This window comes from Stegodyphus dumicola, chromosome 8 (assembly GCF_044657685.1).
Source record: "Stegodyphus dumicola isolate Sdum_Otavi_A_Nest chromosome 8, ASM4465768v1".
In the NCBI taxonomy this organism is placed as follows: domain Eukaryota; kingdom Metazoa; phylum Arthropoda; class Arachnida; order Araneae; family Eresidae; genus Stegodyphus; species Stegodyphus dumicola.
This window is the reverse complement of record NC_140775.1, coordinates 163,457,576-163,601,754: the sequence shown is the minus strand read 5'-3', so window position 1 is coordinate 163,601,754 and position 144,179 is coordinate 163,457,576. Positions and strand designations below refer to the sequence as shown.

Genomic DNA, 144,179 nt, shown 5'->3' with positions numbered 1-144,179 from the left:
TCCGTACCAAGAAAAATATCTACATCTCACTTATTCGCCCAATAATCCTCTATGTAGTTCCAGCCTGGGCTGCTGCCCGAAAAATAGACACACAAAAATTAAATGTTCTTCAAAACAAAATCTTACGTAGCATAGTAAACGCCCTGGTTCGTGTGAAATTCTCAAATTCACAAAGACCTGGATATCAACCCAATTCAAGACCAATCCTAATTTCTGCACACAACTTCTTTGAAGATATGAGAAATTCTCCCTATGAAGCTATTAAATCGCTTACAGACTATGACCCTACTATTGAGCACGTAAGTGAAAAGACTTCGAACGATCCACCACAATTCTAAGTGGTGGTAGTGTATAAATATTGTAAAAATATTTTTATTTTACTATTACTCTTTAGTTACTATTCAAGAAAGATGAACTTTGCAAAGTTAGGACTTTATTTTTCATCTCTGAATTCTTCGTTTTGCTACTTATTTAACCAAGATTTTTACTTTTACTTTTTATTTTTACTATTTCGTATCGTGTGTTTTAAAATCAAAGTTCGTGGTCAACACCAAATACTTACTCTCACTCATTAGCCATAGTGAGCCCACATGACCTCATTTTCGCCTTTTACAGTTTCCTATTCATTTAATGATTATATCGCAAGTTTAGGTGATTTTCAAGCGTTTCAAAAGACGTAGGGCTCATAAATTCACAGATATATGTTGCTTTTACTATGTTCGAACTTTATTTATTTCCAAAAACTACAAAAAACTTTATTTTTTGAACTCTGATTCCTCGACCCATCTTAATGCCGGACGCTGATCACGTGTTTCTGCTCTTCTATACTCACTCAGAAGCCTTGACTTTCATTTCGCCTCTCGCGGCCATTAATATAATTACCCACGATATGCCATGATATGCAATTTAGTAAAACTTATTATATGAGTTCTCTCATTTATTAATCTCGCCTTCGGTCGCGGTGTATTTTTAAATACACCTCTTAAATTTTAAATTTATGGTCTATGGTATAATGTTAATATACTGGCAAGAGCTCCTAGTAGCTAAAGCCAGCAGTAAAGATATGATCCAAGATCCAAGATCCAAGACCAAAGTCTGATTGAACTTTGAAGTTTCGGTGCATGTTAAGGATATCACTGATTAATTGAACGCAGACTTAAACTGTTTTCCTATCCTGTGACAAAGTGTTCTCAATTCAGAATGTTTTTTCTTAAATAACTCCGAATTAATATCTAGCAGAGACTGAAGGCGACCATTTGTAAAGATTGCTTTACAACTTAAAGATATATGGAAAATTTTGCTTTCCCACGACCAGATTACTCCAAATCTTAAGAGTTTTTGAATGCATTCTACACCTCTGGGTAATAGATGTACCAAATAGTACATCTTCGTTTTGATACAAACGTGAAAGGCCTAGGCATACTTGATCTATTGGTGATAACTCACAGTAGCTGGTACCAAATGCGAGTGAAGGTAAAGGTAAGGTTATAATACTCGTATGATAAATATAACGCCGTTAAGTGAACTTAGCGTCAGATTGTCGCTATGGTAAACACATATAGTGAATTTTAAAGAGTGCATTTATTCTACTGTGGTTTATGAGCTATCGACGAAGTAGATTTAGTTCAATCCAATAAGTTTAAATGAAATGAAAGAAAAATGCGTATAATTTAATATTCCTTACATGGAAGTCATGTGGTGTACACATCAGAATTTTTTTAGAATTTCAATACATGAAAAAAATATATTCTTTTTAAAGTTTTGAAATTACCACTGGATTTTATTAAAAAAAACCCTCTTGTCGCCCAGTGGTTAGGGGAGCTTACCTACGGTGCCGAAGGGTCAGGATGCGAATCCCGGAGAAGATATGGATACTTGTAAATCTATAGTGTCGGTGCCGCAGGGTGGCACTTTAAATATGCGGCGAGCCGAAAGTCCTGTGGATTGGTGGAAGGGACAGGAAGGATACTTTCGGATTCCTACTCCCGGGATGCTCTTCATCAAAGGGTGGAAAGTCCAACCTCTCTTTGGAGTAGGCTCTGGCAGCTAGTGTTATATGTAATATGGACAAGACAACAACAACAATAAAAAAAACTATTAAACTTCTTTCAAAACGAAAATGACAAAAACCTCTTAAGAGATTTTCTACATAGTTTTAAAAAGATATGCTACGTATGACAAAAAGCAGAAAGTCAAGTGTTGCTTCTTATTTTATGTCACGTGATTCGTTTAAGTTACTATATCAGTTACCGTCACACTATTTCTCCAATATTGATTTTATTTCTTTATTCATCTCCTCTGACTACAAAGAATTACTTAAAAAATTTTAAGGCTACTGCAAAAGTACTCTAAAATTTTAAAAACTCTATTCATTCCCCACTTTTTATAGGTAAACGTAGCATGCGCTATTAATTTCCTTTTATTAATCCCACCGAGAAAATCAAACACAAATTTATGAATCTCAAAAACAAAGTTTATCAACTTATTTATACTTATAATTATTAGCAATGATATATGCCTTGAGAAATGGAAAATATTTTTAACTTTCCCGTTTTATATGTCTACATATAGTATTTTTACATCATTTACTTTTAAAAAGTTGTTACACTTTACTCGTAAGTTAATGATTTAGTGACTTACTTGGGAAAATCCTATTTTTTTTTTTTTTTTTTTTTTTTTTTTATTTACTTCGCGCAAAGACTTTGTTGAAAAAGGTCGCATCGCAAATATAAATTGTTTGTATTAAATTGTACGAGTAACCATTAAAAAACTTATTTACCTGCCTAGACTGTTTATGCGTACATAAAAAAAATCAGGTCTCGCGAGCTCATGGTGTACCATCTGGAATCTAGGTCTCATTTGTGGAAGAATGGCCAGAGGAAATTAGAAAAGCTCCAGAAGAAAAATCGGAAATTGGAATAATGGTTAGTGTTTCTAGATGAGGTCACAATTTTAATTACAAACTAATAAACGAAAGAATTGGAATACAAGATACGGAAATAACATTGGGTAAGGCTATCTAGGGCTGATCAGAGTTCGCGAAGATCAGAAAATGATATTATCCGCTTTTCAGTTATGCATTTAGACCTTAACATTTTTGGACAGAATGTGCCTTTTGATGACTTAGTATAAATATTATGTGAAATTCCACCCTCTAGAAAAGGATTTCTTATTATCCTTCATTTAATTGAATTGTGAAGGCCAGAACTGAGAAGCGCAGTGCAGATTCATGTAATGTTAACTTACAGAAACGGGTTCGAAACCTGGAGAAGGTATGGAGATACGTAAACGTAAGTCTTTTGGGTATGGAATCATTTAAAATATTATTCTGAATTTTGTACTTAGATAGGTAATTTTAGTAGAATTATAAGTAAAATTGTTGTATTTTTCTGCGTGATGTAAAGACAAATTTTAAGAGAAGGCTATGCCAGAAAAGTAATAGAGGAAAAACTCGATCTTATTTGCGTATAATGCTTGTGAAATAGATTAATGTATATAAATTGTGTCTTTCCATCGAATAAATGTCGTGTTCCTAAAGTCGAAAACAGTTCTTTCTTCCTCAAAGATTTACGCTATTCATACCCCTCGGTTCACGTTAAATATCGTTCTACATATTCCCTATGTGACTTAGTTCAACTTAAGATCTTTTTTTAAAATATCTGATGTGTACACCACATGACTTCCTTGTACGGAATATTAAATTATACGCATTTTTTTTTCATTTCATTTAAACTTATTAGATTGAATTAAACCTACTCCGCCGACAGCGCATAAACCGCAATAGAATAAATGCATTCTTTAAAATTCACCTTGTTTACCATAGCGACACTCTGGCGCTAGGTTTACTTAACAGTATTGTATTTCGTTCATTTTATAACTCAGAATGCACAAAATTTATATCATTTAAAGAATTATCCAATCGTTGCCACTTGTTCTATTCAAATAATATAACAAAGCTAGAACGATATATAAAAGAAATTAAGCAAACAAAACAAAAAAGAAACAGTTTTTCACAGACGACTGAGTATTTCTCATTTAATTATTTCAGTTCTCACTTCGCGAGAAGGCAAAAATACATAAAAACTCAAAATATGTATATTAAAAATTACGAAGTAAATCTCAAACACTCATTTCCTCGAAAAATTCCAGAATGAATTAAGTATGATTTAATTGACAATAACAAATAAATGCGTTATCTTTGTTGTTGCGAAGCTAAGTTTCTCTAGATTGGCAACAAATCCGCTACTCAGATGTTTCAAATGTAAACAAGAGCAATGCCCGCCATCAAATTAGGCTTAGCGGCACTTAAACAATTTTAAAATTGTTGATAATTCTAAAAATATTGCATACACATTTACTAAAGGCATAAAAACTTTAACCGAAAGATAAGAACAACACAATTCAATCATTTTTAAAACAAAAAATGTACGATTTACAAACATAAAAGAGTAAAGAAACAGAGATCACTGAACCGGGTAACAGAGTGGATATATATTTAAATATATTTATATACGTTTGGTGCGGCCGATTGAAACCAAAATACGAGGTGCACATCTACATGTTATAGCAGTCCTATATACAAAATTTCAACGTTCGGAGGCTACTCGTTTTCGAGTTATGCGAGATACGTACGTACATACGTTCGTACAGACACCACGAAAAATTCTCTTCAGAATTCAATTTAAAGCTGTTTTATAATTTTTTTGGAGGAAAAGAGTCTTTTATTCTGCCCTTATATACAGATATCACGGAAATACATCGTTAAATTGCATTCGATAGCGGTCAAAATGGATATTTTCGTTGAAATATGCTACCTGAAACGTTTCGCGATTACAATACTTCCTTTTTACTTCGTACAAGGAAGTAAAAAGGAGCCAAAAGCGGCTACTTGCATATTCAGCATTGACCACTCCAAGCCAAAAATGGTAGACATTTTATTTTGGAGGCACCTTTGCCTCCTATGGAGGGATGGACAGTTACAACCATGTCTTCTCCGGGATTTGAACCCGGACCCTCCGGCACCGAAATAGGCTTGCCTAACTTATACTGTAACTTAAGATCCTTCCTTCCTCTATAAAATATGCTTTTATTCCTCATCCAAGGTGTACCTACACATTATTTATGTAAGTACTGCAGGAGAAAAAAAAGAAAAAGGGGACACTTTTTTATCTCCCATTCTACTGGGCCAATCGATGAAATTCAAATTGGGTTTGTCATGTCTTGAAAACGCGACTTAGGATATATCTTATATTTATATACAGCATTGTTCTAAGGTAAGTGTTTTGACACAAAATTGGACCTTTTTCTGAAAGGACATGCTAGCGTTTTCCACATTTCGATTCTACGACTCAAATTATGCTCAATATTAAATTTTATAAAATTTGGTGCGAAATTTACAGAGAAATGCAAAAATTTATCTTAGCATATTTTTTTTCAGTTTGCGGCGGTAATAATTCACTTGGCCAGCTTCTTAATTTATAGCAACCTATTTCACTTTTTTTTTCATTGTAAACGAACGGAAAAATAGTCATCTTTCATTATTTCAAATAAATTTAACAAATTGCGCAAACCAAATTTTTGTCATTATAGCTTATATTAAATACACCAAATTTTAAAACGCTCAAATATAAAATCACGTTTATCTTAGGAAATTTTGAATAAAAACTCTATTTGCAAGTAGGCTTAGAAATATATCCATCTACTTTAAGATGATGTTAAAAATTTTATATGTTATAATACAAAAATGTTTTTCAAAAAATTTATAAAAAAATATAAAAATACAAATTTTTTAAATACATAATAAAAAAAATGTTTTTATTATGTTTGGATTAAACCTAAATTTCGAATTCTGGAAGAAGGAATCAAGTAAGTTTAATAAAAAAAGATATTAATAAATATATGTCAATTAATAACTATAATAAATAAATTACATTTATAATAAATATATTAGCTCCTTAATGAACATTGAGGGGCTCAAATTTTGAGAGCTGATTTTTTAAAAACTAATCCTCCAATTTTTACGAAACTTGGCAGTTTGGCTTAATTTGAGTCGTAGAACCGAAATATGGAAAAACAAATCGGCATGTCATTTCAGAAAAAGTCCGATTTTGTCTCAAAATATCTATGTTAAAGCAGTGCTGTATATAAATCTAATACATATCCTAGGTCGCGCTTTAGAGAGATGAAAAACGCAAGTTGAATTTCGTTAATCGGCCCAGTAGAATGGGAGATATAGAACTGTCTCGCGTTTTTGGGAGGGGGCGCAGTATACCACATGTTAGGGATAAAATAGCACTATAAGTAACATATTATAATAGTCTTAATGTTAGGAGTCACTTAATGCGACGCAAGAAATACGGCACGGAAAATCCAACAGCTAGTGTCGTATTCGAATGCCCGAATAGTTTTTGAAAAATATAATAGAATATTCATAAAATTTACTGCTAATATTTGAGTTTAATTCATTTCTGAAAATAATCTTTTAATTTAAAAAAAAATTAAAAATATCGATTACTTAAAAACTATATAGATTTCAATGTTTTGTTCCCCATATTGAAAGCTGTGTAAGTTTAAAAATATCCATTTTATGGAATCAAACTCCCACGATCAAAGATGAATTGTTTTTTCAATCTGCGATTTTTTTATACTTTTATCAACACTCCATTTAACTACTCTGTATATTTTCTTTCTTATCAATTTAAGAATAACAATGAATTTACTGTTTAATGATTAAATCCGAAGTACAAATGGACGGTTGACTGAATCAGCAAAAAATAAAGCAAAGTTCTGTTTTCAATTCCTGTTGCCACCCGATTTCTTCTAAAAAAGCAAAGAGAAAAGAAAACTCCGCCGTAAATGACAATGGGAAAAGCTTTTCGGTTTTCACCAGAGAGTGTGTTTCTAGGTTAAACCCCCGCGTGGGTCATAAAGCTTTTGACCCGGATTCTGGCAGCTTCCACTCAAAACTTTTTATTTGGAGCATGGATGACACTTCTTCCCAACACCTCTCTCTTTACAGCACCCTTCCCTCCTCCCTTCTTTTCTAGCAATTCGGTCTATATCGACGTTTTTCTAACTCATTGAGCGTTTATCGAATCGGCGAGTAAGATTTACTACATTGTTACCAGAAATGGCGCAGTTTTGCTTCACTTGGCGCAGTGTAGTTGTACCTTCCCCAGAAGAAATATTTGACAGTTGGAAAAAATTTCCTGCAAAATATTTTGCTCAGAATTTTACAAATATCTCTCTAAATTCTCTGAACTTCTTTATTTGGGATCCTCGACAAAAACACGCTGAATTTTACACGGTATTAAAAGTTAAGCTATCATACCTTTCTTGTTTCTGTTTTCAAGAAATACTAGCGCGCAAGAAAGCCAAATAAGCGGGTTTGGGCCAAAGCAAAATTTATAAGCTCACCCGAAAAGAAAATGCATGAAAACATTTCAATATGAATGAAATCAGTTCATTCTTTCCAAGCAACAACCAATTCATAAATAATTTTTTTTTGTTGACAAACCAGGAAACAAAAACATTTGACTCTTCAGTTTAATATGTATGACGTCATGATTTAAATTTAATGTAATATAACAATTTTTTCACAATATCAATAAAAGAATTAATGTCACAATAACATGTTGTGTCAATTATCCTAACCTGAAACAAAGAAATTGCCAACAGTAGCTATTTATTCAAAGTGCTGACAACGAAAAGGTTTCGATTTTATATAGTGACGTCACGTGCAATCGCGTGCTTTCTTCGTCAGGATATGAGCCTACATAAAAATAATATATTCAATATTTGGCAATGATATTTTTATTTCATATTTTGTAAAACTTACAATTTTTTCTTAACAAACTCTACGATTTAAAAGCGAGCAGTGGCAACACTTTTAGAAATAAAGAAGATTTTTATCTTCAGCGCGCGAGACTGTTGCCATTTAGAAAAATGAATGCGAAAATTAACGCGTTCAGAGTTTTTAATGAATAGCTCAGCTGACTGAGTTGATGATGATCCGATGATGTCACACAATAAACAAACAACCGCACAGACGCCCATAGATTTTGATAGTATAGATTAGTATAAATTATTGCCCTGTCGCTCAAAGATTACTTATCTGAACCATCTTTACGCAACATATTGTTACGAAATGTATAGGCGCGGTAAGATGGCTTCCCCGTATAGCAGGTTTAGGGTTGCCATAAAATAGCAAAGAAGGTAGAGTTGCCATATTTGGTGAGAAATCTCCCATTGGCGACATTTGGCGACAAAATTGGAGATATACCATGGACGGATGGAGAACTTTCTGGAACGAATTCTTACCGGTTTAGCCCAGAATGTTAGCCGAAAGCTATATAAACTCTGCTGGTCCGCAGTCAGTTAGTGTGCCTCATCTAGCGAGTCGTGCGGAGTCGTTCGAGTTGACAGCCGGGCAACGAGTGCCGAGTGGGTAGTCGAGTGCATCAAAAGAGAGTCTTAGTGTGTCGCGGTTAGTGCATCATCGAGAGAGTATGTTGAGCTCCGGGAACGACTAAACCGAAGAGTCGGGAGCTGTGCTCTGTGTGTCGTCGAGTGCATCGCGAGTTGTAGCGTATAGAGTCTCGAGAGTACGTGGAGTTCCGAGAAGGACCAAGCAGAGTCGGGTGCTGTACTCTGGTGCTTTGCCGTGAAGCTGTATTCACAGTTATAGCCTGATAACCTGAAGGCTGTGTCGCTGATTGTTCCATCTAGTGTATAGTAGATCTTCGACGACTGTAAAAGTGTTTTGGAGCTGTCCTGATTGATATTGGTAAATAAAGTGTTTCGATGTTCCATCAAGTACTGTCGTTGTTATTCACTCCAAATCCACACGAACTCCGTACGAACGGGAAGGAAGAAATAACGTAACAACCGGTGTCAGAAGAAAATAACGTAACAAAATTCTTTATAATATACACCCTAGATGGCCCCGTCCGCGGTGTTCTTCCTCAAAATTAGGTTGGAAGCCTAACAGTTAGCTAGGTTCAGCAATACCTCAATTACCTCTGGTACCACGGAGGTGCTGGCCTAGCTTCTACCTGTACCTGCCCTGTCGTTCAATATTATAGAGAATATGTTACGTAGAAATAGTTCAGATAAGTAATCTTTAAGGAAGATATCATTGGACTGCGTTATTTAACTTAGGCAAAACATACGAGGGTATTTTGCTTAAAATTCCATCCCAGGCTTGAACAAGAGCAGCCACCGAATAGAATCCGTACATATAATACCATTCATCAGAAGAGTTCCTTACATATCCAATTACAGCCTCAAATATCTATACATAATCCTAATACGATCCTGAGTTAAAGGCTTGGGAATCTTTGCTAGATGCTTTTCCGAACGTAATGGAGAAACTATACCCCGCTTAACGCGGGGGATACGTTCCATCGAAGTAGAGCGTAATGCGAAACAGCGCTAAGCGAGGCTATCTTAACATGTAAATAATGGGGTTAGGGGAAGACGGATAAAAAATGGTTAGGCATTAAATTTAATAGTGTTTTTTTTTAATAAAAATAAAATCAAACATTTATTTCTTACAAAAATAAAAACAATATAAACGCATATACTTTTAAAAACAAATAAAATTCTCAGTCAGATCATTCAGTCTATTCTGGGTTTCCAATTTTCTGCCTTTTTGTCAAGAAGGCATAATGATAGATTGGCTTAATGGCATATTGCGTTCAATTTCGTCGTCAATCCATATAGACAGTCGTTTTCCCATTTCCTCTATAATGTTATTTCTAGAACGGGTAATTCTAGTTGCAGAGCTTGATGTAGTTGCAGTTGCCGATGACAGTACTTCTTCTTTATTCTTAAGAATTGTCCTTATTGTTGAAGTTGCCAAAATCAATGCAGCACTCATTTGAGATTGACGTTCACCAGAATCTAATCTTCTAATCACTTGCATTTGAGTTTCCGCAGTGAAATGCTTTTTCTGGTTGCTTTCTTTTCTTGTTTTTTATTATCACCCATGATAAAAACTAAAGATCATAATATTTGTCACTGTATTATTAATCGTTATAGTATTATATATCAAATTTACAATAATGTCAACAAATGTTGTTTCAAATGATAAAAAGCAAGAAACACAACTACACTGTTTCGGATATGTTATTTGGAAACCTAGCGCTGCGCACAATTTCGGAGAATCCCCGGGTTGAAATAAAAGAGCGCTAAACCGAAACAGCGCTAAACGAAACAGCGTTAAGCGGGGTCTTACTGTATAATCATGCTCATAAAAATCAAATAAAATTCGAAGCGCTATATTTGAAAATATTATTTGAAAATATTGCAGCACAATTTTAAACAGCTGCATTTTATTTTGATTTAAGTGTAGCTTATGGCAGTTAATGATTTATAGTAGAATTTTACCCGCATCGTAACGAAAGCAATGCAAAAATCGGTCTTATAATTTAGCAAGTGGAGACAGATAGTTCAAGCTTATGCTGTTGAACTAACTTTTCTTCTGTACGAATGTATTACTCAACACAATCTTAAATTTAATCAATTCATTTGCGCTATCATTGAATCTAACAACTGAATTTTCAATGGAAAAATTCATATGTATTATTTTATCCTCTTCTTTACAGTCAATTTGACTGAGCCAGTAAATGGTTGTCTTAGTGTATTATCCTCCATTGAACCAAAAAGAATTCCAATGGTGCAAAATCAGATATATATCATGGATAAAAGTCTACTGTTCAGCCCAATCTGTTACCGCATAAGATGTTGCCAAACATGTGTGAGAACGAGCATTAGCATTAAGAATGCGAGTCGCAGTTTGGATATTGTTGATTTCTTCTTTCTAATTGCTTTTCGAAGCTTTTGGAAAATCTCTGAACATAGGGCTTGCTCGTTACACTGAAGTCATACCCCACAAAACAAGGATAATGACGCCTTTCTCGTTCCAGAAACAATCAACATAAACTTTTATGCTAATTGCAGCACCTCGAAGGTTTAGGGCTTGCAGAAGGCATATAACGCCATATGATAGGCGGATATTTGGCCGTCTGATCATAAACGAATGCCACCGTTTTGTTCTGCATCACAAAACTGAAAAACACGCATTACTACGGGCTTCGAAAGCTTCTGAAAATCAGAGCAAATACTTACCATTTCCTTCTTCATATCCGTTGTCAAATGCAACTATATGAGATGTCAAATGACATTTGTCAATTGCAATTTTTGTACACACTTTAGGATAACATAATCATTATACAATCTTTGTGCTGTAATATGACTGCAGTCCACTTTTTTCTGTTATTATATGAAAATAATGGCATCAAGATATAACAGAGCTTTTGTTATTTATCGTATAGAAATTTTTATTAAATCTTTAGTATGTTTTGGGTTATATATAAATAATATAGTTTCTTTATAGTTTTTTTTTTATTTTTCAAAATTAAGATAAAAAAAATTTGAAAGCTTTCAGATTTTGTATTGCGCCCAGAGGGACTTTTTTCATTTACACACACGTATACGTTTTGAGAGCATTTGGGTTAATGTCCCTTTGGGCTAAACATATTTAAAAACAGCTTATCTTTAGAATTTAAGATAGACAGAATCCGCGCTGGAGATAATTGTTTTCCCCCCGTACGGTGTTGCCATTGCCCACTTTGAAATCGTTGAGTCTGTTAACCAAAACATCGTTAAAGTTTTACAAAATGTGAAATATACAAATACTAAAACTCCAAATTCGTGCATTTAGGTGCTCATATTGTGGTGGACGACTATATTGTTCAAAATTTGATATCTCTAGGTATTGTTCTTTCAGAATACGAGAAACATACATACATTCACGCAGACTCTTCATTATTTAATTTCTTTAAATATAATACAGGGCGATAATATTTGGTGGCAACAATTTGAAAAGTGGTTTTCAGTGATTCAACGCAAAATGCCGTTTCGAGACTAATAGCCCTTCTAGACTTCCCTTTGGGCTAAAAATGGTTCTTTGTAAATCCGAAATATACACTCCTTCATCCTCCGTTAAGTCTTAACATTTATGGAGGATGTATTTCCACTAGGAACTGCAGAATATCCTCGTTGAACTCTACAGATCTTCTAGAAAGAGCATTGGCCTCTAGGCAGTTCAAGTGTCGGAATTTCTATAATAACTGTTGACACTCTTTTGCACGTGTTGTCTGATCTTCATATGCGGCATTAATATTCCTATAATGATTATCAAATGCAATCGTAAATCAAAATATGTGTAATATGTTCCTTTGTAACTTCCATAGAGATTTGAAAAATAAATATCACCTAAAATTTTAATTAACTCCATGTTTTAACGATTTTTCTTTTATAGCAGAATTTTACAGATTTGTGAATGGCAATGTGCGGGACTTTACATTTTTGTTTTATATTGCGAAAATTAAAATTTGACATTTCTTTTGCTGTAAAAAAATTGTTTTAGGCCAAACGGCCAATTTGCCCGAAAGGACTATTAATTTCGTTTTGGCATTTTGCGTGGATTCACGATAAGCTTTGTTTCACTTTTCAGATTGTTGCCACCAAATATTATCGTCCTGTATTATAGTCCTGTATTATAGTTATAGTAAGAAATTAAATAATGAAGAATCTGCATGAATGTATGTATGTTTCTCGCATTGTGATAAAACAGCGGTAGCTAGAGCTTTCAAAATTTGAATAACGTAATCTGCCACCGAATATGGGCATGTGGAAGCCCTAATTTGGATTTGAAATTTGTTTTATTATCGATTTCCTATTTTGTTACACTTCAACGAATTTTTGATTAAAAAAACTAAAGAATTCAAATTTTTCAATATATAAAATGAATCTAAGAAATTAATAAGGTTAATAATTTAACTCTGCTTAATTCGAAAAACATCACGACAGGATTTCAAATTAGAATATGAAAGTAACAGAATTATCGTTTAATGGTATCAAATACCACATGCATAGATTCGAGAAGTTCTGAAACGAGGTAAAAGTGAAAAAGCAAAACCGCCTCTTCACATCAGCCGCCTCTTTCAACGTGGCTTAGAAACCTAGTTTTCTTAAGCTTGTTCATGGGTATCCTGACTCGTTACCGGATATTCCGTAAAGTAAGATATTTGCGGAATATCCGGTCGCCGGTCAATGATCCTTCGCAAACAATATCTGAAATTTTAAAGTGAGGTATGGAAAATCTTCCTTCATGTAACGTTGCAAAAGATATTGATGTAATTACTAATTTAGAAAAGACATATTTATTAAATTGGGTTTTTTTCATTATTTATTAAAAAAAATTAAGGCATTTTTATAAGCATGAATTTTGTATTTGATTAAAATTCATTTATCGCTTGATCAAGTAATTTTAAAAATATCTTAGGTATAGCAATTCTACATTCCGTAATTTTAGAGTTCTGGTAATAAAATGAAAATATTAGTTTTAATGCGTTGATAGTACTAAGCTTTGTACATAGCCTGCTATTAGAAAAGTATGAATTTGAATAGCTTCGTATACATCAACTCGCTGATTTAATTTGAAATAGATGTTTCTTCTTTGCAGCTTTTCTTCAATATTTATCATGATATTATGATATTAAGTTTCGCATCTTAATAATACATATGTAAAAATGCATAAGCTGTAGTAATTTATTTTCTTTTCTAATTCTTTACAAATATATGCATTTCAAAACCCACAGAGATAGAACTTCAATACTCCTAACTAATTAGGGCCAACCAATGGTCGAGCAGTAAAGTCGACGAAACCTGGTAGTTTGATCAATGTTAATATCCTGACAAACGGCTGGCTGAGTGGGCATTATCGAGATTTTAACCATGTATGACGTAGATAGGAGCCACTTTCCGTTAGTCTTCCACGAAGGCATCCTTTTCCTTAGGCAAACAACTTTATGAGCTTTCCCATAATCAAATAAATCAAACGAATCCAATCTAATAAACTGCGCTGTTTTCTTGAATCTCCGCTTAATGACTTAAAATGATAATTCTGACAAATAGTAAAATTAGTTTTAGCCAATCAAATCTAACACAGACAACTACTGTGAACTTCTATTAGTCTACTAAAGGTCCATTCGGTATTTCAGAAGGAAATTCACAAGGACAAATCTACATTTTAAAGTCTATAAATAAGAACCATTTGAATTGCCTATATACACTTTTAAAGACATGGAAGAAAATAGTTTAAGTCCTTGATATCTCTAGAAAGCTGTAATGCAGAATACAAAGGTAATAATAATAGAATAAAATAATACCTATAAAAGACTATGAAATTCGAAGAAGGTATGGAGATTTGTAAATGTGCAGTTTGCTTTGCGGCAAGGGGATATATCGAATACAGTCGAGATGAAATTTCTCTCAAAAGTTGCTGAAGAGAATTGCAAGACCTTTAAAAAATCCTTCGGGATGTCCTCCGTTAAAAATAGGACGCGTGAAACCAAAACATATATTGTCACCTATAAAATGCCAAACCCCTTGACTAATTATGCATGCTCTGTTACTATTGATCATGATGAATTCAGGGGCCTGATTCAGATTCTCTCAGATCAAGAAGATTAGTAATAACAACAAACATCATCCGAACTGTGGGATTCTAGGTAAGGTTTACAGAAACGTTTTTAAAGGAATAATAAAAGCTAAAAGTATTAAAGGCTTGATAAATGAGAATATGCATATGAGACGAAATTCTTTGCCTTCAATCTCTACATACACAGAGACGGTTCACACATTTTTAGACGACGTATATTGTATTCACAAAACTAAATTACATAAAATTCTTGTGTTTTAAATGTTCTATTTGACATCCCTTATTCTTAACTATCTTTCGACACCGCAATTTTCAGGATAATAATGCCTTTTGAAGTGGCACAAGAGATATTCTATCCCATTCCTCCCGAACAGCTTTCCAGAGTCCTGTTAGGGTTTTGGGACAACGTTTGGATAATGCAGTTTTTATAAGTCCGAAAGCACAAAAATCCATCGGGAGATTTAATAGGGATATCAGTGAAGAGTATGGACTTGAGACCAGTTTTTTTGTTAAATTTCTTTTAGGAAATTTACAGTGGATTTTGATGTGTGACTGCTAGCTTTGTCCTGATGGAGTCTCACAAATTGATGGCACTGTGGGTAAAGCGATGGTATTTCATTCAGAAAAATGGGCGATAAAATATTTTCCTGATAGTATTTGGAGTTAATCTTGACATTTTTTTGCACTCTCTTTATTTTTCACTTGCCATTATGAGAAAAACCAGCAACAATCATTAATCCCTTAAAAAAACTTTCTTTCGATTCTTTGAACCATGTACTTAATTTTTTTCTCCCCTTTTATGATAATAAATGGCTCTTTATTGTTACAATCAGTTAAATACACCCATGCTTCATCTATTGTGACAATTGTTTTCCATTTTTCTTTGGATAAGTGTTTCTCATATAGAATTGTGCAGCGTGTCCTGCGTTGAGCGATATGCTTTGGAAGAACACGATGCACATTGCGTCTTTTCGCTTCCTTAAGATTTAAATCAACGTTTATCATTTTGATTACAGTAGACACCAAGCATTTTAATGATTTTGCAACTGTCCTTTGACTAGGGGGATTTTCTTTTAACATTAAACAACGTACCTTATCAGGTTCAATGTTTCTTACTTTCTTTACTTACTTTCTTTGGGAACATGCAAGGGCCTGACTCGGAACAGAGAGCTTACTAAAGCTATGTTCAATAACTGTGGGAAGTAGACAGGATACACAAGAAGGGCATACAAAACCCTTTATTTTTCTCTCTTTACAATAATTTCCGTACTTCGGAATACAAAGACCCACTACTTGTGGTCTAAACGTAAGAATATAAAAAATATAACTAAACGCTAACTTAACTTTGAAATAATAAACGTGGAAGATTGGCCTTATATTAACAGGAAGCCGTATGTAGTACAGAGAACTGTTAACACTACAATACGTTTAAAATTATCAATAGGATTAAACCTCTGGCCTGGAAGGCAACCAGCAACTGAGTAAACTTCTAAGGTAAGCGGCCTGCTTCGACTAACTCCTTCCTCTCTCTCGCTTGGCAAAAAGCCTCCACTTAAGTACTTGGCGTTCGCCAGACAAACTTTGCATAAATACGTTAACGCTTTTAATTCTGGCCGGAAGTAGAAAATAAGAAGTGATAGTAAAGATTTAAAATAAAATAAACGTTAGTAAAACTTAAGACCCTTACATACTTCCCGCCAGAGTTAATTAGTTTGAAACTGAGGTCTAAAACGACCTTGTTGAAAACTTTTAGCTCTAGAATCTAACGCGAGGCCAATCTTTTACAACCATTTCTCGCTAGAAACTAGAAATTTAAAAAAAAAAATTTGTTTTTACAATAGCAGCTCCAAGGACACGCAATTGTTTCATCTGTACTGCATCTAAACAGGAGCTTTTATTCAAATCTGGTTCCTTCCAGAGATCTGGAAGGAAAACTAGTTTAATGAAATGTTACACAATGAAATGGCAAGTAACATGCATATTTATATTTCTCTTAACATTCTTATTTCATTCATGACTATTTTAATTATCTCTCCCCGTGCTCTCTGACATGTGTTTTAAAAGAACACCAAACACGAATGTGTTTATGTATACGTATTCAACACTTCCTCCTACAAACAAAACACTAACGTGTTAAAAATTCAACATACCAAGACCTCGTAACACACCCTAACTTCAACTCTAAACCCTGAGGTACTATTCTGAAAGTGGCTAACTCTGAAGTGTAGCGTCAGAGAGCCTAACTACATTCATTCAACCTTTAACACATATTCACCACGATTTGGTCTTTTAACAGTCACACGAATAAAAAAAAATTTTAACATTACTTTCACTTTTACCATATCACGGTATTTCTTAACATTTAAAATAACAGTTCACATTGTATATAAGAACATATTAACATGCCGTTAATTTTACGCATTTGAAAACATACATTAGTAGTACATTGTTAACTTCTATTCTTTTCAAAGCAAGTGCCAATTCTTCTACATTGAAATACTACATTTCAAAAAGTCTTTCAGACTAAAACTTCTTTCTTGCCAGAATGTTTTAAATAAAATTTATGCAATAACTTTTACAATATTTAAGTATTTACACATCGCTATAATACATCAACTTTAATTTTACGCGCGAGTAATTGAAAAACATAATACCAAAATCGGTAACAACTCATTTCTCGCCCTTTTGGCGATAAAGGTAGACCTCGCATGAGGTAAAACTTCTTGAAATCTGCCACTTGCAGTAAGAATGAAAGATTAACTTAAGTTTGCAAAGTAACATAAAATTTTACTTATCTTTGTGATATTCGGACATTCTTTTCTGAGCCCAGTCCTGGAAGGTAGCACAGATTTTCGTTTGATTTATCCTCCTTCTTGTGCGGGCTCGCCCTTCAGTGCCTTCCTCTAGAAGCTTTCTTTTTTCTCCAGTTCGGTCACCCTTGAATACCTTCTTTTTCGCCTCTGCCTGTGGTCTTGGCCGTTTGATGGCAGCTGGTCTTGGCGGAACCGGGAGACTTCTTTCGCGTTCCTGCTTGGACCTCGTTGCTGGCCGTTCAAATTTTCCTTGTAACTTTTCCTCCGCCGCTGGTGGCCCTTCCGCAGTTGGCGACATTTGCTGCGGAGAGTCCTGTCGGATGAGTAGATCTTCCGTTTTAGAGCCAGGTTATAGTTGCCGTCATTTCTCCTGGCTCTCTTTGCATACGTCGTCCTTCTCCCTTCTCCCTTCTTCATTCTGGGGGTGTTCGTGAGCTCTCTTTTCTGGACGGTGGAACGGCTTCTTTTTCTTGTTACCTTCAATTTTCCCGCGGGGAAACTTTCTTTTCACTTGCTCCTGCCTCTTAATGGCTTGCCCTTGTGATTGTCGTTGTTCCACCTCTGGAGCTTGTGCCTGCCGTGTCTGCCGTGCCGGATCCTGCAAAAGATCTTTAAAAATTTGCATTTTATTACGATCATAGTAGGGTTTGATTTGATCAATGTTTGCGGAGCAGGTTTCCCCCTTCCTGGCTTTTAACACTACTACAGCGTGAGTTATTTTTTGTATGACATATGGTCCTTCAAATCGTGGAAAAAATTTGGCAGTTTTATCTTCTGGTGCTGAAGAAAGTGAATGCTTAATTTTTAATACTTCATCCCCTACTTTATAAGTTACTCCCCGTCGTTTCAAGTCATAATACAGCTTTTGTTTTCTCTGTGCTACTTCAGTATTCTTTTTTGCTTCTTTAATTAGTTTTTCTATATCACCCATTTTAAATTCTGGGGCTCTTTGTTGCACATAAAATAATTTATCTAACGGCGTTATAATCTTTCTGCCTAAAAATAACTCAGCAGGAGTTTTGCCCGTTGTATCATGTTTTGCGGTCCTAAGGGCGAAAGCAAATTCATTGACATAGTTATCCCAGCTTTTATGAAAATTTTTAACATAACTACGGATAATTTTCACTATATTTCTATTGACCCGTTCCGCTATATTTGATTGCGGCCGATACGGGACCATTTTTAAATGACGTATGCCCAGTTTTTTCCACATGTCTTCAAATACATTACTTACAAATTGAGGACCATCATCCGATATAACTTTTAGGGGCGCCCGTATTTTAAAATATATTTATTTAAAATAGAATCAGTAACTAATTTTGCGGAGGCTCGTTTTAAGGGAACAATTTCGGTCCACTTACTAAAATGATCAACCATAACAAGGAGATAGCGACTTTTATTTAACTGACTTTTTGGGAAAGGGCCCAATAAATCGATGCCAATTATTTCATTTGGAAATTCGGATTTAATACTATTTAGAAACCCGGCCGGGCGGAAATTAATATAATTAACTGCTTGACATGTTGGGCAGGACTGGACATACGCCCTTGTTAACTTTTGCAGTTCAGGAAAATAGACTGCCTCGTGTACGCGTTGGATAGTTTTTCGAATACCAGCATGAGATGCTAAAGGGCTCTCATGGAGCTCCTGCAGGATATTTAATCTAAGACTAGCTGGGATAACAGGTCGAAATTCGTTGTTGGAATTCGTAGTTTTTGTATAAAATAATAGACCATCTAGTAGTTCGTAATGAGCCGCCCTAATTCTTATCGCCACAATATCTTGGTGGCTAAAATTTTCAGGATCCTTTAAATACTCATAAATGCTTCCAAACTCAGGATCCTTACCCAGTTCGATTATTAACAGTTTCTCGGGAATTTATTGTACATGCTGTTGCCACCTTTACAGTATTACCTTCTTCATCTATTTTAATTCTGGATAGGGCATCTGCTACGATATTTTCCTTTCCGGGGGTATGCTTGATTAAGAGATTATATTCTTGTAGCTTGAGTGCCCATCTTATTAACCTTGGGGATAAGTTTTTCCCTGAGTTCAATCTAGTTACCGCTGCATGATCAGAGTACACTGTTATTTGCGCCTTTCCAAAATAGACTCGGAACTTTTGCACTGCTAACAGAACTGCAAGTGCCTCTCTCTCGGTCGCGGAATAGTTTCTTTGTGTTTGATTTAAAGTTCGGCTAAAAAATGCGACGGGCTGCTGATTTTGCGAAAGTACCGCTCCTACCGCATAGTCCGAAGCATCCGGTGAAATTTCTAAATTCTCATCCTTTTCAGGAAATTTCAACACAGGGGCTTGCGTTAATGCTTGTTTTAAATTTTCGAAAGCACTATTGGCTTCGGCCGTCCACGAGAATCTTGTCTTTTTCCTTTTTAATATTAACAATGGTTAAGCAATAGCTGCAAAGTCTTTTATAAAGGACCTATAATATGAACAAAATCCTAGAAAAGAAGAGAGCTTCTTCACCGTGTTTGGAGTTGGATACTTTTGTACAGCGATTATTTTTTATTCGTCTGTCTCGATTCCCTTCTGAGATATTTTGTAACCTAAATATTTTAATTCAGGGGCTGCAAATTTGCACTTTTCGACATTAACTTTTAGACCGGCCTCATTTAATAAAGAAAACACCTGTCTTAAATCCTGTACATGTTGGTTGAGATTATCACTAGTAATAATGATATCGTCTAAATAGATAAATGTGGACTTTCCAAGAACAGGCCTTAACACAATGTCCATACATCGCTGAAATGTTGCCGGTGCCCCTGAAAGGCCAAACGGCATACGTAGAAATGCATAAGTGCCAGTCTTGGTTATAAAAGCAGTCTTAGGCACGTCCTCAGGCTCAACCCCTATTTGAAAATAACCAGTCGTTAAGTCTAAAGTCGTCATATATTTGGTGGATGTTATGTTCCTTAGAATTTCTTCAATAATAGGTAACGGATATACCGGATATTTAGCTATGGAGTTTAATTTACGGGAGTCAATTGCGAATCTCCACCTTTTTGGATGTGTCAATGGATAGTCATTATTTTTCTTACATAAAACCACCGGGCTAGCATAACTACTTGAGATGGGCGTTATGATCTTTTTACGTAGCATATCGGTGATATGCCATTCTATAATTTTGTCCTTATTCTTATCATACCGGTATGCTTTGTGGCGAACTGGCATTGAATCTCCGGTGTCAATACTATGGTTAGTAACCTGAGTAAATCCTGGAATATCACTAAATAACGAAGCAAATTCACTTACCACTTGTCGGATTCTTCCTTGCTCGTTATTAGGGAGGTGGTCAAGTTTTAACATCGGCGGTTCAGCCTTTTCTGCAAGAACTGGTTTCATTGTCAGCTTAAGGGACGCTTCATTAAAATCCAGTGTTGCTTGTGCGTCTGAAAGAAAATCTATTCCTAAGATGAAATGTGCTTGCAGATTCTTTACTATAAAAAACATCACCTTTACTTGTTCGTCCTTGATACGGATATACAAAGGTACTTTACCTATGCACTTACATTTTTCTCCTTGCGCAGCTAACACTGTCGTATTATCCGAATTATATATACGATATTTACGAAAATACTTCCTAAAAAAATCTTCTGCCACACAGGAACACTGCGCGCCTGTATCCAGGAGTGCGGTGGCTGGGATATTATTCACCAACACTTCAATCTTCGGAAGAGTCAAATTTTTCACCATTACTGTATTTAACTTGAAGGAAGAGGGGTTTTCGTGGCCTTCGGATTTCCGCACCCTCCCGTCAGCAGAAATCCGTTTTAGTTTAAATTATTTTTCATTTCCGTGCTTTCCTTCTTTTTCCACTGGCCTTGAGACTTTTTTTCTGGATTGCTATTGAACTGTCGACGTTCGCCGGCTGTTTTGAATGCTCGGGTTTCCTTGCCCACTGATTCGCTTTGCTTCCGTAGCCGTGTGCTTGAGTTTGCTGTAGTCTTGGCGCACCAAATTGGTTTCGCTGTTGATATTGGCGTCTTCTTTCAATGTCCGCCGTTCTTCTACTTTCAAACTGGATTGCTAGCTCAAATAACTTTTCCAGTGTAGTCGGATTTCTTAATTCAATAAAGTCTTGCACTTGGGGCAGTAACCTCGGCAAAATCACTTGAATTATCTCAGGATCCGGACGGTTTCCATACAAGAGTTTGAAGACGTGAATTTTTCTTAAAATAAAGCTTGAGAGATTTTCGATTCTTTGTTGATATATGCTGAAAAGTTCCGTTTCTAATTTCGCACGATCCCTTAGGACAGGGAAGGCTTTTACTAGGGCAGTCTTGAAATTTTCGTAAGTATAGGTGGGACTTCCTGCTTGACCCAAGAGACTTCTGCCTATACATTTGAACCAGTTAAGCGCTTGGCCCCTCAAAGCGCTGGTAGCTAAGGTAACTTTTTGAAACTCGTGCACGGGGTAGAGCATGAAGTGGTCATCCAATTTTTCCAAAAAACTGTTTACCGGTGAGTTTCCATTAAACGTTGCTTCTGGTTTCATCGAAACGCGCATGGTCTGGACAATGTAACCAAATCCTTCCAGGGCGGCAGCTGGCATTTCTGGATTCTGACCCGCTTCTGCAGGCAGCACAGGTTCTTCTTGAAACTCGGCCATGGTTATTCTTCTTCGTTGGGCGCGACTATCAGGTTCAATGTTCCGTCTTACTTTCTTTGGGAACATGCAAGGACCTGACTCGGAACAGAGAGCTTACTAAAGCTATGTTCAATAACTGTGGGAAGTAGACAGGATACACAAGAAGGCTATACAAAACCCTTTATTTTTCTCTCTTTACAATAATTTCCGTAATTCGGAATACAAAGACCCACTACTTGTGGTCTAAACGTAAGAATATAAAAAATATAACTAAACGCTAACTTAACTTTGAAATAATAAACGTGGAAGATTGGCCTTATATTAACAGGAAGCCGTATGTAGTACAGAGAACTGTTAACACTACAATACGTTTAAAATTAACAAGAGGATTAAACCTCTGGCCTGGAAGGCAACCAGCAACTGAGTAAACTTCTAAGGTAAGCGGTCTGCTTCGACTAACTCCTTCCTCTCTCTCGCTTGGCAAAAAGCCACCACTTAAGTACTTGGCGTTCGCCAGACAAACTTTGCATAAATACGTTAACGCTTTTAATTCTGGCCGGAAGTAGAAATTAAGAAGTGATAGTAAAGATTTAAAATAAAATAAACGTTAGTAAAACTTAAGATCCTTACAACCTTTGCAATAGTCGAAGATGTCCGTTTTTTCCTTGGATACTTGTTTGGAATTTTTGTCCCACGTGAGGCTCCAATTTGACGTTTTTTTTTTTTTTTTTTTTTCCTTTCTTGTTGATGATATTATCTATCGACGCTTTAGATATCACATAACCATGACTCTCACATCGTTTTTGGATAACGGAGTATGCATATTTCTCTTCGGAAAGTGCGTAAATGTAGCCTTCGAACCACTGCTTTGTTAAATTCGTCATTTGGAATAAAAACAAAACTTTCAAGCCACAGACGATAATTTTGACTTTTAAAAACATAGTAGAATTGCAATTACTTCTTTTGCAGCAAACGATTTTTTATTACCGCTTACCAAAATCGTCTAAAAATGGGCGAACAGCCTTAAAAGGAAGAGTCTGTGTATGTGTCTTTCATTCGTGCTTTTTTTTTTTTTTTTTTTTTTTTGGGACGTAAGCTAATAGACCCAGGGCTCCGAAATTTGGTACATGTGGTGCATCAAGACAAGAGGCAAGTGCATCTCGAAGTGGTTTTTTTTTTTTTTTTTTTTTTTTTTTAATTCGAAGGAGTTTTTTTATGTTATGTTTTTTGACGAAATCGTATCAGATCGATAATTTTCTCCCATTATATCAGCAAGAATGGCTACGTGCCATTCTTGCTGATATATCACTGTTGCCATTGTTGCTGATATCAACGCTGTTGCCACTCGGAAAACTGAGGGCGATAATTCTGTGCAATTTTTAACTTTAAGGTTTCTTTTAGATACTGGACGTTTGTCGAGAGAAGGTAACGGGAAGTTGATTAATTTGTTTATGAGGAATATTTATATTTGTATTAAGGGACATTGCTTATTTCATTGTAATTTTTTTATATGTAATATTTTTTTTTTTTTTTTTTTTTGATAAAGTTGTTCTGTAGAGTAAAATTCTGTTCCCTTTAGGCATTTTTCCGGCACATTTAAATGCCAGACGAAGGTTGGCCGCGTAACGGTTAGTGTCAAATAAAGCTACTACTTAGCGTTTGAACTCTTATCGGTAGGCTGGCTGTATGGCCAAGTTATTCAGCTATTTCTCCTTTTTAACACGAAATCTGTCGATTAGCTCCAACATACACATGGACTGAACATAATAGTTCAAAGCTTTTTTTAAGTATATCTCAGATGTGTTCTATAATGTTCATAACAAAGAAAACACTCATCAGTTCCTTCGAGCAATGCAATTCTACTGAATATAAATAATCATACCGCGAGCTTGAACAAAAGTGTTATCCTCCTTACGTAAAATAATAATAATTGCTATGAATATATGTGTTTCTAAAATACCGGTAATAATATGGTGTTTCAGTATATAATCTTTATATTTCACAGTTGTCATACTACCACTTAAGATCAGTGGCGTCGTTAAGAATGGCGACAACTTCCACTATGTGCAGAAGGCATTCAAGGGGATGTGTACTCGAGGCGACCATCAACATTAGTCTCGCTCATCTTTTCTTTATAGAAGGTGCTTGACTGGACTCGTCAACATGTCCACGGATCATGATTTCACCATGGAATTCCTAATATGAAGTCTCTAATGGCTTCTTACACTTTCTTTAGCGATGCTCATTCTTACTTATTTCAGTTTTATTAACGAAGATGTAGAGGTAATTGCATTTAATTGCAAAGGTATTCCGTAATCAAAACGCCTTGTTCCTTTATCCATGAAATCTCTACACAGATGGATCTAGGCCTAGGCTCCAGAGTGTCCTATGTGGAGGGGACTCGAAATACGATGCCACCAATCAAATATCCGCGAGAAACATTCATACGGAGAAGGCTGAGTTAGTGGTGATCCTCTTTGGATAAATGCATAAACTTGGTCTTTCCACTTGCATATCTTTCCTTGTTAAAGTATGACTTCCGAATTATGCAACGAAAATTATATTTTTCGGCTTTGCATTATAGTTACCCACAGTTAAATCCTTACATCGGTGAGAAGTTTGAGCCAACTTCACGCTAAATCATTTCAATCATTTGTGTAGTCCTTGGCTACTGGACTTAGTTTTAAATATGAAATTACTGTTGCTGTAAGTAACATCGTCGCAAGGGACTGGCTGATTTGTAAGCAAGAGTCGTGCATTTTTGTTCGAGTTCTAGTTTAATAAGAAGGTTTGTTAAAACTTTTTAAGACTTCATAGTTCTTCTCTGAAAGCGATAATTCGCTTTGTATCTGTCAGTCTGATAGAAGTTTGGATTTAGTCCATGCTAGCAAAGAAGACAAAATTTTCTCATTTTTTTTTTGACAAGTAAGTATAGAAAAAAACGCATTTTGCTCTGAATTTCTTAATATTCCTAAGTTACGTCTCTAACTGTACTATCACTTCGACTGCTGCTCTGAAAATGCTGGAATTAAGTCTCTTCATAGACGCATTTAATACTTCCTGCATCAGAAACCTGCAGAAATTTTGGATGCGTATGGAAATGGGTACATTACTTTTGTAACACTATCAGTTTCGAGGTGTTCTTTTCCAAAGACCAAGAGATTCTGATATGGGTATCCTCATGAAGCATTAAAAAAGCACTGTTTTTGATTTACTCGAAATGCTCACAGTTACATTAAAGGGGAAAACACTATAACCAGTGTTTTTATTCAAATTTAAACCAGAAACAAATAGGAACAGTTTAAGTTATTCCTATATCCAGGCACGGTCATCAGCACTTTTGGTGCTTTAGACCAGCGTTTCTCAACCTTTTTTTGGCCTGCGGACCGACAAAATTTGCGAAAAAATTTCGCGGACCGGTAGTTAAAGCGCATGCGCACGATAAAGCAAAGTACTCTCCTGGCAATATGCCTCATTAAACTATGGTTAAAAAAATTATTAAACTTTTAAGTTGTTAATGCACTCATAATTGGGAAATATCCAATTCTTGTTCGATAGGAGTAGGACCTTTGGACTAGGTACCCGGGTGTGTACAGCATTCTGCAGTGAAACCAACCAACCTATGCCTCTGAATGTTCTCTGGAATATTTGTCACATTTCGCGACCGCTTCATTTACACCGATAGACTTTTCTGCATCCTAGAATTACTGTAACCCTTCCTCTGCTCTGAGCTTTCCGTCTAGTTAAAAAAATGCGAGATGTAACAAGCGACAAATGTGAGTACACTCTAGTGTTGCCAACCTTGAAATACAAAATTTTCAAACTCTTCCCGTCGCTTTTCTTTGCTGAAGTTTCATAATAACAATTGAATTCGGTTAAAACACTTCGTTGTCATTTGCTTAAATTCTGTTTTCTTGTAAATAAAATTATACAATAAGTCTTCTAATACTAATGAACGTAAATTAAACACACAACAACAGACTCATTGAGAAATATTCGCGTGGTAATAATAAAGGCAACTGCATCTAAAATTCACAATCATAACGTAAACACAAAACTTTATTTCCTTAGAACAGTGTATTGAGAATACGGCAAAGCACACTAGGGTTGTCTGCCTAAGGGGAGGGATGCCTTCGTGGAGGACTTTCTGAAGGAAACTGGCTCGTATACAAGTTACACATGGGGAAAACCCAGAAAACGCCCATGCATCCAGCCCGTTAGCGGGATTCGAACCTCGGACCGAACTACCAGTGTTCAGCCGCTGGTGGGCCCTTTAGAACAGATATAGCTAAAATGTTATAGTTTCAATGATGCTTTATTCTTATTTTATTTACTGTATTTTTAATTTTCATTTTCTTTAGCGATGTAGAAATATTGCTTTCCTACACGTTGATTTATTTCAAATGCTGGTTTGCAGTATTTGCCTCGTTTTGTTTACAACTCTTCCCATGCCCTAGGCAAGTACCTACCAACCAAAAACAGAGTCTAACATTACGAATCAGCGTAAATGTTTAATTTTTTTAACTAAAAACTTTACGCTGATTCTTAATGTTGGACTCTATTTTTGATTGTTATTCAACATGATATTTAAACTAAATTACCTACCAATAGTTATTATCCTTTTGTTGAGGTAATAATGATGTTAATTTATGTGAGGAAATTTCCGAATTTTAAAGATGCAATAAAATATCGTATTTCTCTTATTCTAAATGGCGCTTTTTTTAATTCCAGTTCCATTAACTTTTTGGTGGGGGCATTTTGCATTGATTCACTATAAATGTCGGTTCACTTTTGAAATTGTTGCCACCAAGTATTAGAGCCCTGTATTATATTTAAAGAAATTAAATAATGAAAAATCTCTATAATTGTATGTATGTTTCTCGCATTGTGATAAAACAACGGTACATAGAGCCGTCCAATTTTGAATAACGTACGTTTCCACCCGAATATGGGCATCAGGAAGCCCAAATTTGGAATTTGTTTTATTATCTATTTCATATTTTGTAAACGAATTCTTGATTACCAAACTCAACGATTTCAAAAGCGAGCAATGGCAAAACTGTACGGAAAAAAAAAAATTATCTCCAGCGCGCAAGACTGTGTATCGGAAATTGTAAAAAAATTCTAATTTAAAAATTATTTTTCGATATTGTTGTTCAACTGAATTTTATGATTTAAATGCGAAATACATAATATTTAACAAATATAGGTAACACACAAAGCGTTAAAAAAATCGCTTTGGGCGTAATGTAAAATCTGAAAGCTTTTATATTTCTTCTTTTATTTTTTTTTTTAATAAATATTTTTTTCCTCTCCTTTTTTTTTTTTTTTTCTTAATTTTCACTGCTTATAGCACGATAGAATTTTCAATGTAAATTCGTGTTTAAGCTAAAGAATACAAAATCTTGCCGAAACCGCTCAAACGGGGAAAGTGGTTAGTGATTCTTAATTACCGTACCGAAGGGCCCGTGCTCAAATCCCGGAGAACGAGTGGGTGTGAAATTGTCTTTTTTTTCAAAGGAGGTAACGCTGTGCCGTCTATTAGATGGCTTCATAATAAAATGAAGACCGCTTATAGCCTTAGTAGTGGCGAAATTCTAAAATGGCTAGTGCCTGACATAAAAAAAAATCTCATATGTACACCACATGACCTCATTGTACGGAATATTAAATTATACACCTTTTTTTATGCATTTCATTTAAACTTAGTGGATTGAATTCAATCTACTTCGTTGAGAGCGCATTAATCACAATAGAATAAATGCACTCTTTAAAATTCACTATATTTGCTTACCATAGCTACACTCCGGCGCTAGGTCCACTTAACGGCGTTATATTTCGTTCATATTATAACCTTACCTTTACCTTCACTCGCATTTGGTACCGACTACTGTGAGTTATCACCAATAGATCAAGTATGCCTTAGGCCTTTCCCGTTTGTATCAAAAGGAAGACGTGCTATTGGTACATCTAATCACCCAGAGGCGTAGAATGCATTCAAAAACTCTAAGGTTTGGAGTAATCTGGTCGTGGGGAAGCAAAAGTTTCCATATATCTTTAAGTTGTAAAGCAATCTTTTACAAAGGTCGCATTCAGTCTCTGCTAGATATTAATTCGGAGTTATTTAAGGAGAAGCAGCATAGCATGCATAGCATGCAAGAAATTGTAGGCAACAGTAACGAACGAAACATTGCAGAAGTAATCTGTATAAATTCACGACCAAGCCGAGCACATGTGACCATATGTGAATGTTATTTGTCAGACCTGAAGGATGCCATAAAATGTGAAATTATTCATATTTTTTCCACGATGTTACGTTCGATGTTGTTGTCAACGATTTCCCGCATGTAATGCTTTGTCGTCTACGAAGGTGGGCATGTTGAAAACTTCTATTCCAGTAAAAGTTTCTAATAAATGCTTTAATTCCAATAACACTATTTTCCGTCTCCTCTCTTGTGTTGCCATAGCTCCTTTAGAATGCTCTTCTTTCTAAATGTTGTAGAGACATTAGTTATATTTTGGAAAGCAGGAATGATGAAAAATGACCAACGCCCTCGGGCGGAATCGAGATACGCACCCACACCCAGCGTATAGACCACTACACCATGAAGGCATGCTAAGAGGGAGGAGAAATACCTTATATACTCCCCCTTTTAAAGGGCGAAGAGGTTTTAGGGGAACCAATCCTGGGTGTAGAGAATCATCTTCCACCACCCTTTTAGTTCGAGCGCCACTGTAGTATATAAGGTATTTCTCCCTTCTTAGCAGGCTTTCGTAGTGTAGTAGTCAGTACGCTGGGCGCGTATTCCAGAGGTCCGTGGTTCCCGGCGAAGGCATTGCTCAATTTTCAATCTCTCCTGCTTCCAATTAACGGTAATGTCTCTACAGTAATGCCCGAACTAAAAGGGTGGTGGATGATGATTCTCTACACCTAGGATTTAGTGATTGTGTTCTTAAACTTAATATGTTTCACAAACTATAATCAATCAACAAATGGACTGTATTCCTACACTTTTATTTGATTACACTAATTATAAATAATATGATAAATTGCGAAATAATTGATACAAAATAAGCGAGCCATTCTACATGGCTGTCACTAACACAATTCTATCAATCAATTATCTTGTTGCCACACATAAAGTTCAAAACTAAAAGAAGAAAAACAAAATGAATTTACGCTGTTTGCAACAATAAAATGAAGCAAACGATACTCACATAAACATCCTGGCCCTAGTTGGAGCATTTTGAAACTTCTTAGTCTGTAATAAAAGATAAACATAAGAAAAATAATACAAAATATTATATGCGAAGCAGTTCATAGTTTTTAGTCTGAATAGGAAGAGGACACAATTTCACGACTGGTCGTTTTATGACACCATGACCAGTTTTAATACTAACAACTCTGACTCTATGATCTGAGCCCGGATGAACAGCAATTATTCTCCCTAACCTCCATTTAAGAGGCGGAAGGTTGTCTTCTTTGACGAGGACTAAGTCAATAAATTGTTTTGACTTTTTTGCCATTTAGGTCTTTGTTGAAGCTGAGACAGGTATTCTCGACTCCATCTTTTCCAGAAGTGCTGAAAAATAAACTGTCTCACATGCCATCTGTCAATGTGATTGAAGGAATTATAATTTAGGTCTGGTTCAGGTATGGCAGTTAAAGACGTTCCTATTAGGAAATGACCAGGTGTTAATGCAGTTAAATCATTTGGATCAGCCGATGTTGGACACAATGTCCTAGAGTTGAGACAAGCCTCAACCTGCGCTATCAAGGTCTGAAATTCCGGATAGGTCAGCACAGTATCACCAACAGTCCTTTTTAGATGTAATTTCATTGACTTTACTGCCGATTCCCATAGTCCACCAAAATGGGGAGATGATGGCGGGTTGAATATCCATTTTATTTCTTCTAAAGACAAAAATTTGTGAATTTCTTGATTTTGCTTACATTGCGAAAAACATTTTCTGATTTCTTTGTCTGCACCTTTAAAGTTAGTACCGCAGTCACTATAAATCTCAAATGGTTTCCCTCTTCTTGCAATAAATCGTTTCAATGCATTTAAAAATGCCTTTGTTGACAAATCTTCTACCACTTCAAGATGTACTGCCTTGATTACAAAACACACAAATAAGCATACGTAATATTTAAATGATTTTTGTACACGTCCTGCACGATGTTTAATCATGAACGGTCCAGAAAAATCTATTCCAGTTCGATGAAATGGTCGCGATTGTGTTACTCTAGATTCCGGTAGATCAGCCATTATTTGACTTGCAGTTTTAGCTCTAAGTTTGCAACACGTGATACAAGATCTTACTACTTTTCGGATAGCAGATCTAGCAGCTATGATCCAAAATTGCTGTCTAATTAAAGATAAAAGAAGTTCCGGTGCTGCATGCAGATATTTGACATGAAAGTGTCTAATTATGATTTCTGTCAGATTGTGTTTTGAAGGTAATAAGATTGGATGTTTTTCATTTTCTGATAGTTGCGCATTTTTCAGTCTTCCTCCTACACGTAACACTTTGTTGTCATCTAAAATTGGACACAAGCTAAGGAGGTTGCTGTTTGTAGGTAAGTCCTTTCCCAACTTCAAACATTGAATTTCTTTAAAAAAGTGAAATCGCTGTATTATTCGGACAATACAGAAAGTTGCAGCTCGAATTTCATTACTAGATAAAAAAAGACATATTTCTTTCTAGATATGCTACTTTAGAATTCCATATGAATCTTAATATTCAAGCAAATATGCGTTGTAACTTTGGAAATGAAGATATATTTGATATAATAGCAAGTTCCTGTACAGGTTCAGAAACTACAAATGAGACTGTTTTACGTGCATCTAGTAATGCCTCTTCATCTATAAGAATATTTTTAGACAAGGCAATCTCACTGCACTTTAACCAAGAAGGACCATTCCACCACAATTGATGAGATAATAGTTCTGCAGGAAATAACCCACGTGAAGCACAATTAGCTGGATTTTCCTTTCCATCAACATGACTCCAGTTCTCAGGTGGTAAGATGGATTGTATTTCAGAAACTCTATTGGATACGAATGCTTGCCATTTTTTAGGATCTGACCTTAGCCATGACAACACGATTTGTGAATCACTCCAAGCTTGCACTAAATCAAAATTTATAACTAATGCAGCTTTTACAGACTGAATAGAGCGTGCCAATAACACTGCTGCACATAATTCCAGTCTTGGAATCGTAATAGATTTTAATGGTGCTACACGAGTTTTAGCTGTTACGAGTTTAACATTAATGTCAGAGTTATTGCAAGTTTTGATATAAATAACTGCTGCATAACCTCTTTCAGACGCATCACAAAATCCGTGAAGTTCACATCGAAAATAATCAGGTAGCAGAATTTTCCTAGGTATATTTATAGAATTCAAAAGTTTAACTTCTCTACATAGATTTCTCCAATTTCGATCAATCTCTTCTGTTACAGGATCATCCCATGATAATTGTAATTTCCACAGTTGCTGAAGGATCATTTTAGCGAGAATTACAAACGGAGCTATCCACCCCAATGGATCGAATAGTTTTTCTACGAATGGCAAAATAATTCTTTCAGTCGAAACATTTTGATACCCTATTACACCGACATTACATTTGAATTCATCATTGTCCGGATGCCATTCCAATCCCAGAACTTTCAATGGTTTGTCTTCTATTACACGATGAATATTCTCACTATCTGTGTTTGTTAAGCCAGAGGTTTTTAACAATGAAGGTTCACTTGTCGACCATTTGTGAAGCTCAAAGCCACCCCTTTTTAGCAGTTGTTGCAATTCGTCTATTAATGCAATACCTTCCGAACTATCTTTTACAGCAGTTAACATATCATCAACATAAAAATCTCTTAAAACTATATTCTTTGCCTTTGGAAAGTTCAATCCTTCATCAATCGCTAACTGACTCAAAGCTTTGGTTGCAAGATATGGAGCAGCTGCAGTTCCATATGTAACTGTTTTCAAACGACAAACTTGTATTTGCTTATACGGGCTATCTCTCCATAATATTCTCTGAAAATCTCTATCTTTTTCATGAACCTTTATCTGTCTGTACATCATTTTAATATCAGCGGTTATTGCAATGTTATGAAGTCTAAATCTTAGTAAAATACAAATTAAGTCATCTTGTATTTTTGGGCCTATCATTAGCGTATCATTTAAAGAAACACCTGTGGTTGTTTTAGCGTTCGCATCGAAAACAACTCTCAGTTTTGTTGTTAAGCTAGAGTCCTTCAACACGAAGTGATGTGGGATATAATAGTGTTTATTCTCTAATTTATAATCTGTGTCTGACACTAATTCTACGTGTTCTAGTGAAAAGTACTCTTTCATAAACTGAATATACTGGTTGTAAATTTCTTTCATAGATAACAGTCTCTTCTCCAAGTATTGAAATCTTCTGTACGCCACTTCACGGGAGTCACCTAGAATATCTCTATTATGTTTGAATGGAAATGCAACTGAATAACGACCTGATGTGTCTCTAAAATGCGAGTTTTTAAAATGTTCTTCACAAAGTTTTTCTTCATTTGTTAAAGGTTGTACATTTGGAAACTTTTCTAACTCCCAGAAAGAATTTACTAACTCATCTGTGTTTGTATTCAAATGATTTACATATACTGGCTCAAAATTTGTAGATTCAAAATTTGTAGTACCCGAAATTATCCATCCCAACCTCGAATTTAGAGCAAATGGTAGATCAGGACCACGTTTGACAATTTCTCCCGTCATTAAATGCAGAAATACATTTACTCCAAATAAAATGTCAACTGGTTGTGACTTGTAAAATAATGGATCAGCTAATTGTAAATCACTGAAGTTATCGAAGATGATTGATGGCAAAGATACATAGGGAATGTTATCTGTCACCTTGTCCAGTACAAACGCTGATGTTGATACACGAATGTCACTTTTAAAATAAGAAGTGAATATTAAATCGACTTCCCCATTACTTATAGTATTAAATTCTCCTAGACATGATACAGAAATGGAATTATCTTTCACTCGTAATCCTAATTTCTTCACACAATCCCTTGAAATAAATGATCTCTGAGATCCAGTGTCACATAAACATTTACACTTCACAAACTGTTGTTCAGAATTTTGAACTTTTATTAAAGCAGTACACAATAAAATGTGACTGGTTTGATTACCTTTTGCATTCGAATCATAATGAGAGGCACAAACTGTGGCTGAAACGTCCTTAGGACTCATTAATTCATCTCTTTTAAGGATAGATTGCGTAGGCGGAGATATACTGTTTAACTGAGTTTTATTCTTTGAATTATTTACAATGTGCAAAATACTGTGATGCTTCTTAAAGCAATGTTGACATGTATTTAAACTCTTGCATTTTTTGAGCAAGTGCATATTAGATAAACAATTAAAACAGTAACGATTAGATTTTACAAATTCTATCCTTTGCTGAACCGATAAATTTAGAAATTTCGAACATTTGGCTAAACTATGATCTTCTTTACAATAACCACAACCCAAAGTAGCAACCAGAACATTATTCTTATTTTGAAACACAGATTTAGGTACCTCATTACTTGTTGATTTGCTATTTTGAAGTGTTCTTGCATAGTTTTTTAGGAATTCAATTAAAGTCGTAAGTTTTGGAATTTCATTAGATTTTAACTGACGTTCCCACCATAATTTTGTAGAAGGGTCTAATTTTTGCAAAATTAAATAAGTCATTAAAGTGTCACCAAAATTATCAATGGTTTGATTCAATACTTCTAAAGAACGAATTACTTCATTAATATTGTCAACTAAATTTAAAATAGCAAATGCTGATTCATTTTGAATAGTTGGTAAACTTAAAAAACGTTTAATATATGCAAAAATTTGTTCTCTCTTATTTGAATATCTTTCGTCTAACAGATTCCATGCTATTTCAAAATTACAATCCGAAATTTGAATGGTTTGAATAATGCGATATGCTTCACCTTTCAACGAAGCCTTCAAATACTGCAATTTTTGAGCATTAGGTAAATTTGTATTATTTCTTACACAAGCACTGAAACGATCTTTAAAGGCTATCCATTCTGTAATATTACCACCAAAAGTCGGTAATGTTAACTTGGGTAATTTAATATTGTCAAGAACCTGTTCTGAAATTACACTATTAGAATTATTTTTACTATTTTGATTTTTTAATATTTTTTCACCTTTAAATTTCCACAAATAAATTTTATCTGTGTACTCCTGAACATTATCTATTTCGTTTTCTAATTCTTTAGTATCTTTAATTAAACTTTCGATTTCAGAATCAAGCTTCCTTAACTCAGTTTCTTTTTGTGTCAATAATTCGACACATTCCTCTAGTTCTATTAAATTAATTTCATTTGCAGTTAAAATAGTTTCAATTTTCTTTACATAATTAGTAACACTCCTGCGTAAGACCGCTCTTTTTGTTTTAAAAGTTATAAGTTCACTCAATTGAACAATTCAAAAACAGAAATTGTTCTTAAATCACTTAACACTATTATTAAAATGAAATCGAATTCTATGCTGTATTACAACATTGTTCTTAAAATTTAACAACAAATTAAACGAATTTTTGTTCAAAATCCACTTACCTCACAAAGTGGAGGAATATTTTCACCAACCATATGCATTATTGCGTTGTTAGAATACACTTAGAACAGTCACTATCTTCACTAACTCTCCGGCTAGACTTTTGACCAACAATAAATGGTCTTTACTTAATATGTTTCACAAACTATAATCAATCAACAAATGGACTGTATTCCTACACTTTTATTTGATTACACTAATTATAAATAATATGTCAGCGATGCGAAATAATTGATACAAAATAAGCGAGCCATTCTACATGGCTGTCACAAACACAATTCTATCAATCAATTATCTTGTTGCCACACATAAAGTTCAAAACTAAAGGAAGAAAAACAAAAGGAATTTACGCTGTTTGCAACAATAAAATGAAGCAAACGATACTCACATAAACAGATTGGTTCCCTTAAAAAACTCAGTCGCCTTTTGAAAGTGGGAGTATATAAAGTATTTCTCCAACCTTCTTAGCGTGGCTTCGCGGTGTAGTGGTCTGCACGCTGGGCACGTACTCCAGAGGTCCGCGGTTCGATTCCCGGTGAAGGCGTTGCTCATTTTCCATCCCTCCTCCTTTAAAATACATCATGTCTTTAAAATGTTACCTCGACATTTTCATTATACGTCTATCATTCCAAGGTCATTTATAGTTTTTCAGTGCGTTGATAAGCTTGCGCGGGAAGAAAGTGGGTGTCGTCATTAGAAAATTTCGATATGTTTTACTTGTAACCACAACCTTGAGAGCTCTTTGTTTTAAATCATCACAATCTAGAGTGCATTTCTTCAAATAATAGCATCTGAAATTTAATTTCGATTGGTCGAGCGGATAGATATCAGGGACTTTTTATGACCACCCTGTATTTACAAAAAATAATTAGGATAGTATCATATTATAAAAAAAATTTATGCATGATAAATGCTTAACTGTGCCTACCCTTAATTGTTGATGAATTTAACCTCTTTACCTACTCTTCTGCAAATACTTTAACGAACAAAACAGACGAAAGGTAAAAAAAGAGCTTACAATAGTCGCTGCTCAATCAGCTATATCTTACATGAGGGACCAAAAAAAAAAAAAAAAAAAAAAAAAAAAAAAAAAAAACTTTGAAGCTTACCCAAATAATTAGACATTTCCCAGAATTTTCCTTTATTCTTTTTAGCACCAGAAGTGCTATTAGTCTCGAAAGAGTTCTTTCTCGTATCACTTTTGTGTCCGAATCTCTTTTCAGATGGTTGCCACGAAATATTATAGCGAGGTATTATTTAAAAAAAATTAAATAATGAAGAATCTGTTTGTGTGTATACGTATGTTTCTCGCATCGTGAAAAAACGGCGCCATTTTACAACCGTTGAATTTTTAATACACGTCGTCCTCCACCAAAACAGGGGCTCCTCGAAGACCAAATTTTAAATTTCGAATTTGTTTTTGATTCATTTCATATTTTGCAGAAATTTAACGAAGTTTTATTTAAGAAATTCAGCGATTTGAAAGCGAGAAGTAGCAACACTGTTTGAAATATAACATTTTTATCTTCAGCGTACCATACTGTTACCGTTTGGTTCTTTTTCGTCATCAGAACCGCATTCAGAAATGTATGTTTGTGTATGTATTTGTGCACACGCGTGTGTGTATACACACATAAGTACGTACGTAACATGCATACATACATACATTTCTGTATATGGATCTGATAACAGAAAAGTACCTATTTATCTTTCAATTTTAATCTACAAATTGGGCTGTTTGCAAGCAATGTGTTGCTACTGCTTCAAATAGATTACTTGGAATGTTTAAGCTCCAGTGTAAAGTGTAAGGTATTTAATTTTCGGATTTAATCTTTCTGTTACCGGAGTAACAAACTAAGTGATTGCAAACAAATAAGCGCAATTTCTGAAAATATATTTTCTTCTTTTTATTTTTGTTGATTTAAATATGATTCATTTAAATTAGGAGATGTTTAATCAGAAATATTAAATATTTTTGCGAAATGACACTAGCTATACTCATTATAGTTCGACTGTGCCTGATTTTGCTGGTAACAGCCTTAGCTGGCAATCTGCCAAATCTCTTAGGATCGTCCATCGTCCAGAAGGAGTGTTAATTACGCAGGATGAAGAGGTTATATGAAAGTTAGCTCTTCTCTGTAACGAGGGATTTACTGCGGAATGAGAGAAAGTCTCGTATCATCCAGTGGTCCTCTCTCGAGTAGTCTTTCGCCCCTCATTTTATATTCGCATTGATATACAATGCTGGAAACGAAAAAAATGATGCAATTTTCTTTTTTCATGACACATGAATTTTACATTAACAGTACATACTCGTATTTCAATGCTTACTTTTAAATACGATCCATAAAAATAATGAAACTTCTTTTTTAGCGGAAATATTTGTTCTAGAGTTTTAAAAAAAGAAAAGTTAGCTGCCATCTACTTCATTTCAGATGGGATCCCCTAATCATAGTTGATTTTACGTGGCATTTGCCACTTTTGCGCTCTTTTATGCAACAAATATTTTCGTTCATTTTTTCCAAGATAAATTATGTTCTCTCCTTCACTTCAACTTTATACAATAGTATATATAAACTTCAGCCCCCAAATCTAAAAGCATCATTATTATTATTATTATTTAATTATATAATAATAGTTGATGTTGGTGTATTGAGAACAAGAATACGGCAAAGCACACTAGGGCTATCTACCCAAGGGGAGGGATGCCTTCGTGAAGGACTTTCTAAGGGAAACTGGCTCGTATACACGTTACACATGGGAAAAGCCACGAAAACGCCCATGCAGCCAGCCCATTCGCGGGATTCGAACCTCGGACCGAACTACCAGTGTTCAGCGATTTTACCGCTCGGCCGCTGGTGGGACCAAATACATAATAATAATTATTACTATATAATTAACTTGAATCGTAAAATTAATATAAATAATTATTAAGAAATTTCTTTCTTTGAAGTTATATTAATGTAAATATATTTTAGTTCAAAGACAAAAAGATGTATGATAATTATTGATGGTATTATTATAATATTTATGTATTATCGCAAAATCAATTATATTATTATGTTAGAATTCGCTGTAATGAAAATTATGCGATAAAATATAATAATTAAATAATTATAATTAATGCACTTTATCATAAAATTATGTATTCATATCAAAATTAAGCTTTGAAAACACTCATATTTTTACCAGTGTATTAAAAAATATGTAAAATGCACAAAATTAAGCACAATGCAATTAAAGAGTTAATTATTAATGATGATCAGTATAATTACCTTAGATTAATTAAAAGTAATTTGCTGCCTTCTTAAATCTGCGCTCTTTGAACGCAATGAAAATAAACAGGGAAAAAATAAAAGCGGGAAATATCTCTGCTACATGTTTCACGACCATCACCATTTTCGACTATAAATCGGTCCGAATGGCGCATGCGTGTTTGTGCTCATGGTCGCGGCAGGCGTGGTTAAACTATAAAATCATTGTATAATTTTTTTCTTTTTAATAATAACACTTTTAGAAGGCTACAATTCTTAGAGAGAGCATAAATAAACCTTAACAAATCCTCCGGCCCGATGTTAAAGCTGAATTGTTTTAGATTTTCTTACTTTTTAAATTTTTTATTTTCATTTTTTATTTAGTTCGATTTTATTTACTTTTAATTTTTAATTTTAGCCCAAAAGGGCATTAGATCCAAACGGTTACTAGTCTCAGAACGGCATTTTACGTCGTTTCAGTTTCTGTTTTAATTCACTTTTCAAATTGTTGCCACCAAATATTATCTCCATGTATTATATTTAAATAAACTAAACAATGAAGAATTTGCGTAAATGAATGAGTGCTTCTTGCATTGGGAAAAAACAACGGTACCTAGAGCCATCACATTTTGAGTAACGTAGTCCTCCAAAGGAACACGTGCACTTAGAAGCAGGAAATTTGAATTTCGAATTTGTTTTATTAACTACGTCAATTTTTAAAAATTTTTAAAGAGTTTTTGACTAACAAACTAAACGATTGCAAAGCGAGCAATGGCACTGTACGGGAAAAAAATATCTTCAGGAGACGGGACTGTGTATCGGAAATTCTAGAGATATGCTGTTTTTAAATATTTTGTGATATTGCCGTTGAATTCCATTTTATGTGGTTTAAGTGTGAAGAATATGATATTTAGTAAATAAAGGGGACACACAAAACGTTAAAAATAAAGCAGGGCGTTATTTAAAATCTGAAGGCTTTCAGATTTTCCTTTTTTATTTTTTTTATAAAAAATTTTTAGCTTTTTAAATTATTTTTCATTGCTTTGTTTCGTTGCATAGGGAGGCTACTAGTGCATTATTGAAGCTCTTGAATCTTCTTTTTAGTCCAAAGGGGTAATTTGACCTGAAGGACTATTAATTTCGTTTTGGCATTTTGCGTTGAAAACTATGAAAGGCTGTATCACTTTTCAAATTTTTGCTACCATATATTATCGCCCTGTTTTATATTTAAAGAAATTAAATAAAATAATGAAGAATCTGTTTAAATGTATGTATGTTTCTCGCATTCTGATAAAACAACGGTACTTAAAGCCATAAAAATTTGAATAACGTAATCTTCCATAGAATATGGAAAACCTAATATGAATATATTAGGTTTTCCATATTCTATGGAATACCTAATATGAATATAATATATAATTCATATGAATATATTATGAATTAATATCATATGAATATTCATAACCTAATATATTCATATGAATTTTTTATTATCGATTTCAGATTTTGTAACATTTCAACGAATTTGTTATTAAAAAAGTAAACGATTTCGAAGCGAGCAATGGCAACACTATACGAAAAAAGAAATATTTTTATCTCCAACGCGCGAGACTCTGTATCAGAAATTCTACAGCTATGCTCATTTTAAAGTTAATTTGCGATATTGCTGTTGAACTGAATTTTATAGTTTGAGTACGTAGAACATGATATTTAATAAATATAGGTAACACACGAAACGTTAAAAAACGCCCCTTTGGACGTAATTTAAAATCTGAAACCTTTCAGATTTTTTATACTTTATATATATATATATATTCTGTAAATTTCTTTCTTTTTTTTATACAATATCTTAACTAAAGCATTGTCGCAACACAAGATTGCTCCTTCAAGGGGGTGCTAGAAAGGTGAGCGGAACGCGAATATCACCACGTGACTGCAATTCTAAAGACTAGGAGAAAACAGTTTGAAGATGTGGATATGTCCGGAAGCCAATGAATAAGGAACTTCCTGTCTCTTCGTTAGCCGAGAAGGGGCAAAGTGATGTTGAAAGTCATCAGGTCACGGTTATGTTGCAGAGCAAGATCTTCAGATGTGCAATGCTGACCGATCTTGGATGTGGCCAGAGTTTTTCAGGTTATTTTTTTGATTCGTTCCATATCTCAAAAGTCTTGTTAAGATTACATCTTTTCGTGGGCATAGTGGGAGAGTTCAGATAGCACTCCCTGCTTCTATCCTTCTCAAAAGAATGTTGATAATCAATGTATAATAACTAGTTGATGAGTAAAATGGAAATAATATATGTACTTTCAGAGTAACTAAAACAGAATACAGATTTACGGCTGTGGAGTATTAATTTATAATTTTTGGCTGCTTCCGAAAATGAAAACAATTGGTTTTATTTGAAAATTTCAACCAAGATTTTAATCGTTAATTGATATATGCGTACTTATTTTAAGATTATTCGAATATACTTAACTATAGGTTACCTTATTAGATTTGTCAGACGAATTTTCACCCCATTCTGATTTAGAAATCTACAGCACAAACGGATGACAATAAATTTTAACTTGTATATTAAATTTCACGAAAAAAAAAAAACATAGTTATACATAAAAACTTTAAAATATTTTTCGTAACTTCAAGTTACACAATTAAAATGATTGATAGAGTCTGAAATTCTGTTGCTTGTCGCCTGCGAATAAGATAGTAGTTCGAGAATATAAACTTTTTTGCGTGTGAAAATGGCCTTAGTTTCTTTCCCCCTTTTCACCATTTATCAATATCTATTTCGAAAAACTACTTTTTACAGTCAAAGGATGTTGAACATCATCTTCATACTCAAGAGAAAAATACTCTTTTATGTTAACAACGACGATCCCCTAAATGCCCGCTTTCAAATCAGCAGTAGTCCCATTGCAATGCCAGCTGAAAAGGGATTGGAAAAGTGTTCTTATTTCCCGTTTTTGTAAGTGAACTTTCTGCTGTGTGATCCTGTTACGACGCCGCTATGGAGAGAGCGTGGCCAATTAAGTCATGAGTCACCTATTTTTATTTTCGCTGAATTTTGGGAGACTGGAAAACACAAAGCAACAGGAGTCTTTCCGGGATAATGAATAAGGCCACAATAACCTTGAAGATAGCGTGTCGTTACTGACGCTTTTCATTCAAGACGTTTTTCAAATCTACGAGTTTGTCTCAGGGGAAACGGTGAAATGGTTATTTACAAATCAATTACTAACAGACTAAGAGCCTGGATGGTATAATAACTGTTTTCTCATTTGCTGCAAATAAAAGCTAACTCGCGAACAATCAGCACAGTAATTAGTATCACAGCGTTCTAATTAAAACTCTACCTCTAAACTTAAATCCCCGTTTGTTATTTAAACTCCCTTAACTTACATTTCTAGTGGAGTGAATTAAACTGCAGAAACTCAGGAAAGATTCAACATAAGAAATAATATATTAATTTAAATAAACTTTCCAAATTCACATCTTAAATTCCTTTCTTTTTAAATTCTTGGAACCATGAATCTACGCTTACCTAGAAGTGCAACCTTTTTAAAGCACCCTGTTTAATGATAGTATGAAACAAATTATAAAATCCAAATCCAATCTTTTTCTAAAACATCTTCACTAAACTGTATTAATTCGATTTTATTAGCTTTCTCGTGATCGAAGCATTCATTACTTTAAAGCAGAGTTTCTTAAACGGTGGATCGCGACCCCCAAGGGGGTCACGGGACCTTCAGCAGGGGGTTGCCAAAAATTTTAGCAGTTTTGATATTTCTTTATCTTATTATAATAATTTTACAATTATCAAATATTTTTACACGATGTAGCTGAAAATAGATGAAGATAAGACAATACAGACAAAGAAAAAAACGAAAACGTTTCGACGCATTCTTTTTATAGCATAAACGTTCATTTTACTTGCTTTTTTGCATGTGACGCTGTCATTTCGTGTGTTACTTATTTAAAATTTTCACATTATTCTATGTCTTAAAATTAAATTTATGACCTAAAATTGCAACAGTATATTATGGTACAAGTGAAAAAATTGACAGTTTCAATCACTCAGGCGCCAGATTTTCGCAATACTTATTTGGCCCAACAAAATTTTTGTAAATATTATGGGGTCCTGGGGGTTGCGAAAAAAATCTCAGTGATAAATAAGGGTCGTGACTGAAAAACGTTTAAGAATCCCAGCTTTAAAGAATGGAAGTAAATCATTTTCATTTAATGAATCCTTTTGGCAGTTATGTTCATAAATTGACGGCAAAGTCTGTGTAGCATGATGTATAATTACGATAGTGCACTTTAAGCTATGGAGATTATAGACCTAAAAATGTGTATCATATTTTTTAAATAAAAATACTTTGAATGTAGTATATATTGTCCAGAAAAATATTATTTTTCTTATAATATCAATTTAGGAAAATTTTGTTTTAAACAGGATTTTTTTCCTAGAATTAAATTAAATGCAGAGTTTAAAAAAATATTCAAACATTTTAAACCAATAGAAATCGAAAAAAAAGAGCATTTTATTTTTTGCTGAATCGTCATCAATGCAACTTTCGTAGAATCCAAGAAGAATTGTAAAAAGACAATAAAACATATTCTATTAATTTTTTAAACTCAGGAATGGCCAAGTCGTAAAGGTTGCTGAACAGTTGCAGTTCAAACCAGTTTCGAATTCAGACAAATAGGCTTAAACATTTTCGGGTTAGGTCAAGTTATCGGAATTAGGCAAAGTGCACGAGAGCTATTTGTTTAAGGGAAGGAACGACTTCGTGGAGGAATTTCCAAAGGAAAGTGATTGGTGCTCAGTTTCCACATGAAAACAACTACTAAAAACATTCATGCAGCGAAACCATTAGGACTCGGTTTGAGCTCGGATCAAACTACCAATATTCAGCGGTCTTAACCGCTCCGCTACTGGTGAGCGAACATTTTTTTTGGGGGGGGCGGGAATGTGAATACAAGCAAATTTTGTTTTGAAAGTTTTTCCACAATAGCCGTGATCCACCAGCCTCCGAGGGGTGAAGTCGCTGAACACTGGTAGTTAAGTCCGGGCTCGAATGTCGGCGAATAGGTTGGCTGCATGGCGTTTTTGCGGTTTTCCGCGTGTGTAAGGCGTAAATGAGCTAGTTCTCCTTAAAAAGACCTAAACGATGGTAGGTATCTCTTCCTTTAGGCAGATAGCTCTCGTGTGCTTTGCCGTTTTCAAATAAACGCCAATCTTTTTTAACGCATTACATTTACTGACGCCATTGTCAGCATTGTAAAATAATTCGATTACTAAATGTCTTTAATAATCTCCTTCAATCGAGGTGAAAATATACCAAAATAGTCACAAAATTTGAAGTAAGAAACTATATATAAGTTTTCGTTTCAAAGCTGAACTATAGTTAATCCTCAAAATTCCTAAAAGTTTTCTCAGAAATACGATCTCCAAACATATTTAAACGTAAATTCTCAAAATCCTTCCCGTAAAAATCTTTTTCCAGTTATGATCCCCTTTTGAACTTCACTTTGAATGGAATTTCTAGCTTCTTGATTGGCTTTCACAAGATACGCAACGTAATCTTCAAGCAGCACGTCGGCATTTCAGACAGTGGCAAAAAGGAGTTACTTTTCAAGCTAAAGGATAAAGAAACGTATTGCGTAATACTGTCAAAACGTCTCTCAGAAAAAAAGCACTTTTTTCTGCAGCAGTTGTAAACTATCTTTCCTAATTTTATCTCCTAGTCATTTTGACTATTAGTTACTTAACCATTTTAATCAACTAACCGTAACATCCGTATGCCTTCGTAGAAAACTTTTCCTTTAACATTTTGTTCAATCTACAGTGATAAAAAAGTATATTCTACACATGACTGTGAGAGGTCGCTCACAACAGCATCAAGATGGTAACTGAAACGACCCCTACTGCCCCCTGGCTTCAAGATCGAAAAGAGCAGGAATTTGTCAGAAAACTACATTTCTCTTCAGAATTATCCCCCTTCAGCATCGACTCTTCCATTACAAGCCAAAACTCACAGAAGGTTTTTTTTTTTTTTTTTTTTTTTTTTTTTTTTGGCTTGAAAATAGTTATTTCAGTTTTTTTTTTTTTTTTTTTTTTTTTGTGTGTGTGTGTGTGTGTGTTCTTTTATATATTTTTCATATTTCTATACTTGATATCCTAGTAAACACTTGAGCAGGATGTCTCATTTATAGAAATGTTAATTATAAGTAACACATACACACTCTCTTATGTACGAGTATATAAGAAATTATTAACATTTAATATTTTTTTCTTATAAAATGAGCCGAAGTAGAAAAGTAGAGAGCTAAAGACACGTCGGGGTAGTTTCATGTCATTTTTAGATAAAAATAAATTTTTAACTTTTTTGGAGATTTACTTAGTAGCGGTATGAATCTCAATATGACAGGAAGAACGAAAAGCACTCATTAATCAGCCAGGCATAACGTTTTAAATACTTACCCCTTGAAAAGCTCTATTTGAAGCATTAAGCAAAGGGTTATTAATTGTTTTTATTTGTTTATCCTAATGTATATTTTTGACACTTTAATTACTTTTCCCATTTCCCTTTTAAGTATCAAAAGTATTTTCCAACTTTAATAACATAAATAATAATATCAAATAATAACACATTTTTACTTTCGATTGCCTTGCAGAGGTTTTGATTCCCTATACGTTTTTTCGCAGAGCAGGACAATCTCTTTTTTTAAATTTAAATATTAATACTTTTAATATATATATATATATATATATTATGTACACACCGTGTCCGCGAAAGTCCTTACTCAATCTTTACTTTCGTAACCTTTGGTAGTAAACATATGTTTCCTGTTACATAACGGGCCCACCACCGACCGAGCGGTAAAGTCGCTGAACACTGGTAGTTCGGTCCGAGGTTCGAATCCCGCGAACGGGCTAACTGCATGGGCGTTTTCGTGGTTTTCCCCATGTGCAACGTGTATACGAGCCAGTTTCCCTTAGAAAGTCCTCCACGAAGGCATCCCTCCCCTTAGGCAGATAGCCCTCGAGGCTTTGCCATAATCACACACACACACACCTGTTACATAACTGTTTTAAATGATAGAAAAATTCTTGTTTTGGCATTTTAAAATTACAACAAGTCAATTTTTTAAAAATGACGAAATATTTTTACACGTTTATGTTCAGGAAAATTTTGTTCGCATCATAAAAAGAAATCAAACAGAAAAGCTTTGATTCCCGTACGGCAAAATTGACCGAGATATTTGGTATTAAAATCAGGAAGCATATTTCGGGGCCAGTTACAATTTGAGGATCAAATTGTTTGCATGTGTCAGTAACTGAAAATAAAATATGAGCTTAGAAAAGATTTCGGGCATTAAGAGATTAAGTGACGAGCATTTCTATGCACAGTATCCCGAAAATAATTTATCAATATAATTTTATTCAAAATCGATGTCTTACTTATATAAAATTCGTGCTCCAGAAAACACGAGCAAGCTTTAGTGCTGGCGCGTAGAAAACTCGTAATATTATTTGCATTAATCGAAAATTAAAAATATGCGTAGTTTATTAAATTTTTTGTAAGACTTATTTTTGAAAACTTATAAATTACTTAAACTCAAAACGCTATAACATAGTTAAGTACTTATATAGTGACTTATATAGTGAATCGATATATTTATATATAGACGGTTTAGATCACTTGGTTATATAGTGATCTAAACCGTCTATATATAAGTACACCGATTCGCTTTCGCCGCAAAGTATATATACTAGCTTGCATAAGCCACTAAATGCTAGAATAATAAAAACTTACTATACGGTCAAAAACAAAATAGTATTAATGTTATTTAAAGTATCTGCTATATATGCTCTGTGGCTCCCCAAAAATCGAGTCTTTGATAGAAATATAAGCAATAAAATACTGTGTACGGTATTTCTCACGCCTTCTTAGCATGCCTTCGTGGTGTAATGGTCAGCATACTCGGCGCGTATTCGAGAGGTTCGTGGTTCGAGTCTCGGTGAAGGCATTGCGCTTGATTCAAGTCTTCTGCTTTCAAAAAAATTCTAATGTCTCTTTCAGTGGCGCCTGAACTAAAAATGGTGGTGGATGATGATTTTCCACCACCAGGATTTAGCGATTAGGTCTCCTAACCCTCAGTCGCTCTTTAAAAGGGGGAGTATGTAAGGTATTTCTCCCGTCTTTCTTAGCATGCCTTTGTGGTGTAATGGTCAGCACACTCAGCGCATATTCGAGAGGTTCGTGGTTCGAGTCCCGGCGAGGGCATTGCTCTTTATTCATGTCTCCTGCTTTAAAAAATACCTAATGTCTTTACAACTTATAAATTTAACTGATGCGAGCCACTCACAGGAGTAAGGAAGAAATTAATCCAGGGCTGTGGTATTCTATATACAGGGTAAAACAACAGCAAAAGAGCAAGTCAGCACCTCGTAACGGCACTAGTGCTTGAAATCCTTAGCCTCCTGGCCATAAACTATACTGTTCGTAAAAGTCTCAAGCACAGCATAGCAGATATACTCCACCTGGTCAACCACTTCTTTGACAATCCGTAATAAACCTCACAGGAACATCAACTGCGATTTTTCGTTCTTGTTTATTTTCTCCAACGATGTTTTGTACTACAATATTTTTGCCATGCGTTATTTTCTCTGCGATGTTTTTCGTCCGCAGTGTTTTCAGGAGATGTCAGGTGACAGGTGAGAGCGGATCCGGACACCCGAGACGGCGTACTAGGACTCTTCGGGTGTCGTCCAGAATCCGCAACTGTACAACGCGATAATTCTTTGGCGCCCCAGAAGCCCGGCGTCAAGAGCTTAATAGAAACTTTTGTTGGTGCTGTATATTGAAACTTGGGCATTTCAAACTGATAGTTAAACATTTAACAATAATTGTAATTTACGATACAATAATTGTATACTGATGCACACTCTGCAGCAGCTGCACAAATATTATACATTAAGAATTAAACATTAACGTGGTGCATTTTATGTGCACCTAGTTTAAACACTGGGAATAAACTGTCACAATAATATTTGTTTTGCACATGCGTACGTTGTTGCACGTACTTAAACATTCCGCACTAATAATTAAACATTTTACTCTTGGTTACAAGCCAGTTCTGCAATGATACATACATATATATATAAATAAATAAACACACATAAGTTATGGTGCATTTTAACATATATAGTCGCTTTGGATAGGTTAGTTACTTTAGAGTGTTCATGTACTGGACTCCATCATACACACACTAAATAGCACACTAACATGCCGCGCAAGAGCACTAGTACCATACACCGAAGCACTTCAGCAGATGTCAGGTGACAGCTGACAGCAGGGCCGGACACCCGAACGGCTTTCAAAGACTAATCGGGTATAGTCCGGGACCCGTTCCATCTAGAGCATAATATGTTTACAACATAAAATACCTAGCGTTGCATTACCTACACGACAGGTGGACATTGCATGGCGACATAACATAGCTCAGCATAGACATGATATGGCGTTTCGACGTGACATAGTATAGAATATAGTCATTGCATAGCGACATAACGTATTTTTAACGTTAAATACACAACGTAATGTAACTTAAATGACAGGTGGACATAGTATAGCGACATAACGTAGTTAAGCATAGATAAGACGTAGTGACATTACATATTTATAATATACAATTCGCAGTGTGGCATGACCTATGCGACAGGTGGACATTGCATGGTGACATATCATAGCGTAGCGTAAACATAATATGACACAGCATTGCAACATGATATGACATAGTATAGCATAAGAATTATATATTTACAGCATTAAATACAACACATAACTTAACTACATGAAAGGTGGATATAGCGTAACGTCAACAGATGTCAGTAATTCAGTATCCGCGGTTTACAGATGCGGCACAAAAAAGAACAACAAAGGAGTGTAATTCAGTATCTCCGGTTTACAAATGCGGCTCAACAAAGGGCAACATCAAAGAAAACGTTCTAAGTTACGGATATTGAATTACAAAAGTAACTCGATATCTGTGGTGTACAGATGCGACACAGAAAAGAACAGCAGAAAGGAAAACATTCTAAATTTCGGCATTCTTGTCAAGTAGCAACGGTGTGCAACATCGCGAAATACATTACTCAAACAGTATTAGCATTCATTTGCCAAGCAAGCATGTGTCTTATTGATAAACTCTGCAACTGAAAGTACACAGCGCATGGCATATACTGTTAAACAAGCTGGCATTAATAACTACTAAATTAATCATGTTATACAAAGGCTGTTCGCACATTTTTTAGACGGCTTTCAATGTACGAGTAATTACAGAAATGTTTTATCTAAAATTTTTATGTTGTAAACGTTCTGTTTGATAATCCTTATTCTTCACTACCTTTATGAACCTTAATTTCCAACAAAATAAAGCCTTTTGCCGTATCGGAGGAGGTATTTAACCTTATTGCTCTTGAACAGCATTTCTAAAGTCTATGGAAGTTGTAGATCACGTTTGGGCAACCCGCTTTTTAAAAGCCCCAAAGCGCAAAAATACATTGCTGATAGATCGAGAGATTTAGTACATATATGAGTGAAGGGTATGGGCTTACCCGTTTCGTGTTCCCTTTTTTTCAGGAAATTAACAGTAGATTTTGATGTGCGGCTGCTTCCTTTGTCTTGATGCAGTTTTATTGAATGATGGCACCGTGTGTAAAGAGGTGCTTCATGTTTGAAAACTGGGTATGAAATATGTTTTTGATATTATGTGGAGTTGATCTTAACATTTTTCGCCACTTATTTATTTTTAATTTGCCATTATATAAAAAACCAGCAACAATCATAAATCCCTTAAAAAAATCTTTTCTTAGATTCCTTTCTAAAGACATTAGGTATTTTTTGAAAGCAGGCAAGATGAAAAATTAGCAAACGCCTTCGCCGGGAATCGAATCACAAACCTCTGCAATACCGACCCAGCGTGCTGAACCACTACACGACGAAGGCACGCTAGGAAAACGGGAGAAATACCTTATACCTTGAAGCATGTTTTAAGATTTTTTTCTCCTCTTTAATGATAATAAATGGAACTGTTTTTATTGCAATCATTTAAGTCATCCAAGAGTCTTCTATCGTGACAACATTTTTCGATTTCTGTCCGGATAACTGTTTCTCCTAAAGAATTCTGCAGCGTGTTCTACTTTCAACGATATGTCGTGGAGAAAGACGATGCACATAATGTTTTTTTCGCCTTTTAAGATTCAAATCAGCATTAATCACTTTGTTTACAGTTGACGCTGAGCATTTTAATGATTTTTAACTGTCTTGGCGGATTTTCTTTCAACGTTCAAAATCTTACTTGCACAATATTCGAAAAATTCCGCTTTTACCTTGGATACGTATTTGGAACAATTTTTCCAATTGAAGCTAAATTTTGACCTTTTTACTTCCTTGTACGAAGTAAAAAGGAAGTATTGTAATCGCGAAAAGTTTCAGGCAGCATATTTCAACAAAAATATCCATTTTGACAGCTATCGAATGCAATTTAAAGATGTTTTTGCGTGATATCTGTACGTAAGGACAGAATAAAATAATTCCTTCAAAAAAATTATAAAACTGCTTTAAAATTAATTCTGAAGAGACTTTTTCGTGGCGTCTGTACGAACGTATGTACGTACGTGCGTGCGTACGTACGTATCTCGCATAACTCAAAAACAAGTAGCCTCAAAACGTTGAAATTTTGTATATAGGACTGCTATAACATGTAGATGTGCACCTCGTATTTTGGTTGCAATCGGCCGCACCAAACGTATATAAATATATTTATATATATATATCCACTCTGTTACCCAGCTCAGGGATCTCAGTTTCTTTACACTTATATGTTTGTAAATTGTACATTTTTTGCTTTAAAAATGATTGAATTATGTTGTGTTTATCTTCCGGTTAAGGATTTTATGCCTTTAGTAAATCTGTGTGCAATAATTTTAGAATTATCAGCAATTTTAAAGTTGTTTAATTGCCGCTAAGCCTGTTTTTAATGGTGGCCATTGATGTTTACATTTGAAACAGGAGACTAGTGGATTTGTTGCCAATCTAGAGAAACTTAGGTTCGCAACAACAAAGATAACGCATTCATTTATTGTTGCCAATTAAATCATGCTTAATTCTTTCTAAAATTTTTTCGAGGAAATAAGTGTTTAAGATTTACTTCGTAATTTTTAATATAGATATTTTGAGTTTTTAGGTATTTTTGCCTTCTCGCGAAGTGAGAACTGAATTAATTAAATGAGAAATACTCAATCATCTGTGAAAAACTGTTTCGTTTTTGTTTTGTTTGCTTAATTTCTTTTATACATCGTTCTAGCTTTATTATAGTATTTGAATAGAACATGTGGCAACGATTAGATAATTCTATTCTTTAAATGATATAAATTTTGTGCATTATGAGTTATAATATGAACGAAATATATACGTTAACTGTTATATAATTATTAATACTGTTAAGTGAATCTAGCGCCCGAGCGTCGCTATGGTAAACAAATACTAGAGTGAATTTTAAGGAATGCATTTATTCTATTGTGTATTGTGGTTTATGCGCTGTCGGCGAAGTAGATTTAATTGAATGCAATAAGTTTAAATGAAATGCAAGAAAAAATGCGTATAATTTAATATTTCAATACCAGGAAGTCATGTGGTGTACACATCAGATTTTTTTCCTTTGTTGTTGACAATATTACATATAGTAGCTTTAGATGTCCAAACTCTATGGATTTCGAGATGTTTTTAATAACTAGATACGAATAATTTTCTTCGGAAAGAACATAAACGCAGCTTTAGATTCTTTGATCTATTGTTATTAAAATTGCCATTAGCTAAAAATATATTGCTTCTTTAAAAGCGATATTTTGTATGAAAACAAAATTGTCAAGTAGCAAACAATAAGTTATACTTTTAAAAATATAGTTGCAGTTAACACATTTCAGGCAGAAGATTTTTTTACAGCAAAACAAAATCGTGTAAAAAAATGTGCGAACAGCCACCTCTATAATAAAGTAAGTAATTTCTATATGAAACAAAAGGCCGTTTCGCTAAAAATATGGAATTAATTTTGAATTTGAAATACTGAAAAAAATTCCATCAATTAAGATTACTAATTAAAGTCTTTTAAAAGCCAAAACAATATTTCTTTATGTCTGTTAGTAACTGGGTAAATTTCTAAAAACTTCGCAGGTAACTTCCACAAACGTGTTTTGTATGTGTCTGTTATTGTGTAAGCAAATCCTAAGTTATCACGATTTACGTTCACGAAAACAATTATATTTTTGCTTGACCCGTAATTATAGTCCCCTTCTGTTTTGATATTTTCTTCAGTTTCGTGCAGTTTCTAATGTCCTCGACTTTTGTATAGTCATTACTGTTTTACTCAAAGGTAGCATTCTAAAAGTTGCTTTATGGTAGCCTATTTGTAGCATTTACGTCAACTACAATAGAAATAAGAATAACGGCAGCTACTAAAACAATACTGCAAAAGTATAGTATAAAAGAATGTATAACATTTCAAAAATCAAGTAGGTTGACAGAAATGCATCGATTTAACGTGAAATAATATTAAATAATATTCTGCAGATTAAAAATGAAACAGTAATTATACATAATTTTCAACTAAGTACTGTTGACAAAAATGCGGTACAAGTAAGAAAACACAGCGGTACTTCATTCAATATACAGTAATCTTTCAGTTTAATTTATATTGTAGAGTCATTAGGTATTTTTTTTAAAGCAGATAAGATGAAAAATAGCAAACGCCTTCGCCAGGAATCGAACCACAGACCTCTGGAATACCGGCCTAGTGTGCAGAACCACTACACCACGAAGGACGCTAGGGAAGTGGGAGAAATACCTTATAATATCACATACAGATATTAATTTACTCAATATCTCATATAAATGGCATTCTGCAAAATGTAAATTAAAACAAGAATTTTTAACCCAAAGGGCTATTAATTTCGTTTTCGCATTTTGTGTTGGTTCACTATAAAAGGCGTTTCACTTTCCAAGTTGTTGCCACCAAATATTAGAGCCCTGTATTATATTTAAAGAAATTAGAAATTAAACAATGATAAATCTGCGTAAATGTATGTATGTTTCTCGCAATGTGGAAAAACGACGGTACCTAGAGACATCAAATTTTAAATGAAGTAGTCCTCCATTCGAAAATATAGGCAATTGGATTTTGTTTTATTATCGATTTCCTGTTTTGTAAAACTTTAACGAATTTTTGATTAACAAATGTAATGATTTCAAAGCGAGCAATGGCAACACTGTAACGAAAAAAAAAATTTTATCTCCAGCGCGCGGAACTGTGTATCGGAAATTCTAAAGATATGCTCCTTTTAAAATTATTTTGCGACATTGCTGTTGAACTGAATTTTATGGTTTAAGTGTGAAGAAGATGATATTTAATAAATGAAGATAACACACAAAACGTTAAAAGAACGCCCAAAATTAGTTTAAAATTAATTTAAAATTTAACATTTTATAAAATCTGAAAGCTTTCAGATTTTTTTTCTCTTTTTTTTTTCTTATTATTTATTTACTTACTTCTAAATACAGTCAAAAGTCTTTAATCCGGACTCGTCGGGACTTCGGCGATTCCGGATTATCGATTTTTCCGGATTATAGATCATCAGTTTAAATCTGGTAAGATGGCATGCAGAAATTATAAAATTAAAAATATGAAACCGTAATTTATAAAATAATGAGCAATTATGATCTAAAGGGTATCAAAATTTACACAAAAAAAGCTTAATATTTATTTGTTTACTTTATTAAACATTTCTTTCAACGCGCGCACGCGTAAAGCATACATTACGTATAATCGAAATCATATCAAAGACGGAGTACATCGAAATTAAATACTACATTTAGTAAGGAATTATAAGCCGAATAAAATAAAAACATCTGCCCTGAAGATAAGGATAGTGTTGACAAATCAACTTCTAGTTCATTGCGCGCCGCGACGTCTGCCCCCCCCCCGCGCAGAGCAGCGTGAAATTGATAAACAGATTTCGGAACGGTTAGATAAACAAAGCATATGCCTTTATCCATTTTTTATAGCAATTCGTTTTTTGTTTGATGGACATCGAAACATACTTTCGTTTTCTAGATCCTTTGGAAGCTCCAGCATCGGAAATTCTATTTGACATAATCGAAAGTTCAAGCTTACTTTTAGAAAATTGCTCTTACAGTCTGCAAAAAATAATAAGCCGGATCCAATTCGAAGATTAAAGAACAACGCAATCATCAACATTAACTGAAATAGATAATTAGATAATTTTAGCTTATACCGTCCGTTATATATTAAACGCGCACGCGAAAACGTATTCTGCACTTGCGCAGACGCATATGCGCAGTCGTAAATGTCTTGCGCGCGCGAATAAAACGCCTATGCGCATGCGTCAATGCGGCGCATGCGCAGAAAGATTTTAGCTTTGAGGTCCGGATTATGGGTGTCCGAATTAACGACTTTTGACTGTATTTTAATCATGAAAGATGTAGTTGCATACACTTTTTGGGCATGAGTAAAATTGAAATTAAAAAATAAAAGCAATTCTTTAATGAAATTGTTCATAAAAAATGAATAATTTATTTCAGCTTTCGTATATGTTAGGTAATTCTATTATATGACGTAAATAAAGTGAATCACAGTTTTAATATTCTAGCAGCAATGAAATGCAATAAAAATTTTGCAGCGATTACTCTCCCAAGAAGACTACTTCTAAGTCATGTGTAATTCTTAGAACACTATTAAATAAGAATATTCAGCATCACTGATTATCCATGCATTTCCACAGAAGACCAAAATGACCTAGAAAACTGGGTGTAAGGAAAAGCATCTGAGGAAGATTTCCCTGTATTTGATGTTACAGTGCCTTTAGGTGATCCGGTATAGTGGTTAGTGATGTTGCCTTACCGATGTGCCTGGATTTGAACCCCGGATAAGGCATGGTTGCTTGTAAGCGTATAGTTCCTATGCGGCAAGAGGGCACTCAAAATACACGGTCACCCGAAAGTCCTCTTAAGAGATTGATGATAAGGAACGAAGGGTGGGAGACCTTCGCACTGAACACTAGTGTGTTCTTAAAACTGGAGAGGAGCTGCATAGTGCACTAAAACTATACCTATACGATCAACGGTGAAATTTGTTGTCCCGCCAGATTCGCTGTTTGGTGACATAACATGAGCAGCATATAAATTTCATTTAAAACCTAAACAGTAACCCAAACCATGTTACACCTACGACAATCATATTACGCTTAACTCCCATGTTCTATCTACTTCCGTATTTAATAGCTCTCGGGTTTATTTTCCATACTTTGAATGATATAGAAATTCGATAATGAAGACAAATTTGAGATTATAGACGAAGGTGGAATTTTCTTTATTATATCATTTTATTCTGCATGATGCCTAATTTTATTCTGAGAACAAATTACTTCTCAGAAATAATTATATTTGTTAAACTGTAATCCCTTGCTGTCACAGAGAGCGAATCAGTGGCCAGTCTTATTGATCCACCTACAGTGACGTTCTAAGACTACCACATCTATACAAAAACCTTCCGTATTTTCCCTTTTATAAGAACTTCTATATTTAAGACGTACTACCTTAGTTTTGAAGCCCTAAAATTGAAAAAAAGAAAGAATTTTGCTTGAAGGACTGGCTTTTATTAACCTGCTAAATCTTTATGTATATAAGCGGCTAAAGTGTGTGTCGCCAATAGTTTATTGTTGCCAATCGGAAAAATGAGAGCGGAAATTAACGTTTCCGAAGTTTTTAATTAATATCTCGGCCGATTAAAGTCGTACGAAGATGAAAACGGTATCGATGGATTCGGAGAATTTTTTGGAATCCGAGGATACGCGTCTCGAATTTCAACTCAGCGCCGTTCCATAGATATTCGAGAAAAAGGAATTTGGCACGTAGCCAAATCCCTCTATTAGGGAAAACCCAAGAAAGAAAGTGGAAAATGTAAGGGAAACGTAGGGGAAAATTAGTTCTTAATTAATATTATTATATTTATTATATATATGCGGTTTAAGTGCTTCTCGCCGATAGTTTATTGGTTGCTTGCGTAACTGTAAATTGTTTTATGCCCCGTGCAGTGCAGCGCGTGACGAATATTATGAGAAAGCTAAGCCGAAAAAAGTAAAAATACAAGAGAACGTGCATTTGACATTTAATAAATAAATTTAACATCTATATATAATAGAATTCGAAAATATGCACCGGCAAAAACCGGCAACGATGAAAAAACAAATAAAATGAAATAAATAAATATCTTTATTATATGCGACTTAAGTGTATATTTGTCGCTGATAATTTATTCGTTGCTTGCGTAACTGTACTAGCCAATGGGGTGAAGTTGCCGTTTCAATTGCGACGTAGACAATTTCCTGTAAAATTTGCCTTTGTTATGACCATCCATAAGTCTCAGGGCCGAACGCTTAAGCGTGTTGGCGTTTTTTTACCTGAGCCTGCATTTGGACACGGTCAACTTTGGCATGTGAATTAACATTTTACTATTTAAATTACCTTTATTTATTGAGATAGCGGTGGCTCTTAAGAAATGTACCGCCAGTGGGTTCCTTCATTGCATTCTACTTTAAGCAATTAAGCAAGTAGAAGAGGGAAACCCCGTGGGGCAGTAAGCAGTGAGGCGTCCTCGCCCCTGCCCTGGGTAATTCAGTTTGAATTAGCAGATACGTTTGCACAAATCATTTTAATTACAATATATAATATCTAGAACAGCGGTCATTTCGTATGACCGCCAGGCTTTCTAGTTACAGTTTAACACAAAAAAAAAAGTTATTACGTATAAAAACTGAAATCAATGTTCATTCAATATTACAAATTGTTCTCATCCATTTGCTGGAGCTAATCTATGAATCCCCCTAAAGTACTCGATAAGCTAAGGTGCAGTTTTCCCAAGTGCATTGTATCAGTTCTTTAATATTGATAGTCTTGTTCTAACGGGATTCTTTTATGGTTTCTTATTTTTAGGTTAAACTCGTAGTATATACTCAAGGAGGAAAGCTCTTTTTTCAGGAACTAGAAACGATACCATTTGAAACATTTACATCTCTTTTTGTTCATTAAAGAACGATAGGGGGGGAAGAAATTATTGTTAATCTCAAATGGAATTTCAGACGTTTCGGTTTTTTAGAGAAACAGATGAGTGAAGGCCTTGGCACTCTAACGGTTATCATGCATGCTGAATTGACTAAATATTCAGGCGGAGACGACCAATATCATATGCGATGCATATTAAGTGGGTACTCAAAATCATCTCAACTCGCCTCAGTGCTAGCGGCAGAATGTTACTTTGCAATTATTACAATAACTTGCTATATATTAGAGTTATATTGTTGTTGTCCCTTTTTCTCTACCAACAACCTTTCTAGAGAACTTTCGGCTCGTCGCATATTTAGAGTGCTTCCATGCCACACAGACACTATACATTTACAAACATCTATGCCTTCTCCGGGATTCGAACTCGTACCCTTCGGCATGGCAGTCCGCAACATTAACCACTACACCGGTTGGGCGGCATATTGTAATTATTATTATTATTTCATTTCTTTCAGTTCCACTCAATCGTAATATAGCTATGTGAAGCCTATAAGTGTTTATGTGAATATATATTAATGAATTTTTAACTTTTCGTAAAAGATTGGTGTTTATTTTATGGTGATAAATGATAAAATAAATGAGTGTTTGAGCATATTTATTCACTCATAACATGCTTAACTTTTTTTAAATATTTTTTGGAGAACATTAGTTTCTTGTTAGCTTTCCAATTTGCCCTGAATCTCCAAAAGAAGTTTATTTTTTTTTATTTAACATAATTAAGATTATACTCCTTCTTTATTGATAGGACATCCCGTGTGAGAATAGCTGACTCTTTTTTTCTAATCCTGAATCTATGCTAACTGGAATCCCCTAGGCCTCCATTCAGGAACCTCTGACATCTGAATTATGTGCATGTCGTTCCATTTTTCTAGGGCGGTAGTAACTGCATAGCCTCCTACCAGAGGCGTAGCTAGGGTTTTCAGCGCCCGGGGACAACTGGAAATTTTGCGCCCCTTTCTGTTTGCCACAAATGGAAAACACTTTACTCTAAGATTTCGCACCATCAGTTTGACGCCCCCTGGATGCTGCGCCCGGGGGCAAATGTCCCCCTTGCCCCACCCTAGCTACGCCACTGCCTCCTACTACGCCGATAATACGGTGATCATTACTCGATGAAGAAAGGATTGGGCTTTAATGAAAATGCAAGATAAAATTAAGACCCTGGAGACATTGTGCATGCCATGGCCCATGGAGACATAGTGTAAACTTTAGGAGATGCTGAGAAGTTCAAACTCCTCATCATCACGTGGCACCGTACGATGCATAAATTCTCCAGTCAGAATGTCCCACTGTTTCAACAGTTCATTATCTTAGAGTCAGAATGTATTCCACTGTCCTTTGGAATAAGCTCATCTCTTCTGTCTTTAGTAAATCTGTCGGTTTGTCATTGAGCTTCTTCCTTTCTTTGGACGCCATTCTGGACATCCGAAGGAAAAGAAGGTTACATTTGTGTGTGATTCGACTTATATTTACTCTGTCCCGGAAGCATATTTCACAAATGCACATCAGCGTAGCCACTGAGGGAGGGGTTTCGGAAATGGACCAATGAGCTGCTATTGCTCTTATGACGCTAAATCTTCATGCATGTGAGCTTATGTTGTTTACGTTTTAAATTGCATTTCTTTCGTAGTTATAAATTTATAACTACAATGGCGTAATAGTAGAAAATCTCGTAGTGCTTTCGTTTTCTATCACTGACATTTCACTTTCGCGATTTTTATGACGCATTAATATTAGTATTGATGTTCACTGCATATTATGTGGATTAAGAGAATTCAAGTATATTATTTTTTTAAATTGAGCTGAGAATGACTGAAAGTGTTACAATGAATCTAGTGTTTTCTTATTTCAGTGTTTGCATTCTTTTGATTTTTAAAGTGTAAGATTCAGAATACATATGATCTGATTATATTCATTGTTAACATTAAAAATTATATGTGAATAAATTGAATATACTCGTTGTGAATACGATAAATTCACTCTGTTTGATGGGTATTTCTTGTGTGGACAGTACATTTAAGAGTGAGCATTTATTAAATGTGAAATTTAACGCACTAAATGTATACGAATGCAAATTAGTAATGTTCACTTTGAATAAAATTCTGCATTGGTTATTATTATAGAACATCTTTTTCATATAGACTGCAATAAAAAGGGTTGATTTCTATTTACATATATAATTGGTGTAAATATTTTTCTCATACGCATAGTTTTATGTAAAGATTGCATCTGGGCTCAGATGTTTATCACATATTTCTTTCTTCATCTTATTTACTACTTATTAAGTAATATTTCACATCGATATTTTTGCGAAGTATCCAACATGTGTTTATATTTATTTCAACCAGGTAGTGAAATCTTCATATATTTGATCTAACTTCGCAATGAAAAGTTTCAGAAGCAATCGACGATGCTTTAATTATTTTGTACAGAAAACTGCGTAGCAGAATACTTTCAACCATCTTGCTTAAATCGTAAAGCACGCGGAGGTCATGTGGCATGACAGAAATATTACTTGATGCTCATTGGTCCATCCTAGAAGCCACTCCCTCGGGGGCTAGACAGATGTGCACTTGTGAAATATGCGTCCCGGAAAGGTGCACTTTTTTTTAAGATATCAGGAGCTTTCCAAATTGCTTCCAGAATTAAATCTTGCGTATCATTTACAACTCTCTATTGTTTATCACAACAATAATATCCATAGGGACAAACTGTGAGTGAATATTTAAACAAAATTAATTCTAATTTCTTCGGCAATGCAGTCCACTCCAGCATTGCCAAATTTTCTAAGCATTTGGTTTACGAAAATTTAGAAATTGATAATATATTGAGACTGTACGAGACTTAGCTCCTCAGAAATCATCTCTGATCTCATCATCGCACAAAGGAATAATGGGATTTTAGCACATTAGACGATTCGAATTATTTTACTGCAAGAATCATTGCCATGGTTATGAATCATGGTTTGGCAGAGAATCGTTAAAATGTCTGTTCTAAAGCAACAGACTGTACTTTAGTCTTTCTGGTTATTGCTAGTATTTAGGCTAAGAAATCGAGCATATTTTAGGATTCTGGTTGACTTTAAATCTACTATTTGCGTTGTACATGTTCAATTTTGTTGTATTCCAAGAGCTGAAGCAAGAAACGATAGCTGAATCTATTCAATTTTAGCCGAAATTAAAAGTTCGCGGTGAATAAATTTTTAATTTAGATTTACGCTTGTAAAGTTCTAATACTGTTGTGGATTTAAAGGCAAGGACAATAAGCTGTGCGTAGCTTTTTATTCTTACATATGATATGATTCCACATATGTTAGAACATGTTAGGAAAAAAGTCGAAAGTCCAAGCTAGGCATTTTTTTTTTTTTTTTTTTTTTAATTTTGATGTACTAGTTATAATTTTTACTAGATATATTCTAATAAATAATTAGAATGTATCCGAATACAATAGGTTTCTTCGTAACAGTTTTGAAACTGTCCTAATTTTATCATACACTCTTTCTGAGCTGCAAGATCTTTTCTTTATTCCATACCTTCTGTTTTACGAAATCACAAAGAGAATACATTTACGCTCCTAGCACGATGTGTCATTCATTTGTATAACATCTTCATCTTGCTTGACTGCCCAACTCTGGAAAAAGAGACAGTAAAAGAATCCCTAAGACACAACATGTTTATTGTTAGGGCTTTTGTGTCAATGAAATCTAGTCATCGCAGACCTAAATAAATGATTGTTTTCCATTGCATTCAGATGTATTTTCACGCCGCAGGACCTCAATAATCCTTTCTATGTCTGTTCTCATTTATGTATGTAATTAATGAACGATCCAGCATTCTAATTCGTGCAGACCAAACAAACCGAACAGTAACGAGCTACTTGGCGACCGCTTTTGGCGATGAAAGTCCGAAGATAACAGTCACTTTGCCGCTCAATGTAGGTAAACCGCCTCGAGCCAAACCGCTTCTTTCTGTTGTTACGTCACGTGGGGAGATGGAACACTTTTTTTTCTTTTTCTTTTAATATTCCTTTTTCCGCCGTTAACCTACTTTGCAGCCCATCATCAAGACTCTGTGCCTGGCCGCGTTTGAAGTTATAATCAGTTTGGTGTGAGGCATATTCGGATGCAGTTGAGAGTTTTGCGGGTGACTTGTGAACAAGAAGAAAATGTTGACATATATAAAAAACGGGTCTCATCTATAAAATAATCATGGATTACGAAATTTGGTGGAAGCGAAGACGATATGGTGGAACTGGGTGTTGATGGATGCCGTGACTATTGGATACACTCTGCAGGAGCATGTAAGTGCAGACATTAGTTTTCCTCCACCCCCCAGTTTTCGTATAATTAATTGCAACTGTCATAGAAAATTGCAAACATGATTATTTACCAAGAAAATCATTTAGAGTAAAATCCGTCGACAATGTATTAAGATTCTAATAATGTTCATTGTAGATAACATCGGCATGAAATGCATTTCATTGCTTAAACTGATAAATGTAATTGGAAGACATGTCGATGTAAAATTTTAAATTAGGCAAAAAAAAAAAAAAAAAAAAAAAAAATCTGAAATGTTTCAGATTTTAAATTACGTCCAAAGGGGCGTTTTTTAACATTTTGTGTGTTACCTTTCTTTATTAAATATCATGTTCCTCGCACTTAAACCATAAGATCCAGTGCAACAGCAATATCGCAAAATAGTTTTAAAACGAGCATATCTTTAGAATTTCCGATACAGAGACTCACGCGCTGGAGATAAAAATGTTTTTTCTGCGCAACGTTGCCATTGCTCGCTTTGAAATCCTTGAGTTTGTTAATCAAAAATTCGTCAAAGTTTTAAAAAATAGGAAATCGATCATAAAACAAATTTCAAATTTCAAATTTGGTCTTCCACATGCTCATATTCGTTGGAGGATTACGTTATTCAAAATTCGATGACTCTATGTACCGTTGTTTTATCACAATACGAGAAATATACATACATTTATGCAGATTTTTCATTATTTAATTTCTTCAAATATAATGCAGGACTCTAACATTTTGTGGCAACAGTTTGAAAAGTGAACCGACATTTATGAGTCCGACGCAAAATGTCAAAACGAAACTAATAGTCCTTCGGGATTCAAATCCCTTTGGACTAAAAAAAAAAGCTTGAACCTAGCGTTGATTTTCCATATAGCTCTGCGAATTTCGAGATCGATCAGATGAAGATCTATCTTTTCTTCAGGAAAAAAAAAGGGGAGGGGGGAAGCCTTTTTTCCTTAAACATTTGTCTTTTCTCCTTAAGAAGAAGGACCTATATCTGATTGCTCTTTAAACCAGTCTTGATATATATATTCGTCTCTGTCGGGAAATACGCGCATTAAAGATGTTATAATCTATATTATTTTAGTGTCTCCACATAAATAGTAAATTGATAATTAATGATTTTAAACAGAGAATGAATTTCTATGGTTTCTTGTATCTATACAAAGTATTAATTTAAATGTAATTTAATCGAATGAGTATAGAAACTAAGAGTTTTCTCAAACTTTGCTATATTTGAAGCTAATAAATTACATAATATAAAGAATATCTTTCCTATGCAATATCAAAACGAATTTTAGTCTTGTACACACAAAAAAATTTAATTCATTTGTGCCTTTAAAAATAAATTTAATTCGTTATTATAAATTAAGAAAAATTACTTCGGCTTATATGGCATATCTGTATTAAACTTCTGCAAATTTATTCCAAATTCCTTTTTTTCCAAGATTCTGTTTACGTTTTATTCTAGTCAAAAGTTTAATTATTTTAAGTTTTGGTATCATGATATTTCTTGTAGAACCCAATAGATTTCTTGCTTACTCTCATTCAAGAAACTATAGTTGTTTTTATGCCTTTCGCCATGTGTAACCAGAAAAATGATTTCTTTCGCCTTGTGAGCTAGTTTTCCTTAGAAGGTCCTCTATGAAGACATATCGAGTGCTTAGCGATTGTTGTTTAGTCAGCATACTTAAAAACTCAAACCGATAATTAGCCTTTAAAATTTTTTTCGAAATACAATTAATTTAAAATTAAAAAATTAAGGTTTGAAATTTTATTCATTAAATACTAAACAAATTTAATAGTCATTATTGGAGAATGCACTCGAACGATACCAGAAAGTAAATGTGTAAGAATGCACAGAAACGATATCAGGAGGTTGAAAAAGCCGCTGAAATGGTTCCGGGCAATTTGGGGGGAAAATGAATCGTAAATATCCTTGACAGTGCGGGTTTTTTGGGAGACGGTAGTGTCTTTTCTATCGGTCAAGGTCATTAAATGTTTATATTTGAGATAAGGCACACGCTTGATGCAGTCAGTGTACGCCGAGGTACATGAAGCATAATGATAATTTACATTAACTATAAATAGATCAATAAAAAATTAACGAATTAAATTGATAATTATCATATGACTAAATTGAAAGAAGTAATCAAGGAAATAAAAGATCACTGTAAGCCATCATAACGAAGGTAAAAGTAAATATTTTGAACAGTATTCTTCTTCATTTTTTCATACTGACTTCTGATATACAGAGTCGTAGCTGGGCTTTTCAGCGTCCGGGGATAACCGAAGATTTTGCGCCCCTTTCTGTGTGCTAAGATATTGGAAATAATTTCATTCTAAAATTTCGTAACATCAATTTGACACCCTCTGGAGTGAGATATCTCAGGGGTCAGATATCTCTCCTTGTCCCACCCTAGCAACGCCACTGATGACATATTCACAAGATTTTAAAATAATGTAAAGTAAAAATAATTGTAACTAAACAGGCAAAAGATATTGAGCAAAAAATATAAAATAATGATACTGAACGTAAACATTAAAAATTATTTTGCTTTTGTTAAAATTATAAAAATAAACATGGTAATACCAGTGAAAAATGGAAAAACTCAATTTTAATAAAAAAAAAATGAAGTGGAAGTATAAATATATATATATAATAAGATAAAAGGTATGTTGAGAAAAATTCTAATTTTAATTTGAAATAAGCTCTTAACTTATAAGGTATTTCTCCCGCCTTCTTAGCATGCCATCGTGGTGTGGTGGTCTGCACGCTGGGCGCGTATTGCAGAGGTCCGTAGTTCGATTTCCGGCCAAGGCTTGCTCATTTTTCATCACTCCTGATCCCCCCCAAAAAAAGCTAGTGTTTCTACAGTGGCGCCCGAACTAAATGGGTGAAAGATGATGATTCTCCACACCCAGGATTTGGCGATTGGGTCCCTTAAAAACCTCAGTCGCCCTTTAAAAGGGGAGTATATAAGGTATTTCTCCCGTCTTCTCAGCATGCCTTCGTGATGTTGTGGTTTGCCCGCTGGGCGCGTATTTCAGAGGTCCGTGGTTCGATTCCCGGCGAATGCGTTGATCATTTTTCATCACTCCTGCTTCCAAAAATTACCTAATGTCTGTACAAACTCTCTATTTTAATTTGAATATTTCCCCTTTCTATCATAAAAATGGTAACCACTTATAATAAGTATACCTAAACTGCGTCATTTCCAAAATAACCCATATCGACACAGATGGTTCTACGAACTGAAAATCGACCAGTGCCATGTCTAAGTCATAATTAGAATCAAAAACTCTTTTGTCTAAATATACAATGTGTTCAAACGGGCACGACGGCTAGAATCCAGTTGCTAGTTTCCCCGCTACAAGCCATCACTAAAAATCAGCCATGAAGGAAAATATCTGTTTCTGTACATCGAAATTATCACTTATGTATTATATCATCACTTATGATTTATATCTTCTGTTAATGTTCCCTTAAGAATCTTCTGAACATATATTTATTCCCGTGTAATTCTTATATAATAATACATTTCCTTCCGAGTCGATTACTGCTGAACGCTAGTAGATTGTTCCGGGTTCAAATCCAGGCAGTCGGGCTGGCTGCATGGGCATTTACATGTATTTTGATGTGCATCACGTGAATACGAGTCGTATTCCTTTAAAAGCGCCTTCCATAAGACATAACTTGCTTTAGTCAAACAGCGCTCAATAATTTTCCCTCATTTAAATTAATAACCGAGCGTCTCCTAATTAGCCCGCCCTTTCCGAGTGGCTGAATCCCGGCGAATGACCTTGTGTGGGCATTCTCTAAAACGTAGGTTGAGGGTGATTTTTCTATAGGAAGTTCTCTACGAAGACATCCCTTGCCGTAAACACACAGCCGTAATATGATTTGCAATATCTGACTAAGCAACGTTATCTCCCAGGTATAAAAAATAATAAAACATGTTTCTAAAAAATGCAAAATAGCAAAATATTTACTAGTGTAATAATGCTAAAAGAGAAAAAAGAATGTTTTAGTATGAAAAGGCATCTTTTATAATATTTAAATCGTTTTTCAATTTGTATGTAATTATTTATATTAAAATTTATACCACAGAGTGTATTGTTAATTAATTTTTTAATATTTACGTTAAGTGACAGTTGTACCGAGCATTAGTTATTATTAGAAACATAAGGTTAAAATATCTAATGTGTGCACCACATGACTTCATTGTAACGGAATATTAAATTATATGCATTTTATCTTGCATTTCATTTAAACTTATTGGATTAGATTAAATCTACTTCGTCGATAGCGCATAAACCACAATAGAATAAATGCACTTTAAAATTCACTGTATTTGTTTACCATAGCGACACTCTGGCGCTAGGCTCACTTAACAGTATTATATTTCGTTCATATTATAACTCAGAATGCACAAAATTTATATCATTTGAAGAATTATCTAATCGTTGCCACATGTTCTGTTCAAATAATAAAATAAATCTAGAACGATGTATAAAAGAAATTAAGCAAACAAAACAAAAAAGAAACAGTTTTTCACAGATGATTCAGTATTTCTCACTCAATTAATTCAGGTCTCACTTCGCGACAAGGCGAATAATATATAAAAACTCGAAATATCTATATTAAAAATTTTGAAGTAAATCTTAAACACTTATTTCCTCGAAATATTCCAGACAGGATTAAGAGGATTTAATTCGCAATAATAACTGAAGGCGTTATCTTTGTTGTTGCGAAGCTTAGTCTCTCTAGATTTGCAACAAATCTACTATTCTGCTGTTTCAAATGTAAACAAATATGTCCGCCATGTTATTTAAAAATTAGGCTTAACCGCACATAAACAGCTTTTAAATTGTTGATAATTCTACAAATATTGCTTGCAGATTTTCTGAAGGCATAATACCCTTAACCGTAAGATAAGGACAACATAATGAAATCATTTTGAAAGCAAAAAAATGCACAATTTACAAACATATAAGAGTAAAGAAACTGACATCACTGAGCCGGGTAACAGAGTGGATATATATATAAATATATTTATATACGTTTGGTGCTGCCGATTGTAACCAAAATACGAGGTGCACATATACATGTTGTAGCAGTCCTATATACAATTTTTCAACGTTCTGAGGCTACTCGTTTTTGAGTTATGCGAGATACATACGTACGTACGTACGTACAGACACCACGAGAAATTCTCTTCAGAATTCATTTTAAAGCAGTTTTATAATTTTTTTGGAGGAAAAGAGTCTTTTATTCTGCCCTTACATACAGATGTCACGCAAAAACATAGTTAAATTGCAATCGATAGCGGTCAAAATGGATATTTTCGTTGAAATATGCTGCCTGAATATTTTCGCGATTACAATACTTCCTTTTTACTTCGTACAAGGAAGTAAAAATATGCCACCACAAATAAGTAAGTAAAATTCATTTACTCTCATTCCATAATCAAGTATTATTTAAATTCAGACGAGGACTTGATATGCAGAATATGTTCTGGAAAAGAGTCTTTTGTATTTTCCCTTTGTACAAGCTTAAAAAAGTGCGACCGAAAAAGATTCTAAACTTGATGTTCTTTCATGCAGCCTGTTCACAAGAATTACAGTTAAACTGATTTACGACCATTTTATAAAAAATCCGTTCTTTTCATCACTTTCTCAATGGTGTCAGAGAATGATTTTTCTGTTCCTCTTATTTTTTAAAATTTTGTTTATTTTTCTTTCATTTTCTACTGCTTTTCTTTCGTGAGTCTTTTCAATAATACGGAGTTAACGTTTCAAAGCGTGCTTTAAGATTATATATGCGGTAGAATTTATGTTTGAAAACATTTTTTAGAGTTTAAATCCTTTCTTTTTACATTCTGAGTTATTCGTTCCAGGAAACATTCATTTCTCTTAAAAGCGACTTTTATTACTTGCAAATAAAGAGCTAATTTATGAATTCTTCTAATATCTTTAATAATTTTTAATTAACCTTTTCATCCCTGAAGATGAAAAATGTGTTCTGACGAATAATAAGATTATCCGTACATCAGAACCTTTTTGTTACTTGGCATACATTAGCTTGTAATTTAAGATATTTTCTTTCTTACTTTCTTTAATAATACTATAGTAAATAGTATTTTAATGAATGTAAGTTTATGAAAATAGAGACTAAAATAAGCAATTATACAAATTCAGCTAATAAGTATTATTTAAATACAGGTCTTCATTACAAATCTAAATTCCCGCGACTCTCAGAGGATTAAATCTACATGCGACCTCGGCTTTTCAAACATTATCAGGTGGGTAATAGAATCGTAATGAGACGTAAAAGCTTAACATCTGCTAAGTTACTGTTTGCAGTGTCATTAATGATCAGAGCAATTGTAGGGGCGGTCACTAATCATTTCTTCTTTCGCCCAAATGGGCTATAGCCCAGAAGAGCTCTTAGTCTCCAAACGGCATTTTTGGCTGAATCACTTTTCAAATTGTTGCTACCAAATATTATCGCCTTGCATTATTATTTAAAGAAGCTAAACAATGAAGAATCTACATGAATGTACGCATCTTTTTCGCATTGGGAAAAAACAACGGTTCCTAGAGTCGTCAAATTTTGAATAACATAGTCCTCCATCCGAACATGGGCACCTGGAAGCTCGAATTTGGAATTATTTGTTTTATTGTTTATTTCATATTTTCTAAAATTTTAACGAATTTTTATTTAACAAATTTAACTATTTCAAAGCCAGCAGTGGCAACACTGTAGGGAATAAAACATCTTTATCTCTTGCGCGCGAAATTGCCTATCCGAAATTTTAAAAATATGTTGTTTTCAAGAATTTTTAGTTAGCCCAAATGCTCTTGAAATGTGTATGTGTCTGTAAATGAAAAAGCAAACCGCCCACTCGGCCGTAATATAAAATCTAAAAGAATTCAAAATTTTTCTAAAACAATTCAAAAAGTTATATGAGAGACTATGTTTTAGAGCCATCGCATCAAAAGACAAAATACAGTTTTTGTCTTGGCATTTCAGTTTCCTGGCAACTAACTTCAAAGATCCTTTGTGATTGAGAAACTTTGCGATCCTTTTGATTGTGTACACAGCCAAAACTCCTTTGTGATTGAGAAATCCAGTGGTCTCGTGAACGGCACTACTATATGTAAGAAGGAATAATGACAGTTTTTGGTCCCAGTCTTGCTGACCGTGGAATACAAACAGAGAGAGATGGTCCAAGATTGTTCGATTGAATTTCTCAGAAATTTCTGAGTAAATTCTTCGATAAAATGGTATCAATTGCTCTTGATGAATTAGAATTTCTAGGAATCTGACAAAATATTTGATTTATATTTGTAATGTCAATAAAAGTTGTAATACTTGTAACATCTTAGCTAATTTGGAATTCCTTGAGGGCTAGAATATTGAAGAACTGTGTAGCGACTTATCGCAGAGTTCTAACTAGTAAACAGTCTAATGAAGGGTTAAATTTAACCTTTATTCCAACGCAAAATGGATAAACAGATGGGACCTTTGGGGGCTTACAATAAACCTTCACTTGGGCTTTAACTCAAGATAGGAAATAAGTAACTAGTTTAACACTAACTAAAATAAAACCAGCCGAAGCTGCATAGAATTAACTAGCAGAGTTGGCCCTTGTTTAGATCACCGGCGGATTCTAGCAGGCGCGTAACAGTACGGCCAAATATTAGTAAGATTAGACTTTTCGTAGTAAGAGAAGGCATAACACGCTCTCCTAATCTCTAATAGGTTCTGGCGAAGTTCCGTTCCGTTTGCCGTTGCTACCGCGTTTAGCTTGCAAAGCTGCAAGTTGTATACCGGCTATCTTCATTTGGTTGCTTCATGTAGGATGCAGGGGCAGAAATGCCTAAGTGATTGATATTATGATGTTCGAGAAATAAGAAAAAAAACTTCTAAAATCTCCTCCAAAAGAACAATTTGAAAACAATTTCAAATTAGTATACACCCTATCATTTTGATTGAAGAAGAAAAAAAAAACATTTTTGGAACTTTCCTTCTCAAAACTGAAAATAGAAATTTACAATAATTGAGTCAAAATTATGTATAAATCCTTCCGATTAAAATTAACAACCTATTTCCTGCAAAATTTATGGTGCATAAAATGAGAAATTTTTTAAAAGAGGTATTTGCTATTGTTTTGTTTTCTTTGTTACTAGAAAGATAGTTGGAAACAGTTTTCGGTTAAATTCGGGCTTCTAGATGCCCATGTTCGGACGCAGGACTATGTTATTTATTGATTTAAGTAATTCTAAAAGATTATCTGTAAAACTTTTGTTATGATTATAATTAAAAGAAACATTTCTTAGAATTCCATCACTCTGACAAACGACATAGAGTATTTTCTTAAATACTTTTAAATTCACCATAATTTTATAATTTGTTAATGTTTTTACCATTAGAAAACTGTATCAAATGACGTTAAAGTATTCTTGACGTTTATTTTACTATAAACGTTACTGCTAAATTATAATTTTAAATCACATTCCTTTTGTAAAATTGTTATTTTAAAGACAAAATTGTCGGAAACTCAGTATAATTAATATTATTACTGAATGCGAACTTAATGCTGTAAGTAGTTTTTTCGTTCATTTACTGTCATTAGTTTCTTGCACACAACTTTCATTACGGGACATTGAATAGTAACTACTGTTTTAAAGTATGAAACTCGAACTTTAAATCCTAAGGTAAACCTCGCTATTTATGCTAATACAAAATTATAACAATCACTTTTATGAAATATAATCATAATAGTTGAAGCATTCATATTATAATTATTCATGACAAATAACGAAATTTGATTTTAATTCCCTCATCACACACGCAAATAATAATAATAATAATAATAATTAGAAACATGAGATCATAGAATCCATTTCTTAATCTACTATTAAGGAAAAGCTTAGCTGAGTTCTTGTTCCTCTATTAAGCAAGCAAAGCAAATAAAAAGAGTTCAAACAATTATTTTTTTTAATAATCTGTAAGCAAAAAAAAAAGCATTCAGTGACAATGTAGACCTGTAGTCCATCTGTACAATACCAATGCAGGCTTTACGTGTCTTGAAATTTTCTTGAAAAATTTTTTTTTCTTTCTCAGTAATCTTATAACTCCACCAGTGGTTAAGCGATTAAAGACTGCTGAATGCTGGTAGTTCGTCCTGGGTCCGAACCCAGGAAGACGTGTTGGTTGCATAGCTGGCTTCTTGGTTTTCTCCATGTGTTGCTCTTAAAATATCCCCCACGAAGGCATCCTTCTCTTAGGCAGAGAGCCCTAAAGTGCTTTACCATGTTCAAATAATTAATCAAACTAACCACAGTCTTGCCATTGCATTAGTGGAGGACCACCAGATATTTGTATGCTATTATGAATTTCCGAATTATATTACTTATTTATTAGCATATAATCTGTATTTGTATACAATACGATTAAAGGTACATTGTATTTAGGCTTAGTATAACCAAAGATGTACTATGTATAGTATATCCTATGATGTATCCTTACTATATCCTAAGATCCCTGTGTAATCTTAAGATGAATATAATGTAACTTAAACTGTAGTAACTTAAACTGTAGTAAGAACTTAAACTGTAGTAAGAAAATTATCTTCAGTCACAGTTGTGTCAGGTTAAGCTATTATAACTGACTAGTTATTGTATTAGCATAGAGGTCATTAAGTATTTTATTTCGACACAGGAGACGTGAAAAATGTGCAATGCTATCGCCAGGGCGCAAAGTCCGGACCATCTGGTTGCTAGCCGGACGTGCTTTCCAATTACACCACGAAGGAAGAAAGTATCTTACATTAGAAACAAAGCTTTGAGTAAAAATACAGTGGGCCTAGCTTTAGATATATTTTCCTTTTATTCTGACATTTATCAGGATTAGGTATTCAAACTGCATCACTGGCCCGGCAGTGGCCCGAACGGTAAAAGCGCTGGATGCTGGTAGTTCGCTCCGAGTTCCGAGTCCCGGCGAACGGACTGGCTGCTTGGACGTTTTCGTGGATTTCCCCATGTGTCACGTGGCTACGAGCCAATTCCTCTTAAAATGTCCTCTATGGAGCATCCCTCACCATCTGTTATGTAGTGCCTAATGTAGCGCGTTATGTAGTGCGTAGTAAAATTTTAAAACGAAAAACTGCACCATTTCAAAACAGTGGTTCAAGAACTCGAATCTTCTTGCATATTTCGTTATTCGAATCCTTATAATCCTAACTAAAGCTGCTCAAGGTTTAAACTTAAAATTTCAGAAGTATTAGCTTTTTAGGCGTTCAGTCGAAGCATTTCATTAATAAAAGAACGCGACTGTTGTAATTTCTGTTGATCTGGATCGGCTGTGTCACTTCGTGGTAACCCTGAAGTGCCATATTCTTAGTTTCCTCGACATAATTTAGGATTCTGTGCTTGGTGTTTATCATGGTTAACTCTTTAAATAAACCTCTACCCTTTACGCTGATTTAGTAAAAAGGATTTTGGGAGAAAGCAAGAAGTTCGAAAGTAGAAATTCTGAAAACTTCTGTGTATTCTTCGGCTGTTTGTGATTGGTTTTCAAAAGTGTTGGATATCAGCCTTTTGTGTATAACTCTGGTGGTGGTTTACAAATAACACATGAAGTTTCTCACTACATATTTTATCATTTATAAATTTAAAAAAATTAAAGAAATTACCAACCATTTTCTGAAATAGGTTGCATTTCTTTCGTTCCCAATAATATTAATTCGAAGTACCATCACTAAAAATGTCATACTACCATTTTTAGAAAAGGTTTCTCATCGATAAGAGAAATGCATACCAAGATTCAAGAAAATTTAGTTTACACACACACTGAAAACACAAATCTGCAGCGAATTTAAATCTATATTAATACTATATACTGTTTGTATATGTCAGTGACAGAAAAATAATCAAAAGGTAAATCAGGTACAATAAACAATTTCTAATAATCTAGTTTTAAAAATCGAACAACGTTAATTATAAAAAAATAGCATTAAAACTGGCATTTTTTCGTTCTTCACAAATCCTAATTAGCACTATGTAATTATACAACAATAGATTTAAAAGATGTCTGCTTCTATGTATGCTTTAATAGCGGAAGGTAATGTGTATGTATGAGACATATCTGCTTGGAATGGAAGTGATCATTGCCCTTTTTTTCCCACCAGGAAAATATGCAGTATAACTGTACTAGATCCGATATTTGCCATGTTACCTTTTGGAAAATATTCAGGAATGTTTTCGTTACTGGGAACATGCGTCAACAATTTTCTAGGGAAAATACATGCACCAAGTTACCTGTTGGTCATCATTAAACTAAATATGTTGTTTTTATCTCTTATAACAGTGTTCCTGTTCTTAAAGTAAGTATTATCATTAAAAAGTTTTTAAAGTATGTCATTCTATGTTGGTCTTTGGTTATTTAAGTAAAGAAATGTATTTTTACGAAACATATACCAAAATTAGTAAAAATGAGCCGATGTCAAACGTTTATTTCCTAGCTAAAAATATCAAGGTGGCGCATATAGCTTTCTCGTAAAAAATGTATGCAGACTGTTGTTCTATAATGCGGTTATGGTAATTCAGGGATTCCCAACTTTTCTTGCATCGACCTCTTTTAAAACAATGGTTTTCTTCATCGAACCCATTACACTTTTTTTTATAACGCACGACGGCATACAACATACATAAATAATTATATAAAAGTAATTTTAAGATATCAGTTTGATTAAGAATATGAAAATATTTTTGAAAAAAAATTGTTTATTAGGTTAATGTTTTATTTATTTATTTATTGAGTTATTGTATTTAATTTTTAAAATAAGTTTTAATAAATAAAATCACGGGAAAATGGTTTATTAGATTAATGTTTTATTTATTTATTTATTATTGTATTTAATTCTTAAAAGAAGTGTTCATACATAAAATCAAGGATTCTAATTGCACAAGTGTTCGATTTTAATCAATGTGATGGCAGCGCTTAATGTACTAATGAAATTTAAAAAATATTTTAAATGACTTCGGTCAAAAATACTCAATCTGTTTCTTGTTTTCTGGTTGTAAATTTTTGACTTGACTAAAACCTTGGTAAGAAGGTGTATCTTCTTCAGAAAGTCAATAAAGTTGGTTCAGTAACAACTTTTATTTTGAGATATTTCTCTCAAATGACTTTTATGTGTATTCCAAAACCTTCCCTATATATTCCGAATAAGACTTGACTTTGTATAATGTAGCTTTATATCAATAAAGAATTATTTTTCAATTTTATAGATAAATAATGTTTCAATCAATGAGATCTTGATTACGTTGATCAACTGCCGTGCACATTCGGCTATCGACCCCCAATCGACCTCTTGATCAACACTGACGCCCCTTGAAATTTCACAGACCCGCAGATTTCCCATACCGAACCTGTTGGGAACCCCTGGTTTAGGTTATTTGAGTGTGGTAATGTGAACAAGGACTACCTGTCTAAGGCGGAAATCTTGGTGAAGGAATTTTTAAAGGAAATTGGCTAAAAGGAAGCCTGCTCGTCTATGCATTAGAGACTTGGCTAGCTAAATGGAAGATCCAAGTTAATGTCGACAAGACGCAAGCCATCCTCTTCACCATAAAGACTAAAATAAAGAAAAACCTCAAGTTCTATGGAACCTCTATTCGCTGAGCCAAGCAGGTCCCTTATCTTGGAGTGATCCTCAATGATACTCATTATGGTCCCCACACATAGCGTCTACTATCCAAAAGTTTAGAGTGCGTAAAGCCTGACGCTTCTCCTTAATTGCTCAAAAAACAGTGTTTTATCTATAACACGTTATTTTATAAATCCATTCTGCGTAATATGCTGTGTTATGCTAGTCCAGTTTGGGCATTTTCCTGTATATATAACCGTAAAAAGCTACGATTTGTCAAAACAGTGTTCTACGGCAGATAACCAATGCCGAGTGGTACTTAGGTAACAATCGCATCCACGAAGAGTTGGGTGTGATTCTTTTAAGAACATTCCATTATAATCTTGATAAAGTTTTCATGACAGATAAACAACTCTATCATTAAAATATGTGATTACGACTATAATGACTGTAAGCAACATCAACAGGCTTTGGCCACTCTTAATATCTGAAATATGTAGTTATATATAAGCACTGTATTTTTTACTTCTTTTCTTTTCTTTTTTTATGCATTGAATTCTCTGTATAATATTATCATGTATTGTGTACCTTGTATTCACATTGTATTTGAACTAGCCTTGATTCGTATTACCTATTATATTTACTTCTGTCACCTACCCACCAGCTCGACAGCGTAGGACCTCTAACGTCTAATAATACTCTGCTTAAATAGCTCCCCTTATTTTTCAGAACCATTTAACTTCCTAAACCCACTAAATTTATTTAAAAAAAAACTTACAATTTGATCTTTAACAGGTTATTTGCTTTAAAATTCGTAAAGTTAATTATTCTACAAGTATAAGACCTTCAACCCAGGTACCCTGGACACCGCTCTATTAGGAGGAGGCACCTGTTTGTCTGGATTCGAGCCCGAATAGAACTCTCAGCATTCAGTAATTTTAATCGTTCGGTGATTAGCGAGCTGCACTAAACTAAACTGGGCAGCACAAACAGCCCTTAGAGTGCAGGACCCCCCCCCGGTGTTTAGTCCCCGACGCATGGTCACCTTCTCTCCCCTGTCATATTTCATTATTAAATAAATAACTACATTTACTATTGGAGTGGCAACGTCATATTTGTATCATGTAGCCGTTTCCCAGCAACGTAAGAAATTGTTAAAAATTGGAATTCTGAAAGTTTTACTAGATAGTAGATGTATGAAAATTTTGTAACTAAAAGACAGTATTCAAATTATCTATCTCCGTAAACTAAAAATAAAATTTATGTTTTACTAAGAAGATCATCTGTTATTTTGTTAAATACTGCAAAATACGTTACAACACCCCCCCTTAACTCAGCTCCTCCTTTACTATCTGTTATCAACATCCAACTGCCAGGTGCCATCACATTATCAGGAGCCCATAAAGTCGCATTTACTCGCTACAACTTGGCGATAAATATATGAATTGGATTGGATTGGATGAAAGGTTGAGTCAACCTTGCCCAGCCCGGGGAACGTAATGGCAGACAGCACATTCAGTTGATCAATGTTAAACGAATTTCGCATGCTGCGCAAGCCCCGAAGAGAATTTGGCGTAAATTTAAAAGAATATAAATTCAGTTATATGGTTAATATTCTGCAATCTGTTATGGTAAACCATTCGGGGTTTTAAAACGTGTTAGCTTGTACGTTGTTTCATTACTTAGAGTGTAAATATCGATTGTAAACTAAGCAAATTTTCCTTTAAGAGAAGGATTACAGAACAGGAAAAATTACACGATATATTAGCTGAATGTGTGTTGATTACACTTGAGCAATAAAAGCAATTGGAATATTTACCATACCTTCAATTCGTGTGTACTTAAACAAATTAAGGAATGAATCCAGTTAAAATTAATGAATCAAAGAAATTATTAAAAATAATTGTTATTAAATGTAATTAAATTAATTAAATTTTATGAAAAAGGTAAACCAAAATGAAATGAAACAAAACAGAAGCAGGCACAATAAGCACAAACAAATTTCCGTAGTATTGCAATTGTAAACAGTCGATAAGACCTACATGACGAACAAGCTTTTGTAGGGTTGCTAATGCCCCTAGTCGCCATTATTTCTTCCCACGCCAACGGTACGCCGTTGAGCATGCGCAGTAAGCGAAATTCATTAACATTGATTAATTCAATGTGCAGTTTGCCATTACGCGCCTTGGGCAAACTGTGGTGAATCCCGGATCTGTGGTGCTGCTGCGCTACCGGCTTAGATTATGTTGTGTTAGTTTTAGTATTGTGAATTCAGGCACTTACACAGATGCTTCTTCATAAATTAAATGCTAATAATTCTCTTATATAATAGTTAATCAATATAACAGCCAGAGCGCATTTATTCATGGATCATAAATCAGAACTTCAAAACTGATGTTCTGAAAAAAAAAATTACGAGAATGACTAAAAAATAAAAATGAAGCTGAAAGAAGGTCAAGTCTTTTCCAACTACAGTAGATCAGGCATCAATTCTTGTACCTTGTGTCAGTTTCTTTATTTTGTGTTCAAAATCCGGGCAATTAATCTGTCAATATCTTTATTTATCAGGATGAACTGCCGATCATTCCAGCACGTGTTTGCAATAATTATTAAAGAGAATTGCTAAAAATCCTCGAGATTGTAAACCATCATGTTGCTTTCTTCTTCAGCGATACTAACTAAATTTTCTAGGTCAAACCTTCGAAGGGGGAAATTGGCCTTGAGGGGAAACGAAGAACTTTGTAACCAGCCCAAGTATTTAGTTCTTCTGAAGGAAATAATCTCATACCCTCCGGGTATTATAAAGCAGAAAATCTCTGGCTGTAAGAACTAGAGTGTGCGAAAACTTACAGAAAATAAGAACTGAATTTTAGGTACAGCATCATGAGCCATCTTAAGAATCGAAAGATTCAGAATAATAAACCAGGACAAGATGATGGATGCTTTGGGCAGTTTAGTTGAGACATCTTTTTAATTTCATTATGATTTATAATTAGCCTTTCAATTTTGAATCCAGGTGCACATGCTTTGGGGGCAAATACGGGTTAGAAATTTCTTGCGAGTTATTCCGATCTTCAAACTCGTCTAACTGGTCCATGCAGAAACGCTGATTAATTCTTTCTAATATTATCTTAGTGTATGTGCATTCAAAAGAATATCGACCTACCTAAAAGCAAATGACTTCATGAAATGCAAATTTCAACGACTTATGCTAAACCAGTGAAATAACGCCAATTCGTTGATTCGCATGACCTTTTTTTACCTTGAGTACTAGTATACGAGAAGCGGATATTCTATACCAGTTTGGAATGATGTAACATATTTATGTAACGTATAATAATCAGAGATACGTAATGTTCGTATTTACGAAAATGGGAAATTTCCCAGTATTAGCGATTAAATGTGAAGTAATATTTATAAAAGGTTTTAAACGTAAATTGGTAAAGCGTAGCTGTAATTAAGACACAATAACACGCCGAACAAATACTAATTCAGAAGAACGCTGATTTTTGTTGTTTGACTTTTGAATTAGTAAAACGTAGCTGTTTAAGGATTCTGTTTTGATGAGTGCCAGGCCAGCTTTCGGCTGAGTGGAAAAGTTGTTGGATACTGGTAATTCGATCCGAGGTTCCGAATCTCGGTGAATGGTTTGTGGGCATGAAAGTTTTCGTGATTTTTCCCATCTGTAACGTATATACGAACCAGTTACCCTCAGAAAGTCCTCCACGAAGGCATCCTTCCCGTTACGCAGATAGCCTCGATTTTTTTGCCATAATCAAATAAAACAAACCTGGTGAGCGCCGAAATGCTGATTATTTTGGGAATGGGACAGAATTTTAATAATAAAAGTTGATAAGCTCCAAATGATGTTGGTCACAACAGCAGTGAAAGCGGCACGTATTTTGACTTTACAGATGCTATCCAACAGAACAAATGAATCCTTTAAGCACAGTTCCAGATTATTCTGTTCATCTGTAGCCATGAGTACTTCTACAACAGCCTGACTTATCTCACTTGTTTGACCAGCGTGGCAAGGAGAGGAAGATTGAATCTATCGTTGGCAAGAGCTTTGAGCATCATACAGGTGACACTACGACTTCGCTCAGATCCGCCGCCAATTCTGATGGAGGAGCTGGTCCGAGGATCTCACCCCTCTTCTCCTACCACCAACCTCTCGAGACGACTTTCGTCTCGACATATATTTAGAGTGCCTTCATGTCGCACGGACACTATACATTTATAAACATCCATGCCTTCTCCGAGATTCGAACCCGGGCCCTTCAATACTGCAGTAGGCTCCCCTATTCATTATACCGTCTTGGCGGTTACAGCTTTAAAGCCAAACTTATTATTGGGAAACTTCTTTAAATTATTATTTTAAAGGCATCCCAAAAGACGAAACAACTTTTGATAGCATTTAATCAAGACACTTACTTTGATGTCATACAGATCCTTGACCTTGAAGCAGCAGTGTTCTGCCGCAAAACCTGGCATAGGCAAGACCCTTTGCATAATCTCGTTAACAGAGTGGATGCTGAGAGCTATTTTAGTATCCATAACAAGTAGTTGCGGATAGAAGATAAAGACTCAAAGAAGATTGAGATTACAGATTTGAGTTAATATTTTTTATATTATTGCAGTAATTTGTTTGATTACTGTCGGTTCGAAAAAAAATGGTATTTGTTTATTTAATATTGCTCGGATAAGTGCGAATTTTTCATTTTTGAACTTTCATTTTTGCGAAATTTTACTTTTTTTCAATGTGAAAAGTACGTATCCGTCATAATAATGTTTCAAATCCTTTCAGAGCTCTATAATACGTTTTACCCTTCTAGGCTCTAGTTTCGTTATGCTATCCCTAAAGTAATACACGTGCATACATTTCCGCTACAGACTGTTCCTTGAATAACTGCTTATTTTATAAAACTTTAATTAAGTAAATATTCATGACAGACATACTTAAATACATAAATGGGAGACTTTTCTTTACCTTTTGCTTTCTGTCTTTGCTTATTTGCTGAATAGTATATTCTTCTTCCTTACCTCCTAAAATTCTGTCCAGTTGCTTGCTAATGGTTTAATTTGGTTTGGTTCATTTGATTAAAGTTAAGCAATCGAGGGCTATCTGTCTAAGGAAAGGGATGTCTTCATGGTTTGGTTTGGTTTATTTAATTATGGCAAAGCACACTAGGGCTATCTGCCTAACGGGAGGGATGCCTTCGTGGAGGACTTTCTAAGGGAAACTGGCTCGTATACACGTTACACATGGGGAAAACCACGAAAACGCCCATGCAGCCAGCCCATTCGCGGGATTCGAACCTCGGACCGAACTACCAGTGTTCAGCGACTTTATCGCTCGGCCGCTGGTGGGCGGATGTCTTCATGGAGGACTTTCTAAGTGAAAAATGACTCGTATACACGTAACACAAGGCGAAAACCTCCATGTAGCCAGCCTGTTCGCGTGATTCGAACCTCAGACCGAAATACCAATGTTCAGCGACTTTTACCGCTAGGCCACTAGTAGGCTGCTTGTTCATGCGTCTTTGACGTTAGTAAAAATGCGACTTAATTATGTGTTAGTAACACAACTGCTTCAATTATTTTTTTCATTAAATAGCCAAGATTTTGAAACATTTATTTTAAATTATCATTTTTAATGATACTCATATGTCAATGGGTGGAACAATGTGTTGGCTATCATGGAAGTTAAAAAATGGTGTTTTTTTAAAATCTGTTTGTCGTCCTAGGAAAAAGTGTTTAACATAACATAGCCTGCACAATCATCACAAATTGCAGTAATACTGTATCCTGGTGCTGATAAGAGTGGTCGCATTTTTCTCCATAATTTGGCTTTAGATGGCAATTAACCTTTAACTTTGTGCATTCTAACTGAAATGAGGACAATGTTCGATCAAAAGCCTCTTTTGCTCGTCTACCCCCAATCTAGCATAATCTTACTAGTGAAACTCTGTAGATTCTTGCTGAAACGGGGACAGCTTCTTAACGTGGATTCTGTTGTTCTAGTGGGGACTGATTTAAACCTTTTAATGCCGAGCGAATGTATCGTACCTACGCGAAAAATGCCGAGCTAATTTGACGAATTTGCTGAGGTTATAGGAAAAAGCTCATGAAAACCAAACTAAGAATTATATTTACAAAATTCAAAAAGCAGCATATTACGAAATAAATTTAAAAAAACTACAGCATTTTTTGAAAATCATACAAATAACATCAATATAAAAACATTTTAGTTCTTTCACAATGAAATTATTTTAATTTTAAAAATTCTTTTGTAATTTATTTTAGTTCTTTTGCGATGAAATTAGATCATTTATAACGTTTTATAAATTTATTTTGAGATAGAATTCTCTCGCAATGCGAATAGTAAGGCGGGTTCGGTGTGGTGTGGTGTGGTGTATTTAATTATGGCAAAGCACACTAGGGCTATCTGCCTAAGGAGAGGGATGCCTTCTTGGAGGACGTTCTAAGGGAAACTGGCTCGTATACACGTTACACATGGGGAAAACCACGAAAACACCCATGCAGCCAGAACGTTCGCGGGATTCGAACCTCGGACCGAACTACCAGTGTTCAGCTACTTTACCTCTCGGCCGCTGGTGGGCTCTAAGGCGGCTTCGGATACGCAATAATATATCGTCGTTGGCACTTTCCGCAAATGTTGTCAACATTTGCGGAATTTGTTGTATCGTCGTTCGACACTAAAAGGATTAAGCTACTGTTTAATGTGCGCTAAGCCGAAGCTGTGCGCAATGCCGAATTGGTGCACCATGCCGAATTTAAGCTATACTCTGATGTATTTTTAAGCGAATAGAGCTGTGTACATGGGATGAACAACATTTTCGTTCTTTCAGTGTCCACAGCGATAATTTTTTATACTTATAAAAAACATCAGAGAATTGCACAAATTCGCGCACATTAAATCCATTTTCTAGTTTTGTATCTGTCTTTATTTTTCGTATTCTGGATTTAATAAAATAATCTTTCTGATAAGATGCAATAAAATAGTCTTCCTGATAAGATTTAATAAAATAATCTTTTCTTTTTTCATGAAGCGTAACGCATCCCTTATGGTTGCCGCCATCTAGTCAGACTTCACACCAATGTTTATATTTGGTGCGAAGTGGTGCCATGTTAACAGAAAAGTATCAAAACATTTTAAATCACGTTGCATTTATGTGATGTAAAATCTATTTCTTCTGTCAAATTTAAGTAAAATGCTTTTTTATAAATACAACATCATAATCATATTATTGGTAAATAATACGGCGGCATTAAAACTGATCATTTCGTCCTCAAAGTCGAGCTAAAGAACTTTCGTAGGATATTAAAAAACATACAGATTTAGGGAGAAAAAAAGTCTGATGAAATGTTATTTGGAAAATTTAAGAACACGGAATCTGTTTGTTTTCTTATTTAAAGAAAAGAAACTTAACTCAGTTCCCCCCCCCCCCAAAATTAATATAGCATTCCATAAAACTAATATCAATTCAGTATCAAATGGTATTTGTGACCAGATTCAAAAAACTAAATCTGCGACCAGATTGAAATAAAATGTTCGGAAGAAAATGAACTTTATGAAAAATTATGCCTGAAACATTTGCCATATTCTTTAGTGTAGCTTGGGACTTTAGAACTTTCATGTCTAAGTCATAAAACTTGTGAGAATTAATGGAATTTCCCCATGCATGCTGTGTTGGTGTATATGGCTAGTACAATATAACAATAACGAAACTTTAGATAACTATTCAATTGTTAGTTTTGGAAACCTGGTTTTCAAGACTTCATCAGAGTTTCAGTCTCCTTACGAAGTTCAGAATGGTCTGGATTTGAGATCTAGTCGAAACCGTTTGCATTGAAAAGATCGACGTTTCCTAATGTCAGTACGGTATAGATGCAGCATCGGCATGCGACCGGCAGTAGTTATCGGCAGTCGAATCACACTGTAACAGAGGAATTTTGATAATAATATAGTACTAAATAAGAAGAAGAATGCATATTTGTTACCTTTGTAAGTCATTACAAATATAAGAGCAACACCGATAAGCAGGATCGATGCAGGTATAGGTTGATATTGTGCATGTGCAACACCAGCATAGAATCGATAAAGTACAGAAAAATTATCATAAAAAATAAATAAACTGAATGGCATTCTTCCATTACCTACACCTTGGTCAACTCAAAACTGCTTTTGACGGCGAACCAAAGACCATGCTTAACTGAAACTACTTGCTGTTTATGATCTGCCTTTAAAGACTTACCGTTTCTTGCTCTAGAGAAGCAATTCTAGTTATTGAAAATCAGCACAAGCCAGCAACTAATTAGGAAATTGAGAAATGCCGAATTCTCTTGGGTCACTAGAAAATTATATAGATTACTTCTCATTGTGGATCCTCTGGTAATGAGGTTGAAGATGCACTTGCTGAAAACAGCACACACATCCTTACAACTTAATCCAACAATTCTACTTAATAATTACGCATTGCACATCGAAGAATTCTGAATAATTATAAGACATCTTTGCAAAGTGAGGTACTGATCAACTAGTCTGTCTAGAGGTAAACAGAGCTGCTGCTTGCCGTTGATCTTCGAACATGTGTCCCATCTTAGCCCATCTTAATCGGTTTGGAATTGCTTCTAACCCGTCTTGCCGTCTCTGTCTGTATGGGAATCTGTTAGGCTGTATCAGACCCGTGCTGTGTAAATTTTAAAATTACATGTTATAACCGTGTGTAACTTAAACCTTGGAATAAATTATTGTTACCCGGTAAAGGACTCATTTATGAGCCCATCAGACACGATTCACCCTGTTGCTTCCAAATATCATGATATCATATAACTATCACTCCACTGTTACTCCGTGGTTTTTTTCCCGTTTTTTCTTTTCCCTTTTCCGTAAACAGTTTTGCTTTATGCCGATGATTTGCGATAGTACATTTTTTTGTCGTTTCGCAATTAATTAATAACAAAAATTTTATACAGGGTCCGGTTAATCCTCCCTTGTAAACTTATATATTCTACATATTTACATAATTTGTTCATGTCATGAAACTAAAACATGCATTTATAATAAACATCGTTTATAACGCAGGTAATTTCTGCAGAAATCTATGGAGTGAACCAAACTACTTCATGTTTAGCTTTTGTTATGGCTCTATTTCTTCATGAGAAACGTGAGAAATAAAAATGAATAAAATATTTGCTTTTATCGATTTATTTCAGAAAAAGTCAATTAGACACACCGATTTTCATTCATGATTTACAAACACGGAGAGGTGAATCTGAGCTCTCAAATTAAGGTTAGCGTGCTAAGTAGGCGATTTTATTTGTTTGCCCTTAAAAATATCCCCAGTTTGTTCCGGTCTCTAATTTCTGTACGCAGCTCTGAGCTCAAAATACGACTCTACTGCAGAATAGAGCGTAAAGCGGATCGCCGATTTGCGTTTTTATAATTTTCGAATTGTAATGAGCATTGTAGCATATCGCCAGCGAATGGAACTCATGAGTTTTGCCTGGAGGAGAATACTAAATGTGATATTTGACAGGTAACAGCGTAAAGTAACTAAAGCGTGTGACATTAGAAGCAGAATGCAATTTAGCAGAATATGTCTTAAATCCTCTTTCGGGAATATTTCACAACAAAAATAGTTTAGATACTTTTTTCCTATCGTGTGCCTAATGGCTTTTATGTTTAGGTATCGTATCCGCTACCATTTTACAGTTAATCAGATTTAACCAATGCAAAGCATTTTTAATCCTTGAACCTAATCTATAAATCCTGTATTCTTTTCCACTCTTTAAGTAAGAACTGAAAGTTATATCAATAGATTTTTCGATTTTGCGTAATCGATTATCATTTAATAGTGGGTAATTAGAGAGCAAAAGTAATTGTTTTGTGTCATAGTTTAAAACTGCGCCACCCAAGCTGGACAGTGGTTAGCGACGATGACTGCCGTATCGAAGGGCCCGGGTTCGAATCCCGGGAAAGACATGGATGTGTATAAATGTATAGTGTCTGTGCGGCATGGGGTTACTCTAAATATGCTGCGAGCCGAAAGTCCTCTCGATAAGTTGGAAGTAGGAAAAGAGGGTGGGAGACCCTCGTATCCGTTCTCCCAGGGTGCTGTCCTTCAAAATTGGGGGCGGAACTGGGCAACATCATACTGTCACCTCTATGATCTCCAAGACTCTTGCCAATGATAGGCGCAATCTTGGCTCATTGCCACGATGAATTACGTGGGCTTGCTCTTACATATATAAGACAAGCGAGATTAGTCCCAACAATACTGCACACAATCTTCGAAATTTAAATTTAGCGAAGAGAAGGGGAGGGGTATTTATAGAAAGCAAAGCAGAGTTTTCCTTTGCAAGTAAGAAAAAGCATCTAAGAGTAACTAATACTATTTATTTATGAAGGCATAACTTTATATTCTTCTATATATTTACTAGAACGCCTGGCGGTCATACGAAATGACAGCTGTTTTATATATTATAAATTGTAATTAAAAGGATTCGTGCAAAGGTGTCGGCTAATTTAAACTGAATTTACCCAGAGCAGGCGGCGAGGACGCCCCTTTGCTTACTGCCCCACGGGGTTTCACCCTTCTACTTGCTTAATTGCTTAAAGTAGAGTGCAATGAAAGAAACCAATGGCGGTACATTTCTTACGATCCCACCGCTACTTCAATCAATAAAGGTGATTTAAATAATGAAATGTTAATTCACATGTCAAAGATATCTTTGTACACAACATTTCTTGCGTAGATCTTTCCATCATTTTTAAAGGGTATCAAACTTTACAAAAAAAAAAAGCTTAATATTTATTTGTTTACCTTATTAAGCATTTCTTTCAATATAGTATGTTGTTTAAGTTGCTTCGTTTTTTGTGCCAACGCTTTCTCTTTAATTCTGTAGACAGACATTATCTCTTGTTTAGTTACACTGTTGAAGTCCCGTAACTGCTGTTTCGAAAATTCCGACTAAATTGTCAATCGAAATTTTCCCGTTTTCAATAACTTCTCGGTCACTTTCTTCACAATCGGTAGCGGTATTTTCTGGATCTAGAACCATACTACAGATTTCGCCATTCATTAATTGATTGATGATTGAGAAGCATTGTCATCACAATGAAAAACATCTTTTATATCAACTTCATTTATTACCGCTTCTCCACATTTCTTTACAAAATACGTTAATTGGAAAATTTTACGTTTGTTTTGCGATATCCGAAAACCTTTAAAATTAGCGGTTAAAATCATCAAATTTAGCTACCCCTCACTACACATATTTGGGTGTGCATCATGAGCTTGGCGACTAACGACAAGTTGTTCCGTTAAATTTTATCTTGCTTCTATCGCCACTGAGACAATTAACACATAATTTTATTAGTTATTTATTATACTTATGCCTATTTCTTGCATATGATTAAGACTCATCAGAGTTCTGAATAAATAAATTCTCACATATACTTAATCCTTACTGAGGGCCGGCGCTAGATATCTTACCGCCTGATGCAGTCTGGGTAGGTCCTAAATTCTGTGACTCGTTGCGGCCATACGAGCCCTGGCGCTGGTTCTGGTATTATGCGAATAACAAATCAGTTATTTTCAATTCAAATAGCCCTAAATGTAATCTTTGGGTCTATGAGTATCATCAACAAAATCTATTTTTAGCATATGGAAATAAGGTTTTAGTAAATTTTTCCTCGTCAACATTTTTAGCGCATTTTACTTAAATCCGTAATCATCACCAAGCGTAATGTGAACATAGAAGGTTACCATATTCCTTTATTATTTAATTACTAACATAAAAAATTGTTTAGGCAGCGCTACATGAGTCATTACTCAAGTTGTCCTGTTTTGATAAACATGCGGTGATGAAAGGAAAGTATAATAATGATTCGCCAGCTTGCGTCAGATCAACGATGTATCTATGTGGAATGTTTCAGTTTGAAATTTATGCTAAAATGATTGCTTCTTCAAGCAATCTTCGACTATTTTATTTAGTGTCGAAGTGAAAGTAAGAATCGGGGCTCTCCAGATGTTTTATTATGCGCGTAGGGGGGAATCAAATGCGCATGCGGTAAAGCCTACGAGAAAAACATTGTTGGTGGTTTTGAGGCCCGGATTTTAGATCATTCCGGATAATGGACGTTCGGATTTCGGATTTTGTACTGTATTTGGGTTTAACAGACATGAAAAATCAACCATACTCTCGACATGATATGAACCACGGATTTTTCAAACTAACGTTTACACTACTACAACAGGGACGGGGGAATACGATAATTCCTTACATTCTTCTCCAGTTGAAAGGCGACTAGGAAAAGACGTGAGATCCAAGCGATTAGGTGCAGATGGTGACGAGTAATCATTCGTTACATTCTAGACCGAACGCCACTGTAACAAGCTATTTTCCATATCGAACCAGGAAACATGTACAAGCAGTTATGATCTCGACGGCATCCAGACCACGGAGTTAACACTGAAGCTACAAGTGTTCGCATGTATCTATTAGATACAGAATTTGACAGCTTATGACGATCGGAAAACCACTTTACGTCAAAGATGGCGGATGTAACTATTATTTGCGAAATGTTTTCTTTTTTTGGCGTTTCACAGTTTTGAAGAAAATTTTTTGCTGCTCCAGACAAAGCTTCTTTTTATACGCCTTATATTAGATATTACTCTAAAGATTGGGATAATCTCTTTCTGGTACCAGGCATCTCACTGTGTATCCTATTCTCACACTCTAGATATTCTTATCTGTTAGATCTAGTTGTCATGCATCAATAGCAATGGTTGAACATGTCTAAATTGACCCGAATTACGGTCCATCCCACTTCTTATGCTTCCCACGTATTGTTAAATTATCATTGTTGTAATCTAAGTAAAAATATGTTCCTTAGCGTGCAATCATATGTATCGTATAAGGTTTAGCATCGATAGTTTAAGTCTGTTCCAATGGCACAGTTTTAATTACCAAATTATTGCTTGCACAAGAAATATAAGTTATCATATTTTTAAAAAATCCGTTATTAGCTCTTTTGACACTTTTATAAATTTTATTTTATTGCGTGAGTCATTTGCTATTTATTGTATTTAAAAATATGAAAAAGTATAGTTGTAATAAATTAAATGTAAAATTATTTATTATTCAAATTAAATTAATTAGCGTGAAAGAAGTATTGATAGCATGAAATGGTGCAACGTATACAATACTTGTTGTGGTGTAAGGCGTATTTTAATTTTATAATAGTTATTTTAATTTTGAAATCCTTTCCTTTCAGTTCTTGTTTCCCACTTACAACTGCCAACCAGAATGAGATTTTAGAACTGCGTTCAATGCAAATGAGTTAGAAGTGGTATTTATTGGAAGTTCAACTAATGTCGATAGAGAGTGCTAGGAGTCCTTAGTGGCGCATGTTTTGTCTTCTGGCTAATTCATTATTGAAGCTGTTATATGTGTCTACTGATATTTGCCGGTTAGTTTAATTAAAGGGCCAACTATGTTAGATAACTGTGTTTAGCTGTTGCTAAGTCTAGTTTAGTTAATAGTAGATTAGTTTCTTATTTTCTTATTCTGAGTTAAAGCCCGAGTAGACGCTTTCCTGTAAGCCAGAGAAGGGTCCGACTGTTATTATTTATTTGAATGAATAAAAGGGTAATTTAACCCTTCTCGAGTCTACGTCTTAGCTGTCTGAACTAAGTCGCTACATAGTTTACTTAAGTTCTTTGACGTTTTATCTTTGACAAAGGTCTAGGAACATCACAGTGGATTTGCATTCAGCAATGTAAATGATATACTGATAGTATAAAACCTGGTACTATGTAGATAACACCTGTGGATTTAGTGCAATAGTGTACTGACCTAATGAAAACTGATGCTATGTATATAACACCTGCTGTGCATTCGATTGCGACAGTGCAAAAGATATATTGATAGTGTGAAAGTTACTGCGATGTAAATAACTCCTCCTTTTGAGATTAATGCAACAGCGGATAGCATGAAAGCCTGTGGCATGTAGACCACACCTGCTGCGGATTCAAGAGAATCAAAAAACACCAAGAATGAACCTTTGAGAATGTAATGCAGTTTTAAAGTCGCAGAAGGAGAAAAATACGCATTGAAGTATGTAATATTGTTAGCAATTTGAATTAGATCGCTGAATGCTTAAATAAACAAATTATAGATCAGAAGGAAAAGCTAAATATTAAGGTAACCTGCTCAAATGAGAAAGGAATATTATGAGGTAGACAAATAAACTCTAAAATTTAACGAAACTGTTTGGCCTTTTTGCTTTATTGCAGACATCTGGGGGCTCAAAGTAATCCATTGTTGATGCTAATTGAGTTCTGATTTCTTTTATAAAATTGTCCAAAAGAGTTATTAGTTGCGAAACTGGATTTTGCGCCGAATCACTATACTATAAATGTGTCGTTTCACTTTTGAGTCTGTTGCTATTCTTATGACTTATGACTTACTTTTTTCTGGTCATTAACTACTAAAGCGTTTTCGGCAGTAGTTCGCATTAAAGTGCACTAGACAAAGATATTTCCAAATAAATGGTACTAGGGAAGTACCAACACCCGTGGGCAAATAAAATTCAGCTGCGTGAGCAGGCATATCTTAATACTTACGAAAGTAGGCGTTCATCATAAAAATTGTGCAGTAATAAGCAATGACATTAAATTGAAGCATGCAGGCAGGTGCAGTGAGTTATATGGCAAATGCCAGTGAGTGCAATATATAGCTAGTAAGATTGCAGGATAAGCAGTAGTGAGACAACATGAAAAATGCCGCGAAGACAGAATGTTGCTATTTCTGCAAAGTGTTAGCTATTTATCTTTTGAAATCAGGTACATTCCGATGACCTCAGAGATCACGTGACGTATGTATAGCTAACGTAAACAAACAAGGTAGATTATCTCAGAGATCACGTGACTTATGTATAGTTCAATCAATCAATATAAGTATTGCCGGGCTATCGCTAATATGTGCGATGATGCCAGCTCAGTGATAAGTCTGCCGTAAAGGCAAGTGACGTTGTAAGTCGGACGTAGTAAGAGGAGGTGTGAGATGAAGAGAGAGGGGTGACCATACACCCCAAGTTTGTAGAAACCAAACAATGAGAAAAGAAAACCAGGAGAGGCTTGACAAGAGAGTGGAGAATCTGGCAGATGTGCTAAGACATACGTAAAAAAATACATTGAAAATACAAAAAAAATTATTTATTATAAATATATAAATACAGTAGAGTGAAAAGTAAAAGAACATATATGATATACAAATATATAGTACAAAATATGAGTGCACACAATGAAGAGTGCTATGTCGGGAAATTTGAGTGACGGGCGAGGTGGGCCCGCGTAAGGTCTTGTATTTGCATCCTCAGGTAAGATTATGTAATCGAAGGTATTGAAATCACTTAAATGAGAGCAGAACTTGGCCTTTGTAAAGAAGTTTTTGTTTGAATTAATTACTCTACCCGTTCAATTTTTAAATCATTATGCAGAGTGTCTTGGAAACATAGAAATGAGCTTGAATTATAAGCCTTAGACATTTATTCTGAACGATCTGTAGCTTAATTAGATCTTTTTCAGCGGTCGAAGCATAAGTAACTATAGGCCTTTTATTATAGCTGTGTAGACATGCCTTTTTCTAAGATGGTCCACTTTTGAAAATTTGCCTATTAGCGGAAATGTATTTTTCATTGTTGAGAGGACTTTACCACGTACTTTATTTATGTAATCACTCCATATGTGAACTTACTTCTGAGGGTGACGCCTAAGTAATTTGCCTTTTGCACTGTGGGGACTTCAACGTTAAAGAGTTGGCTGTGACAGGAGTCCTTTTGGCCTTTTTCTGTATGATAAGTAGCTGAGACTTCTGTGCGTTGATCGAAATTGTCCACACAGTGCACCCATGTTCAATCTGAGGAGTAATGATCTGAAGCTTATTAATTGCATTTTCAACACTTACAGCCTATGTATAGTTAATGTAAACAAACAAGGTAGACGGTCTCAGAGATCACGTGACTTATGTATAGCTAACGTAAACAAATAGGTCATTCTTCCTCCTCTTGTCTTCAGAAATGTATCTCACTGAACCTGTCTGTTGTAGATGTAAAAAACTAAGCTATCTGAAAGCAATAGATGCAGCTCTTAAGAATATTCTTTTTTTACTTTTGGATTGGATTGATTTAAATAATAAAAATACATTTAATTCATGATCTGTCTAAATAAAAATATTCAATATTTCATTGAATAGTGTGATATATTTTTTTTATTAATTCATATTTTGTGCATTGAATTTTATGTGCTGTAAGCGCGAAGAACGTGATATTTAATTAATAAATTTAACACAAAAAACTTTAATAATAAAAGACAAAAAAAAGTTTTGTTAGCCATCTTACTAAGAAAACTGAACATTGATATAATAAACTAATAAAAAAAAGTGAAAAATTGAAAAAATGTATGTCAGCTTTGCGTCGTGGATTCTAAACATATATACTGCCATGCTGCTTTTAAAAATTTGCGATTTTGCTGTTGAATTGCATATGTCGTAACTGCGAAGGAAACGATGCTTAATAAAAGAGCTGAAAAAAGCGTTAGCGGGAGTGATTGTAAAAGCAGACTGGTAAACTGTGAGCTCAGCGAGCGTAAAAAACTTAACAAATCCTTTTGGAGGACCGTTAAAATTTGAAAGCTTTCAATTTTTTTAAACTCCTTTTTGACACCTTTAATTCTCCGGAACTCTTTAATTATCAGCTTCTTGATTAAAAATTACTTAACTATAGTTAATGTCTTTTTGTTTGATTATGTGTGTATAATTTAGGAATATTTATCCGTTTCTTCTGAGTAGAGAAGCTTTTTCTATTGATTACGTTTATTTTACAAAAGTTTAGATGCATTTTTTCCAGAAGATATTCTTATGCAATTTAGTGATATATGCAGAGGATATTTAAATACAATGTATGTGATTTGCTCCTAGAACACATTTACCGTATGTTATAATCTTAAAAATCCTTAACCTTTGTCTGTAATTCGGTACAGGGTTCGAACTCTGGCGGATGGGCTGGCTGCATGGCCACTTTACCGTCCACCATGAAGGCATCCCTTCCCTTAGGCAGATGGCCCTCGAGTGCTTTGCCATAATCAAACAAACCAAACTTATAATCTTTTGCAGTATTTTCGAAATTATTCAAGTATGAAATGTATAAGAACTTTTTATTAATATTTAATTTACAAAGGATTTTCGAAGTTAATCTTACCTAGAGAAACATTTTACTAAATTTAGGCTCATTCTCTTAAAACAAATTTTGCTTTCTTTAAACAATTTTCAGCGACTTGAAAGGTGAATCTAAATGAATTAATTTAACTTGTTTGAACTGAAAGAGTTTAATGTTTTTACAGTAAAGCTTGATTTAATTTTTTTAATTAGATCTCTCATAATCTCTAATGAATCCAAAGTTAAGAATTACTGCTCAGATTTTTTGGATGCAAAACGGAAATAACATATTTTAAATAAAGTTGTATTGAAATATAAATAAAGAATATTAGCTTCTTTAAATGCAGCTGCCATGTTCGTATCCTTACTAATTAACTGTCCTATTAATGACCAAGTGTATAAGACACTGAGCATTTAATACCTCGACCTGAGTTGGAATCCTAGTGAACGCATGGGTTTCTTGGTCATTTCCGTATCTAATGTGCATACGAACCATTTTTCCTTAGAAAATCTTCCACGAAGGCATCCTTCAGACAGATAGTCTTCGTGTCTTATACTCGTACTAAAATTTCTATATCACTATTCATACACTGTCATTCTAAAAAAATGCCATTATTATATTGTAGAGACAATAGGGGACCTTCCGATGTTAGCCGGACGTGCTTCCGAATTACGCTATGAAGACACGCAGTAAGGAGGGAGAAAACCTCAAAATATCTCTTAGGAAAAAAAATTTCATCTATCGTCTTTCCAAATTCTAATACTGTTTCAGCAAAAATTATTTTATGATTATTTCTTAACATAAACTTTGCGACCTTTATATTAAATGAATCCGTTAAAAATTATTTTTACCTTTATTGGTAGTTTTCTGTTGGGCGAAATCAAAAGCATAGTGAAAATAGTTACGATAATTATTATCTGTTCCTAAGCATTAATGGCTAAATTGCGTATTGGTTTGCATTACTGAAGGATACTTCTATTACACCGTAGCGAAAACAACAGCAGAGAAGTTTTTCATAGCATATTATCGTATTATATTTTACCTTTAGTTGTTGTTTGCTCTAAAGGAAAAAGCTTTTCTCCTCTTGTCATGGTTTATAAACAATATAGCTTTGATTATCTTCGAGATATCCTTAAGTTTTGTGTAGTAATTGAAAGCATTTACTTCCAGTGCACCATATGATAAGATGCAAAATAACGGTGCATAAACCTTATTATAGAAACCTAACGCGAATGTACCTTGTTGCCAATCGACAGTGCATAAAATCTTTTATTTATGTTGACTATTATAAAGGTGCCTTTCTCAGCATAGAACACAGAATTATTTTAAACGTTCTTGTAGCTAGACTCTTTAACAACGGATTGCAAAGTTTTGTACTAAACCATAAATATCAAAAATAAAATATATGTTGAGTACCCTGTTATGCATCGCTTGTAAAGTTTATAACTCTGTTTATTCTTTACACTGTGGTTTTTATCCGAAATAAAATCGAATATTAAAGTTTTTAATAGCATATAGATTTTAGTACTTTACATATTCTTGTTTCTTACTTTTGTTCAAAAGATATCATTTTTAATACTACAATGGCTTCCTTTTATACCATTTTGCATTCCAAAGCAAAATGTAGAAACAAATACAAAAACGTATAAAACTGGAGTTCTATTTGACTTAAGTTTTAACTTTATAAAGATGTAGTATTAAGAGTTGGCAAAGATAAACAGACAGAACAAAAGCGAAATATCTGTATGATTTTTTCATTTATACGTTTCATATATTTTAAACTAAAAAACATTTAATAGTAAACGCTTGTACTGTAAAATTTTCAGACGGCACTATTTTTAATTAGTATATCATACCTTCAAATAATAACCTTTTCCGGCCCACAGTTGTACCGTTTATCTGTCTTTTAGCTGTTTTAATTTTTAAATTTAATCTATTCTATTTTCTTTTTAACTTATATACAACGCATTCTTCAGAGCAGTTTTTTGCATAGTTTTCTCACATGTTTGTACACTCGTGTCCATAAATTAAGGATAATTCGGAGTCACGCGGCATTGGAACCCTAAAATAAATATATCACCTGTAAAATCACTACACACATCTTCAAGAATCGTATGCAAATTTCATGAAGTAACCAGATGACACCGATGGTACGTCACAATGACGAGAGTGTAAGAGAGTGATATATAAGGAATACAGGCAAAGAAGTAAAATTGTTCACAGGCGCTTTATAAGCATTTCAGTGCAATAACCGAATAGTTATGATACAAAGGACGCATTTGGATGATTTTTTACGTGGTAGAATTATCGGCCGTCTGGAATGTGGGCGTACCCAACTGGAAGTATCAGACGAACTTCGAATTGCCCAGAGTGTCATCTCCAGACTTTGGCAACGATTCCAAGATGATGGTAATGTGAGTAGACGTTACAACACAGGTCGCCCCAGAGTTACAACGCCGAATGAGGACCGGTATTTGGCAGTTACTGCCGAAAGAAACAGGCGGAGCACAGCCTCAGACCTATCTCTTCAGCCACTGGTACGACACTTTCAAGGCAGACCGTGTACAGACGCTTAGGGCAGATTGGTCTATATGCTCGTAGACCTGTCAGATGCTTTCCACTAACTGCAACTCACTGTCGCCTGCGGTTAGCCTGGAGTAGAGAACGCGCATTGTGGACACCGCAACAGTGGGCTTGTGTGATGTTTTCCGACGAGTCCAGGTATAGCTTGCATTCTGATTCTCGCCGGACTTTCGTATGGAGAGCTCCAAGTACCCGTTACCACCAAGAAAACATCATTGAACGACACCGTTACGGTGGTGCAAGAGTACTCGTTTGGGGTGGAATTATTATGGGTTCCAGAACTGACCAGCATGTTCAAATTGGAACCATGACAAGCCAAATCTATCGGGACGTCATTCTGGAACAACATGTACGTTTGTTTCGGAGCGCCATGGACGCACAATTGTGTTTATGGATGACAACGCCCGTCCTCACCGTGCAAACATCGTAAGCGAATGCCTTCAAACAGAGGATATCACCCGTATGGACTGGCCAGCATTCTCACCGGACTTGAATCCAGTAGAACACGTGTGGGACATGCTTGGCCGACGAGTTGCAGCCCGTCAACCCCCTCCTACATGTCTACCGGAATTTCGAGAGCATTGCTTTTTGAGTGTTGTAATATCCCCCAAGATCAGATCGATAATTTGATACTCAGCATGCCTAGGCGTTGTACGGATTGTATTGCATCGTCTGGGAGACATACAATGTATTAACAATCATACCAACCATGTAATATTGCTTTTTTGTAAATAGGTTTTTTTTTTTTTTTTTTTTTTTTTTTTGTTATTAGCTCCAGGGAGAAAAAATCGCTAATTTTTTTAATAATATCAAACATATAGCATCTTGTTTTTCTCTTTACCTTTTGTTTAATAAATAAGCTTTACAAAAAGTCAAATTTGTTTTGCTTCTAACTCTTCATTTGCCTGGTTTTGCATTATCCTTAATTTATGGATATGAGTGTATGTTATTAAATTTAGTTATTTCATACAAACTTCTCTTGAGTAGGTTTTCTGTGTTCTTTCACGTATGTACAGTACGATACTGAACTTAACTGAATAGCTAATATCTTTGCAAAATCTATTACTGCTTTTGTTTAACATAGAACAATCTTCAACGATTCTTATTTATTATTATTTATTATTATTGAAATTCACAACAAATAAAAGACGAATTTTACCATTACTCAAAATTAAGCAAACCGTATATCGTTTAACAAGCGACCTATTTTAGAGATTTGCTATTCATGTGATTACGAATATTACTAATGATCCATCATAATGATTTCTCATTCCATTTCAGGTTGCTCCTCTACCTGCTTTATCCTGTGGTATCCAGCCTAAATTTTGCGGACGTTCGGATACCACCCAGGATGGAGGGGCCCTCGGAATGGAGGGCCCCAACTTTACCTTTCGATACAAACATCGCTCTCAATCTACTCAATTTTGCCCAGCAGCTGCTCGGTAAATACAATTTTTGATTCTAATGGAATTAACTTTTTGCATTAATGCTGTATATTTTGGTATGCTGTATGCTTTTTATATAATTAAATTTTTAAGTTGCTGCGTATGTTTATCAAACCACAAAGTATTTAATAGTTTCTGAATTTTTCTGTGTCTGATTTTTTTTTTTTTTTTTTTTTTTTAAATCTGCTGTGTACACCACATGACTTCCTTGTACGGAATATTAAATTATACGCATTTTTTCTTCCATTTCGTAATGCACAAAATTTATATCATTTAAAGAATTAACTAATCGTTGCTATGTTCTAATGTTGCTAACTAATGTTCTATTCAAATACTATAATAAAGCTAGAACAATGTATAAAAGAAATTAAGCAAACAAAACAAAACAGAAACAGTTTTTCACAGACGATTGTGTATTTCTCATTCAATTAATTCAGTTCTCACTTCGCGACAAGGCAAAAATACATAAAAACCCAAAATAACTCTATTAAAAATTACGAAGTAAATCTTAAACGCTTATTTCCTCGAAAAAATTCCAGAAAGGATTAAGCATGACTTAATTCGCAATAATAAATGAAAGGCGTTATCTTTGTTGTTGCGAAGCTATGTTTTTCTAGATTGGCAACAAATCCATTACTCTGCTGTTTCAAATGTAAACAAGCAATGGCCGCCATAAAAAAAAAAGGCTTAACGGCACTTAACAACTTTAAAATTGTTGATAATTCTAAAATTATTGCATACAGATTTACTAAAGGCATAAAAACCTTAACCGGAAGATAACATAATTCAATCATTTTTAAAGCAAAAAATGTACAATTTACATACATATAAGAGTAAAAAAGCTGAGATCACTGAGCCGGGTAACAGAGTGGATATATATATAAATATGTTTATATACGTTTGCCGTGGCCTATTTCGCACATCTACATGTTATAGTAGTCCTATATACAAAATTTCAACGTTCTGAGGCTACTCGTTTTTGAGTTAAGCGAGATACGTACGTACATACAGTGGATGGACAAAAATATGGAAACACCTTGTTAAATGCATGTTTGAAAAGAAAGATTGATTTTAATGAAATATGTAGGTGGCGCTGGCGTTTTTGACTACTGACGCCACCTATACAACTTCGTAAATGTGCTAAACAGTTCAGTTGTTTGTCGGAGTACTGTTATGTGAGGTTGTCATTGCATTATGTCAGAGTTAACAGACTTCGAACGTGGGCAAATTGTTGGAGCACGTATGGTAGGTGCTTCCGTAAGCAAGGTAGCCGAGGTGTTTAGTGTTTCAAGAGATACTGTATCGAAGATTTATTCCGCATATTTGAAAAGCGGAAAAACATCATCTGCTAAATCACAGCGCGGACGAAAGTGTGTCCTGAGTGATCGTGACAGACGATCATTAAGGGCAATTGTGACGAAAAATAAGAAGACCACAGCTGCAAAAGTTACTGCTGAAATGAATGTTGTGTTACCGAACCCTGTGAGTACCAAAACAATTAGAAGGGAGCTTCATAAACAGGGAATTGCTGGCCGTGCTGCAATTGAGAAGCCACTCATCAGTGATGCTAATGCCCGTAACAGAAAAAGGTGGTGTTTAAGTCATAAAGGCTTGGACTATAGAGCAGTGGAAGCGAGTAATATGGTCTGACGAGTCTTCTTTCACATTGTTTCCCACTTCTGGCCGAGTTTACGTCTGGAGGACGCCATCTCAAGCCTATAATACAGACTGCTTGTTGCCAAGAGTGAAACATGGCGGGGGTTCTGTTATGGTTTGGGCAGCCATATCGTGGTTCTCTGCTAGCCCCATGATAACTGTGTCAGGGCACATGACTGCCAAGACTTATGTGAACATTTTGGCCGATCAACTTCATCCCATGGTACAAACTTTGTTCCCCGATGGTGATGGTGTCTTCCAAGACGACAAAGCCCCTGTTCACACAGCTCACATTGTCCAGGACTGGTTTTCTGAGCACGAGGATGAGTTGTCCCATCTCCCCTGGCCACCACAGTCACCAGACCTGAATATTATCGAACCTTTGTGGTCTACATTGGAACGAAAAGTGCGTTCTCGTTATCCACCGCCAACATCGTTATCTGAACTTGCCACCGTTTTGCAGGAAGAATGGTATAATATTCCCTTGGCAAACATACAGGAACTGTATTTATCCATTTCGAGAAGACTGCAAGCTGTTTTGGATGCCAACGGGTTTCCTACACCATATTAAGCAAAGAAACATGTTTTTTTAAAGGTGTTTCCATATTTTTGTCCAACCCCTGTACGTTCGAACAGACACCACGAAACATTCTCTTCAGAATTCATTTTAAAGCAGTTTTATAAATTTTTTGGAGGAAAAGAATCTTTTATTCTGTCCTTACGTACAGATATCACGCAAATACAGCGTTAAATTGCATTCGAAAGCGGTCAAAATGGATATTTTCGTTGAAATATGCTGCCCGAAACTTTTCGCGATTATAATACTTCCTTTTTACTTCGTACGAGGAAGTAAAAATAGTTTCCTTGCCTGGGTTAACATCTTCTGTAGTTTTTTCCAGCATGTTTCCATTGGACACATAATTTTTACTTACGAGTTTATTCATATTCTATGTTATGCATCTAATCCTTCGTATATGATTAAGTAAATGCCGAGTTATTATTTTAAAATTTTATGCTTTATACATCAAGAAAGTTAAATAAAATCTTATGTGCCCGAAAATATTTTATTCACAATAAATCATTTTCATTCAAGTACGAAATGAAAAAAATTATTTCATATATTAATTCTGAAAAATAATCAGTTTATATTAATTTTATTCATATACTAACAAGGAACGATCAAGCGTTTCAAACTGATTCATTCTTGGCAGATTTAAATCAAGTACAAATGGATTTCATATTGTTTTCTTAGTTTCACTTGTAGTGTGTGTAATAAAAAAAGAAAACAATGCCAAATAAATTAAGGAAGAGATCTATCCTAAGCAAGAAAGTTTAGAACGCGTTTTTACATCCCTGTGAATAACAGAATATGATTCGCAAAATATTGATTCAAGTTCTTTTTAGTCTGAGAGCGGGAAATACATTATTTACTTATTTACATTCCTTGTGAATTTTCTTTATATTTCAAATTTTTACTCAGCAACAAAAAGTAAGTATATTAAAAATTACTTTTAGTTGCCAAAAGTGTTAATTTAATTAATCAAAAATATTTTATAATTCATAAATTTAACACTAATATAACTCGCTATTTAATAGTGATAAACTCCTAGTTATAATTTAAAGGTAATTTTATTTTTAAAAAACAGATTTTTAAAATGGGAAATAGTTCTTTATTTTTTTATTTTATTCTAATAGTGTTTTTTATGGATTTCATAAATATTTAATATTTTAGTTTTAAAAAGTTCCCATGATTTACTAATACGAAAATTAAAATAATGTTCTAATATGATGAACAAGAAATATGAAAATATTTTCAAAACATATCATTAATTGTAATATGATTTACAATAATACGAATACATTAAAGCAATTACGCAGAAAAGCTGCATTTGAAGCTTCTGGTAGCAGCCCTTTAAGAGCCCAAATGCACTTTGAAAACTCTTCTGACGCGAGCTTCAATTAGATTTTGGTATAAAATTTGCTGGACAAATTTGTTAATGTAAAATCATATTTTGGAACATAATTAGATTTATTTTTTTAATTATTTGATCAGAAGTTCGACGGTTTTCCTTGCTTCGAAGAAAAGTTGTACTTATTTAGTTACTGCTTTTTGTCATTCGTAGCTGCTCCGAGGACCTGCTACTATCAAGGCAACAGTTATTCCTGTGGCCTGAGCATCGGTTGCTGGTTCCAAGGCAAGAGATCCCTCGATCTCTGCAGCGGGGGTGTCGTCTGGTCATGCTGTGTGCCAAAGAACGCCGAGCCAAACAAAGTGGCGATCGTCAAATCTGCCAGTGAGAGATTTTCAAATTTATATCTTTTGTGTCTTTTACTGCAGTTTATACCTGTACACATAATGTGTAGCTTATGCATATTAGAATTCCAATGATCCAGACTCCAGGCAAGCTGGATATTCAGTAATCCGGATCACTTGCAGTTATTCCTTGCCTGAATAGAATTGAGCTTCCTTCTTAATTTATTTACATGTTTCAAATTTTTACTTATTTAAAATATATGAAAAAGTTTCCTAAAATATCCTATATATAGTTCCCTATATCGATTTATATCGATTTTCGACAGATATGTAGCTTACACATATTAATGATAAAGCGAATCGTACACTGGCATGTGTAACATATAATTATCAATGGAAAATATATTGTTTATATTTAGGGCTACTGCTCTTTTTTAACTCCGTCAGTCATTAAAGCATAAATAGTGGTACTTTTCTAAAAAGAAGTCTAAACACGCGTTTTGACGTTATTTTCTTAATTATGTCAATTTTATTCAAAAGGCTACCATAAACAAAAAATTATAATACTTTCATTTTCATTACTCTTAAATACATAGTTGGCCCACAAGCACGATCAATTCAATCATTTGAATATTTAGAAAATACGCATGACATGTCGTTTCAGTTGTTCTGGTAATTGAAGGTTCTGGTTGTTCTGGTAACATGAATATTCTTTTAAAGAATGAAAAGGAACACGAAATTATTTTTCTTTGTAATAACATTTTGCTTTTTCTATTTTATCATTAGTGCCAATTAAAAAATAAAATGGGTCTGTGTTAATTTATCTGACTCGAAATGGACTGTGTTTTGCTTTAATCAAATAAGAAATATATCTTCATATATTGTCTACTTTTAGTTACCTATAAATCCTTAAACGAAGGTCTGGTCCTTCGTCCACTTTTCGCTGTCCCTGTGTGCTTTTAATTGAGTGAAAATGAAAATAAAATCATGCATTGCATATTAGGTCTACCTAAATCAAAATTGAATTGTTTTAGTTTGGATTTAATTACTATGTTCACGCAAATTTTGCCCATAAAAAAGTATTTTTATATTTAGACTTTTATTGAATATTTCTTTCCAGTCTTTCAATTTTTCTCATAGTCTTTTATTGAAATAAAATGAATTAATAAAATTATTTCACTTTCATTGTATACATTTCATGTACAAGAGGTGGAGAAAGACAACTGTTCTTTGGCTTTTTCGAATATCTAAACGGATATATAAATTATATAATATAATAATGTTATATAATATAATAATGTTAAATATATAAATTTCGAAATAAGGTAGGTGCTTGTTAGTCTTAATACATGGAACTTTACTGTAGTATTTTTTTAAAGCATTTTAATTAGCAGAAGTAAGATGAAATGGGTTTTAAGAGAAGGACAGCTATCTGATGAACCGTAACAAAAGTCACCTAGTAACCACACACTACCACGTGCTTGAATAAAGTAAATTCAACTGCAACAGATAAGGATCCGCAAATCCATTCAACTTTACTGGATCAAGCATTGTTATTTCAACAACAGCATCAACAGGGCCATCATGAGGTCCGAAAAACAATGGCAGAATTATCAAACTATTTCCTAGATGTGACAGCGGCATTTTAACGCGTCTTCAACGCCTAGACCTGCAAAACAATGTAAGGATGGCCTGAATTGTAGCATTTCGGTTATATCTTAATATGTGTAAGCACCAGACTGCAGAGTTACTGCTCTCTGTTGAGGGAAAGAATAAAGATGGATTTGAACTTCATTTCGGTTTTCTGAATGAAACTCATATCACTTGGTATTCGATTTTTAAATATTTATGAATGCTGTATCACAGGGCTAATTTTATTGTTAAAAGAAGGAAGCTGTTATATTTTTATTCTCATTGTTTATCAAGAGTCTTTGAACTTATAGGATATCCATAAATAATTTTCGATGAATATCTGTCTCTGGTCATAAATTCTAACAGCGGGGGTACAGTATGTCATCAATTCAGCTATATTTACATTTTGATCAAAATGACCCACTCCACCGGAACGAATAACGGACCCACACCTAAGTTTTTATGTACATCCAATGAATTGATTGTGGTATATACAATACAGTATTTCAGTCAGGCAGTTTCGGTCAATCATGCTTCCAGTCCAGGCACCAAGGCTTAGTGTGCTGACTCCAACAATCTAGTCTAACGATATTTACAGAATATCACAGTACAGTTACAGTATCGATAACAAGCAAGATTACAGTGCATTACAATACCTAAAATAAATGGTAATGGAATTCCAGTGTTTGTCTACAGATTTCCCTAACACCAGGCTCTAGTAGGGCAAAAATGGATTAAAGTTTTTATACTGCTATAGAGACATTAGGTATTTTTTTGGAAGCATTGGAAGCAAGAAAGATGAAAAATTAGCAACGCCTTCGCCGGGAATCGAACGCGGACCTCTGGAATACCGACCCAACGTGCTGAACCACTGCACCACGAAGGCACGCTAGGAAGGCGGGAAAAATACCTTATATACTCCCCCTTTTAAAGGGCGACTGGGGTTTTTAGGGTACCCAATCGCCATGAGGAGCCAATGAGGAGAATCATCATCCAACACGCTTTTTAGTTCGGGCGTCACTGTAGAGACATTAGGTATTTTTTTTTGGAAGCAGGAAGGATGAAAAATTAGCAACGCCTTCGCCGAGAATCGAACCATAGACCTCTGCAATACCAACCCAGCGTGCAGTACCACTACACCACGAAGGCACGCTAGGAAGACGGGAGAAATACCTTATATTGCAAACCGACGCTATAAACAGACTTGGAGTACAGACTCTTACTTGAGATTCAATCAGCCTCTATAGCATATAACTACATTAATTACTATAATTACCAAAGAATCGTTTAATTTAGGACAGCCTTTCTAAAATTGTGGTGTCTGGACCACAAGTGGTCGTCTTAGAAATAAAAAGAAAGAAATTAAATCAACGTAATAAACGTAAAGAAATTAAATCAACTGGGTATACCATGCTATAGCTGATAAATATGGATATGTTTGCTAAATAGCAGTTTAATTGAAAAAAAAATCTTCAATCCATTCACAAGCCATTTTCGTAGAAAACACAGATATCTATCTAAAACCACTGAAGAATACCCAGTACACTCATGGTACATCGATAAAACTTACTAAGTATTCTTCGTGTCTCATGCCATAGAATATGCCAGAAGAATTACAATCGCAAAGTATTTGTGATCTCCGTTTCTCATCTTTCATTCGGTAGCTATACATAACCTAAGTAAATTAAATATTAACTAAAATAAATACGCCCCATTTTTACTTCTGCAGTTGAAGAAGAAGGTTCTATTTAATCTTCGAAACTAGTCTAAATATTTTCACAACTTATGCTGATTCTTGTTGCTTTAGTAGCTTCAACACTAAGTAAATTAATTAATGATTGTTTAGTGTATTATTTCTTATTGTTTAACAGTATAACGAATTTGATATGTTTTAATTACAAGTGACCCACCAGCGGCCGAGCGGTAAAGTCGCTGAACACTGGTAGTTCGCTCCGAGGTTCGAATCCCGCGAACGGGCTGGCTGCATGGGTGTTTTCGTGGTTTTCCCACGTGTAACGTGTATACGAGCCAGTTTCCCTTAGAAAATCCTCCACGAAGGCATCCCTCCCCTTAGGCAGATAGCCCTAGTGTGCTTTGCCTTAATAAAATACACCAATATATTTAATTACAAGTGCGCTTTTTAATAAAGGTATTGTATTATAGGTAAAGATATTAGTTATTCTTATGCTTTTTATTTATCGGCTTGCAGTTTCATGTTATTAGGTAACGTATTTGATTTATTCTACGTAAACTATGAATTTTAACATATTTTTTCGTTCTTATAAAGCTTGCGGCAAAACTTACATCAGGGATTCGAAAATCGTCGGTGGAGAAAATACGACTTTCGGGAATCAACCCTGGCATGTAAGTTTATCAACGTTTTGATAAAGATTTATTAATTAAAATAATTTAACTAAGATTTGTGTCAATTTTGTTATGTATTTGGGAAAAATTATGGTTACTGTTGAAAGTTAGTAAATATTTAAATAATTTTAATTTGTCTTAAAACTATACCAATTAGATAATGAAAAATATTATTTTTTATACTCTAATATTGCTTACTGTTCAAATACTGCTCATATTCAGTTGTTTGAGTAATTTTATTCTCTAATATTATATAATATTTGTATATATCTATGTATATACAAATACAAATCTGTGTATTATTATATAATATTATATATATCTAAGTTGTTTTAATAATTCGATTTTCAAATATTGTTCATATTTAGTTGTTTTAATAACTTAGGCCTGCTTGAAATGTACTAATTTCATAGTCAAGATGTCCTTTCCATTGATGTTTAATATTGCTTCTCCAGTGCAACAAAGGAGAATCCCACATTATCATTAATTCTTCAGCCATCTGTGTGGCCCACCAGCGGCCGAGTGGTAAAGACGCTGAACACTGGCAGTTCGGTCCGAGGTTCCAATCCCGGGGACGGGCGGCCTCATGGACGTTTTCGTGGTTTTCCCCATGTGTAATGTGTATACGAGCCAGTTTCCCTTAGAAAGTCCTCCACGAAGGCATCTCTCCCTTTAGGCAGATAGCCCTCGTGTGCTTTGCCATAGTTAAATAATCCAATCCAATCCAATGAGCCATCGGTGTAGATTCTAAACATTCAAATGCGATGTGTCAAAACAATATTTGCTAAAAGCATAAATCAGATGCTGAAAGCATTCGCGCTTGCAGCAAAAATACATTTTGCATCATATTACAGGTATTACACATCCTCGTCATAAAAGCGTTGTTTTATGTCAGTAGCGACAGCTTTAAATTAGTGGCAGGAATTAAATGGCTGACAAAGGTTAGGCAGAGGGGCATCCTAAAATATTTTTAATATGGTAAACCGGTTGTCAAAGTTGAATTACAATAATTGATTAGACAAATATTTCATAGCTACTTTCATGTTTTATTTAAGCAACACATATATTCTTAAAATTTTGCTATTCTCCAACTGCTTTTAACGGTTTATAAATTAGAAAAGCTAATGCGCTACAAATAAAAATGTTCCGTGTTGTAAAGTTTTCAAGATGAGCTTATTTTTGTTTATTAACTTGTTATTTTATTTATCTCTTTCACAAACAATTTAAATGACCATAGAATCAAAAAAAATGATGCTTTCACTTACATTTTAAATGATCGTTTGTTAATTAGGTAATTTTGCCGACTGCTGTCACTACTTTCCTGTTCGCTATACTGCAGTAGGGTATAAATAGACCGTTACGCCCGCTTCTTTCCAGTCTGGCAAATTTCTTTGTTTCTGACGAAGAGTGACCTGTTTGTCCTCGAAATCCATTGAGTTTTTGTCTATGCCAATACTCATTTTGAACTAAAGCTTTTTTATTTCTGTATGGTAAGCTATAAATAAGCTTTCATTTAATGTACAGGTTTTCGATTATAATCCATTGTATCAAACTGAAAACTTCTAGTATCTGAAAACAAATGTGAGTTACCGTAAAAAAAAAGAAAAGGAAAACTGAAAGTTTTCAGATTTTACATTACCCCCAAAGGGGCCTTTTTTTTAACGTTTTATGTGCTGCTTTTATTTATTAAACATCATGTTCTTTGCACTTAAACCATAAAATTCAGTTCAACAGCAAAATCGCAAAGTAATTTTAAAATGAGCATATCTTTAGAATTTCTGATACACAGTCTGGGGCGCCTGGAGATAAATTTCTTTCTCGTACAGTGTTGCCATAGATCTCTTTTTAAACTAACATGGGAAAGTTATATATATCTGCTGTATATTTCAAAAGTGAAAAAATACATAATGTAATGCTATAAATATATTTAATGAGATGTAGCATGAATTAAAGCATTATTTTAGTCAATCAGCTGAAAAGATTAAGAAAAAAAATATTTTCTTAAAAAATGCATCTATAGATTTTAATTAGCTTCGTTTGTTAATCAATAACAGAAGAAGTTAGATTGGATTTGACTCAACTTACATTTTCTCAAATGGCAACAGACTTAAAAAGTGAAACAACGCAAAATTGTGTTTCGAGACATTTGGGCTAAAATAGAGCTTACCCTGAGATATTTAGCATAATTTTCAGTACTGTAGCATGCGTTAAAAAGCGTACAGTACAGTTATTGTGTTTCAATTTTTGTTGTACTTTACTGCAATTTCTGGATAAGGTAACCTTGCAAAAAATAAAAATAAGAAACTATTATTCAATTTCTTTGTTACAATTAAAATTCAACGCTGATGACTGAATTCATTAGCATTATGTTCTTAGGTAAATAACTTCTGCGAATAGCTTTCAAGAGCAAATTCAAACTCTCAAAAGCCTCATATTTATCTTAACTCTTCCTGAAAGCATCAGATATTTAGCACCATCTATTGAAAAAAGTAGCAGAAGGAAAAAAGGAAATATCAGATATGTTAAGCAATTTTTCTTTAATGAGATTTGAAATTAAATTTTTATGAGGAGTTTTTTTGTTACAAAACTGATCATTTTTCTGGTTTTTTTTTTTTCAAAATAAAAAATCCATTCACTTGATGAAGATTTGTGCATAATTTTAGTACAAGAATAGTTGAGCAGAAGCATGAGAAACAAACAATTCGAAATTCATTCCAAAAAAGGCTGAATTTTGTCAATTGTTAAATAATATGTGCAATTTGTATAACTGACTTTGATTAAGGTGTAGAGAATTGTAAGCTAGAACTGCATTGTAGAGAATTGTATTCTAGGATTGCATTGCAGAGAATTGCATTGAAGAATTGTAAAAAAGATTATATGTTTTTCCCGAAACAACGTTTTTAAATAAGTAATGGCAAATATTGAAAAATGAATAGATTTATATGTTTGCGTAGTTAAAGATGTAGAATTTTACAACTACGTAAAATAATTTAAATGAGAATTTAAAAAACAAATTCTGAAAGCTTTCAGATTTTATATTACGCCCAAACGGCTTTTTCCTCCCCTGCCCCATTTACAGACAAATATACGTTTCCAGAGCATTTGAGCTAAAGCCATATTGTGCTACCAGTATTTAAAAACGCCATATCTTAAGTATTTCCAGTCTCGCGGCTGGAGATAAAAAAAATCCCCCCCTACAGCGTTACAGCTGCTCGCTTTAAAATTGATCATTTTTTTAATCAAAAACTCGTTGAAGTTTTACAAAATATGAAACAGATAATAAAAAAAAATTCGAAATTTCAAAGTCGGGCATCCAGGTGGCCATACTCTGGTGGAAGACTATGTTATTCAAAATTTGGTTAGTTACTCTAAGCGCCGTTTTTTTTTTTTTTTTTTTTTTTTTTTTTTTTTTTTGCAGTAAGAGAAACTTTAATACATTCATGCAGATGTTTCATTATTTAATTTCTTTAAATATAATACAGTTTGATAATATTTGGTGGCAACAATTTGAAAAGTAATTCGGACTTTTAAAGTGATTCCACGCAAAACGCCGTTTTGAGACCAATAGCTCTTCTGAACTAACCCCCTTCTGGGCTAATAAATTTCAGTCATTTGTTTACAAGCTAGTAAGAATATGTAACCTATCTAAAGTCACAGGAAATATGGTAAGGTTAGTGACTTGTGCCCTGCTAGATACGTAAAACAGGAAAAACGATAATGATTATTCGATACTGTAAACTGATACCTTTTATTTATTTTCTGAAGGCCTTGAAATCGCTGTTTATTTTTTCTATTTTGCAAACTTGCTGCGTATAATTGTTTTCAACTGCATTCTTAGATAATTTGCCCATTGTGCAACATAATTTACGGAGCAAAATTTCAAGGCTTTCTTTAATAGCTTCTTTTTTTAACCAACTCAGTCTTTCTTTTTCTTTGATGCAGGTTGGCGTAATCAAGAGGGCGCTGATGTCGCAGAAGATAGCCTGTGGTGGCGCACTCATCCATGAGAAATGGGTCATCACTGCAGCTCACTGTGTTTACAAGTTAGTAAGGTTTCTGGAATATTTTACGTACAATAAAAACTAGGCAGATAGCCCTAGTGTGCTTTGCCATAAATAAATATACCACACCACCACACCGTACAATAAAAACTAAACGAGTTTGCGCGCATTATCACGGAGGGTGCATACGATCGCCGTGTTTATCTAGGGGTCAAGTGTTCGGGAGGAAAGGAAGTGGTCACGCAGGAATTAGTGGTCATGTCACTTTCCGTGAGGTAGTAAATAGCTATTCTCACACTCACGCCACCGTACCTGTTCGCAGCCAGATTTAATGTTTTGTTGTTCAACTCTTTTGTCAATGAGTGGAAACATTTTTACAAAGTTAATCGTGCATGAAATTACATCATATATGTGTATTACCTGGGGCTATCCCTTCCCCCTTTCTTTTTCAATCCCTGTGCTTGTGAAGACAAGGTATAAAGAAGTTGCTTTTTTTGCAGTGCTATTCAAGTGGTCGATGTAACATTATCATATCATTAGCCTAACATAGCACAGTGATGTAATATTATCATTTAATGGACTGCTGTCTCTAACAAAGTATCTCGAAATAAATATATTTAAATGATTTTATTAATTATTATTATAAAAGAAAGTCTAAATGTATTGACTTTTATTCACAATCGCCTTTATCATCATGATGATAACTACGTCCATGTAAATGTTAGATATCAGTTCCGTACAAATGCAGTAACTAGTTTTTTAATATTATTACTATGTGTATATGTTACGGTGAAACACCGAAATCTGGAGAATATCGACTTTCACCGGTGAATGTCAACATTCACATAGTCGCTTGGTGTATGTCCGAAATATTTTCCAAATACTCTTTTTTCTGACTTACACCGGTGAATGTCGACATTCACCATTTACTAATGGTGAATGTTGAACATATAAGAATATTATATTTCCTTCTCCATAATTCATTCGCGAAAAAACGCACTTGAAACTCAGAATAAGAACTTAAGAATATAAGAACTTAAAACTCGCAGTATATTCAAAATGAGAAAGGAAAATAAAGTTATAAACTTACCAAATTATGTGATTCAAATCTTATTTATTGCTAATGGTGAATGTTGAACATATAAGAATATTATATTTCCTTCTCCATAATTCATTCGCGAAAAAACGCACTTGAAACTCAGAATAAGAACTTAAGAATATAAGAACTTAAAACTCACAGTATATTCAAAATGAGAAAGGAAAATAAAGTTATAAACTTACCAAATTATGTGATTCAAATCTTATTTATTGCAACAACTTAAACTATTATGGCACTTTGAATTGCACAAGAGGTCCTTGCTTTTACAACTGCATTTATTTGTGGAACGCTTCCTTTTGGAATGGCAGCGTGTAATACTCCTCTCTTTTCGACCTACACCAGAGCATATCTGTGATTGTCGACATACACCGGTGAGGGCCCGAATATACAAGAATGCAATGCAATATTCGATCTTTCACCGACGTATTTGGTGAATGTTGACATTCTCCGGTGAAAGTCGACATTCTCCAAATTCGGTCTTTCACGGTAACATATATAAATGACGTAAAGTTAAACCCGTAACTTTGTAGGGTACCTCGCCCTTTCTCTAAGATAAACGTCAAAGAACCTAGTGCAACTTATAGCAACTTATCGTTGAGTTCAAACAACTAATACGTAGACTCAAGAAGGGTTAAAATACCCTTTTATTCACTCCAATAATATTAACAGTTGGCTCCTTTTCGAGCTTACAGGAAAGCCTCTGTTCGGGCTCTAGCTCAGAATAAGAAATAAGAAACTAAACTATGATTAAGTGAACGAGACTTAGCCGAAGCTAGACACAATTATCTAACGTAGTTGGCCCTTAAATTAAACTAGCCGACGAATATCAATAGGCACATATATACGGCCGAGCATAACAGCCTCAAGAGTGACTCAGCCCGAAGTCAAACACTCGCCACTAAGGACTCCTAGCATTCTCTATCGAAGTATGCTGAACCTTCCTTAAATGCTGAACCTTCTTCTAACTCATTTGCATTCAAAAACTCATTCTGGTAGAGAGTTGTAAGTGGAAACAAGAAAGAAAGGAATGGGTTTCAAAATTAAAATAACTGTTATAAAATTAAAACATATCTTACAACTTTAGTGGGGATAACCTCTTTAAATAGTAGAAGAAAGCCCCCACTCCAGTTAGGAAAGCGCTTAGCGATGCTGACTATCGTACCGAATGCCCTGGCTCGAAACCTGGAGAAGGCATGGATATGTGTAAATGTATAGTGGCTGTGCGGCATGGGGGCACTCAAAATATGCGCCCAGCCGAAAGTCCTTTCGAGAGCTTGGTGGTAGGAGAAGAGGGATGGGAGACCCTCGGATTAGTTCCGGACGTGCTGTCCTCCAGATTTGGGACGAAACTAAGCATAAAGTCCGACTGTCACCTGTCTGTGCTCCAGGCTTTGGTCAACGAAAGCCGCAATCTTATACTCCTTGCCACAATAATAATTCGTGGGCTTGTTCTGATTACATCAGACAAGTGAAATCAGCAACAAGAATAGACTGAAGAATTATCTTTCACCTTTAATCTAAAATCCAAGAACATTGTTTAAATACAACAAGCCCATAATCGAACTGGAAATTTGCTTGCACTTCTAGCTTGCAGTTAGTTAAACAAAAATTCAATTACCATTCTTGGCGATATCCTTGCAATACAGCAAAATACGCACAGAAGTCAAACAGAAAACTGAAATTTTAGAAACCCGATTCCTAACTTAGCTCGGCGTCTAAACGTAAATACTAGCAGAAGCCAGAATTCACCAAATCTATCATGGCTACCCAGTCAGAAGGATTACGACCAATACAGCCTCACTGGCTTTGTTCTCAACTGTCTTCTCCTAATTTAAATTTCTTCTTGGGATTTAAAATCTAATTTTCATATATGGTGGAGTTGATGTAAGAAATGTAAGTAGAGAACAAATCTAACATGAAATATAACATGTTGGTTATTATATAAATCTTAGAAAAATAGATCCATATTCCTTTAATGCAAAACTGATGCCAAATAAAAATAATAAATTAATGTATTAAGTTATCAACCTTGATTGATTCGATGCAACTTTTACAGGAATTAATACATTGCTGTGTGTGATGACGAAGTGCATGGCAGGGTCTTTAGCCCCTAATTAAAAAATGCTGTTTCAAAACCCTTTGGCAGTTTGCTGGTGATTGGAAATACAATCAAAATAGCTGTTACGACCAATTAATCCAATTATTTTAAATAATGCAATTATTTAATTAATCCAATTATTTTATTATTTTATCTTTACTTTCATTTCTGCTTTAGTCAACTCCCACCAGAATGCAAGTTAGCTGAACTATGTAGGTGGAGAGTTCTTTTGAGTTTGAAGAGAGTTTTTGTCAGCCTTCCTGGCCATTACTTTGCGTACGCTTCGCGCGCTACTTGAATTGGTTTATCGGCTTTAAATTAGGCCAACCGAATTGGCTTCGCAAATAATAAAGGCACTAGCCAAGGCTTTTTTAGGTGCGTGTTAATTTGTATTTCTCAATTAAATTTGATTTTGAGCATTTTTTCTAGGTTTTTCCGCAAGCTGCAGAAATTTTTTTTTATTATTTTTATTTATTTATTTATTTATTTTTCACTTTTTATGTAACCATCAGGTTAACCTGTTAATAAATAGGCCTTAGTTTAAGTATTAAATCTGAGCTGTGTTTAACTGTAGTTAGTAGTTAGAAAGTATAATGTGGTTAGTAGTTAGAAAGCATAAGATATTTAGTAGTTAGGATGTATAATACAGCCAAGCGTCCTCTCTTATTTTAATTATTTTAATAATTTGGCACATAGAAATAACATAGATTTGTATAAAATGGGAGTTTTAATTTCAGAAAACAGGGAATAATTACGCGAAGTCATGTCCATGCAAATAAATAGGATGTAAAGAAATACAAGTGTGTTTCCCCTCCCCCTCCCAGGAATTCCGGAACAATGAGTTTTGCTTTCTTCAGTTGCAATTATCACAAACATAAAACCAGCAACCGTTCATTGTGTCTGACAATTTCTACAGAATTCTTTTGCTGTAGAAGAAAAAACTTTATTGTTTCGTATAAGATGAGAATTTTAAGAAAAAGATATCATCTTAGACTCATACCCATACTAAAATATTATTTGATTTCCTATTATTTGTACTCCCTCTTATTTTTACTTAGATAAACAATTATTTCTCTTCTTACCTTGAATATATATAAGTGAATGTGCATATACTGGATGTCTTTAAAATCCTTACACTTTTACTAGGACCCCAGCAACAACGTTGCGAGTTCGTGTCGGGGAATACAACATTCGGGAAAACACTGAAGCCTTTCCACATGAGGAATACAGCGTCAAACGTAAAGTTGTGAATGAAGACTACGAGCCAGCAACGTACAGGCACGATATAGCCTTGCTGGAGTTGTCGCATCCTGTTGTGTACAGAAAGCACATTGTTCCTATCTGCTTGCCTGAGAAGCTGGAAAACTTTACGGGCAAGATGGCTACCGTCACTGGCTGGGGAAGAACTAGCTATGGTGAGTATAAATACTACTTGCAATGTAAATGGAGTTACTATAAATGTACAGCAAAACTCCAAGTAACCGAATTCCCGATATCGTAAATCCAATTATCCGGATCTTCATTCCAGGCTAAGTCAATTTACGCTTGTATTGAATATAGTGACATATTTTTAACTTTTTCCCTCTGATTTGAATAATATAAAAAGTAAGGCAACTTGGTACATACTTTTGAAGAAGCTATTAAATAACTTTAGATGAATGTGTGCGACATGTTGATTGACTTGCAGTCTTCAATAAACTGTATATTCGTTGTATGTAAACCTTATAAGGTATTTCTCCCGCCTTCTTAACGAGCCTTCTTGGTATAGTGATCTGCACGCTCAGCGCGTAATTGAGAGATCCGCGGTTCGATTCCCGGCGAAGGCGTTGCTAATTTTTTATCTTGCCTGCTTCCAAAAATACCTAATGTCTCTACAACCTTAGCGGAAGAGGTAACTGTGCGCTGTAAACATGCTGTTCTTATTTATTCGGTGAGTTATTTCTTAGTAATACCAGCTTCTTGAATGAAATATACCCGAGCATCATGGTACCCATTCATTTCTCGTGCAAGAAATTGTGTGTTATATGCAGCATAACTGCAGTCAATCATTTTCTGCAGTTAATACTCTGTTTTTCCCCCCGTTGATAGTCTGAATAGGTCATAACAATGTGTAATAAATTATTAAAATAATTTCTTCATAATGTCACTACACTACAGCATTCTTTCTTTGATTAAATCCAATCAGTTTGAATTTTCCCATTGCTCTTCCTCATAGCACTGCTGTTAAAGGTCCCTACTTATTCATTTTAAGCAAAATGGTTCTTTATTCTATTTTAAGAGATAACTGGAAGCCTAAATTCGAGTAAGCTCATTTTGCTCTATCAAAGTGCAGGTACACATCGTAGCAATTCACATAGCCATGGCTCTTTAAAAGATCGCAGATCGCATACATTGCGGTTCGGAATATTTAGTCTGTCTTGCTTTCTTGACATGTGTTCTAGTGGTTTTCATCAGAAACACATTATCGTTTAAATACGAAAAACATCAAGATCTGTCGTCATCTCTGAGTTTTAATCATCCGCATTAAACTTTATTAAACTTGTTCCAAAGTCCGTAATCAGAAATGGCATTTTTTCCGTACACTGAAGAAATTTTATGAACTCATTTACTAACACTTTTCCTAAAACCTATACCATTGAAATCTGTGAGCGTCTGTCTGTTAATGTGTGACATCATCTCCTCCGAAACGGCGGGGAATTGAGTTTCAAAAGAGTGGATTCCAAAAATTCGTGGGAAGCCATTTCGACCATTTTCATCTTCGTACGACTTTATTCAGCCGATATATTAATTTAAAACTCTGAAAACGCTAATTTTCGTCCTTATTTTTCCGAATGGCAACAGTCTCACGTTTTAGAGTTAAATATTTACTTTATTTCGAAAAGCGTTGCCACTGTTCCCTTTCTAATCGTAGAGTTTGCTAATAAAAGATTTGTAAGTTTTACAAAGTGTGAAATAAAAATAGTATTGCCAAACATTAAATATATTTTTCCAGATTTCAAAAATTCATGGGAAGCTATTTCGCCTATTCTTATCTGCATACGACTTTAATCAGCCGCGATATTAATTAAAAATTCTGAAAACGCTAATTTTCGCACTCATTTTTCCGAATGGCAACACTCTCGCACCCTGGAGATAAAGATCTGTTTATTTCGAAAAGTGTTGCCATTCCTAGCTTTCAAATCGTACAGTTTGTTAATAATAAAATTGTAAGTTTTACAAAATATAAAATAAAATTAACATTGCTAAACATAAAATATATTATTATTATATAAGGTCATATTCTGACGTTGATGACAGCACGCGATTGGATGTGACTTTATTCTAGGCGGAAAATGTTTCGTTAATGTCAGCATTTTAAATCAATAGCTGTTGCTGGCAACATTTTAGTTTCAGGTTAGAATAATTGACAAGATATGTTTCTGCAACGTTAGTTCTTTTATCGCTACTGAAAAAAGTTGTTATATTACATTAAATTTAAATCATGACGTCATACGCATTAACCGAAAGTGTCAAAAGTTTTTATTTCCTGGTTTGGCAACAACAAAATTATGTACGAAATTACTGTTGCTTGAAAAATTGAACTGTTTTCATTCATACTGAAATGTTTTATGCATTTTCTTTTCAGTATACATAGAACTTGTAAATTTTGCTTTGGCCGCAGCCCGCTAGTCATATATATAATATGAAGGAACTTAAATTTCTGATTGTACATTTTTACTATTGAACTGAAACCAAAATAATGTTATGATGCGCATAAGTATGACTGAATAAAAGAAAGGAAAACTATTTTTTTAGTCCAAAGGGGCTTTGTCCCTGAGGGACTATTGTTTTCGTGTTGGCATTTTGGGTTGAAATTTTTAAAAAGCCGTATCACTTTTCAAGCCGTTGCCACCAAATATTATCGCCCTGTGTTATATTTGAAGAAATCGAATAATGAAGAATCTGCATAAATGTATGTATGTTTCGCATTGTGATAAAACAACAGTACGTAGACCCATCGAATTTTGAATGACGTGATCCTACTGCGAATGTGGTCATGTGGTAGCCCAAATTTGAAATTTGGAATTTGTTTTATTATCGATTTCATATTTTGTAAAACTTTAACGAATTTTTTATGAGCAAACTCAAGGATTTTAAAGCGATCAATAGAAACTTTGTACATAAAAAAACATTTTTATCTACAGCGCGCGAGACTCTGTATCGGAAATTCTAAAGATATGCTCAATTTAAAACAATTTTGCGATATTGCTCTTGAACGTAATTCTACGGTTTAAATGCGAAGAATGTGATATTTAATAAATAAAGGTAACGGACAAAATGTTTAAAAAAACGCCCCCTTGGACGTAATTTCAAATCTGAAACCTTTCAGATTTTTCTTTTTTTTTTCTTTTTTTTCTTTTTCTTTTTTTTTTTTTTTTTTTTTTTGGCTTGAAACCTCTTATTAGGAGTAACAAAATATTAAACTGAAAATGCGCGTTTAATTGAAATGCCGCAGAACTTTTCAGATTACCTAATGCAATAGAATCTCTTTTAACCGGCAGCAACGGGACCTCGTCGATATCTTATTTTTCCGGTTAATTGAATATATATCGCTAGAACTTATTTGTTCATGTTTTTGGTGATGTCATATGTATAAACTGCAGCACGCGAAGCCCGCCGATCGTGTTTGTGATTTAACAGACCACGATTAAATTAATACTAACATATAAAATCGTTCGGATTATGATTTAAAATGCAATAATTGACAACAATTTATGATTTTATATTTTCAAATACGCTTATCTGTATATATAAAAAAGAATGTCTGCGTGTTTGTTCGCGATTAACTCAATCACTAGTACAGCTATCGTCACCAAACTTTCTACAGTCCTTTTGTGGGTCCTCGAAAAGTTCGCCATGCACATTTTTCAAAAAAAAAAAAAAAAAAAAAAGAAGCTAAAAATCAGAGATATTAATTAAAAATGCAGAAAACGCTAATTTTAATCTTTATTTTTCCAAGTGGCAACAGTTTCGTACGTTGGAGATAAAAATCTGTTTTATTTCAAAAAGTGCTGCCACTACTCGCTTCCAAATTGTAGAATTTGAATAAGAAATTTCTAAATTTTACAATGAAATAAAAATAGCATTGCCAAACATTGAATACATTATTCCCGATTCTAAAAATTCGTGGGAAGCCATTTCTACTATTCCCAACTCTGTAAGACTTTAATCAGCCCAGATATTAATTAAAAACTAGTTTTCACACTCATTTTTCTGAGTGGCAACAGTCTCGCGTGTTGGAGATAAAAGTGCTTTATTTCGGAAAGTGTTGCCACTGCTCGCTTTCAAATCGCAGAGTTTGTTAATCAAAAATTTGTAAGTTTTACAAAATCTATATATAAGAATTCATCTATATATTTATCCAGGTGATGAAACGTGTGTGTTTTCGCATGATGGGTAAAAATGCAGTTCCTATACGATTAATGATCTCTGGAAGTTTCTGGAAGATGGATTCGTTCAAACTGTGCGATTGACAACAGCGCACGTTCGAACTGATTTGTTGGCTCGTTGGTAGGAGCTTAGAAACAATACACACACAATTGCTCAACTTATTATCGATAAACTTAGGTTCTTTTGTGAATCAGAAATTACAAAGCACGTTAAAAGAAAGCAAAAAGCTATCAAACAAAACGGGCAATATATTATTGACTGATCACTGTTTGCACTTCCTTGTACAAAGTAAAAAGGAAGTATAGTAATCGCGAAAAGTTTCAGGCAGCATATTTCAACGAAAATATCCATTTTGACCGCTATCGAATGCAATTTAACGATGTTTTTGCCTGATATCTGTACGTAAGGACAGAATAAAAGACTATTTTCCTTCAAAAAAATTATAAAACTGCTTTAAAATTAATTCTGAAGAGAATTTTTCGTGGCGTCTGTACGTACGTATCTCGCATAACTCGAAAACGAGTAGCCTCAGAACGTTGAAATTTTGTATATAGGACTGCTATAACATGTAGATGTGCCCCTCGTATTTTGGTTGCAATCGGCTGCACCAAACGTATATAAATATATTTATATAATATCCACTCTGTTACCCGGCTCAGTAATCTCAGTTTCTTTACTCTTATATGTTTGTAAATTGTACATTTTTTGCTTTAAAAATGATTGTATTATGTTGTTTTTATCTTCCGGTTAAGGTTTTTATGCCTTTAGTAAATCTGTATGCAATATTTTTAGAATTATCAACATTTTTAAAGTTCTCTAAGTGCCGCTAAGCCTTTTTTTTAATAGTGACCATTGATGTTTACATTTGAAACAGGAGACTAGTGGGTTTGTTGCCAATCTAGAGAAACTTAGCTTCGCAACAACAAAGATAACGCATTCATTTATTATTTCCAATTAAATCATGCTTAATTCTTTCTGGAATTTTTTTCGAGGAAATAAGTGTTTAAGATTTCCTTCGTAATTTCGTAATTTTTAATATAGATATTTTGAGTTTTTACGTATTTTGGCCTTCTCGCGAAGTGAGAACTGGATTAATTAAATGAGAAATACTCAATCGTCTGTGAAAAACTGTTTCTTTTTTGTTTTGTTTGCTTAATTTCTTTTATACATCATTCTAGCTTTATTATAGTATTTGAAAAGAACATGTGGCAACGATTAGATAATTCTATTCTTTAAATGATATAATTTTTGTGCATTATGAGTTATAATATGAACGAAATATGTAAGATAACTGTTATATAATTATTGGATTATATAACAGTTAACTTAGTTTCCGTTATATAATTATTATATTAGTTAACTGTTATATAATTATTAATACTGTTAAGTGAATCTAGCGCCAGAGTGTCGCTATGGTAAACAAATACTAGAGAGAATTTTAAAGAATGCATTTAATCTATTGTGGTTTATGCGCTGTCGGCGAAGTAGATTTAATTCAATCCAATAAGTTTTAATGAAATGCAAGAAAAAATGCGTATAATTTAATATTCCGTACAAGGAAGTCATGTGGTGTACACATCAGATTTTTTATATAAATAAAGAAGCTTTGAAAAACACAGAAAAAAATTCGTCATGACTTTTCAGTCAACATAACATTTTCAAATTACTATATTTATTATCACATGGAAATTACGAATATCTTAGTTTAATGGTATGTAATTTCGAATGTCTACCTGACTGGAAGATTGTCGTCGTAATTTAAAATTTGCTGCGTGTTTCGATGAAGCTTCATAACAGCATCTACTGACATAGATGAAAATTTTTCAGCAAATCTTTTGGAAATTTGAAAATATGTCATCAGCTTCTTTCCACGTAACTTTCTCTCTCTGTATATCGCCTTCTTTAGCCTTCCTTTCTTTCTCATCATCTTTCTCCTTTCCCAGTACATGCCGGTTATTTTGTTGTCATCATGAAAAAGTGTGATGGAAATGGCATTTCTTCTTTCATTCTCCTCTGTATACGAATTTAATATTCCCAAGCCCCGAACGTGTTACAAAACCAAGAGAATCTTCATCTATCGATATATCATGTACAAACATAGGCCACAGTTTACGCCAACAGCGACGCAAAGTAATGTTCTTTACATTTTTCCAACCAAGAGCCAAAGCAACATGAACACAACCTTCAAAGTGCATACATTGACATATAGAAAAGGTTTAGTAATTCGTCTTTATATTCTAGAAACAATTCCTTGAGCCATTGGTTAAGGCGACGGAAATATAACACATAAATTTTCCTCATTTAAATCTTCAGATTGTTAGCCCGTTATATATTTCTTTATCTTATAGACCTAAATTTCGGATTTAAATTTAAACCTTCAAAAAGGCGGTTATTTAGACATTACCGGTTAATTTGGTGCCAGTTACGTACAAGTGATTTGGACCTTACCGGTTAATATGGTGCCGTTATACAAGAGATTTGGATCTTGCCGGTTAATTTGGTGCCAGTTACAAGAGATTTGGACATTACTGATTAAGTTGGTGCCGATTACAAGAGACTGGGACATTACCGGTTAATTTGGTGCCGGTTACAAGAGATTTTATTGCACCTGCTTTTGAATGCCGATAACATTCTGCATAGCATTGAGTTGTTTCATTCTAATAAACTGTGATGTAGAATGAAGTTTGTTGTTGTTGAAGCTGAGCGATATTCTCAAGCTGTTATTGGAAATGGATCGCCCATGCAAGTATTAACTACAAAAATAACGATAAAGCAAATTATTTATTGAGATATATGAGTTATTTATATGCAGAATTGAATTTTTGACTTATTTATAATAATAAAAGCAAGTGTAATGTGTCTGTCTGTCTGTCTGACCGAGCTCTCCAGCCAAATCTATCGCACGCAGGGACCTGGAATTTTTTATACGGAAGCACAAAGGGGCTGGCCACCAGACCTCGAAGCCCGATTTTCGATTTTTGAATTAGAAAAATTTAAAAAAAATTATTTATAATTTATTAATCACGGTTTTTTTGACTCACTGATATTATTATTTGTTTTCAAATAACGTTCGATTGTAACAATTGATTTCTTTATTCTAGCGTTAGTTTGCTGTTTTGACGATACATTAAATCGATTAATTACAATTCATTTCTTTTTTGTAGCTTGTGGGGGGGGGAAGAGAGAGAGACAGTCTACATGTCCTACACTACTATTCCTGCGCTATTCACTTATCTGCATTTTCTAAATGCACGGGCAACGCCGGGCGGGTACACCTAGTATTATATATAAGGTTCCTCTGCAACTTGTAGGAACTGCATTTAACTGAAATATAATTGTGATTTGTCAAAGATTGCAAAATAAATACAAACCCTCTCACCAGATATGCTCTGCAACTAGTAAAGCTAAGATATATTATTGTTTCTTCTGAATATTTCAAGAATTTTAATTCATGTTTTAATTAATTAGTGTATATATATTATACTGTTTACACACGCGCATGTTGAGGGGTAAGTATTATTATAATACATTTGTGTGGTTTAAACTCTAATTCTCGTCTACATGAAAAATTCATTAAGGGAAAAAGGGCAGGTTTAGAATTCAATCAGAGTCAAATCCAAAAGAAAGTATTCTGAAATTCAGTGAGAAATAAATCAATTTTTTTTTTCTTGGTTTCTGTATGTATAGTTTAATTAAATGTATCTTTCGAATTGTTAAATACTCATTAAATTTACCTAGATAGAGAAGAGATGAGTCAAGATAGAGAAGAGATGAGAGCAGTTATTCGCTAATATTTAAATTAAACCATTATTAGCATAATAATTTAATTTATCTTAATTAGCTAATAAATAAATCAAATTCAAAGATCGTGCTATTTGCATTTAATACAGCCCTTGTAATAATATGAAATGAAGTGAAAGAAATGTGTAAATGAAATGAATGAAAATCTCTAATGTAATTTTTATTAAACATTTGGATTAGTTGTTAAGTTATCGTAATATGACATGTGATGCGTTTACCACAGAGAGCAGATACATCAACAGCGCCCAGTAAAATAGCTCAACACTGGTAGTTCTAACCTGAGTTCGATTCCAGCGAACGGGCTGGCTCCATGAGCGTTTTCGTGTTTTTCTCCATGTGTAAAACATATACAAGCCATTTTCCATAGAAAGTCCTCCACGAAGACATCACCCCTTATGTAGAAAGCCATAGTATGTTTTGCCATAATCAACGAAACAAAAAAAAACCCTTAAAACAATAATTACCAAGGTGTAGAGATTAACGACACGCTTAAATGAAGACTTGTAATCTTGTGATGTAACAATTTGGATTTTGATATATTATTTTGATTTTGTATTATAAATCAGAATAAAAGTTAAGAGTATAATAAGCTTAATAATGTGAATTATCTTTAATGTGAAATCTATGCGTCTTTTTTTAGACAGGGTTTAAGTTCTGAAATTAGAAATGCCGAGATCCCATGAAAGGTCGTCAAAAAGAAATATATATAGAAAGAAAATAATAATAATAAATAAATGATAATGAATCGCTTAAAAATTGAAAAGCAAATAAATATATTTATAAATTAATATAATTTAGCTATAGGTATTGTAAGTAAATTAAAACTATTGCCTTTTGAAAACGAAATAAAAAAATATGATGGCGCACACGGCATGACCTTCCTTGTAAGGCCTATTACATTATAATTTTTTTTTTTTTTTTTTTTTTTTTTTTGCTGCAGCAATAAACTGATATCAAATACTGCCAGATATTTATTGTTAGACTAACTATACATATAAACTGTGGGTATGTATGTAGTTAAGATTTTTTTATTTGTCGATTTTTTTTAATTCGATACATGAATATTTTTGTCATTTAAAACAAAAATATTCATGTATTGAATAACTAGTTAGAAGTATGTGACTGCGACGAATGATTGCGGAAATAAAGACCAGATATGAGCTTTTAAACCGGGTAAGGAAGTGGGTACCTATATATATAAATTGGACTCAAAGCAAGGCAATTCCTCAAGAATATTGATAAGTACAATCGTGTAAAAGAGGCTTAGCACAGTATCAAAAACAAATCAAAATTAAAATTAGAATTCATAGTAGTACAAACTCTAAAAATAAAAATGAAAATGCAAAAGGGAAAAAAATATACAAGATAAATAAAAATGAAAATGCAAAAGGGAAAAAAATATACAAGATAAATAAAAATGAAAATGCAAAAGGGAAAAAAATATACAAGATAAATAAAAATGAAAATGCAAAAGGGAAAAAAATATACAAGATAAATAAAAATGAAAATGCAAAAGGGAAAAAAATATACAAGATAAATAAAAATGTAAAAATATAAATTAATCTCCATTTACTGAAACTCCAATTCAGAACCCATAAGGGGAAAATGAATTAAAGCTTCATAAAAGTTGATTAATATGTTTCGAAAACCTATCCGTTTCTGGTTCATTTGAGATCAAAAACCGGAAAAAGAATCTATTAAATTTTCATTTAAGACATAAAAATTCATATAAAACCGAAAAATCGAATCTCAAATGTACCAGGATTTTCCCTACACGTCTTCGAAACAATTGGGAAAATGAATAAAACATAGCAATGTGCTAATTTGAGTGCTCAAGAAGCAGAAAACTTTACATTAAGTAAAAAGACAATTCAAAAAAGTCAAATTGGTCTAAAATCATTATATGCAAATTCGAAATTCAAAAGCAAATAAATATAAGGAACAAAACAAATATACTTTAAACCAAATTGTCATTTAAACATCACTCAAAAATTGGGTGGTCCCCGATTATGCTAAAGCTAAACTAAACTTTTAATACAAAAAAAAAAAAAAAAAAAAAAACGAAAAACTTTTAAAAAAGATTCTTTAAATAATAAAATCAAATCTGAGCCTATACCAGCTAAAAACTGGAAACCAATTAGTAACAAAAATTGAAAAAAAATGCAAACTTACTAAAATCTGAGGACGACCTTCTAAACGAAAATATATTTAACTCTTCAGATGACCAAACTGTATTCCTTGTAGAATTCAACGCTGCTCTGTATAAGCGAAAAATTGTTGTTCTTGGAAAAAGTATGCGATTAAGGTTCGAAGTGTCCAATAGCAGTATCAAGTATTTAAACATGCGTTCAAAATGTCCTATCTTGTTAAACTTTTTGTGCGGAGGTGCCAAATGTTGGGTGCTGTCTGTTACACACACGTTGGAACCTTCGATTGCAATAAAAGCGAAGGTGCGCAACGAAGTGTTATGGCAGTTCCATATACAAAATTTCAACGTTCTACGGCTTATCGATTTTGAATTATGCCAGATGCTAACCTGCATATATAGGTACATATGTACAGACGTCACGGAAAATTACTTTTGAATCTATTTTAAATCTATTTTACAATTCGTTTTCAAAAAGGACTCCTTAATTTTGTCCATACGTACAAATGTCACGTAAAATAAATAAATAGATAAAATTTTTTTTTTTTTTTAAATTAAAGAAAGAAAATCTAAAATGTTTCAGATTTTAAAATACGTCCAAAGGGACTTTTTTTTAACATTTTATGTGTTACATTTATTTATTAAATATCACGTTTTTCGCACATATATCATAAAATTCAGTTCAACAGCAATATCGCAAAATAGTTTTAAAATGAGCATATCTTTAGAATTTCCGATACAGAGACTCACGCGCTGAAAATAAAAAATGTTTTTTCTGTACAACGTTGCCATTGCTTCCTTTGAAATCCTTCAGTTTGTTAATAAAAAATTCGTTAAAATTTTACAAAATAGGAAAACGATAATAAAACAAATTCCAAATTTCAAATTTGGTCTTCCACATGTCCATATTCATAGGAGGATTACGTCATTCAAAATTTGATGGGTCTATGTACCGTTGTTTTATCACAATGCGAGAAATATTCATACATTTATGCAGATATTTCATTATTTAATTTCTTTAAATATAACAGAGGGCGATAATACTTTGTGGCAACAGTTTGAAAAGTGATTCGCCGTTTGTAGTGAATAGACGCAAAATAGCAAAATGAAAACAATAGTCCTTCAGGAACAAAGCCGCTGTGGACTAATAATCGTTCAAATGAATTCAGGAACGGTCAAATTAGATATTACCCGAAATATTTCGCGATTACGGTACTTCATTTACTTCGCACAAGGAAGTAAAAATTATGGCGACTAAATTAATGCTAGCTGTGTATGGTGTGCCAACCTTAAGAAAAAGGTTCAGAACAATACTCTTAAGAGATCAGAGAAAATCGTTCCCTTATTTTAACTTTCCTAAATCCCTTATTTTTTTTTTTTTTTTTTTACATTTTTCTGCGGGTCCGTTCATTTCAGGCCTTCTTGAACGAATGAATAGACAATTTTGCGTTCTTCCAAAAAGACGTTGAATCTGATTTCTCTCAAACTTTCAGAACTGTTAGACACATGTTTCAATATGCCCTTGTTAAATTTAAGCCCTAATTTTACAGTTTGTCAGCATGGAATTTTATTTGGGGACAAACAAGTAAATCAATCATTTTCAATTTCCATTAGTCCAAATGTCATTATTTTCCTTGTAAAAATGGCCTGTTTCAAACAAGTGTGACCTTAAAATCCGCAGAGGCGTTTTATTGCTTTGTTAATGATCAGACGATATTGATTCTAAGTTTAAATTCGAAACTATGCCATTAAAATAACTATAAATGTTTTTTGTAGAATCTCCGCATTTAACATGAAGACGAAAAAGTAAATTAAGGGTGAGGAAGATGCTATTCAAGTTGTGTAATGTATTTCAGTATTTTCTAATGTGTGTAAATTAAGTATATACTAATTGTACATAAAATATATACCGAAATGAAATTATGTACTCATAATTTCAAATAAATTATTTTTGGCTTATGTAAATGTAATGCTTGAAATATCCCCAAAATACTACATATGCATAACAACAACATGCTCTTCACTGAACGGTGAAAAAAAAATCATGATAGTCTTTAACAGTATGATTTATCTTATGAATTTTATTATTTGTTATTATTGCTGTCTTTAATTTGCCAAATTCCACAACAATATTTTTGCTTTAATAATCTTAGTACAGCAATACAGAACTTTTTCTATTCACATGCAATTATTTTCCATAAAAACCAACAGATGGCAGCACTAACCATTAAATTGGTACTTTGACATTTAAATCTGTTCAGCAAATGTTCATTTAAATCTGTTCAGCAAATGTTACGATGATTAATTAATTCTTCTAACTCTTAACCGATTTCCTCCTTTTTATTCTTCTTTATGTATGTGTGAGATATTTTGAACATTCTCACATTCATTAAAAAAAATTCGATCGTGACTATTGAAATTTACCAGATCAGAAATCCTAACTATCATTTTGAGTAGAACTTGTTTATTTTATTACAGTGACGTTCGTAATATGCCTATAAATGACTGTACGAGATAAGAACTGCTTTTCCTTTTACTTTACAGGTCGAAGAACTCCGCCAAATATTTTGCAAAAAGTAAACGTTGAGGTGATAGGGACGGATATGTGCCAAGAATGGCTTCGGATCGCAGGCCGCAAAGAAACTGTGTATCCTACAATGGTTTGTGCTGGTTACAAAGAAGGAGGCAAAGATTCGTGCCAAGTAAGTTAGATAGAAAATATATAGCTATTCTTTTATTTCTAATTATTCACGAATATTGTACTAATAATTAATTATTCACAAATATCACTACGCAAATATTTAAACAGAATCGAACATTGTTCTTACATTTCCAACTGTTTATTTTCTTTTCCATATCATGCATCATTTCCGCTTTACATCGAGTATAATCTCGTCTCTTCTCCTACCAGATCATTTTTTAAAATTAAATGCTGTAGTTAACATTTTATGTTTTAGTTAAACTCAGTTATAGAACGCATATACTTAATTACGTGCTGTTAAAGAGCCCACAGAAAACAGAAGCTACGTTTGCTAATAAATACAAAAAGAAGCTCAGGTATTATATGGTAACTTTTGATACCACGTAAACTAATACTAGACACCACCAATGTTTGCTGAATAATACTGCTGCAATCTACGTGTTCGTTGGCTGTGTTTTCAAATAATCACTCCGAATGATTAGGAAGAAATTGATAATTTATTATAAATAATAATGATACACAGCACAATAAATAGCTATAGATCGCTCTAAGAGAACGCGGATATTTAGCTATTCCTCTATGGCGCACGAGAAATATCGTAAATTTCCAAAATCGCTCACCGAGTCAACTCTTAAACATAATTTAGAGAACTCCCCTTTAATCATAGAAAACTCCCTTAATTTAGAGAGAAATTAATTTAACTCCCTTAATTTAGAGAACTCCCTTTTAATCATAACAACAACATGCTCTTCACTGAACGAGGAAAAAAAAATCATTATAGTCTTTAGCAGTATGATTTATCTTATGAATTTTATTATTTGTTATTATTTCTGTCGTTAATTTGCCAAATTATACAATATTTTTGCTTTAAAAATCTTAGTACAGCAATATAGAACTTTTTCTATTCACATCCAATTATTTTCTACCTAAACCAACAGATGGCAGCACTAACCACTAAATTGGTACTTTGGGTATCAAAGTTGATTAGCAACTCACTCGTTCTGCCTCTCGGAGTCGAATTTATATTCTATTCCATGGGCTTCTTGAAGGTTCGGTAAAAATCGGTCATTGCTCTTCGAAAATGCGTTTCCTAAATCTGCCAAAAAGCTGCCAAGTTCCCCAAATTTTCAAATGTCTCTAACTTACTGAAAGAATTGTCGGTAAGGCCCGTCAGGAGTGTTTTGACTCGGATTTGACATTTTAATAGACGTTTTAACTTTTACGTTCTTGGGCTCAGAATTGAAAGATTTGAAATTTTGTTCAAGAAATAAACTCTTATATCCATAACATATCTCTATAAATTCAATCACTAGCAAAATAAACCTTAAATTTATTACCCTAAAAGCACCAAATAACACAATACACGATATTACAGTAATACACAAAAACAACAATGCAATTAAATGAATATTTATTATTAATATTTACAGTAATATTAAATATTAATTAATAAATTATTAATCAATATTTACAGAAATTCAGTAGTATTCTTTTAACATTTTTGTCGTCTTATATCATTTGGAAAATGTTACTGATTCCTTGTACTTTATTTAATAATTTGTATAATTCTCGTTTTCCAGGGTGACTCCGGAGGCCCACTTACAATTAGGGAAGATGGAAGGACGACCCTCATCGGGCTGGTATCGTGGGGAGTCGGTTGTGCAAGGCCTCACTTACCTGGAGTGTACACAAAAATTACCGAATATTTAGACTGGATAAGAATTCATCTGAGATCATGACATCTCATTTCTTTAGAACAATGCCTGTTCAAATTCCGATGCTGTTAGTAGGCTATTAAGCACTGAATTCCCATTCTTCAGTCTAAACATTAACTATGGAGCGAGTTTTTTTTCTGGCATAGCTCTTTGTTATCAGATCATGGAGGATTCACCATTTGGTAAGACGGAGTCTTCAGCATGTGAACTTTTAGCAGCGTGCAAGAACAGCATGGTATCAAAATTTTCATCCCTTGAATCCACCTCAAAGTGTGATCATTACCTGTATGAGCATTTGTGGACTGTTGAGCACGAGTACGTCAGAAAATGCTGGTGTTCCCTTCAGAGCAGATACTGCAAAAGTCTCAGGTATCAACAGCAGAACTTGTACATTATAACTGAATTACATAGACCGTCGATAAACGGTATCATCTCTTGTTACAAATTATGAGTGCGTAATGAAGATTTATGAGCTACTTTTGCTTCTATATTCTTCATAAAAACTGTTAACGTACGTGTTATAAAATGTTTCAGCATCAATGACAAATGACTTTTTATTTAAAACATTTATTTACCAATGTTAAGACATTTCTTCCTCATATCATTGGATTCATTAAACACTACGGAATGTACTATATGAGAAAGACTGATTCGTTATGCTGTGAAGAGAATCGTCATTTGAAGCATTATATAATTTGATCGCAAATACTACTGAAAAATTACAAGTTGCCAAATAATTTTCTTACTATTGCGAGTAAATAGTAACTACTGTATAAGAAAGGCTTATTTACGTACAAAGTGTTCGACAGAGGTGGCTAACGATCTTGCATATTGAGCTTAAGTATATAATGGCACATAAATTTATTTGGATTACACATAACTCCTTACATCATTCCTTACTGATCTCAAGCATGTAATTCCAATTACAAATTTCTTAACATAAAGGATATGATCAAAATCGTAAAAAACAACCTTATATTTAGCGTAGGTATAATGAAACACTCAATCGATTTCGAGGGCAGCTAAAGGTCCCTCCTCGTCAGGAGAAAGAAATACATAGAAAGAAGAAAATAGGAATCACAGAAACACGTGGTGCTTATCAGCACTGCACGTGGTTATAACTAGATTTTTAATCAGAGTCGCACTGGCCGCCTACTTTTACTGAGCCAGGCTGTCTGATCAAGCATAAAGAAATATTAGCGAAGTTAAAATAGGGAGCGAGGGCAATTTTTGAAGTTCAGATTTTGAGCGTAATGTGCATTTGCCCTCGCTCCCTATTTTAACTTCGCTAATATTTCTTTATGCTTGATCAGACAGCCTGGCTCAGTAAAAGTATTAAGTAAGTATTGTGGTAACAGTAAGTATTGTGCATTTTCAAAAAATTTTTTGAAGTTCAGATTTTGAGCGTAATGTGCATTTGCCCTCGCTCCCTATTTTAACTTCGCTAATATTTCTTTATGCTTGATCAGACAGCCTGGCTCAGTAAAAGTAGGCGGCCAGTGCAACTCTGATTAAAAATCTAGTTATAACCACGTGCAGTGCTGATAAGCACCACGTGTTTCTGTGATTCCTATTTTCTTCTTTCTATGTATTTCTTTCTCCTGATGAGGAGGACCTTTAGCTGCCCTCGAAATCGATTGAGTGTTTCATTATACCTACGCTAAATATAAGGTTGTTTTTTACGATTTTGATTGTCACATTAGCGTGTTTCTCTTCTAGTCTATAAAGGATATGGTTTGACGAAAATATTTTCAGCATTAAGAATTTGGAGAGTTCGGTAAATATAAGGTCTAAAGTTATAAATCATACCTATTAAATGCAAAATTCATTTAGTTAAAATGTTTTTATGCTTTAACACACTTTCCATACTTTTCCTTTAACGTGACAAATTCACTGAGATAATGTAGAGCAAATTGACTGGCACAGACCATTTTTCTATGCTTATTAAGACGCGATTTCGGTCAGATTTAGGAAGAAATTTAAAATGAAATAATTCTTCCTTGAAGTGAAGGATTCTATGTTGAATAAAACATAACGCGATCATCAATATTTGCACGTAAAAGTTTAGAACCTTTTCTACGTATTAAAGCTTTAGGATTATTTCATTGAATACACTTTTGCTTTACAGATTGATTATAAAAAGGTAAATTTTGCATTTACAAAACGCTCAGCCTCTCGTGCTGAAATTGTTTTAGGATATACATGAGGAAGTAACATTCTTTAGACACCTTTCTCGAACACTTCGTATAGTCATTGTATGAATCACATTTTATTACATATGTCATGTGAAAAACTTACTGTTTTTAATGAAGTTTTGAAGGAAATCTAAACCACTTCAGATGTTGAGCAAAGATTAGGGATGGGACGTACGAACCCTCGAATTCCACGAATCTGAAGAAAGATTTGGAACTCGAAATCTGAAATCTTCACGCTTTTTAATCTTTCGAATCTTAGCCTTTAGCCTTAAATGCAAATTAAACGTTTTAAATCAAAACTTATTAAGTGATAAGATTAGTTTGCTGTCCAGCAAAAGAAATGTATTAACGTTAACGAACGTGATTGTTACATTTGAAATTGATTGTTACATTTGAAATTTGATCATCAATATATGTGTCACAATCTTAATTTTCTGGAGAGAATTCTTGAAATAAAACTTTTTCGTTTACACTTTTTTTTTAATTTAAAAATAATCTAAATAAATTTAAAAGACTTCAATTATTACTCAAATATTTATTTGACAAATTATAATGAGAAAATGAAACTTAAGTGTTTTAATAACGTATTTTATTTACTAAATTTCCTTTACCTTTAGGAACATTTTTAAAAGAACATATTTTTAAATGTATTTTTCATTAAAAGCAAAATTTTAAAATTTGGCTTCACCCCATTAATTCTTCTTGTTCTTATGTAAAAAATTCGATGTTCTGAAGATTGAAGAGATTCGAGAAAATTTTAGGATTTGTATTCGAAAAAATTTGTAATTCGTCTTTACTCTAAAAATTACTAAAAATAAAGAAATTCATTTTGTGTAATATCCGTTTACGTTCTCTACTCAAATAATATACAACCAGTTGCCCAACTAGGTGTCCAACTAGTGGAGTAACAACCAGTTGACTCAACTAGTTGAGCAACAACCAGTTGCCCAACTAGGTGTCCAACTAGTTGCCCAACTAGTTGTCCAACTAGTGGAGTAACAACCAGTTGACCCAACTAGTTGAGCAACAACCAGTTGCCCAACTAGGTGTTCAACTAGTTGCCCAACTAGTTGTCCAACTAGTGGAGTAACAACCAGTTGACCCAACTAGTGGAGCAACAACCAGTTGCCCAACTAGTTGCCCAACTATTTGTCCAACTAGTGGAGTAACAACCAGCTGACCCAACTAGTTGTTCAACTAGTGGAGCAACAAGCAGTTGCCCAATTAGTGGAGAAAAATAGCTATTAATAGCGCTGATGATTTTTAAATACAATGCATAGAAACCTCTAGGTTTATTAAAAATACATTCGATACAATAACTTAATATTATAAAAGTAAAAGATAATTAATTAAAAAATTATGTAGTTTGCATTCAAGAAATTAACATAATGTACCAAAATTATTTTCAATGTGAATAATGCTGTCAATTAAATCATATAATAATCATGTGTATCAAATCATGTAATGTGATCATGATTTATATCATGGATAAAACAGAGCACTAAATAATCTGTCGTCTTGTATTTTTACGTGGTGCGATGGCTACGAATCAGTTGTAAACTCTTGAAATTTTTCATTTGTATTTTTGGTAAAATATGGTAAAACATTTCTAAAAATAATCATGAGTGTCACTCGTTTGGAAACTCATTACATGTTTGTTTCTGAATGTATTTTAGATACACAGATGTATGTACTTATAATAAAAACTGCAATCGAACAGTCAGTTTATGCTGGCATAAACTTGTTATCAAAATGTATTCAAATTTTAATTGCGAACATATTGCTTTTGATGATATATTATGATATTAAGTCTTCGAATGTTTTAAATCATGATGTATTTATTAAGGTAAATAAACGAATGAACATCTTATTTTTTTTAAGAATATTGTTAATAGAAATGCTATTCTTATTGTTTACGCGACTTAAATTCATTTACCTGAAAGCAATTCTAATGCGATAAGCGATTCGTTTCGGAAAGAGGAAATTATTAATTTAATGCGTAAAGTCTTGAAGGAACTGAGAAACAGAATATGTAATATATTGCCCCAGGGAACGGTTGTTTAGAAGTAGGTTTCATTTGAATGAGACAGTCCTTCTGATAGTTTTATTAAACTAAATAAAATTGTTGACTGGAATAATTGCTTGAGCTAAATTATTACATTGTATAAAAGTGTTAAATTCCTTATGGAAATAAACATAAGTTGTCCAAAAATGGCTACCCTGATCACGAAACATGATTCATGATTGTGCAGAGATAACGAAACATGCATTACACCTTAAATGCATAAACTCTTCGAAGTATATAATCATAATAAAAACATTTAATAAATTTTCATAAGTGCACCCGTGATACCACATAGCTAACGAGTACACAGTTTAACGCCACACACTTTTCCTGGCAAAATGGCCTTTAGGTTTTTTTTATTGTAGGTATGTGGTATAATATTGTGTACCATAGAGCAGTTACTGAGGTTGTGACTTTATGACAACTCACCACAGGCGCCATCCACACTGCTCCCGAAACTTACCTCACTTGTCTGGCAGCAACATCAGAACAAGCCATGAAAGTCATCTTTCCCTACCACAACCTCTCGAGAGAACTTTCGGCTCGCCATATATTTAGAGTGCCCCCATGTCGCAAAGACACTATACATTTACAAAGATTTACAAACATCCATGCCTTCTCCGGAATTCGAACCCGGGCCTTCTGGTACCGCAGTAGGCTCCCTTAACCACTATACTGTCTGGGCGGCCTTCCGAAATGTTGAGATATGTATGGCGTGAAACTGAGAGCTTTTGGATATTTTGCATGGTACTAAAGATGCATATGTGGAAGTTAATTAAATTTTATCAGTATAATGATAAACTTTGAAACTTTATGCATTCGAGTTTCAGCGCGTGTTGCTTTATCTTTGATAATTTGGCAATGTGTAGATGATAACTGGATACTAATCTGAATGATAATTTTAATTAATTGAATGATCATTACTGCAAGATTTACTTACAAGATTCAAGTTTACTTAAAAGATTTTGTTAATAAATGCCATTCCATTAAGTTTAAAGAATTTCATATGTTAAATAAGTTAATCGCTTTTTAATTAGTTAACGTTCTAAATTATTGAGGCACTGTATATGTATCACTGTAATATATCTATAGCTCTTTAAATTAATTTCTCTACTTAAAATTTGATAATTATATATTAATAATTTAAAAGATTAATACCCGGCTTTAGAATATAAATAAAAAAATTATTTTGTTATGCCTTAATTAAAAATACCTATGCAGAATGAACCTAGGGCGTTGCAGTTTTTATAAAGTAATTGCGTCTGAGGTTAGAACTGGAGCGAATCGGTGACGTGTTTAGTATTTAGAAATCGTTCTCATAAACTGTTAATGAAATTTAGTATGATTATATTTACATCCCTAACACGACTAACTATAGAATAACTTCGAACCTAAAAATTACAATTCCGAAACGAATTGATAAAAATTACGAACTATTGGAAAAAATATATGTTCTATTGTTTTAAGCAAATTTATTAAGTGTATAGTTTTATGCCAAATTGCTTATAAAATGTATCTTTATATAATGTGCATTCGAAGGAATATAAGTATTAAAATGTCTCATCAACATTTATACAGTGAAGATTACAGCTGTATTTTATATGGAAGTATGCAACTAGGAATAATAAAATGTTTTTTAAATTTTTTAGAATTTTTCAAAATAAATATTTTTTTGTAATAAAAGTGTGTATCTTTGTTAAACATTTCTGAAACCTGCTTAAAATAAGTTAGTTTCTTCCTCGCATTTTATACACGTGCATCAACAAGACCATACCAAAATTTATGAACCTGCAGTTTTGTCTTACCTATTTTAATTTATAGACACTAATATACAAATAAAATATGTAAAATATAAGATTTTATATTTTATATCTCTTCCAGTTAGTAGGCTTATCTTAAGTGTTTACTTAAAAATTTTTTGCGTAATAAATTGAAATATTCATACCATGATCAGATTACTGTCTTTTGTTAGTCTCATGTTTTTAATTTTTACTTCCTTGTACGAAGTAAAAAGGAAGTATTGTAATCGCGAAAAGTTTCAGGCAGCATATTTCAACGAAAATATCCATTTTGACCGCTATCGAATGCAATTTAACGATGTTTTTGCGTCATATCTGTACGTAAGGACAGAATAAAATACTTCTTTCCTTCAAAAAAATCGTAAAACTGCTTTAAAATTAATTCTGAAGAGAATTTTTCGTGGCGTCTGTACGAACGTATGTACGTAAGTGCGTATGTACGTACGTGCGTACGTACGTACGTTCGTGCATACGTACGTACGTATCTCGCATAACTCAAAAACGAGTAGCCTCAGAACGTTGAAATTTTGTATATAGGACTGCTATAACATGTAGATGTGCACCTCGTATTTGGTTGCAATCGGCAGCACCAAACGTATATAAATATATTTACTCGTATATATATATCCACTCTATTACCCGGCTCAGTGATCTCAGTTTCTTTACTCTTATATGTTTGTAAATTGTACATTTTTTGCTTTAAAAATGATTGAATTGTGTTGTTTTTATCTTCCGGTTAAGGATTTTATGCCTTTAGTAAATCTGTGTGCAATATTTTTAAAATTATCAGCAATTTTAAAGTTGTTTAATTGCCGCTAAGCCTGTTTTTAATGGCGGCCATTGATGTTTACATTTGAAACAGGAGACTAGTGGATTTGTTGCCAATCTAGAGAAACTTAGCTTCGCAAGAACAAAGATAACGCATTCATTTATTATTGCCAATTAAATCATGCTTTAATTCTTTCTGGAATTTTTTCGAGGAAATAAGCGTTTGAAATTTACTTCGTAATTTTTAATATAGATATTTTGAGTTTTTATGTATTTTTGCCTTCTCGCGAAGTGAGAACTGAATTAATTAAATGAGAAATACTCAATCGTCTGTGAAAAATGTCATGTTTCTGTTTTGTTTTGTTTGCTTAATTTCTTTTATTCATAGTTCTAGCTTTATTATAGTATTTGAATAGAACATGTGGCAACGATTTGATAATTCTTTAAATGATATACATTTTGTGCATTCTGAGTTATAATATGAATGAAATATAATACTGTTAAGTAAACCTAGCGCCAGTGTGTCGCTATGGTAAACAAAGTGAATTTTAAAGAATGCATTTATTCTATTGTGGTTTATGCGCTGTCGGCGAAGAAGGTTTAATTCAATCTAATAAGTTTAAATAAAATGCAAGAAAAAATGCGTATAATTTAATATTCCGTACAAGGAAGTCATGTGGTGTACACATCAGATTTTTTAAATATATTGTTGCGTACGTATGGGTTCATAACAGACTGAAAGCACAAGTCCGATAATAGGTTAATAAAATTTATTATTATCCAAAAACATATTTTATAACTCTGGAATTTTCTACAGAAATATTCGTACAAATGTTCATAGTATGAAACAGTATAATCAGTAGTTACACTTCAAAGTACTAAGAACGTTAAACACAATGCAATGCAAAGTGCATCTAAAGAGAAGGTAATCCGATCTCACGCTGAACTCCCAACAATAACAACAGCAGCTAACTAAACATGAGAGCACATGCTCTCTCTTAAGGCTTAAATAGATTTCAACCGGTCGCCAGATATTTCTAGTACTTTCTGCTTCTAGAAATTACTGGAAAGCAATAAGAGGATGGAATTACGGTTATAGCTAACGTAGTGGTCAATTACATTTATTTAATTTAAATACAAATTACCGAGATATCCATTTACTCAATGTTAAACGTACCCCTGTATTCTTACTTTTCAGGCATAGCTTTCTCTTAAAATTTGTATGGCGCTATATTACACAGAAAATTACAACAATTTTAATTATGACTCTACTAAAATTACTTGTCTAAATACAAAATTCGTAACAATATTGTTTATATTTAGGGCTACTGATCTTTTTTTATTCTGTCAATCATTTAAGCATAAATAATGTTACTTTTCTAAAAAAGAATTTAAGCATGCGTTTAGTCGTTAATTTTTCAATTATGTCATTTTTATTCGAAACGATAAAAAAGTTATAAACCGTCGTAAACAAACAAATTAAAATACTGTCATTGTCATAACTGTTAATACAACATTTTTTTAGAAATAATAACAATATAAATATAACTAAAAATACGACAATTTTAATTATAATTCTACTAAAATCACGTAGGCCTCCATCATACGTTATTCGTTTTAATTAAACTTCTACTAAAATAATGAACTTTTTCTCAATTATGTCATTTTTATTCGCTGGTAGTTCGGCCCGAGGCTGCATGGGCGTTTTCGTGGTTCCCCATGTGTAACGTGTATACGAGCCAGTTCCCCTTAGAAAGTCCTCCACGAAGGCATGCATCCCTCCCCTTAGGCAGATAGCCCTCGAGGCTTTGCCATAATCACACACACACACATTTTTATTCGAAAAGGTAAAAAAATTATAAACTGTCATAAACAAAAAAATTAAAATATTGTCATTTTCACAACTGCTAGTACAACGATTCAACAATTTCATAAAAATTATAACAATATAAATATAACTAAAAATACAATTTTAATTATAATTCTACTAAAATCACTATCTAAATACAAAATTCGTAACAATATTATATAACGCTTTTAAAAGTTTAAATTCAGACTTTTATAGTGATTCAATGCACAATCAATCCTCTTTTAGACTAATAGCCCTTCTGGGCTAACCCTCCTTTGGGCATAAAACGATGTCTTATGAAATTTAACATATACATATATACTAAATATTATTAATACTCATGTGACGATTTTGCTGGGAAGAATTTCAAAAGTATTTTTACTCAAAACTGAATCATTCATAAAAGTACACTACAGTTACTTAACCAATTAAGCCATGAAATTCCCTATCTTATAATTCAAGTAGTAAAATATTATTAATAATGAACAGAATGAAATGCGTAGTTAATATTATTCCACAAAGGAAACGTATGTGTAAATAGTTATATACATCATTGCAACGCATTCGATCGCTCCTGCACATCACAAAAACATGTAAACAAGCGAGATGGAAAACAAAGTATCGTAGTATCTAAATGCTCGCGACAACTTTTTAATAGTCTTCCACTCTGATGCTTCACCTCTTTCCTGGTACTCTGTAATGCTAATAGTCCAAAATAGTCTATGATCTTAATAATCTTAATCCAAAAAATGGGAGATTTTTTATATGTGGTGCACCTTTTTATTATTTCAGTTTTTGAGATCATTGAACTTAGTTACATAAATGCCTTCTAGATGGCGCCACAATGAATAAAAATGCTTAGAGAATTGGATTTGGTTTCTATCATTTTCAAAAGAGTAACTTTTTGTGTAATTAATGAAATTATAAATTGTATTCCCATGTTTATTATAAATAATATTTTAATAATTTTTAAGATGTTTATGAAAAGTGAAGCAACAAGGTGGGGAAACTTTAAAAAAATCGGGCTGCATCAATCTAGGCTGCATTTTTTCTAATTTTGAATTTTTCATTCAGATGCTATCTTCCATATTTTGCCTTATAGATATCTGCAGCATTTATGTTAAAGCAACTTTAATAAATAAACCTTATAAGAAACTTCAATAAAAAGCTTTATTTGCAATAGAAATTAAATTTTGTTCGAAAACAAGTATAAATATAATTTTAAAAGTAATAATTTTTAAGTGCCCCTTGGTATGATGGCATGTTGGTAAAGTAATGGCTGCCATAACCTTTTTAGAGAGTTTCACAGTTTTCCTAACAATGTACATGTTCCACTTTTTCTCTCTGCCCATCAATCTAATTCAAATCTTTTAGCTAAATTCCTTATAATGTAGAATTTAAAGCATGGCGTATGTTATTTTCTTGAGATATTCAAGTTAGATGTAATATTAAAGTTATAGAAAAGACCCGAATTTTAAAAAGTATACAAATGTACAGTTATTGCATCAAACATTATAAACCCAATGATGTCCAAACTTTTTTTCGTTAATGACACATTTAGCTGAATACTGTGATCCTGCTACATACGGATTTAAAATTATTATTATTAGTCCAAAGAAGCTTTGTTCCTGAAGGACTATTGTTTTCGTTTTGCAATTTTACGTTGGTTCACTAGAAATGTCCGTTTCACTTTTCAAACTGTTGCCACCAAATTTTACAGTCCTGCATTATATTTGATAAATTAAATAATGAAAAATTTGCATAAATGTATGTATATTGCTCGCATTGTGATAAAACAACGGTGCCTAGAGCCATCAAATTTTGAATGACGTAATCCTCCTATAAATATGGTCATGTAGAAGACCAAATTTGAAATTTGGAATTTGTTTTATTATCGATTTCATATTTATAAAACTGTAACGAATTTTTGAGTAACAAACTCAACGATTTAAAAGCGAGCAATAGCAACAATCTACGGAAGGAAAAAAAAAAACTTTTTATCTCCAGCGCGCGGAACTGTATATCGTACATTCTAAAGATAGGCTCATTTTAAAATTATTTCGCGACTTTGCTATTGAACTGAATTTCATGGTTTAAGTGCAAAGGACGTGATATTTAACAAATAAAGATAACACACAAAACGTTAAAAAAACTCCTCTTCGGACGTAATTTAAAATCTGAAACCTTACAGATTTTTTTTATTATTGTTGTTGTTGTTACTAATATAAGGACGAGATTCGCTCCAATGTCAAAACTAAAACGCAGAGAAAATTCTATCTGAATTGCCATTAATTTATTAGAAAATTTTATTAATTCCTATGAAGCCAAACAAATCTTTGTCTTTTTTAAGCTGTGAAAGTATTAGACAAAATACTTGCTTATGGCTGCATACACAGGAAAAGTCATATACAAATATGAAATGCTTTCTGAAAAGCATGTATTATTAGGTGCCCTCATAGCAAGTTGATGATCTGAAAAGAAGTAGTTTTATTTTTGGTTTGGCTTTCATTAGATTATTAAGATTACAGAGCACTCCAGAATTATCTGCCTAAGGAGAGGGATGCCTTTGTGGAGGACGTTGTTTAAAGAAAACGCCTTGTATTCATGTTGTACATGGAAGAAAGCGATTTGAAGCCGAGCTAAGCTACCACTAAACCTACCTACCTGAGCTCAATCTAATCGATCTTACCGCTTAGCCCCCTGCACTTTTGGAACTACAGATGCAGAACGAATAAGGTTGATTGGTTTATTTGATTATAGCAAAGCACTAGCAGGCTATTTGGATCCCTTCATGGAGGACGTTTTAAGGTAAAATGGCTCGTATCTACGTTATACGGAGGGAAAACCTAAAAAGTGCGCTCATGCAGCTGGTCGGTTGGTATGCGATCGACCCTAGGTCGAACTATCAGTGTTCATCGATTATACAGCTCTGCCGTCAGTGAACCAGCAAAATGAATAAGATTGCTGAACATTGGTAATGGTCCCTGATTCGATTACCAACGAAAGGGAAAGCCACATGAAATTTGCTTCATTTTCTCCGTGTATAACATGATTACAAACCAAACGACTTCATATAATAGTATACATTTCGTTGTTACAAACCAGTTCCTCTTGGAAAGTCCGCTACTACGGAAACTCTTCACTTTGGCAAACAGTCCTGTGGGCTTAGTACTCTTCGTTTTAGTCAATAAACCAAGCAATTAGTCCTGTATTGCAACTTGAACACCCAAGAATGCTGTTACCTTTTGTCTGAGCAAGAAAATAGGTACAAACATAGAGACATTTAACTGCAAGGATTGAAAGTGTACTTTTTTATGCCTGAATACTTTCCCAGAAAATGAACTTGCCGCCATTTTGCACTAAACTAAGTTTCGTAAAATTCTTTACGAAACAAGTGGTATATTAAAGGATAGGACTTTCGATTTTTAAAGTTGATGAAATGTTATGAAACCCAAATAAGCAGGGCATCTTTTGTTGGTTTTAAAATTAGGGAATTTAATGAGTTATATTAAATTTGACGTTACATGGATAAAGGCAAGATGATGCGTAACAAAGCATGGTGTTCCTTCAAGCATGGTGAAACTTCTTAGTTAATCAATTAGCAGAGAACTAATTTCTGGTCTTCTGAAAAGCCATCAAGTTTTTAACGTGTAACACGCGTTTTAAGACTTGCCCTTTGCGCTGGAATCTTGACTTTAGCTCACAAAACTTAATTAACCAGATGAGCCTTTCTTTTGGATAAACCGAGTGTCTCCATTATTGCGTCGCCTATATTTTCGCATTCGTTTTCCGGAGACCATCCAGTTGCAAAATTGTTTTAAATGTATTTAAATTTTTTTAATTAACGTACAAAATTTTACGTTCTATACTTTATCCCGGTCTCTATACTTTTATTTAGAGAAATACTACATTCATTATAAAAGCTTGGCTTCCGTATAATAAAAATTGGACGATATATCTAATTTTAAAATTTGCGATTTTTGACGTTATTTTCAGCTTACGTTGAAAGGTAGGATAATAAATAAATTAGAATAATTCAAGGTTGATTTTATTTCCTTAAATGTCATTCAGTGATATTCTTTTGCGATTTACTACCAATTTTATTGCAATTGGTATGCCGAAAAGAATTTTCATGCAAATAAATTATAAGTTTTTAAACGTTAGAAATGCGCTATATATATTCTCGTGTAGTTTTATTACTCTGGAATCATAATTTAAAAACATACAAAAAAATTCATTAAACTAGAAATATTTTTAATATTTAATTCGTGTAAATAAGTTTAAGAATTGGCAATATGACAATGCTGAAACCTGTCAGTACTTTCTAGAAAAACACTTCTGTAAGATTTTCTCAATAAGATATTGTGTCTGAAAAAAAAGTTATGTTAATCGATATTTTTCATGACAATATACATAGAAATATTTTTCACTGAATCTGTTAACATCAGAAATCGTTTCTTAAATTGATATTTTATGTTTCTAATTACAAATATAAATATTCTCTCGTCAATTTGTGTACGTCTCCTATGCAAATATTCTCCTATGATATCTCTTTGACTTTTTCTTGTGCGAGAATCACACCTTTTTGTGTTCTATTTTTTATTAAGCGTATAACTTACTTCTAAATATAAGGACCAAGGAAACTATAAAAAGTTAAACTTCTTATTTTAAACAAAATTTATTTTCTAAATATAAAAATACAAAAAAATGAATCTTTGCGTCATTTAAAACATGTTTTATAATTGGAATATGTCTATGAATTACGGTTGTGTGTGTGTGTGATTATGGCAAAGCCTCGAGGGCTATCTGCCTAAGGGGAGGGGTGCCTTCGTGGAGGACTTTCTAAGGGAAACTGGCTCGTACACACGTTACACATGGGGAAAACCACGAAAACGCCCATGCAGCCAGCCCGTTCGCGGGATTCGAACCTCAGACCGAACTACCAGTGTTCAGCGACTTTACCGCTCGGCCGCTGGTGGGCGAATTACGGTTGCGAAAGTAAAAATCGAGTAAAGGCTTTTATGAAAACATGAAGTAACGGAAACCTGAAATTCAAGAGGATAACAACCAATTGCTATATTCTAAACAGGATATGTCAATGGTTAGAAAAATTCGGAAAACCAAAGAAATTCGGAATTCGATGGAAATTTGGTAGTAATCATTTAAAGCATGAATTCAAAGAAATTATTCTTTTGAGCGATTTTCATCAAAATGCGGTCTTCGGCAGACATTTTCTGGAATTTCTTCCATTGCAAAAAACTGACACAATAATTTAAAATCAAATAATATCAGTATTTGTTTATAAAAACCTCTGGAACACGGAATATAAAAAAAAAGAACTCATTTAAAAATGACAATGCCTGTTAAAATTAAAGAATGGTTATATGCGTAGTTTTCAAAAGTAATATGAAATCGACAAAATAACTTTAGCAATTAAAATAAGAATTAAATTTTCATTTTGGGCAAAATTTTGTAAACTAAGGTTTGAAATGGTGAAGGAAATGGAGGCGGGAATAAAAACTTTCGGAACAGGTGTGACGTTTCCCTAATAAAAAAATTCCATTGACGTTTTGATTTCACAAACTATTTAAATAAAAATAATAGTTAAATTTAATGAGAAAATAAAAGTAAAAATAAATAATTAATCGTTAAATTTTAAATAATGGTAAAGTTTTAAGTAAGAGTTACACATTTTAAATAATAGTTAAGTTTAAAAAGAATTAAGAAACCATTTCTCTTATCAGGTTTACATATAAGAGAAAACAATTTTACATATATGTGAAATAGTTAAAATCATTAATTTTGAGAATTAAAATTTTATACTTTAGAGCATAAATTTAATCTTTTGGTTAATTTTATGATTTAGATTGGTCTTATGCTTTTACAAAATTTAATTTTAAAATTATATGACCAACACTGACAAAACTGCTAAAAATATTCAATAAAAAAACAAAATTTGCCCAAAATATTACGCATATTTAGAAGCTAAGAAAAACTACGCTGAAGTAAAAAGCCAAACATTTCCATTGAAGAATGATTCAACGCTTATGAGTAAAAAGAATTTATTTTGGCGCTTCCATATCCACCATAGTACATCAGAAATTAAAAATGTGCTTTGAGTAATTGAATACTTTGCAGATTTCTATAGAATATCAAAGGGTGTATGAAATTTCTACATGATTTTACAAGGTAACATTTCAATAGAAATCTGTTCTGTGAAAGCTTTATAAAATTTCTTTAGAATTTTATTTATTTATCAATTTACTGTTTCCATAAAGGATTACCTTTAAAGTTCTATAGGCTCTGTCAGCCTCTAATAAAAGAATTTTGTAACAGACACCTCGATCAAACAAATTAAAGGCTCTAAACAGCCAAGAAAAGAGGGTGAAAGGAAACAAAGTTAATTCTTAATTGTACTGTTATATTCTGAATATTAGCATTGCGATTCATTAGCAGTTGCAGCCAGAAATTTAGATGACAGACGACCATAACTAACTATCTAAGCGTGTTTCATTTTTAACACAAATGACCTTGAGTGACATTTTTCTCAAAATCCTTTGCCAAACTGGCCTTGTCCGCTCACTGCCATCAGAACGTCTGCGAATTTTATTTTTATTCGGGGCTTCTATCGACCGTTCTTTAACCTGCATGCAAAAAGGTATGGCCTTGAGAGAAATAGGGAGAAAAATATAAACGCTTCTTTTCTTTTGCCTCAGTTTTCATGAAATATGTATTGTTACATTGTTCTTCTTCAGTAATGCACGCACATTCGTATTGAATGGGCGTGAGTCAGTCAAACAGGACTTCGTAAGCTACGCAAACAAGACTTACCACACTTACGCAACTGCGATGAAAATCGTTAAGTATCCAAACACAATACAATAGAATTTGAATTTATTCCACTAAATGTTAATTTCAATAATGAACAAGCAGAGAAAACAAACACTTTCTCTCTGTTATTGCGCTGAGTGTTAATAAAGTGAGTGCTATTGAGCATTAAAAGTTCCTTAACTCCATCAGTTATGATAATGTATTTAAAATTAAGCAAGAAACAGCCTCTTAATAACAAAACAATAGCAAAGTTTTTTTCCTCTTGAAGGAAAGTAAACATAACGAAAGATCTGAAAGCTCTCAGATTTTACATTACGCCCAAATGGACTTTTTTTAACGTTTTGTGTGTTACCCGTATTTATTAAATATCACGTTCTTTGCGCTTAAACCATAAAATTCAATTCAACAGCAATATCGAAAAATAATTTTAAAATTAGCATACCTTTAGAATTTCCGATACACAGTCTCGCGCGCTGAAGATAAAAAGTTTTTTTTTTTTTTTTTTTTCCCTTACAGTGTTGCCATTGCTCGCTTTGAAATCCTTGAGTTTGCTAATCTAAAATTCGTTAAACTGTTACAAAATATGAAATCGATTATAAAACAAATTCCAAATTAGGGCTTCTTGATGCCCATATTTGGTGGTGGATTGCGTTATGCAAAATTGGATGGCTGTAGGTACCGTTGCTTTATCGCAATGCTAGAAACATACATACATTGATACAGATTCTTCATTATTTAAATCCTTTAAATGTTACATAGGGTGGTAATATTTGATGGCAACAATTTGAAAAGTGAAACGGACATTTAAAGTTTTCGACGCAAAATGCAGAAACTAAATTAATAGCCCTTCTGGGCTAACGAAATTAATAGCCTATGGGCTAAAAAATATTATTTTTTTAAAAAGCAAATCATTATTAAAATTTTCAGCAAATAATAGAAAACATACATTGTAGGGAATTCTAATTGGGCCGAGCAAAAAATAATAGTAATGTCTTATTCTGAGGTTTTTAAAATCCAGTTTTAAAAAATCGTAATGCAAAAGGAAAGACCTTCCGATGCCAGCTGAACTTGCTTTTAATTCCACCATTAAGGCACGCGGTAAACAGGGAAAAAAAAATGTCTTACAGCATAGGCTAAAATTTGCTTTCGAATGGGACAACAATAAGGTGGTCCGTAAAGCAGTCTAGTGGTTCCTAAATGATAAAAGGTTTGAGAAATTCTGCTTTAATCGATTAATTTAATCTTTCCACGATTCAAATTCAGACCCAAGGTTATGGCAGCAACTCTACCACTTCGCTAATAGGCCAGAAGTAATAACATATAGTTCTTATCTGGTCATGATTATAATCATCTGGTAAAAGGTTATCAGTTATAATCCTTATTTGCTACCTATCTAGACACTTTCCCTGCGCCTAACATTTAACACTAATTTTTGCTATAGAAAAGCATCAATGAATGGTTCTATTGATTTAAAATCTTAAATTGTTTTACATGGCTTATAATAAATCCCTCTTATTGAATCAAAACAATAATAATATTTCGTTTTAAATGACTCAAAAAAATTATGAAGAGTTTCAATAAAATAAATCTGAAGTGTTAATTTTATTATTGCCTTTATTGTAAAAGTTAAAAAAAAATATATTTTATGAAGAGAAATCTTGAAACCAGAAATAAATAAAACAATTTACTTTTTACTGAAGAAATAGTTTAAACAAAAATTCTTAGCATTCACTTTTAATATTCACTCTAAGCTTTGAGAATGTAAATCCTTAAGTCTCAAGAGTACCTTCCTCCTCTAAGCATTTAAGGAACGAAAAACCAGCTCTCGCTGTTAATTAATTATGTATACTCCTGAGATTAAATTATCATCAAACGTCATTAATTTACAAAAGCAGCCATGCTCTTATGCAAGAAGCAAGTTATTTAAGAAAGTATGCTACACGATCATTCACGGCAGCAATTAATAATTAATGACTTTGCAGAAGATGGAGATGCATAAAACTATAAAATAAATGCTTCTGTAAAATGATCGTCAAAGATCATCATCAAAAGTATGAATATCCTTAAAGACTTTGTGATGATTATAAGATAAACCTCAGTTCTACAACATTATGAAATAATATACCAGATACTTAATATTATGGAATAATATGTGGGAAGAATGCTGAAGAACTAACGTCAATGCAGTTTTTCAAAGATGGATTTCTTCTGGATGATGGTTCATCCAGAAATCTTCACAGTAGATGAGTTTGACAATAAAGATATAAATCAAAAAGCTATAACGGCTCATGTTCCTCCCTTCCAGTACTGAACTAATATGCCTTACTACGAAGCTTTTCAAAACATTTCAAGAATAGAGGCCCCTGAGTTAAAGTTAAAAATTACTGCCAAAATATGTTTTCAGAATTACGATAGCTTCATGAACAACAGTGTCATCCTCTTGATTGGCGTCAACAAAATTTTCGGCATTCCCGTTTGGGAGGTTGCTTCTTGCGTTAGTATTCCAGGCAATCAGAAAGCAATAAATTCATAAAATTAGATGCAAAGAATTTGCGTCATTGCAACTTCTTCAAAAAAGTTACTGAGAATTAAAAGTTTTGCATTTTTACGAAGCTTATAAATTTGTTACAATATTTATTCACCACCTTAAAATATACCTAAGACATTTAAATTTAAATCATCTAGGTCATTGCATGCTTTTTTTGCTTAAAATAAGCCATTTGTGGGGTAAGAAAATAAAACGCCTTATGTGTGAAACCTATGAAGGAAACTTTTCTGAACTTATTTTCCTGAAATTCTGCATATTCCTGAAAACGTTTTAAAAATGGCCAGATCAACCGCCTTCAGGAAGAATACGACAAGGATAAACTGCAAGAAATTCATAATAAGTAGCTCCAACTTTGGAGAACATAAAATGAATGTATGATTAATTCACTCTTAATTAAATACGTGTCTTTAAAAAAATCCGATAAACTTTTGCTAGTGCTTAACATTAGCTTACCGAAAGAATATGACAGATATAAACTGCAAGAAATTCAACATAAGGAGTTTCAACATTGGAGAACATAAAAAGTTAAATGTATCGTTAATTCAATCTTAATTGAACACGAGTCTAAAAAAATCCAATAAACATTTTCAGGAACTTAATGTTAGCTTTTCGTTTCATTAGTGCACTGAAAAGCCACCAAGTGAGCATTTAAATATAACCTATCCTAAGAAAAAACACCTCTTCGAAGCTAGCTATATTCCGTAATGGATGTCTGAAATGAATGGTGTTTGCAAACTGTATCAGGTTATAAGATGCAAAAACGTATCATCTTCCTCACTCTACATCCAAAAATGACGTCAATATCTAAGCTCTCTGGCTAAGCTAAATTGGATTTCTGAAATAAATTGCTTTCGGAAATGATATCAAAGTCTTAAGTGCATGAAATCCAATAGAGCACCAGCTTTCTTACTCATTATCATACAGCAAAATGATATCAAAGTTTATTATACGAGCATTGTAATAAATGTGTAAAAGGAATGATTTTTGT

The 144,179-nt window shown here is 33.8% G+C and overlaps 1 protein-coding gene across 2 annotated transcripts; it reads left to right on the top strand.

Annotated features, from left to right (window-relative positions):
* Nucleotides 1-60,011: 60,011 nt before the first annotated feature.
* Nucleotides 60,012-131,346, top strand: LOC118185557 (trypsin-1-like). 2 transcript variants are annotated; one of them, XR_015042787.1, is made up of 9 exons: nt 60,012-60,300; nt 94,076-94,236; nt 98,019-98,189; nt 102,069-102,145; nt 106,088-106,188; nt 110,490-110,758; nt 123,265-123,422; nt 125,002-128,377; nt 128,457-131,346. XR_015042787.1 is itself a non-coding variant. In XM_035355432.2 (8 exons), coding segments are annotated over exons 1-8 (1,098 nt in total). In that variant the 5' UTR covers nt 60,012-60,298; the 3' UTR covers nt 125,161-131,346. The 2 variants fall into 2 exon arrangements, 1 of the variants encoding a protein (XP_035211323.1); XM_035355432.2 differs by having other exon boundaries at nt 125,002-131,346.
* The last annotated feature ends 12,833 nt before the right edge of the window (nt 131,347-144,179 follow it).

Bases quoted from the DNA above. Each gene is read 5' to 3' on its own strand.
- LOC118185557 (XM_035355432.2), top strand. The intron at 98,190-102,068 runs GTGAGAGATTTT...GTTCTTATAAAG, and splicing joins GGCGATCGTCAAATCTGCCA to CTTGCGGCAAAACTTACATC. The intron at 123,423-125,001 runs GTAAGTTAGATA...CTCGTTTTCCAG, and splicing joins GAGGCAAAGATTCGTGCCAA to GGTGACTCCGGAGGCCCACT.